The 144,179-nt window shown below is 39.3% G+C and overlaps 3 protein-coding genes across 5 annotated transcripts; 1 reads left to right on the forward strand and 2 right to left on the reverse strand.

Moving 5' to 3' along the window:
- Window positions 1–8,785: 8,785 nt before the first annotated feature.
- On the reverse strand, window positions 8,786–40,604 carry ERCC8 (ERCC excision repair 8, CSA ubiquitin ligase complex subunit). Of its 2 annotated transcripts, XM_059833858.1 has the most exons (12): window positions 40,528–40,604; window positions 38,208–38,303; window positions 37,957–38,058; window positions 33,306–33,429; window positions 31,683–31,764; window positions 30,988–31,056; window positions 28,761–28,827; window positions 26,244–26,347; window positions 22,700–22,824; window positions 17,646–17,843; window positions 10,877–10,963; window positions 8,786–9,116 (listed from the first exon to the last, which is right to left on the reverse strand). In XM_059833858.1, the coding sequence occupies exons 1-12, from the start codon at window positions 40,602–40,604 to the stop codon at window positions 9,048–9,050; spliced, it is 1,200 nt and encodes a 399-aa protein (XP_059689841.1). In that variant the 3' UTR covers window positions 8,786–9,047. The 2 variants fall into 2 exon arrangements, with proteins under 2 accessions (XP_059689841.1, XP_059689842.1); XM_059833859.1 differs by lacking the exons at window positions 31,683–31,764; window positions 37,957–38,058; window positions 38,208–38,303; window positions 40,528–40,604 and having other exon boundaries at window positions 33,306–33,371.
- A 253-nt stretch (window positions 40,605–40,857) lies between these two features.
- On the forward strand, window positions 40,858–118,182 carry NDUFAF2 (NADH:ubiquinone oxidoreductase complex assembly factor 2). Its single transcript, XM_059833599.1, has 4 exons — window positions 40,858–40,986; window positions 85,322–85,411; window positions 101,969–102,009; window positions 116,854–118,182. Exons 1-4 carry the CDS (start codon window positions 40,860–40,862, stop codon window positions 117,109–117,111), a joined length of 516 nt encoding a protein of 171 aa, XP_059689582.1. The 5' UTR covers window positions 40,858–40,859; the 3' UTR covers window positions 117,112–118,182.
- A 54-nt stretch (window positions 118,183–118,236) lies between these two features.
- Window positions 118,237–120,551, reverse strand: SMIM15 (small integral membrane protein 15). Of its 2 annotated transcripts, none has more exons than XM_059833600.1 (2): window positions 120,499–120,551; window positions 118,237–119,783 (listed from the first exon to the last, which is right to left on the reverse strand). In XM_059833600.1, the coding sequence occupies exon 2, from the start codon at window positions 119,754–119,756 to the stop codon at window positions 119,532–119,534; it is 225 nt and encodes a 74-aa protein (XP_059689583.1). In that variant the 5' UTR covers window positions 119,757–119,783; window positions 120,499–120,551; the 3' UTR covers window positions 118,237–119,531. The 2 variants fall into 2 exon arrangements, with proteins under 2 accessions (XP_059689583.1, XP_059689584.1); XM_059833601.1 differs by lacking the exon at window positions 120,499–120,551 and adding an exon at window positions 119,967–120,160.
- Between the last annotated feature and the right edge of the window lie 23,628 nt (window positions 120,552–144,179).

A 144,179-nucleotide genomic window follows, 5' to 3' on the forward strand; every position in this document is an offset into this window, starting at 1 on the left:
GACCTTATAGGGCACACAGAGCAAGCCTCCTGAAGTACTGAGACCTATAATCCAACACGGGGGAATTCTGCTAGGCAGCGATATAATTCTTATACCCCAGAGTTCCGCATGTCTCGCAGGTATCTACGTTTAATGTAGTGGCCCATCACTGAGTGTTATTTAAATTACTTTGATATACTTCATTAGTCAACCTAAACTTCAATAGCTATCCACAGTGGCGGAACAGGATAAAGCAGCTGTTCCAAACATTCATTTAGGCCCTCAGGTATATTAGCTGTCTGCAAAACAATTAAATGTTCTGGAAACTTTCTTTATAAACAATGATGAATAGAATTCAGATGGCAAAGTTCCACGCAACTCTAGAGATGCATTTTTTTTCCTTGGGAAACAATTTATGCACTACCCTGAGAACATGCAATACACTCCAAGTAAGTGCCGAATGTGACCATTTCCCACACAAGATGCGCAGAACAACTGCTCAGTATAAGGCTCCTGTTGCACTAGTGGCAGCGCAAAACCACAGAACAGCATCAGACTGTTTGGATACTTAAGATGCTTAGCTTCAACTCACATAGGCCATAATGCATGATTCAGCTACAAAAATATATTCTCTGGGCCATACAATCCACCTGGAAGAACTAGTGATGGGCAAAAGAAAGGAGCTGCATTCAAATCTGCTGTTTTATAAAGTCCCAAAACATTTTTTACATGTTTGCTAGCATGAGAATCATAATCAGCTGCTTTCCTGAGGTGTTACAGAACAGTGTAGGAGGTGATAGCAACAGTAATTAAGTGTTGAGCAACACGAGACACTCCCTACTGACTACCGCAAAACATGAGAACTTTATATTCTTACCATACACCTACTGTTTGGTATATCTTTTATCACAGCAAACATGGGCTCCCCAAACTGCTGCATTCAATGTGTGCAGTTGACACAGCACATCTACAGAAAATAGGAAAGACGCTTACTAACACAGTAACAAAGTAGTCTAGCTGCGGCAGTATCAAGCTCCGTGTAGGTGAACTGATGCAGCATCCCAGCAAGGTACGTTAGCCTGTGGTGGGCTTGCTCACGTAAACTGGGGTTAGCATCTCTCTATTATGCTGCTGCCTGCAGAACATCCTTGAAAATCAAACAGCTCTCTCGGACTCTCCTTCTCATCAGGGCCCTATCCCATGGAATTCTTCCAGACAGAACCCTGAATAGGGATCTGTCTGGAAATGTGGAAACTTTCCTCTGTACTTTCATGGAGCTCATTTGCGTACTGTTGCTGAATAACTTTTTGCATATTGGTTTTGCATAAGTTGCACCATGAATGCAAAGTGGGATTCAGCTCAAGAAGAGGTGGCCTGGGGATTATTTGCCCAAGTATCTATCCACATGAGCACCTGTAGGTTTAGTGTCTGAAGCTGTCCCAAACAGCTGAGAATAGAAATTAGTTCCTTTGGGGACTTACTGCTGCTAACAGCTAATATCTTCTACACAGCAATCTTTCCAAATTCTTTTCTGGTATCAGTTGATGACATCATTCTCCCCCTTGACTGTTGTCCTCTGCTGGAAGGAGAGGCATTTTTGCTGAGGGAAATTAAAAACATCTGTGTCTCAGCTGTGGAAGAATCCAGGCACATTCTATAATCCAGCACCTACAAACCTTCTGTATAATGGCAGTAGCTGATAGGTGATGTTTAGTTTGTGAGGTTTGAAACCTCTTGGTACTAGCCAGCATCTCAAACACCAATTTCTGTGAAAATTCTACTTTGAGTAGTGGCATATATGTTCTCATTTCCTTCAGTACTTCTAGTTTTCTGTAAATGTGGTAAATTTGTTATTTAAGTTTTTCTAGGAAAAAAGATTATTTTTTTTTATTTTATTTCTGGTGCATTCTTATGGTGGCTGTACTTAATTAAAAGTAAAGGGTTGGTATCTTCAAAATTAAAAATTTTAAAGGACAGTGAAGGTATGCTGTGTATTTTTCACTGGAAAGAACCAAGTACTAAGCCAATGGTGTCAGTTGCATGTGTGTAAGTTAAATGTGATAATTAAATCTGAGTCTTCACCTTCATTTATGGCTATTTTGCTTCTATGGTATAGTATGTATTTTTATAGTATCAGAGCTCTTTCAGAACCTGAAATGCAGCAAGTGGGGTAGTATAGAATTAATTGCACTTCCCATCCTTATGTCAGTCAGAAGAAAACTACATTTGACAATCCAGTGAGGTGTCAAAAGGGGTGCTATATTCATGTTGAAATAAAGTTACTCACTTAAGAGGCAACTAGCTTGTAGCTGCATTCTAGGTTCCTGTTATAAACAGTAAGAAAGTTGAGAGTTTAAAGAGAGAGCTTAAGCTGGAATGTACTGTACTGTTATTGCAGTAGTGGTACTGGGATTTAGTAGCCATACTCTGTATCAGAATACGCAGAGAAGTGCTTTCTTCTTTTTAGGCTGTTCTGGGAATTGACTATTGCTTACAAGACTTGCTTTGCTTGCCAAGGCAGAGATTTTTATTTGAGCTTGAAACAGCAGGTACCAAAAGAGGGAAAAGATTTTATTTGTTCTTGCAAGAGATCAAAGAATTTCCTTTCCCTTCTAGCCTTAGGCAACAATGGAGGTGGGAGTCAGTCTAAGCCAGCCCAGCTGAATAAATCCAGAGAGCCAAAGACAAGCCTCCTTCAGCTTCAGTGAAAGTTGAGTTCTGTAGAGACAGTAAGATAGGACTCTGATTATTTATGTCTACGTTATGATGCTCAGAAAGAATCTGGTATTGAGACATCCGAGCAAAAACCTGGTGGGTTTTTTTTTTTCCTCCTGTACACAGACCTGGAAGAAAGCATTAGCACATGAGAATTTAAACATGGTTAACTCCGAAGTATTGGGAGTAACAAGTTAACCCCATGTGCTTACCTCCCTTTGCCCTTTTCTCTATCCCCAGTATACTCACTCTTACACACAGGCCAACAAGACTAAAAATGTAGGGATTTGTTTGCCACCTTTTTTTGCATTGTTTGGATTTGTAGTCAGGCCAAACTTCTCACTGCAGAAGACATCTGTTTTTTTTTAATCAAGAATGAGTTCCTCATATGCTCAGTTAGCTTAAGGCCCAGAATTTAAGACTTCTGTCATTGTAAAGCTGAAAAATTCTTAGATTTGGGAACATCAATAGAATTGACTGTTACCTTTTTTTCTCTTATGTTCACCCTTGTGTTATACTCCTTATCCTACCTTGAATGGAAATACAGAGAGATATATGTATACACACACACACATATATATATGCGCACACAAGATATAAATATATTTAAAATACCACTGCTTTGGCACCGTTGGAGGATAGTTCTCGGTTTTCTTCCTACCTAGTTTTTAATGCAGGTAAAGGTCTAGTGCATACAGTTGAGACTTGTAAGCTCCTCAGGCCTGGGATCTGCCACAATGAATGGTTAAGCCTACTCTTAGCTTAGTACAAGTAAAGCTTGAGATACATAGTCAAGTTATGGGCATATCAGTTAAACCATGGGAATTGCTCAGATACATATTTTTGGCATGTAAAACATAGGAACTAACATGGTTAAAGTAGTTCATAAAAAAGAGAGCTTGAGTACTGGCCACAGGCTTAGCCACTAAGACGTGTGCTGAGGTTTTGATACCTGAGAGATGTTCTTGAAGGCAGTATCTTCATTTCAGTGGACAGCAGTTAATGCTGATAATACCTAACTAAACAAAAGTACGTAAAACATATCAATAAAGTCCTTTTGTGTGGTTAAAGCTGAGTTATAAAATGGACATGCCTTCTTCCATCCTCCCCTTGTTTTTGTTTTCTGTCAATTTAATAAAACAGTGGGAATGGAGGTTAAAAAGGGATGACTGAGTGGCCAAGAATTCAGGCAGGTGCATAACTACTCCCCACAGCTTCATCCCTTCTAATCATATCTCTGTGCTGTGCAGTCAGTCTTACCCACCAGCCCACACGTTCTGCCCAGATGACAGCTAACCAATGCAATCCACCATGCTGGCAATGCTTAACCACCCCCAGTCCTACCAAATTCCACCAAGCCCAAGAGACTGCAAAAAACTATTTAGGATTATTAATGCATTTAAATATGAAATAATTTTGTAATTGCATAAGCATACAGCTTTGTTCTTAATTTTAATTTTATCACCATTTGCTTTCAAGTTGAGGCAGAAAGAAATGAGGATATTTTTCGTTATGCAGTTTAGCTTTGTGCTAAGAAGGAGTCTTTCAGCCATTCACTGAGGTCTCTACGCTTGGAAGATTACAAATCCCCCCTTTTCTTGCAGCTGAGGGACAGAGATGCATCTGTGATCCTAAATGGGTTTTATAGTAAACTTCCTCTTGCCAAATCGGAGATTAAAATCAGTAGTTTAAATCAGTCCAACCAGTTATTTTTACAGCCGTATGTTTGTAATCTACAGTAACATGTTTAAGCAAGAATGGGGTAATTTATTCAGCAACAAAAATAATATGCATTTGTTTAATACAAAATAGATTAATGTGGGGGGCAGAGAAAAGGGGGGTTATTAAAACCTTTTTTCTTTTTTTTGCTGTTTTCAGGAGCCACATTTGAAAGATACTGAGCATTTTCCTTTTTTATTAACTGCAAAGCATTTCTTTAACAGGATACTTGCTTTATATTAGTTACAGGTCTTAGCCTCCAACAGAATTACTAAAACAGTCTAAGAAACTTTGGAATCATATTTTCAGAAAAGTTAGCTCAAAAAACATGTTCATAATAAATGAAGAAATATATTACACTCTTGCTGGAGATCATTGGCAAAAAATAAGCTTACATTTGGTAGCCAGCCAATTCAATTTGTATTTAGAATTGGAAGTTGACTATTAATCCTCTCAGTTAGTAGTTCAGGATGGTCTCTGAAGGAATTGCAGCTATTAATGCCTGTCTGCAGGCACATCCACACAAATATATCTTGGTCTGTATGGTGGATCTTTAATCTGTCAGTGCCATTTTAAGAAAGGGGGGCAGCCTGGGAGAAAGAAAGAGAAAAAAGAGCATCCTTTCCTCTAACTTAGGGTACGTCTGTTCTGCAGGCAGCAGCGTAATAGAGAGATGCTAACCCCAGTTTACGTGAGCAAGCCCACCACAGGCTAACGTACCTTGCTGGGATGCTGCATCAGTTCACCTACACGGAGCTTGATACTGCCGCAGCTAGACTACTTTGTTACTGTGTTAGTAAGCGTCTTTCCTATTTTCTGTAGATGTGCTGTGTCAACTGCACACATTGAATGCAGCAGTTTGGGGAGCCCATGTTTGCTGTGATAAAAGATATACCAAACAGTAGGTGTATGGTAAGAATATAAAGTTCTCATGTTTTGCGGTAGTCAGTAGGGAGTGTCTCGTGTTGCTCAACACTTAATTACTGTTGCTATCACCTCCTACACTGTTCTGTAACACCTCAGGAAAGCAGCTGATTATGATTCTCATGCTAGCAAACATGTAAAAAATGTTTTGGGACTTTATAAAACAGCAGATTTGAATGCAGCTCCTTTCTTTTGCCCATCACTAGTTCTTCCAGGTGGATTGTATGGCCCAGAGAATATATTTTTGTAGCTGAATCATGCATTATGGCCTATGTGAGTTGAAGCTAAGCATCTTAAGTATCCAAACAGTCTGATGCTGTTCTGTGGTTTTGCGCTGCCACTAGTGCAACAGGAGCCTTATACTGAGCAGTTGTTCTGCGCATCTTGTGTGGGAAATGGTCACATTCGGCACTTACTTGGAGTGTATTGCATGTTCTCAGGGTAGTGCATAAATTGTTTCCCAAGGAAAAAAAATGCATCTCTAGAGTTGCGTGGAACTTTGCCATCTGAATTCTATTCATCATTGTTTATAAAGAAAGTTTCCAGAACATTTAATTGTTTTGCAGACAGCTAATATACCTGAGGGCCTAAATGAATGTTTGGAACAGCTGCTTTATCCTGTTCCGCCACTGTGGATAGCTATTGAAGTTTAGGTTGACTAATGAAGTATATCAAAGTAATTTAAATAACACTCAGTGATGGGCCACTACATTAAACGTAGATACCTGCGAGACATGCGGAACTCTGGGGTATAAGAATTATATCGCTGCCTAGCAGAATTCCCCCGTGTTGGATTATAGGTCTCAGTACTTCAGGAGGCTTGCTCTGTGTGCCCTATAAGGTCTCACAGGTACATCTTGTATCAGTAGGAAGGCGTATTATATATTCCAGGGGCCTTGAAAACTGTGCCAGCAAAGGTTTTCTTTTCCTGCTAGAGAGAAGAAAAACGTTGCAAGTCAAAGGGTGGAAAGTGGTCACGAGACTGCTCAAGCATTAAGCTTGACAGGCAGAAGAAAAATGAAGATAGAGAAAGGGAACAAAGGAGCCATTCTAGTTTACAGAAGGGAAGGTAGAGCCCTGCTTGTGCCCCAAGAGGCACAAGTAGTGCCCTGCTTGTCCTCCCTCCTCTCTCTTTCTCCCCAGCAGGCTGTTCGTAATCACTGCTGTTAATTTGCATCTCCTTTCTCTGCTGCACACACCCATGCCCACACAGCTCTCCAAGCCAGGAGTTAATCCTGGCCTGTCTCTACACTGAGCTCCTCAGCCTTTCACTCATTCAGTGTTATTCATCAAGCTCTTCTGCTTAAAAGGGGTAGTTGTGTTTGCTTTTGAAATATCACCCAACCTCTCTGGGCAGTCTTTTGGCCTGTCCTCCCCTTTCTTCTCCATTTCCATTTGGCTGGCATGGCTGCTTGTTAACTCTCTTAGACCCAGGGCAATATTTTTCTATGAAGAAGCAGCTCATTAGTTCCCACACTTGCAGCGTTTGTTTGTTGAAGTCGGTAGAAGAGAGTTGTCTTGAAAACCCAGCATTTAAATATTAATTTCATTTTATAACTGACCTATGTTCATCATTATTTTTCCCAGTCACCTGCAGCTTCTTAAAATCTTACAGTCGTTAACAGGAGTCATCACATAAATGACCAAGGTCTGGTTTATCTAGAAAGAGGCTTAGTTAAACAAAAGCATAGCTGAAGTATTGCAGAAATCTTTGAAAATCAGCAGCACTAACTGCCATATTAAAGTATTTCTCCGTTTTATAACTTTGTGCAATATAAAACAGCTGCCAGCTTTGTTGTTTAGCCTCATTTGTAGATTCTCCTTCTCCATGATCTTTCTTTACCCAAATTCACATTTCTGCCTTTCTCCCCATCATTTCTTAAATGCCATTTCACTAGTCCAAACTGAATTACTTAGTTTCCCTTAAAATGTTCTCACTGCCTTGTCTCCTGTCACCATATCTAAGACCAGCAGCCTCCATGATACAGAGCTGCAAGCTCTGCTCCATCCAGCGTTGAGATTTTACCACTTCTTCCTGTATAACTTTTCATAAAATCTGGCCTAACCTTTTTTTTGTGCCCAGAGTCCACTAACTTTCATTCCCTCACCTCCCATCTTGATGGCTTCCTCTTCACCTGCTCTCACATTTCCAATCTGCCACCTACTTAACGGAAGCTGCCACAGATTTTAAGATAGCTCCTGTGCTAAGATCTAGCTATTTTCTTTTTACACATAAAAATGAGTAATCTTTCTTCAAATTTGTTCTCCAGTTTTTCCAATTTTAGAGGGAACAGCCACCACTGGTAGTGAAAACTATCATTTGAAGAAATAGAAAATTCTCTTCTCTATTCCTGTGAAGTGACAGTGTCAGGCTGATCCTTAACTTCACCTGAAACTTCTGGAAGTCTTCCACCCTGCAGCTATCCACTTAATAGTGCAACTTAAATTTTGTGTCTCTCCCAGCAAATATGCAGTACATATGAAGACTGTTTAATTACAACATCCCCTTGATATGCCCAGTCCTCACTTGCTATCATTTTACAATGCTAGACTCCAGATTGATACAGGAACTGACAGCCTATATCTTGTGTAGGTATTAAAATAAAATGCATACCAATCATAGCAATAATACACACTATACAAAGATTGAATTATCTTTAATTTATTTGTACAGTATTTTTTCCTTTTGTCTGAATTTGTAGTCCTAGTATCTGCTCTGTTCCAGAGGGAAATTTTTCCAGAAGGAAATTTTTCTTTGTAGACTGCATCTACATCTGATGGGAAGCTCTAACTCAGCTCTCAGACTGGTGAGTACCAAGTGAGTGATTGAGATGAGACAATAACCCCACAAAGTTCCTCCCTTTCCAAAACAGAGCAGGCATTAGGACCACAAATTCAGATGAAAGCTTGAAATGTGATTCAGTCTCTGCCTTGCACTATACCTCAAGTTTGTTTCAGTCCAGGAATTCTTCATGCTGGCTAGGGAAGTATGAGACATTCACACATAGAAGACAGATCTTAAAAACCAGCTAACAGGAACAACAAAAACTCTAATTAAAGTAGTTTCTATTCTTAACTTTCTGGGACAGATTCAGATACTAGTTGATTGGGTCACCATATAAATACTTGAATAGATGATCCCAGCTATACCTCTTTGTGAAATGAGTATTGCATTTATGGAGAAACTTACACAAAACTGAAAATGCAAAAGACCGGGCACAAAATCCTGTTGGCTCCCACAGCATGTCATCACTTGAAAATGGATGCAGTATGGTCCCTCTAGACATTGATAAAAATAAGCTGGAAGTATGCCTGAAGGAGGACTAGCTCAGGGAAATCCTCTGTATCATGTCTCTTGGAAACATAGGGATTATCTCCTTATGTATTAGTGTTACCAGAAATAATGCAATATTAACTGGTCCCAAGGGCTTTTATTTTTTCTTTGTCAGCTCTTCAACACTGAATAAAATATACCAATGCGTAAGGGTAAGTATAAAAGTCAGGAAGTATGAAAAAGTAAACCTTTAGATTTAACTGTAACAGTGAAGAAAGAACAGAGAGAAGAGTGGAAACTTATTTCTGAAAGACATTGCTCTAACATAACTGCACCAAAAATCCAGTTGTAATAATCTGATAAAATCCAATTCTGTAGATAAAGTCCGTGAACACAGTGCCTGAATGTCAATTTTATATCAGCACGTAATTGAAATTCAGCCTTCTTCACCACTGCTGCTCCATGCGTCTTCATATGCTGGATTTAAATGCTGTTGAGGCAGACGCTAAAGAAAATAGAAATTCTCTCAGTGGTTTGCTTAATTAAAAATGCTAAAATCAAATAAGGGCAATGCTAAAGGCATTTCTTAAATTACTATATGTAGGCAAACTATTGTGTCTCTCATGGATACTAGGTTTTTTTTTTTTAACCACTTCTTTGGCTATTCTGCTGATTAGAAACAGGATAAATTACGAAAAGAAAGAGTACTCTATTTAATTCCAATTTCAACAACAAAAAAACGCCACCTGGAGCACTGACTGGAAGTTTTACAAGTGTCTGGTATAAAATATAACAGATATTACTGTGTTTGTTTTGAGTCACCGGTTTTAAGTCATAATTTCCCTGGCCCAGCTTAACTGAGCACTACTGTCTCAAGAAGTAGTCCTGGCCTCTATCCACATCCAACAACTATTTCTCACCTTAGCCCACCTAGGGTCAAGCTAAAGGGTTTGTCCAGCTATGCAGTGCACTGAATCACAGTTTTGACTCACGGTAAATTTTTTTTTTGTTGTTACTTCTGTCTTGGCTTCAGATTCTGGTCATACAGGCACTCAAACGGCTGTTCTAGCACATAAGAGGGAGCAGGAACTAGTGGCCTCTGGACAGCAGAACTGCTTCTTTCAGAGGCAGTGCTCATCTACAACATTTGCCAACAGCAGCTGCAGCTTAACAGATTTCAAAACAATGGCACATATTACATGCCTCCACCATGTCAAATTTAAAGGGGCAGTTCTAATCAGAGCTGGGTAAATAATCTTATTGCTATGGGTTTGTTTTTGTTTTTCAGACTAAGAAAAAACAAATCACACACATCAAAATTCTCAGTTAAAGCAAAAATGTTCATTTCAGGTCACTGAACACATTTTGGGTTTAGGAGGATATCCAACCTTTGAAACTACTTTTTTCTTTTTCGCTTAAGTGTAGGATAGTTTTGAAATAAGTTGACCTACAAAGCAAAGCAAATGTTACAAAAATTTTATGCTTCTTATAATTTTCCCCATCCAAAATGGATCATTTCACAAATTTTTAGAAGTGGAATTTTTGTATGCTATGAGCCAAAACATTAATATATCCTGATTTTTTAACATTAGTACAGTTTGCCAAACTCTGATTCTGTGAATAGTTTCAGTTCCTTAAAAATCTAGACTTTTTCCCCCTCAAACTGTTCACTGCTATTTTTATTGCCCAGCTCTAATACTAAGAAAGAGAAAGTACTCTCTTGGCAAAGTGTTACATATGATCTTCCCTATAACAGCCTGAACGTCTTGCCTCAGACACTAAAGCAGCTTGTTTAGAATCTTCTTTATTCTATTTCAGCATCAAAAATACTTGGGTATGAAGTGTGGCATCCCTAATCTTACTGTTTAATACACAGTATACTCTTAAACAATTTAAAATAGAATCGTTGGCACCTTTCCAATTCCAAAATAGCATAAAACATAGAAAACAGTACAGAAATTAAGGAAGCTAAAGTAGAGGTTGAAAGACTGATAGCCAAATGACAAGTACTACATTTAATTAAGTGAGAAGCTAGAAGTCTGCAGAAGATTTTACTAAACTATGAAAGAAAATGTCCTCTCGAAACCCCGCAACAATCACAAGATTGCACAGAAACAACAGGTGATTCTCCTCTTAACTAGGAATTGGTACAAATTTTGATGGTGAAACACATACTTCATATTTAATTTCCACCCCCCCCACCCCCCACCCCCCCCCAAATATAACAGCCATAAAAAGTATAGTTCAAACTCAGAAATTCATTACCTGTTCAGAAATGTCATCAGGAACTGGCTCTCGAAGAGCTGGTATCCATGCAAGGATATTGCAGTCTTTGCTACCACTATAAAGTTCCTTTAAGAAAGCAAGCAAAAATTACTTTCACACAAATTTACTGAACAGTGACATAGATAGACTGTTGGGAAAAAGTGTATGAAATACTTATTTAAAAATAAAGACAAATATGCAACTTCTAATTTGTACTATAATCTTGATAAACAGTATTTTAAATGATAAGCCAAACCAAAATGATTAAGTTTTATTTTTCCCAGATTGCTCATCAAAACAGCACTACCCACATTTAAATGAACTTTATTGCTTAAATTAACTTTTCTTCTTCCCTCTCTCTTGTTTACTGAAAATACACCTATTTTAACAGTTAGGAAGCTTTAGAGGTGATTTATGTTCAACGGAGAAGTAAGGAAGAAAAAAAAAAGGAAAAGATTTTTTATTATAATTAAAAAATACAAATCAACTCCAAAGCATCTAGTAATGCGTGTTAGAAGAGTGCATAAGTATGGAACAAAGAAGTATTAAGTAAACGTAGTTTCAGTGTACCTAGGGAAGGAAAAGAACAAATAAAGAACAATTTGAAGCCTGTATCCTATTGGGAAGGCTGAGATCGGAAAGAACAATTATTATTTTTAGTATAAATAACTCTATTTATTATGGTAATGGCTAAGGATTGAAATCCCATTGTGCAAGGCACCCTGCAAACACATGGAAGCAAACAGTCTCTACACCAAACAGCTAACAGTCAAATACAGCTTAGTTTTCTTAGTTCTTTATTAAAGGCAATACAGACTTCTCTGTCATTTTAAACTGAGGAAATTTTGCTAATAAGAAATACCGCACCATCTTTGCTGTAAATTTTGCACTAATAATGCTTTATTTTCCAAAGCACTACTTAAATGAACACACATGAAAATACTCTCATATGCTTTCAATCTTGAATCATACTCTTGAGTATTATATGCGATGTCTAACACTTGAGTATTGCCATGCGTTTAAACTGCCTGAGTGAAACATATGAAGTATTTTTTCTGTATTCAGGCCGACAGTATGAAAGCCTTGCCTTTCATGTTGGCTTTTACACTTAAACTAGCAACTCTGTGCATACTTGCACATTATTAATACATTGATTCAACATAAGTTCAACAAATTATTACAGTTCTGTCTTGCAGAAAGTGTCCTATATGATTTATACTTAATACTAGAACTGCATGAATTACATTGACAGTTGGTGCAGGATCTTTGTGCCTAATTCCTATAAATACCCATTTACGTGGCTAATCTTATTCAAGAGAGCTGACATATTCACTTTTGTAAAACTGGTCCCATGCATGAAGTTATTAATGCATAAAACACATACAAAATTAGAGCTTGTAATTGTAGGAGAGAGAAACATCCTACTATCTTGCTTAAAAGATGACAGATCAAAGTTACACCAAGGTATAGGTCAAATCCCACTTTACCCTGTCAGCAGTGCTCTACTCAGGCCTCCTGTCTTTGACATGATATGGAATATCACTAGAGCTTTAAAACCTCTTCCCATGCCAAAATCTCTCCTTGTGAGCAATGTCATAGTGATATCAGCATAGATCCATTTAATCTTTATTACCACTTGTTTTACTTTCTGATCCTAGCATTGCAAGATCTTCAGTTAATATCCACTGCATTAAGTAACACTTAAAATGAATTATTGCAATCTGAAATGGTGACTCATACCTTAAGTCAGTCAAAAGAAGAACCAGTGAGCTCCATGCATGTTTATGATACAGTATAGGACACAGATATATAGTGTACTACAAACATGCTCCATGCATGTTTATGGTACAATATATATGGAAATATTATGCTTTAAGAGTCTGAGGAGAGATTTCAAACAAAACCTAATTTAACTTTCAGTTATCTTTATTTATTAGCCTACCACTGGATTTGTCAAATACCTTTGCAGATATCACTGGCATTTCTTGAACGATAGAAGTAGCTACAATTTAAAGCAAAATTGTTTCCTGATGCATATCTAATATTTTACGACATGCTATTTGTGCATGGTGCTTTACTCCATTTCTTTTTATGAAAGGGAAACATAGGTCTTGTTTGTTTACTTAAATTATTTTAAGCGGCTAATATGGCACAATGTTATCTAGCATATTAGATCTAACAGTAAACATGATCTAAAAGATTGCACAATGAAGATTTCGTCTTCCACACCATCCTTGAAATTACCAACCTCCTATTAAATTATTGGGTCTTACTAAAGGGCCAAATTCTGCAGTTGTTATTACTCAAGCAGACTAACATATTATTAACTTTCAGAGATATTTACGTAAGAACAATTTAGGCCAACAATAATATAGTAGATTTTATGGCTCTATTCCCAGGATCTCAAAAGGCATATATACACACATTAACTAAATCACACCACTCTGTGGAGACAGCTCCACAAAATATCTCAAACACAAAAGGTATTCCACACAAACCTGCTAATTAATTTGGACCTCATAAGAACAGATAAAGACCAATATCACTGGATTGCAAATAGCTAGTTGCTTGGGTATCAGTGATCATCTTTGATTATATGGTTCTGAGCAAACACCTCAAATACATAATTGGTGCAAAGTTAAAGTTCCTTTTAGAGCCTATTCCAGTTATGAGGTGAAACAAAGATAGTGATTAAAATACAGTTAATGAACAGAAAGAATGTGAGGGACTGGCAGCAACCAACATCAATCAGAAGTTTTGAACATAGAAAAAAAATGGTAAGAAAATGTAAGGACCAGATTTGGGGTGGGTAGGACAAAAATCACTCAGCAGGGTTAAAGACAGCAGAAAAAATTTAGAAGACTATTAATACAAAGAAAACTCTTAACAATGACAGAGACTCACTACTAGATGGAAATGGTAGAAACTATGCAGAAAAGATGTAGACCTTGCTCCCTATGAAGATAGGAACTCATTTGAAATGTGCTAGTGAGTAAGAAAAATGTTAGAAAGCCATCTGCTACACATTTCACCAGTAGATGCATAACTTATATCAGAGAGACCTAGAAGAGTTGTCTAAGAAAACTTCTGGCTTGCTTAAGTTAATTATGATTTAATACATATTGAAATACTACAAAGCTGAAGGTGTGCTAATAATGCCATTCAGAAAAAAAAAAAAAGAAAAAAGTGGAATGATACAGTTACAAATGAACTGACATTTCTTTAATCCTAAACAAGACAATGGAAAAGGTGATTAAATGATTCAGTTGCTGTAGAGTTAATACACAGGAATATAAACAACATCAGTCAACATGGTTTGCAGCAAAGCGGGCTTTGTCAAGCAAAACTGATTTTATTTACAACTAGTAGCTGAAAATAGAAATGGATACCGGTGAATAACTTTGTAACATATTAACATTGCTTGCAAGAGTAAAATAGAAGAGGTAACTATAAGTTTTACAAACGACTGCATTCTCAGAAAGTAAGTTTTAACTGTAAAATCATAATTTCTATTGGAACTATATGAACACTGATGAACGTACTTAATCGTCTCAAGACAGAATGAGCTATTTGGAAATATATGTGTGAATACAACTAGTCAAAATAACACTACCACTACCTTTGGTGTTGACACACTGACTATAGTAATGTTACTCCATCAGTAACAATTTAATACAACTAAAAGCAGAGCATTTAAAGAAAAAGAAAAACCAGTCACACTTCTAGAATATAGAACTGTACTCTGGAAAAGGGTGATTCTGAAAGAGAATCAGGAATCACAACAAACAAATGAAGCTGTTGCCAACATAAACCTATAGCTATAGTGACTGATGCAGATCTTGTGTGCATGCTCACACACAAGTGATCCTTTTCTAAGGATCTTAAAAGCCAAGACAGAGACACTATAAAGAGATATGCATTTCCAGGGCTGGAAAACATGATTTACAGTGACATTTGAGTGCAAAATAAACTCCCCATGATCCAGGAGGAAGCAGTTAACAACCTGCTATGCCACCTGGACACTCACAAGTTATGGGGCCTGATGGCATCCACCCAAGGGTGCTGAGGGAGCTGTCAGAGGAGCTTGCCAAGCCACTCTCCATCATTTATCAACAGTCCTGGTTAATGGGGGAGGTCCCAGGTGACTGGAGGCTTGCCAATGTGACACCCGTTTACAAGAAGGGCCGGAAAGAGGATCTGGAGAACTAGAGGCCTATCAGCCTGAACTCGGTGCCGGGGAAGATTATGGAGAGGTTCATCTTGAGGGCGCTCACAGGGCACGTGCAGGACAACCAAGGGATCAGGCCCAGCCAGCACGGGTTCATGAAGGGCAGGTCCTGCTTGACCAACCTAGTCTCCTTCCATGACCAGGTGACCCGCCAGGTGGATGAGGGAAAGGCTGTGGATGTTGTCTGTCTGGACTTTAGTAAAGCCTTTGACACTGTTCCCCACAGTATTCTCCTGGAGAAGCTGGTGGCTCATGGCTTAGACAGGTGCACTTTTAGCTGGGTAAAAGACTGGCTGGATGGCCGAGCCCAGAGAGTTGTGGTGAATGGAGTCAAATGCAGGTGGTGTCTGGTCACAAGCGGAGTCCCCCAGGGCTCAGTTTTGGGGCCGGTCTTGTTTAATGTATTTATTGACGATCTGGATGAAGGGATTGAGTGCTCCCTCAGCAAGTTTGCAGATGACACCAAGTTGGGAGGGAGTGTTGATCTGCTCGAGGGTGGGAAGGCTCTGCAGAGGGATCTGGACAGGCTGGATGGATGGGCCGAGACCAGTTGTATGCGGTTCAACAAGGCCAAGTGCCGGGTCCTGCAACAACCCCATGCAATGCTACAGGCTTGGGGAAGAGTGGCTGGAAAGCTGCGCTGCAGAAAAGGACCTGGGGGTGTTGATTGACAGCCGACTGAATATGAGCCAGCAGTGTGCCCAGGTGGCTGAGAAGGCCAATGGCATCCTGGCCTGTATCAGAAATAGTGTGGCCAGCACGAGTAGGGAGGTGATCATGCCCCTGTACTCGGCGCTGGTGAGGCCGTACCTCGAACCTTGTGTTCAGTTTTGGGCCCCTCACTACAAGAAGGACATTGAGGTGCTGGAGCGTGTCCAGAGAAGGGCGACGAAGCTGGTGAGGGGTCTGGAGCACAAGTCTTATGAGGAGCAGCTGAGAGACCTGGGGTTGTTCAGTCTGCAGAAGAGGAGGCTGAGGGGAGACCTTGTCGTTCTCTACCATTACCTGAAAGGGGGTTGCAGAGAGGTGGGTGTTGGTCTCTTCTCCCAAGTGACTAGTGACAGGACAAGAGGAAATGGCCTCAAGTTGCACCAGGGGAGGTTCAGGCTGGATATTAGGAAAAATTTCTTTACTGAGAGAGTGGCGAAGCATTGGAACAGGCTGCCCAGGGAGGTAGTGGAGTCACCATCCCTGGAGGTGTTCAAGAAACGTGTGGACGTGGTTTAGTGGGCATGGTGGTGTTGGTTGATGGTCGGACTTGATGATCTTACAGGTCTTTTCCAACCTTAGTGATTCTGTGATTTAATGAGCCTTACCTCTTCAGCTTATCAAAAACCATACTAAAGACGACTTAAAAACACACTAGCACTTTTGTTGGGAAACTATTCTTAAAAACACAAACAGCTTTTTAAGCCAGTCAAGAACTGTCCAGAAAAGATGTGTCTTAGCTATAACGTGAATATTCCACCTTTCAGTGGATCTAGCATCTCACTGCCTATTCACGCCGGAACTGCTTTCCAGGTCTAGCAAGGCTCTATTGTCTCATCTGTAATGTGTCCAGAATTTTCAGTGAAGTCCATCTCAGTGATAGGGAAACACTTTTTCAGTCAAAGTTACTGGACTCAAAGCAACAGCTACCAGATTAACTTCTATAATGTATTGTATGAGAGGTCATGAAAAGGTATCCATGTGCCCTTTCTGCCTCAAATATTTCTGCTTGATATTTCAGAAACAAAAGATGAGAAAGGAGGAGCTGAAAGATGAAGTACAATCCTCAACAACTGAGGGCAACTATGTAACAACCTTAAAACCTATACTAACATCCACTCTGCTCTTGCTACAGCACAGGCCATAAGCACAATCTGTTGTAAAGTATCTCATAAAAAAATTAAGGTTTGTTATCCTTAAGTCTTTTATTACAAGAGAAAAATAGACCATAGGGGGAAAGGAAAAGAAAAAAAGGCTGTCAGCACCTTGAGTCCCTGTAATGCTATGGTATTTCTTAGGTGAAATGTTCTCAGATTCATTTAAGAAGCTCATAATGTTCTCAACGCTTCATCCAAACTGTTCATAGATCCAGTGATTGATAGAACTACAGACATTTGAGCAAGATCACCTCAGTAAAGTACTCGAGAGGCTTCTCCGTAATGATAGCAATACCTCACCTAAATGCACTTCACATTCTTTTTTACTGTGATTAGTCTTAGGTATCTCGGAGAAAGAAAAATGCCTCCTGTTTAGTCTTACAGAAAACAGGCAAAAGCCTTAATGCATACGGTTTATTAATAACAACATAAGCCAAAAAATTACTACAGGTATATTGACAAGTTACGTATGTGAGAGAAAATGAATACAGGAACACAATATAGAAAGAACTTGACCAAACTTTCCTTGCTTGACACATAAGCCACAGAACTCCCTCTTATGTCAAGATCTTTGATTAAAGCACATCCCTGAAAAGTTAACTCTTTTTGTGCAAATAGTCTGGCAATCCGCATAAATATTCCAGGTTGTCTGGAATATTGTTTGTACTTTACTTACCTGAAAATTAGGTTGAAATACACAGCAGTCGACAGTATTATAATGCCCTCTAAGCATATTTATCAGTTCTCCTGTGAATATTGTATAAACAGCAATGGTACTACCATAGGGTACAAAGGCAAACTCTGGATTACAGCCACAAGAGATGGTGAATTTGAGTCCTTTTCTACTTTCGTTACAGACTTTCCCATAATTCACCTGTAAAATGAAGGATCATGTAGTTAGCTATTAACTAAAACTACAGGCAAAAACTTTACATTAAAAGGTCAATTTAATTTCTTCTTTAATACCCAGTAAAATTAATTAAGCTTTACAATGTTAATACAACTCTTGAGATTTCCCATTACAAATGTCTATCAAGTGATTAATTTTTCTGTTCATTAAAATTCACTCTCCTTAATATCAACTTTAAGAAAGGGAAAGAACGATATGCCTAAAAATCAGCAGTTCCACAGTTAAGAATTTGCACAGGCTGTTGCATGCCAGATCTACACCAAGCACCTGAACTATCACTGAAATTAGAACTGGTTCAGAAATTACCACCTTAAACATCTTCCTAGATGATCCAACATAATAATTTTCTCTCAGATATTAGAAGAACTCCTTATGCACAACAGAATACAGTTATAAATCATAAAATCATAGCATAGTTTGGGTTGGAAGGGACCTTTAAAGGTCATCTAGTCCAACCCCCCTGCAATAAGCAGGCACATCTTCAACCAGATCAGGTTGCTCAGAGCCCCATCCAACATGACCTTGCATATTTCCAGGGATGGGGCATCTACCACCTCTCTGGGCAACCTATTCCAGTGTTTCACCATGCTCATCGTAAAAAATTTCCTCCTTATATCTAGTCTAAATCTATCCCTGTTTAGTTTAAAACCATTGCCCCTCGTCCTGTTGCTACAGGCCCCGGTAAAAAGTCTCTGTCTGTCTTTCTTATAAGCCCCGTTTAAGCATGGAAAGACTGCAACAAGGTCCGCCCAGAGCCTTCTCTTCTCTGGGCTGAACAACCCCAACTCCTCCTTTCCATTCCCTTGATCATTTTTGTGGCCTCCTCTGGACCCACTCCAACAGGTCAATGTCTTCCCTGTGCTGAGGACTCCAGAGCTGGATGCAGTACTGCAGTTGGGGTTTCACCAGAGCAGAGCAGAGGGGCAGAATCACCTCTCTCAGCCTGCTGGCCATGTTTCTTTTGAGGCAGCCCAGGATACAGTTGGCTTTCTGGGCTGTGAGTGCACACTGCTGGCTCATGTCCAGCTTTTCATCCACCAGTACCCACCATTTCCAGTACCTTTTCATCCATTTCATGCCTCAGCTTGTATTGATACTGGGGGTTGCCCCGACTCAGGCGCAGGACCCTGCACTTGGCCTTGTTGAACCTCCTGAGGTTCACACAGGCCCACTTCTCGAGCTTGTTCAGGTCCCTCTGAATGGCATCCCTCCCCTCAGGTGTGTCAACCACACCACCCAGCTTGGTGTCATCTGCAAACTTGTTGAGGGTGCTCTTGATCCCACTACGTCATTGATGATATCAAACAGTACTGGTCCCAATACTGCAAGACTTCAGTCCACAGACTGAAGAAAAATTGATGTACACTACCTTCTACCTTGTAAGTGCCCTTTGTTTATCAGCGTTGACTGATGTTGCAGAAAACTATGTTTCTGAAGCGTATATGCCAGTAGGATGGCAAAGAATAGAAGAATCAAGGTTCAAGGAACATGTGGACAAGGCATTATGGGACATGGTTTAATGGGCATGGTGGTGTTAGCTGATGGTTGGACTTGGGTCTTACAGGTCTTTTCCAATCTTAGTGATTCTGTGAATCAACCTAGACAATGCAAGAACTAGCCCACAGGTGTTCTCAGCAAGTCATCCCTTGCTTGGGGAAGAAGGAACAGAGGAAAAACATCTGCAATGTAGGGAAAGATTCTGGATTCTGCATCTCTCCCTCCTGACTTACCAAGGAACAGTAGGAGATGAACAGGCTGCATGAAAATAACTAAAGGGCAAGCAGAGGATGGCATAAGTAAAGGGTGAAGTAAAGGGATTAGAAGAAAGACTCATGAAGGAGAAGCAAATAAAGAATAACTTGCGAAATTATTTTGGACTAGTTAAGAGTGATAAAAAAGCCTATCTTCTAACAAAAGCTAAAATCACCACTGAGAAATTCTATACTGTTCCCTATAAAGGCAGCTGGGATAGGAGCAAATGCTACATTTTTAAGACCTGGCTTGTGAGGTGTGTAGGAAGTCTTGCAAATAAAAGTAGTATAAGAACTATAGCTTATTAGTGTCTGTACATTTCAAGCTCTTGAAAAGTCCTATACAGATAAAAATCTCACCAAAGTTGAAAGTGGAAAGTTTCCAAATATGCTAGGAAATATTCCAGTTGGCTGTATTAGTCTAATTAGGTCCTATCAGACATCAAAAGTGTATTCATGAGAAAATACAGAAATAAATTAAAGAGAACAGTATAGCTTACCTCTAAACAAACTTAATTAAAACAAAGCATTAGAATTTTGACAAATAAAACATACTTTTTTTTCATGAAGAGGGAGAAGTTCACTACGAACACCTGAAATTCACACATTATTTTATGACTTAAAAGAAACATTTGTTATAATAAAAACAACAGTATTTTACATTTAAATTCATTAATACTACATAGCATTATATATAGAATATTTTGTTTTCCAAGAGTATTGTCCTACAACCTATACTTTTAATTTCTGCTGAAAAACAGATTCACTTATACGTACAATGTTAGCAAAGCTCCCTGGGCTAATTTTAAAGCTCCCTACCTAAACCTTATGGCCTATAGTTAAAAAAAAAAAAAAACCTAAGTGTAAAATCTTTTGGCTATAAGCTAACAGATTTTTAAAGTTTAGCAGGTAAATATTTTAACACAAGTGACTTGCTTTGCCAGGTTCTTGATCCATACTACATCAATTGCCTGAGTCAAAAGTTTGAAGCAAATATAAGCATCCATTAGCATCAGCCAGGCAAGAAAGAAGACTACTTGCTGCTCTAAAGTATGCTATTTCATAGCACAGAGCACTTAGGTAAGAAAAATATAATAAAAAAGTCCTGAGAAAATCTCTCTCAATCATCATAAAAATGTATACAAAGAGCATTTGATTAGCATACAAGTAGATTGATATTTTTTCATATTGAGAGGATATTTTCATGAGATATGGAGCTTATGTCATGTCCTTTGTGGATAATACTGCTCATTTAGTAAAGACAGTGTTTGTAAATATTGACTGTGTTAAGTATTGTTAATGCTTGTCGTTTTAAGAGGCATACTACTCTGCTAATAAAAGAGCAATTTAACTCCTTTACACAGCATGTGAGCTGTAACAGCAATTCCCAAGCCACAACACTGCTCATAACAAAGGCATGTACAATGAGAAGGAGGAGTAGAGGCTGGGAAAAGTAAATTATATGGATATTCTCAGTGTAAATGTTCCTGCTTGATAGAGGAGCAACAGAAAGGAAAGGATGCTGCCAAAACAAGAACTGAAGAAAGATCTTAAAAACTGGCTTTGTCCTTTGAGCACACAGACAAACAGAAAACCTGCTTCCTTCTGTTTGGGTCTTCTTATACTCAGTGAATCAGGACTTTCTATTTCTTGTCGTGATAAAGAATGTAGGCAAGATGTGTATGACTCCAATGTTAATTTCTCTTACTAACTGAAACAATCCACTAGGCCCCCAATTTGGCTCATTGTTCAAAAAAAAAATCATACGTGTGGCTTAATTTCTACACGTTTTGAAAGTTATAGAAAAAAATTATGGAGATCAAAAGGACTGGCTAGTAGGGGAAATAAAGGGACTATGGTGTGAACTTGTATTACTTGTACATGCATTTATTTGTCTCCTGGTGCCTTGAAATTATTTTAAGCACTGCGTCTGGGCAGTGTGCCAAAATACAGTACTCTGGACAATATAATTCTGGACTTGAAAAAACAAGGCACGATCAAGCTATTCCACACCAAATAAGAAAATTGCAAAATAGCCTATGAAACAAGTCAATGAACTAACAGGCACAGAAAAACAAAAAATAGTGATCCAGCTGGTGATAGGAGAGTGAACAAACTGTATTATCTACTTTGGTGATGATGATTCGAAGACAGAAAGACATCTGTATATGAAGTGCTGAGAACAAGCTGGCAAATATGGGGAGTTTGGAGATAGAAGAGTCCCTTCATTTCAATGTCTGTAAGGAATTCTTCTTGCTGTGTTCTACAACTAAGCAGCAGAAGTAAAAGATTTCTAAGGTAGAGTGAAATTTCTTGCTTTCCTGATAGCAATGACAGACCATAATCATTATTGGCTAAAATCCCATGGAAACTGAATTATCTAGTATGTCCTTCTTTCAAAATAAACATAAATAATTTTCTTTACCAAACGGAAAATTAAAACAGCAACCTTTGGCAAAAAACAAGCCATAGAAAGGACAGGAGCAGCAGTAGAGATTTAATCCCACCCCCCTGAAACTGGTTTGGTTGCAATGCAAATGTAGAGTGAGAGTTATTTCTAACACTGCTATACAACTCCACAAGAGAGATTTCATAAAAACACAAAGAAAGTTGCAAGAAAGCCAGGCAGTCAATCAGTGAAACTCTCAGGTATGGACAACTGCCCTGTGGATGGTATGCTAACATCTAATAGCTTAAAAAAAAAAAAAAAAAATAAAAAAAAAAATGTCTACCAAGTGTCACGGAATATTAAGGTTTTCATTACCGCTTGAAAAGTTTTCAGCTATGCTCACAAAGTAATGAACTTAAAGTTACCATATTCAATCTTTAAGTAGATCCAGGCTTCTTCATACTCTGTTTTTTTTGGTTTTATTTTTTGATAATAAGTAGAAATAAGAAAAGAAATCGGGAAAAAAATGCTCATAAAATCTTCTAATGATTCAATTAAGCAGCTATATCCTTTACAAAAATGAATACATATCCAAAGTTGTAATGACAGTTGCACAAATTATAAATCTTTTTAAAATTAAGCGCAAGTAAAAACATAACGGAAGATCCTTGAAAACTTACTAACGTGTTTTCTCCAGTGGAGCTGTTCCAGAGTCGCATCCGATCATCTGTACCAATGGACAACAGATGAAGCCCGTCATTTGTGTAGCATAATCCATTCACTCTCCCATTGTGAGCAGTGTTTGCTGTCAGGAAAAAGAGCTGGTTCAGATTTATACAGAAGAATTACTATTTTGTATACACATTTTTATTTCAATGTATAGTACTGAAAGCACTGTTTAAATGGTAACATATCAGTAAATAAATACTTTAACTCTTGGTTTATAAAAGTGTCTGGCTGGTGACTGGTCACCATCAGCACTTCTCAGGGTTCAATTCTAGGGCCAGTTCTGTTCAATATATTTATCAATGATTTGGATGCAGGAGTTGAACCAGCTGTTAGCAAGTTTACTGGTGATACCAAACTGCGAGGTGCTGTTGACTCTCTGAAGGACAAGATGCCTTGCAGAGGGATTTAGATAGATTGGATCATTGGGCAGTGATCAATGGGATGAAATTTAACAAGCCAAAATGCTGGATGCTGCACCTGGGACAGAGTAATGCTGGGCACAAGTATGAACTGGGAGAGGAGTGGCTGGAGAGCAGCCCTGCAGAAAGGGATCTGGGGGTGCTGGTCGACAGCAGGCTCCATATGCGTCAGCAGCGTGCCCTGGCAGCCAAGAGGGCAAACACATACCAGGACGCATCAAACACAGCATAACCAGCCGGTGAAAAGAGGTGATCATCCCGCTGCATTCAGAATTGGTGCAGCCTCAACTTGAGTATTCTGTGCAGTTCTGGGCCCCACAATTTCAGAAGGATGTGAAGGTCCTAGAATGCATCCAGAGGAGGGCAACAAAGCTGGTGAAGGGGCTGGAAGGCATGTCCTGTGAGGAGCGGCTGAGGACTTTGGGCTTGTCTAGTTTGGAGAGGAGGAGGCTGAGGGGCGACCTCATTGCTCTCTGCAGCTTCCTGAGGAGGGGAAGTGAAGACGGAGGTGCTGAGCTCTTCTCCCTGGTGCCCAGTGACAGGATGCATAGGAATGTTTCAAAGCTGCACCAGGGGAGGTTTAGACTGGACAAGAGGAAGCATTTCTTTACCAAGAGGGTGGTCAAACCCTGGAACAGGCTTCCTAGAGAGGTGGTCGATGCCCCAAGCCTGTCGGTGTGTAAGAGGCATTTGGACAATGCTGCCCTTAATAACATGCTTTGACTTTTGGTCAGCCCTGACCTGGTCAGGCAGTTGGACTAGATGACCATTGTAAGGTCGCTTCCAACTGAATATTCCATTCTATATTGTTTATAGAGTACTATAAATGAATTCCATTAAGTTCACCCTGCAATACTGTATGTTCTTAAGTATGATAAAGTAGCTAAAATCCAACTCAGTGCTACCACAGCAAACCTAATTATGGTGCCCATAAATTAACTCAGTGATAAATGGATAAGGTATCTCTGCATTATGCTGCAGCACACAATTTAGACATGCCTCTTAGGTAAAAAGTGTTACCTGTTTTTCAAATACTTTATAAAAAAATTGTTAACTGCATTTGGTTTAGGTTCAGCTATATTTCAATGTATTTAATATCCTAGTCTATCTGATTGCTATTAGATTATCAAAAAATCATCTTGAACCTGTCAGACAGAGAAACAAAGTTGAAAAGAAAATTGTTGTGCTTGAATAAGACAACACGCCATTCAAAGGAATGTATAAAATGGCACTGATTATCTTGGGAGTTACACAGAATTTCATTTTTCATAAAAGAAAATATTTGTCCAGACTTTTCTTTTTTGTAAGTCTTAGATTTCTTTAGAGCATTTTTATCCCAGTAATTTCTTGAATTTCAATGAAATTTAAAATTGTCAAAACCAAACATGTATATTAGCACACCACAACTTACATAGCAGAGAGCATGGTTATTAAAACAGATACTTACTGCAACTACATATCCTCTAACTGTATATTTTGGAAAATTAGTTTGACTTTACAAAGATTTACATGCATTTTTCTATATGCAATTTAAGTTGCACATAACAAGTCAGACTGACTTGTATCTTTCATCACTATCACAGAATCACAGAATCACTACGGTTGGAAAAGACCTGTAAGATCATCAAGTCCAACCTGGGGAAAAAAAAAAACCAAACCAAAACAAAAAAAAAACAAACCACCAACCACCACACAACAACAACAAGCCACAACACACCAAAAACCAACCCACCCAACACCACACAGCACCATGTCCATCAAGCTACATCCCACAATGCCACATCCACACGCTCCTTGAATACCTCCAGGGAGGGTGACTCTACCACCTCCCTGGGCAGCCTATTCCAATGTTTCACTACTCTCTCAGTAAAGAACTTTTTCCTAATATCTAGCCTGAACCTCCCCTGGCGCAACTTGAGGCCATTTCCTCTAGTCCTGTCACTAGTCACTTGGGAGAAGAGACCAGCACCCACCTCTCTGCAACCCCCTTTCAGGTAGTTGTAGAGAGTGATAAGGTCTCCCCTCAGCCTCCTCTTCTCCAGACTGAACAACCCCAGTTCCCTCAGCCGCTCCTCATAAGACTTGTGTTCCAGACCCCTCACCAGCTTCGTCGCCCTTCTCTGGACACGCTCCAGCACCTCAATGTCTTTCTTGTAGTGAGGGGCCCAAAACTGAACACAGTATTCGAGGAATTTATGCTACATAAATCCCTTTGTTCAGACCCATGATACACAGTTTCTACTTTGTGATTCAATTCCAAATACCATGTATTTCTACCTCAGAGCAGCAACTATTCAAGTACTTTTTTAGCCTGCCAAAATTAAATATCTTTTGTCCAGAATTGACCAAAATTTGTGAGCTACAATTTAAAGTTCAGAAGCCTCCCTTTAATTTAGATTTTTCGGGTTGTTTTAAGGTATGGAAATGTGATCTGAAGATACATAAAAATGTTAATGTCATAGCTAATAACAACCGACACAAAGCACCATTAATGCATTTGACTGTACTGAAATTACTGTAATTTAGCTTCCTGTAAAATTAAATATAATAATAAATTTATACTCTGTTGTACACTTTATGCAGTATGAAAGGAATAGAAATGTTTTTATGGCACCACATATCAGAAAATATTCTAGAGGCTTGCATTGGAAGCAAGACTAATTTCAACAGGAAAAGGAATATGCTTTTGTGGGGTTTTTTTGTGTTGTCTTTGTTTTTAAAGGAGGGTAATTAACTACTGGAACAGCTTATCAAGTATGAAGTGATATGAAACCTAATCTACAGCAGGAATTCTTCCACCCAAAAATGGATGGCAAAATTTCCCATTTTAGGGGGAAAAACATTTCGAACAGACACAATACTGTTGCCAAGAAGACCTCTCTAAACCAGATCCTCAACCACATAGTCTGTCTCCATAACAGAAATAACTGAATAAAATCCACTGGCCTGTGTTACGCTGTAGGTAACAACTGGATTATCACCACTCTCCTTGCTGATCTTAGTATTCAACACATTTATGAAATATAAGAATGCTTCTAGCTATATATGGATTACCACCAGTTATATTCTGTATTACCTGCCTCAGAAGATGCTTTGGACTTTTCTCCGTTGTGTTGATCAAGCGTAGTCAGACATCCAGATGCTCTCCTCACATCCCATAATTTTACTCTACTGTCAGCACTAAAATCAGATTTGCATACATTAGGGAAATTGTGTGCACCATGGTTTGATAACTGTCTTTAGCCAACCCACTTGGCACTCCCCCGGTCCAGCAACTATTCTGAACTACTCATCATGCAGTCACATTCAAGCCCATAGAATTTAATGAGAAGATTTTTAACAGACTTCAGACATTCATTTACATGAATTAATAAATACAGTTAGTACACTACAGGCACCTGAGTTAAGAGTGAATTTTTGTCAATCCAATACACCTGCCTCTGTCTACAACATAACACCCTTACATACACACAGGCTAGGAATAAACCTGCTAATTCTTCTGTTGATTAAACTATAGCTACAGACTCCAGCATTGTCTGTAATGGTTGTATGGGAACTTAGGCTCTTGCTATCACATATCTACAGTATAACTGGTACACAAGTTGGCTACATACATGTAGGTCGGAGAGATCTATATGCTCTATTGTCATACAGTGCTATGGCAGAGAAACACTGAGACCTTGCTTCCGTATGAACTCTTCACTCCAGATAAACAAAAACAACTGCATCTCTTTGATCTACATCTGGAAAATATATCCAATCAAACTGCTTCTTAGATAAGCAGTCTAACTGAAGTACTACATGCTTTTTCCTCTGTGTTCTCAAGTTAGATCAGTGCATTAATATTGGGAATGTACACAGTACACATACACCAACTAACTGAAGCAAAACCAATGGTTATTCCTTAGCTTTGTCAGATGCAGATAATGACTAAATTGTTCTTTTGTGCTCCCCTCCACTACAGATTGATTCTGTTAACTTTCAACTGGTATTCCAACTGAATATGCTGACAACACATTACTTTGCTGCAAAATTCTAAGACCATGACTAGAGATATTCCTGAGGTCTGAGCTGACTGTAAAGTGAGCAACAAACTGCAGCTACTTCACTGAAATATTCTTAAACAAAGGCATAGAAAGAGCATCCTTATTGCAAAAGTCTACAGTTGTCCATTTCTGATGGTGCAGTTTCTATTGGCTAATTTTTTCTAGCCAGTTCTAATGAGCAAGAAAGAGCTTATAATCTTCTCTAGTGCCTGAAACTGAAGTGTGTGAAAGACACCCAGAAAACATGGCTCTTCTCTGATTGTTCCAATCTCCTGCCAAAACTATGGAAGAGCTAAGCATCATATAAAGAAATTTGAAATAATGTTTCACATGCAAGCCACAAAAAACCCAAAAATATATTTTCCCTCCCCTGAAGTGATCACAAGCAAACATACAACTGTCTTGGAAAACAGTCACATCTCCTGATATGCAAGATTAGTCCAGATTCTCTTTTTAGCAGTATCAGTCAGTTTCTCCTCATTACCTCTTCACTATCCCAGCGTTGCCAGTTCTTGCCCATGTTTGTCTTAGCACATGGCAAAACTGAGTTATGCTATTAGGAACTAGTAGTTAGTAGTCCAACTATAGCTCTGAATTAAGTAATGGAGCCATAAGAAAAGTGTTTAACATGCAATTATCATAAGGCAATATGACAACTTAGATAGATGCAGTTTAAAGTTATATGACTTTGAAGCAAAATGTTTCAGGAGACGTCAATAAGTCAGTATTTAATAAACAAAATTTGCTACTATTCCTGTGATGGAAAAGCAAGGAAACAATTTTTCATTTGCTAAAATAAACAAACAAATCACACTGCTAGATTTCCCAACCATGTTGAGCCTTTCAGAAGTTTAGCATCAGAAGCCAAGGGTATGCAATTCTGGTATCAACTTATTCAAATTTCACTCTCAGCTTATAAAACAGACATTCCTCTCTGCAATTCAAAAGAAAAAACATGCCAACCATGAAACTCAGAAGAGAAATGTCACATTATGATCAAAAGTGAACATATGCAAAAGTTATAGGAAAGCCAAGAGGATCTTTTAGACTGAAAATGGCTGAAAAAAACAAAAAAAAGGCCCAGGAATATCAACATACAATCCATACTCACTGAATTACTGCAGCTTGGAAAGTTATTACCTGTCAGCTAAGCTACCTGCATCACGCTCTTTGACATAATTGAGCATGATTAACCAGGATGGTACTTTAAGCTAAACATGGTTTACTTTGTTATAAAATAGATTAGCAATGCACACACTAACAAACAGCAAGAAGTAAGTATCTCTATAATGCTCTGTCATTTTCTTATACCTTTAAATGCAATTACTGTTTCAAAATTCTGTACAGCCTTCCTATAAAACAAGCACTACTTGGATAGCTTTTCAGGCTTAGTTTTTCTAGGCAAGATCTATAAAGCTGTGAAGAGGTTAAACTAAATGATGAAGATTAACTTCAAAAGTACATTTGAATTATAAAAAACATGCGTAATGTACATACTAAATTTTACCATCAGACATTTTTAGTGCATGTAACAGTCCAGTCTCTACCTTGCTGTTGCCAAAACATATTCATGACGTGGGGACCAAGCCACTGCCAGAACTTCTTGCCTGTGACCTAAAAATTAGATGACAAAGCTTGTATGATTTTCTAGGAATGCTGTTACACAGCATTTTATGTAAATAACTAGAAGTAAAGGCAGATACTTAGTTCTACTTAGTTCTATAGGATCCATCAATCCAGAACAATAATCTAAATTGTAATATGAATTTTGTGAAAATATATTATTTTCAGCTAGAGGTTATTTTTCTTTCTTCTTGCTCAAGTGGGATTGCAGTGAGCTGAAAGTGATACATGGTGTATTATATGTGTATAATTTTTGATAACAAACATGGTTTTATCTATGCAAAACACATTGTAGCACAGTCACAGCTACTGAGTTTACTTTAAGTACTGTTACTGAATTTTGTATTAGCACTTGTGTTCTCACACACAAAAGGAACCTTCCATTTGTTTTTCTTCAAATCCCTTCAAAATATTTAATAAAAAGTATATTTACCTTAGGTACTTAAGATTAAAACTTTATTCAGCTAATACTCAAATACTCTTGTCCTGAATTTGGGATATTTTTTCCCCTAATTAGATCCAAGATATTAAGATAAATGTCTTCTTAGCAATGTCATACCCAGTGCAGCTTAGTGGCAAGTAATACACATATACATACATGCACACACACTTCAAAACTTCGAAAGTTTTAAAAATGTTAGACAAATACAGACAATAGGAAGTGTAACGTGTCCTAAATGGAAAGATTGCAATCACGCTTCGTGTAATAATAGTTTATTTTTCAGCAATGTGTTTCTATGTTATACAAATACATTTTTTGCTAATGCAGTTTAGAGCTGTGTGAATCACCTTGTTTCCGGTACATCTTCCACTGGCTGGTTTTCCATTACCTGAAGTAATCAAAGGGCTGTGATGCCCAGGATAATGGAAAAAAATCTCCATAATACAGGTATTACAGGATACACTTGGAAGGCTCAGGGCAGACACATTTATTTGGATCCATTAAGTAAACTCCAGCCAAGTATTTAGCTCCATTTCAGCTGCTAGAGTAAGACTATGTGAAAAATACTCATACCTATTTTCAAGACACTATCGAGTGCTTCAAGTTCTGTAAAGAATGGTTAGATTATGTTTAGTGGAGAACATAATCTGCTTCCACTTGTTCCTGATACTGCACTTGAGTTAACTGTACCAGGCTGTGTACAAAGACACAATCAGCTTGTGCCTGGAAAGCACTAACTCTCGTGTCAAAATTAAGAAGCCCTGTTGAAACCACACTGATTCTCTAAAGAATTATTTTTGTGTCTGCACTTTCTGGTGCTCTCAGTTCTAGAAACAGAACATTGTGGCTGATTCAGTTCAGAAGGACTTACTGGCTTAAGCTCTGCATCACATGAAAGCACCTAGGCTGCTTTTTTTAGGCCAGTGAAGAAATAGAGCTGCATTTTCACATTGCTGTGTCTGAGCTACAGAAAATTCTCTACAGTTTCCAGATCAGATCTGGCTCTTGCCCTGCTGGTTTGAAGCATGAAGATTTACCTTGTAACTGCCTTCACTTGAGCATGTGTATATATACTCATACTTCAAAAAGTAAACATTAGAAAGGAGACATTAGGGCAAATTCTCATTAAGTGCAAGTAGTAATGGATTATGAAACAATAAACCCCTACGTTTACTGATTTAGGTAACTGCAAAGGATTAGATACCACCCTTCTATAACAAGTAGTATCTTACCTGTTAAACAGAAACTTCTAAACAAACCCATGCGAGCACCTCCCCAGGATATTTTGCTAAAAACAGTGAAGATTTTTTTGTTTTGGTGTTGTTTTCTTTTTTTGGTTTGGGGTTGGTCTTTGGTTTTGGGGGGTTTTGTTTTGTTCTTCAAAAAAAGCAGCACCCCATATTGAATTTCCATGAACACAAAACCAATGCCTACATATAACCATGTAATAAATAGTAATCACTACTGATTAGATCATCAGAATGCCCAAATATCTGTAATAATTGTTCATTAATTAATATTTGTATTCTCCAATTCATTAGCACTAGACTGATACCCAGAAGAACCTTTTGCCACTGTGTAACTTTCACAACTGGAAATAAATTAGTCACATTACTTACAAAGAATACATTGTATACAGTGTTTCTTTACAGGACTTGTTTTAGTCAAAGTAGTATTGTTTAACATTTATGTTTCAGACTAAAAAGTACCCTGCAGAATGTGAGAACAGGATCCAGACTTCAAGTCACAGAGCTGTACTTTGGGGCTTTTGGTACCAACTGTAAGAAGAGAAACAAAAACAGCTAAAAAACCACCCAGCATTTCAGAGAACAATGACAAAAAATCTTAGCAATGACAAAGAAATAGAAGAAAAAGGTTAGCTGCATAACAGTTCATTTAGTCAGAGCAATGCATTCTACCAACAGATTTATATTTTTAGTTGAAGTAAATTTACCATATAACAAATAAAATTTAGAAAATGTCAGTAAACAGGACAGTACTTATGAAACTTGAAAATATCTCCTCTTTAAATACTTTTTTTGCTAAACATAGTTAAATTGTGTACATGTAACAATACACGCACACCCCTATTTACACAGTTTACTATGTTTGGATCTAATAACCCTCAAATGCTAACTTAAGTAATGAAAGGTAACCTAATTATGGCTAGGAATTTTTATCTAGAAGGAGAATTGATTGATGCATTATTTCAGAAGAACAAATGTGATATTCTCCTCAACATGACTAACCTATAATATTTTATTTTACCAATGACCTTACGTCTTATGAAGACTCAAATTATGTAAAAATAAGGCGGGGAGAGGAAAAAAATGTTACTGAATATTACTTGCTTTTTACTATAATCCCAAAATACATGGGGCATTTCTTAAAAACACATGCATACCTGCTATTAAACAATGCTTTGTAGCAACTGGAGACATGTGATGGCTATAGACTGTTCCCTCAAAGCGAAATACATCTGCAGGCTGATTTTAAATAAAAACATTAAATTAATCGCAGAGCCAGGTATGTTATCAGAATGTAAATCCTCATTATTAAGCATTTTTCAAGTAACAGCTACAAATAAGACTAATACAAATACTATTTACATACTAACAATAACTTTCCTGGTTAGAAACCAGATCATGCGAACATCGCAAAGTCAGTCTGTTTCCAACACTAGAACAACTATGCCAGAGCTCCAAGATACCCAAAAGAAAGACCAAGAAAACTGGCTAATTAGGAGCATGAATGGAAATTATCTAAAAATTATAAAAAATTTAAAAAGCTAGCAAGAAAAAACAGCAAACAAGAAGGTTATAATATGGAGATAGTAGTTAACAGAAAAGAGGCACTTAGACTAAATTTAGAAGCCCCTTGTCATTCACAAACATCACATACTATCTTCAATTCCTGAAAAAAACCAAAAACCAGCATACAAAATTATTAGCTCCCTTGTGAGTGTTAAAAATTAATGAAATATGATATTGGCTTTAATAATCAGTAAAATTACTTTCAGGTACAATTCCTTTTGTTGTGCCATTCTAAAATATTTTATATTAAAAAAAACCCCTTAAAACTAAGTTGTCTGTGTTTTCATATAGAACATTTGGTGGCAGAACAGGTCAATCATTAACCTTCACATGAACACTGTGTCTTTTAAGTGATGGTCACAGAACTACCTGGAAAGTGACTTGAACTTTGCTTTTACGAGAAGGTTTAGTAACTGCAAATACAGCTTCAAGTCTCACAAAAAAAAAAAAAAAGAGGTCAAAATTAATTCTCTGTTGTGTCCCTAGGATGACAGACCTATTTTTTTTTTAAATTATTTCACTATGCATGAAACAACATTCAAACAGCATCAGTGTAAATCCATTAATACAGTTCATACTGGAAACAGGATAAACTGCAGTCCAGAACTCATAGTTCAACAATTAGATGCGAGGATTAGTGAGTCAAAGCAACCTAATATTCTACAGAATCTGTTTACTTTAATAAAGCCAGTTACATTGGTTAATGGTTTCTCCACCAATTTTCAGAAATGGTGTCTATAGTGCTTACAACAGCAGAATTTTGGACCTAATGACCCTGAATACCAAGACCACCAGTCCTTCAAAAGCAGTATTTAGGCCTTGGTTACTGAAAGTAATTAGCCCTGCTCTACACTACCATTACACTCAACAATATCCAAGAATGAACTGCAGACCAGTCCTTGGTGGAAAAGTTTACGTAGCATAAATTTAACCAGCCGTATTCTTGTTTACAGCAAAAGCAAAAAAGAATTGTCCCAAGGGTTCCAGGCTCTTGTTCAGTTTAGACACTCAGGTCTTCAGAAACAGACAGGAACACACCAACGTATGTGTGAATGCCAGAACCACGCCACCCTCTGCTGCACCCACAGTTCTAACAATCGGCTGGTTTTCATCCTTCTGGATGCTTGGTCCTGATGAGCTCTCGGTAAACTGCAGATGCAGAGTGAATAACATGTATACGAAGAAACCTGCAAGCTGTAGAAATTCTCTCTTACTTGTAAAGTATTTGTATCCCATATTTTCAAGGTTTTATCAAATGAACTGGATGTAAACATGCCAGTGTCATGAGGATACCACTGGACTGTCTCCACACTGAATCTATGTACATCAGGATGGCTCCTAAAATCATGAAAAATATTCCAGTTGGTTAGAGTCTTGACAACAGTCTTATAATTGTCTTGATATTCAATGACAAGTTGAAAACATAGTTTAAACTTTTTTTTTAATTTGTACTGAATTTTTCAAGAACAACTAGTTGTTTTGGTGCCTCAATTTTCAATCAACCAATGTTAATGACTTTGAAAAGCCCTCACTTCAAGAAACTACAGACCATTTACCTTTTCAAAATACAGTATCTGAAGTTAAGACACTCAATCTGAGGCATAAAAGGCACTAATGTCTTTTGAAATTTTTAAATTCTAATGTTTAAAGATCTAATGTTTAAAGTGAGGTCCTAACACTACAAACCATTTATACTTGTGGAATCCCACTGTCTTATAAATGATCCACTGAAAAACACAATCACATACACAGTTCAAAAAAATTCACAATTATTAACTAATAATTATAGCTACACAGTTATTGAATATTCATGTATACTGAAGTCACCAGATAGCAGTGGATTGAGTTACTGAGTGTTAATTATTTTTGCATTCAGAAATGAAAGAGGAAGAACAATATGAAACTTTCAACTCAACTACGCATAGTAACAGAATATAATATAATTAATAATACATTTATAGTGGTGGGAAGAAGGGACACCAGAGCCAATCTTGACAGCTCCAGGATATGATTCAACCAACCAGGCTCTGAACAACACAGGTTGTTTCACATAACTTCTAGGCCACTCATAGCCGAGCTGGATCCACGTGGATCCAGCTTCAAGGCCCCAAACCATGCTCCCAGACTCAGAAGTACCATGCTGTTGGTGGGTTAAACCTAGGCAGCTAAGCACCACCACAGCTACTCGGTCACTTCCCCCACTGCAGTGGGATGGGGGAGAGAATCCAAGTGGCAAAGGTGAGAAAACTTGTGGGTTGAGATTAGAGACATTTTAATAAGTAAAAGGAAACAAAACAAAACAACCCACAAAAACAAACAAACAAAAAAAGAAAAACAAGTAATGCAAAAGCAATCCCCCACCACAGGCTGACTGATGCCTAGCCAGACCCTGAGCAACTGCAGCCCCTGGAAAACTCCCCCCAGTTTTATTGCTGCACATGACATTGTATGGTACGGAATATCAACATCCCTTTGGTCAATTTGGGTCAGGTGCCCCAGGTGTGTTCTCTCCCAGCCTCTTGTCCACCCCCAGGCTACTTGCTGAGAGGGCAGAGTGAGGAACGGTGAATGCCTTGACACTATGCAAGCACAGTTCACCAATAGCTAAAACATCAGTGTGTTACCAAGACCGGTCACAAATCCAAAACATAGCACCATACAAGCTACTATAAAAAAATTAACTCCATCCCAGCCAGATGCAGTACACATGCAAAAATAGCCCAACGGGCTCTATCTGCAGCTAGTGAAGGGCTCAGAAGATTTCTTCACTTCAGCTCTTATCTTTGCATTGTCCTCTCAAGTGTTCTGGCCTCCAAAGCAGTAACTATTGCAGGGGTATCATTGTGTAAACACAGATGCAGATCTTCTGTATAGATCTGGCACTACACCTAAGCTAATAAACCTTCCTGCTTACTTGTGTTGCTAGAAAGCACAGAAGCCAGCCCTGACAATACTAAGCAAGAACTATTGAGCAGCTGTTCAGCTTAGTTTAGTAACTCTGGCATTGCTTATCTCTGAGGCATACCCTAGAAAGGCCTGTGACTTTACCATGGTGCTAAAAATCAACAGTTTGTGCACTTACTCTACAGGGGGTCAAGCTAAAAATCTTCAGTACCTGCAGTGCCAGGAAATTAAGCCTGACTCGGCATGAACTTACTCCTGCAGAGGCATTTGTACACATTGTGCAGAAAAATCAAAACTCATGGAACTAATTATCCTGGCATAATAAACAGAAATGCACAACACTGGACTGTGTTCAGCACTGCACCAGAGCAATCAATTCTCCCATTATCCAGAGGGATGAGGAATGAACTAAAAAACTCCTGAGTAGCTCTGCAGTAATCACCTTTGATCTGGCTAGGCTTAGTAGTGGCCACGTGCCATTCAGCCTGGCTTCATGTCTCCGGGCTGTATGTCACTCCCAGTTCATTCTATAAGCAGTATTTTCCCCCATTACTCAGAATATCCCAACCTTTTCTACGAAAGAAAAATACAGAATTAATTCTATGGACAGTAAGGTCACTGCCATTCATTCTTCCTAGACAGGTTTTGAGCAGAGGAGACTACCTTGCACGCAAGCATCAGCTATATATTATCTAGAAGCTGTTACTGTTCGGTTACTCTCAATTGGCAGTTTTTGCCACAGGACTGCGTGGATCATATGAAACCATGTAAAGCATTGTGTGCTGACTCCTAGCGGAACAAGGAAAGTTCTTGGTTTTTGCAATAGCGGCCCTACATTCTAGATGGGAAATACTGGGTAAATCACAGCCTACCAGGAGGAATTATATCCTCTGATATTCCAAACTACTGGACCCTCAGCAGGCCCAGTTCAGAATCTATTCAGAAATAGCTTCAAAGGGCCTCTACCAAGAACTTATTCTTTAAGCAGCTTCAAGACCAGAGCTGCCCTGTGAACTCAGAACACAGGCAAACTTTTGCAACACATCATTATCATATGTTTCAAAGATAGGAGCCAGATAGTCATACAGGAAGTGTTTTTTACTGGTAATTATAAATTCATTTGTGATGTCAGGAACTCTGCATGAATAATATTCCAATATCTGAAGATGTATTTGTAGCTAATTAGCTACAAGAAGTATTTAAAACATACTAGGAATCTACATGAATACTGGGAATAATTGAGGCAAACCCCCTACTGTTATTATTGGTTACTTTAACTAATAAATAATAGTAATAATAAGCCTATCATTTAGAACATTGTGTCACAAAAAATCAGATTCCACTAGTACAATTTACGCCTCTACTCAAGTGATAAGAAATAAAAGATGCATCCACACAAATTAACCCCTACTCAAGAAAGAAACTACCAACTAACTATGCTTATAAACAGAATTTTCAAGTATGGAATATTTCTACTGACCTAAGTGAAGTTAACGATGGCATAATTTCAGCACAGATTTGCCAGTTTTTATGCTGTGTCTTCTCAGCATGTATTTCTTCAGTTTGCTGTATCTGTTTCAGAATTCATTTTGGTTTTGAGATTTGGGGATGTCTAGTCATTACTTGCTCTTAATTACAATTTTAATTAATTTTGTTCAAGAAGTCCCAGCCATCAACACCTACCAAATGCAGCTTACTTGCAGTAGATTCTGTTCCTACCAATTTGTTTTGATGCATGTTCTATTACTCTTTTCCTTTCTTATGGTCCAAGATACCATTTAGGCCTTCTATTGTTACAAATCTGTTCTGGTTTTGTTGATCTTACTCATGAAGCTCTTAGACCTGAAATAATCTGAAGACTGAGGAAACAATAAGGGGAAAATGTAGCTACTAACCTTTTACACAGTAGGATATATCTTATTACGAGCCTCAGATAAAGTCCTAGCCTACTCGACAACCTTACTATGTAAACACAAGGGACAAAACACCTTTTGCTAGAAGACTTAATGCCCATAATGGACAAATTTATACTGCCTGCAGGGAAAGCCTGACGAATCAATAAAGGCTTTGAGTCTTTACATAGGTTACACACAGTATGGTAGCACCCTGTTCTTCAGAAAAATATGTCCCATTTTTGTCAGTAACACATCCGTCTTCATTCAAACATGTTCTTAAGAAGTTCTGTATTAGTTAATTCTGTACCTGGTGAACACCTGCTGAATTTAAAATAGCTATTAGCAAAGCTGGGAGCAGGGAGAGGTAAAATAAAACCAACAACTGCAAATCTGTATTAGATTTTTTTTTCCAATCAGATGAACAGGGTTATGCAAAGATTATTCTCCTTTTGCTTAAACATATAATTATTCAAAGAGACATATATTACATGTGTTTGGGGGATACAAGGAATATTTCTACAACAGTTCCAAAATTACTTTCTCATAGTTACTGGCATAGAGTCAGCAAATTTCAACATGAAACAATAAGAAAACTCACAGGTGAGGAACTGTGACCTGGAAGAAAGTTGGGGTTTTTTGTCTTTTTTCTAGTCTTAGAACACAACATTGGAGTACTAATTCTGACTTTTTTGTGGGGTCTACAGCAACACAAGCCTCTCTAGTTTCTGTAAGCACAATTAACACCCTTCATTTTAACTTTCGAACTGCCAAAGATCTACTCAAACAGTATTGGAGAGTCATTGTTTGTAACTGTTAGAGTAGACAAATCAAGAAAAACCATTTAGCTCCTGCTACTCAGTAAGTCACATAAATCCTCACAAAGTTTCTTGCCTTCTTTTTGCATGCAAAAAACCGTAATACATCATGCTAGCCTTCAAAGATTTCTGGCACTATTTTCTATAGTCTTTTTATCCTAGAAATAAGAACACATATTAATTTGTGAGTTTAACACTAGTCACACAAGAAATATCAATATGAACTTCTAATAGAATTTTTGAGTACCTACCTTCCCACAGAACAAAGTGCTTTACATGTGTAACTTGGTTTTCTGCTCAAGTTTTCAAGGTCATAAAGTACAATAACACCATCTGACCCACCGGATAACATGCTGAAAGTGTTAATAAAGCACACAAGTTACAACACTCATGATCTCAATATGCTCAATATAATTGAGAGTTCAGCAAGAAAATAAATCCATAGTACCAAAACGCAGTGAAGTTCTCATATAGGTTTTTACCAATTTAAGTATATACTTACTATCTTCCCTCAACAGGCTCAATATCAAGGGTGTTGATACCACTCCCATGTATTCTTTCCACATCTCTATCTTTATTTAATTCCAAACTTAGAACCCTTAAAACAACAACAAAAGAAAAAAAGAGATATGAACAACAAGAACAACAGAATCGTCAAATGTTATTAAGTAGCTCTGAACAGCTCAAACTGTAATTTTGTGCTTCCTCAATGCATTTAACCCATTCCCCGTTATTTTTTGCAAAACTAGACTTGCAGACATGATACAGGGCTGGAAAGAAGTCCCGTGAAGTTGGCAGAAAAAATATTTTATTCTTTATGTTGTTTGGAAGGTAAGAAGGAAATATGCATGTAAAATTGGCTCAAAGAAATAGCAAAACTGCATTTGGGGTCAACATATGAAACAAAAATGGAATGTAATTTGACAACACTGAGCAAAAGACACATTAAGAAGCAATTGTAGTCACAACAAATATTAGTTACTTTGAAGCTTCATCATATACCATCCTTCCAACCTTCATCCTACTTGGAACTACGGACACCTAGTGGACAGATTCACTTAGTTTAACAAATTACAGTATTTCCTTTGTGTTATGTTTTCTGTAACATTAAGTAAAAACTATGCTATCCACATGATGAAGCTTCCAAGACAAACTTTTCTGAGCTGCAATTAGTATCTTGTACTACTTAGTAGTAGCCTGTATCTTTAAATATGCTAATATTACATAGTCGAAAAAAAAAAAGAGACAGATTCTGCTTCCTTAAACCATATTACCTGATACAAAATTAGCCTTATAAGATGACAGGCACTTCCTACAGCACTGTTTTGTAAACACTACTATCAACAAAAATGTAACTAAGTAGATAACTGAAAAACTGTAAGGCAGAGTGCCCCTACTCAGCTTCAGCTTGAGTGGCAAAAACCTTGAGGTGAGAAGCTTAAGATGTTACAGGCAGACCCTCAACAGCATGTCTATAGGCACGCTTCAAAAGCAGCAAGTCGTTTAAGCCCTTTTAAAAGATGTGAAATATAATGACGCAAGAATTCCCCTAGAATAAGTATTTTGACATATACAAGATACCTAGTTCAAAACTTTGCGCTCAAGATTTAATTTTAGTGAAGCAATAAATTCCCCTAAGTAAATGTTTCAAAACATATGACTTTACAGTGTAGTTATAAATACAACCTACTGGAGACTACAGATTATTTATTTTTAAAGTCAAAATTAAAATGTTTAGGAAGGGAAATGTTAGGTAGACAGTTGTCCAAGTAACATAAATTCTGTGTACTGTGCTTCCATTCTTAACACTGAATGCTACACAAGTGCTGAGGGCATAGAAAGGACATAATTGTGTTATCAAAATGCACACAGAAAGGAATTAATTTCAGTTTTAAAAACACTCTTTTTACAATGATACAGCCACAAAAGCTGCATCATTGTATGGGTAAATCACCAACACAAATCCTTCCTGCTCATGGAGTTGTGTGCGTGACCCAGCTGAGGTTGGCTTTATTGGATTTATCTTGGAATACAGCTGCAAAACAGATTCTCTGATAATGAACAAATATTATCACATTATAGCCTTTAGCAGGAATATCAATAAGCCTCTCTAAACAGTCGTCACCTTCCACAAAAGCTGTTAGGAACCTAATAAACGCCCTGCATCTGATTCTTTTGGAACCTGCCAACAGGCCAATTTTTGGCAAGGGGGAAGACGAACTGATGGGAGCACACAAGCATCACATAAATCTTGTTTCTTCACAAAGCAGAGCATAGCCGCATGCAAATTGAAACATCTGGTGATACCGTTAAGACAGCAAGGGCAGTAATACTGAGGCACATTTTATTGCCCTGTGCCTACTCAGCCTACCCCAGGGTTGCTAATCCACACACAAACAGAAAAAAACACACGGGGAACTCCGAGACGAGGCACGGCAGAAATGCGAGGGGCCCTGCCGGGGAGCCCAGGCCTCCCCCGGGGGGCTCCTAGCTCCTCCGCTCCGGCTCCCCGCGCCCAGAGCACACAGGGGAGAAGCAGAAGTACGGTAGAGCTCGGCTCTCTCGGCCGCAGCAGCAGCGAGGGCGGCCCCCGGCCCCACCTCAGGCCGGCCCAGCTTGGGCCGGGCGAAGGCTCCCCAGTAGGGCGGAGCCAGGGGCTGCCGCTACCTCCTCGCGGGCCTGAGGCGGCCGCTCCGTGGCCCCCCCGCGCAGCGGAGCGCAGCACAGCACAGCGCAGCGCAGCCCCGCCCCGCCCCGGTCCGGTCCGGTCCGGTCCCAGCTCCGCCCCGGTGCGGTCCCAGCTCCCCACCGGTCCCCGCTACCTCCGGGTGGACTCGGCCCGGCGCAGCCGCAGTGGATCATCGAGCCCGGCCTGACGAGCCGAAATGAACCCCAACATGGCGAAACCACGAAGCCACTCGGCACCACTCCGCCATCTTGAGCCAGGGGTGGCCGGGATTGGCTCGGAGCAGGCCAGGCTGTACCCAATGGAGAGCGGCGTTGCTGGCATGCCCGCCACCGATGGGCGGGCAGCTCAAGGCGCGGGACGGCGCGCGCGCACGTGACGCGCCCCGCCGGGGGCGGGGCTAGAGGCGCCGTGGCCGTGTCTGTTGGCGGCGGCGACCTTGGCGGGGCCCGGCGCGCGCCCGTCAGCATGAGCCGGCCCTGGCAGGCGCTGCGCGCGCTGCGTCTGCGGCTCTTCGGGCCCGCCAAGGAGCTGGTGGGCACCGACCAGTTCGGCAACAAGTACTACCGGGTGCCCAAGCACGAGACCCGCGCAGGTAAGCACGGGCTCTGCTGCGTCGCCCCGGTGGGGCGAAGGGCTGCCTGCCGGCGGGGGCCGCGGGCCCCGGGGGGGCCTCTGCTTGGCGGCCCGGGGGGGCGGCTGCTGCTGGGGGCTGAAGCCAGACGTGCTTAGGGAGCCGTGCGCCAGCGGGCGCCCAGGCGCGCTGCCTCTGGCCGCCGCCCGGCAGCCCCGGGCGCTGCGCGGAGAGCCCCGAAGCCGCCGGCGGAGAGCGCCGAGCCCCAGCGGAGCGCGGTCCTGCCGGGTCCGTGACCGTGTTGCCGCTGTCTGCAGTCAGCGGGGCGGTTCGGCTGCTGCCGCCGCTGCTCGGTTACAAAGAAGAGCGACTGGTAAGCGAAGGAGAAGGGTGCAGCTGCTGAGGGGGCCGAGGGCGGAACCGATCTGTGCGGCTCGCTTCCAAAACCGCGTTCAGTTTCTCATAGGCTGATGCTCTAGTGCAGGAGAAATCCTGAAGCCAGCCATCAAGAGACTGTAGAGTGTAGGCATCACCCTGTAGTAAGCAGGTAAGCAGCAATAAACAAATTGGCTCTTCTTGATAATTCAGAGCACTTCTGCATATGTTTTTAAATGAGTATCTGTATGGATGCTTGCTGCGCTCCTGAGGAAAAACAGTTTTCTAAGTTTCTGCCTGTGTTCCAAGAGCCTGGGTGCTCTTACAGCATGTCCTCCTCTCATTGTCTCCAGATGCGATACTTGTGCTGCACAGCTACGTATAATTTATTGAAGGCAGCTTCCCTGAAGGTGTCTAAGTGCACATGCTATAATATTTTACAGTACTGTTTCCTCTCCCTCCACAGGCTTGTTTGTCTGCTTGCTCTACTCCATATGTTTCGTAGGACCGCATCAACTAGAGCACCCACAGGCTGTGGAGACTTTCTGCATTATATTCTTCAGAGTATAAGGAGAAGCAGAAATTTTGAGGCTGTGCAATCACTTAAGTCAGTACGCTTCTGAAAAGGCAGGGAGGGAAGGGGGGCACACCTTCCCTTCAGAAACATCTAATGTCTTCTGCAGTTATTTTGCCTTCAGAGCCGTTCCCTTGACCTGTTTTGCTGTGCAACTTCATGAACAACTGTCAGTGACTTAAAGCAGGTCTGCTCAAACAACTGTTTGGGAAGGTGATGTGCGTACCCTTTCATCAGCAGTGTGTTTTTCCACTGGGTTAATACGACAGTGTAACACCTCCAGGGTTTCTGCATCTTGCTTTCAGCTTTTGGTCTTTTCACTGTTGGGGTTCGTGGTGACTTTGAGGGGTGTACAAAAGGCTGTGTCTTCTAGCATACAGGAAGCAGTAAAAACTACAGTCAAATTTCTTGTGCGTGATTATTGCAGTGTCAGTCCTTTTTTACCAGTAAAAATGGCTTGGTTTATCAGAAATACTTGCAGTCTTTTTCTCAATATTTGAATTTATGCTGGCATGCCTTTCACAGTGAAAACCCTCTGCTGAAACTTTAAAACTGATCTCTGAATGTAGAACTTAATTATATGGTAGTTGTAGTGCTGGTAGGAGGGCAGGGGGGGTCGGACATAGCTATTGAACTCAGCAGGAGCACAGTATAAGAGGCTTTTAAAGTTAGTAATTAATTGCAATAGTTGTATCTAAGAACAGATTGTGGTAGCTGTTATGTTTCCCAGTTTTTCTTCAGATGAACTGTAGGAATACTGAGCATAAAACTTCAGAAGTGAAGTCGCGCTGATTTTGCTTTGAGCAGGGAGGGCTAGCTCTTAAATGCTCTGCAGTTGCAACTCTGGCTGATGTGAGTGAGAACAGCACTTCTATAAATCTTACGGCTCTTGTACATTACGCGTATTTTAGTGATGCAGATGACGCAATGCAGGTCTATGGAATTATCAGTACTCCTGTTACTAGATTTCCCTCTCTCATTCTTCCACTTGTCTTAATTTTCTTTGTCTTGATCTGTTGAAAATTCTGCACCAGCAGCTTGCACTGATGCAATGTTTTACTGCCACCAAAAGGGAGAGATCTCTTCCCCTTACTTTCTTTCTTACTGCTGTTAACTTTTCATTGTTATTTATTTGACATTCCTACAGAAAAAAATTAATAGATAAATGGACTAAAATCACTTGATGAAGAATAAATTGTAAGCTAGAACTGGCACAGAAGTGGGAATAAAGAGGATGAGCTGTTAGATAGCATAAGCTTATACAAGATGTCTTGAAACAAAATCAAGATCTGACCCAGTCAAATGCATATTATCTGGGAAAAGTAATGTATTTTGACAAATATTAAAAGACAGAATAAGAAAAAAATATCTGGCAAAGGGATAATGTTTTATTCACTCTCCCCATGCTTCTCTTCTGTCTTTGGAATGAAAGTAAGGGAAGGGTTATTACAATTTTGCTTTACAAACTGAAATTTGAGATACTCAAAAGTAATACCGCATCTTTCATAAATGTGTTCATTCACAGTCAGTTAATTCTCCCTTACTGTCCTTTTTTACGTAACTAGAGAAGAGGAGAGTGCATATGAAAAAATACTACTACTAGAATTCTGTGTGAAAATACTCCTTTTGAAAATTCTGTTGTCTGTTTAACTTACTGACATATGTTTGACACTGTGCACTAGCTGTTGCTTTAGGTGATGTAAAAAACCCTAACTTCTCAGCATCAGCAGAACGAAAGAACTCTGAATGAAGTAAGAAGACTTCCTCCCAGGAGGAAGAAATTGATGGTAAACTTTTTCATGAAAGTGTTCAAACTTTGCTTTTTATTCTGTTGATTTGTTTATGTTACATTAATTGATAGAACTCACTGTTATAATCGGACACACTGGACCATGAGGTGTGGGATGTAATAATCATTAAGGAGGGAGGGAAGTAGGTAGAATGAAAACAGCTTCCTTCAGGAAAATGGGCTTCAATAAATTCAGAAAATGGATAGGAAAGAGCTTGTGAATGTCTAAACAAAGTTAAGTGAAAAGGTGTGTAGGACAATTCATGCCTGTACCTCCTCCAACTGTTAAGCACAAGTACAAATTACCCTAATGTAAGGCTAAGGCTAAGAAGTATAGCAGTAAATTAACCTGGCTAAATCATGAGTTTTTAGTGACCTCAAAAGAAAAAACCCTTCATGAATCGGGTTAACTGAAAAATAGAGGAACAAGTGATAACTCATAAATACATTCACAAGACAGTGGTTGAAAACCAATGTGCAATTGTTGGTTTGACAAGATAGGTTTGTATCAAAATTGTTTTCTCGGTGGACAGTACTTCAATGTTTTTTAGACCTTTTTGTGTGCAAAATTTAACACTGTGGAGTATGAATTTGCTATGTGGGTGCATAGCAGGTTGGAAACTGTTCTTGGAATAGTCAGAAATGTTAGCTGTCGGCTGGAGGGGAGTATCCAGAGGGATCCACCAGCTGTCTGCTGAAGTCCAGAACTACTCAAAGTTTTTATAAGTGATTTGGATGAAGAACAAGAAAGTATTCCTATTAAATTCGCAGGTCAAACTGTGCAGGAGGAAACTGGGAGTAGCTGTGAGCATCTTACAGCAGGTCAACTGTCATATGATTCAGCTGGGGGTGAGACCAAGCCTTGGTTATTTCTAAACAAAGAGCATACAATTTAGTGGTGAAAGGGTTCTGAGGACATGGATCTACACAACTGATACATTTTCTGTAGTACAGCATGTTTCACATTCATATTTCATTTCTGTGTTCTCTTAATTTGGATACCCATTTTCTCTCTCCAATGCTGCCTTACAGACCTTTATCTACTTTCCTTGCAAAACAGACTTCCTCATGAGTGTTTGTTATCATTATTTTAAGAGATAGTCTTCCTTGAACCTAGCCAGCCTCTTGTGGCAATCCCTTGTGACTTTGGTTTACTTGGATGTAGGAGATTCTCTATGTGTTCAATTTCCCCACCCACTGGTGACTCATTTCCACTGTAATTTGTGCTTTTACTTCTGTGGATGGCGATCCTTGTGGTGTCAGCAGAGCTGAGATACTACGTTTGGTCTACTCCAGAGCAGGAAAGCGTGCCAGTCCTCCCTTAGGTTTGTATTAACCTTGTGGCTTTGGATAAGTCAGTTCATTCTATCACTACCAAGCCACTCGCTCGGGAAGTGATCACAGGTGGGTACACCCACTGCCTTGCGTAGTAGTAACTAACTTGTTCTCACCTTATAATGCTTTTGAAGAGCATCCTGTGCTGGTGTGTACAACAGGGTCACACCAGGACTTGAGGGCTTTTAAAACTTGTGAAGACGTTTAAAGATATGGGATGGGGAAGGAAATTTATTTTAGTCTGTGGAAAATGAAATGTCCACATGCAGATTTCTGAAGATGTTTTTAAAGAAGTTAGGAATTTAAAAGTGTGGAGGATAACCCTATCGAAGCAGTGCTCTCTTTTGAAGTATTGGAGAGCATTATTTGTTGTACATTAGGAAAATCTGCAGCATATATAGTTCATATCTTACCTTGTGTCCTAGCGATATAGAGATCAGTGCAGGATGGGAACGGCACTGGAAAGAAAATGAATTGTAGAGGAGACATTGTAGAGACACGCAGCTGTTGTGTACAGGTTCCACTGCACAGTCACTGCAGCGTGTCTGCACCATGCTTTGCTGTCCTCTGGAGGACTGATTAGCTTTAGCACAGTGCTGGGCCTAATGTGCTTTATCGCTTTGTACTGTACTTGAACAAATAAGGTCTTGCAGAAAGAGAGCGCACAACAGACAGGCGCTGATTTCTCTTTCGTGTCCTACACATGGTAGGTCTGTCAGGACCCAGTCCTGGAGCTGGGCTTTGTTTCAGACCAGCAAGGAGATCCCACCTTCAGCTAGAGGTGAGAATAGATGGTGTAGGTACTATCTACGCCTTCTTGTGCTTCAAGCAAAAGGCTGGTTGACAGTTTTCTTTTGGCCTGCCCTGCCTGGTCCTTGACAAGGGTGTAGAACAGAAGTACATGGAGCCTGTGATGCAAAGAATTCATGTTTGTTTCTTTCAGTTGTGAATTGCTCTCCTACACTCAGTCCAGAGTCCAGGATGCTCTTGGACCCTGGGTCCTTGTCTGCATGAGTAAGAAGTGGTAGCAGCAGATCAGTGGATCTGGGTGGTTGATGTTGAGTTTCCTCACACCTCCATCACATGTAATTCAGAGAGTTTATTTCAGATTAAATTTAGTCTGTTTCCCAGGACTGAATGTCTACAATACATGTAGTTTAAAGTTCTCAAAAAGGTAAAAAAGTGTTAGGTAAATGCTGCAGGTTTGGCCTTCACATTGCCTTGACACCTAATATCCTGTTAATTTTTGGAATGTTTTATAAGTGAGGATTTCTTATTAAAAAAAAAAAGCAAGTTGTGCACACAGAAACTACTCTGAGATCCAAATCAACACGTAGAGGCAGCACAGGATTCACTGCAAAACCACACTTGCTTTGAATCATATCACTACTGTAGACATAGTGTCACAAATATCCTAAAATCTGGGATGTCCAGGTTAAACTCAAGATGTAGCAACTGTACCCTGAGACCACCATTACCTGTTTGTAGTCATGGCAAAGTTGTCTTCCGTTCCTGATTTTGACTGTCTCTGGATAATTAGGTTGTTAGAAGAAGAGCTAGCAACTTGAATGTATTTCACTGTGGTATAGGGAATCATTGCAGAGATTAAACAGCGGTATCAGCTGTCAGTGACGTGCAAAGGTGCTGATTTTAACAGGTGTTTTGCCTTTTTTAGAAAAGGTCTAATGAGTAATGGCAAAAAGACACAAGATTGCATGGGTATTGTAGTTCTGCTGGGTGAATATAGAAAAGATTGGCAGTTTGGAGAGGAAGGGAAGGAAAATGTAAAATTGAGCTGTTTGAGTCTGGTTGCATTAGTTCTCTTCAAAGAGAGAAAGTGAGCTTACACTCCCTAGACTGTAAAAATAAGAAGTCAGTAGATTCAATAAAGAAAGTAATCGCTAGAAATAGAAAAGGAGTTAGGAAGAATTTAAGTGTCAAGGGAAAGACCCTGAAAAAGGAACAGTTCTGCCCACAGGAATACAAAAGAATTCAGAATTAGTTACTTTTCTGAAAACACGGACCTTCAGACACAGTAGGACTGAAGGTACATTGTGTAATGTTTATTAGGGACTTTTATTTTCAAGTGGGAAGAAACTATCATCTCCAAAGTCAAGTCACACCTTCAACACTATGGTGAAGTAGGCTCATTTGGAAGAAAAGATGACTTTGTATTTAATGACATTCTGCAAGTGGTATTTTTTACAAGATTACCTTAAAGTGATGACAGTGATTAAATGATACAACTGCACCCTGCTTGTCATGAGAGGTTGTGCTGGTTTTAGCTGGGATAGAGTTAATTTTCTTCATAGTAGCTAGTATATGGCTGTGTTTTGGGTTTGTACTAAAAACAGTATTGATACACAGGTATTTTTTAGTTACTGCTGAGCAGTGCTTACACACAGTCAAGGCCTTTTCTGCTTCTCACACTGCCCCACCAGCGAGTAGGCTGGGGGTGCACAAGGAGTTGGGAGGGGACACAGCCGGGACAGCTGACCCCAACTGACCAAAGGGATATTCCATACCATATGATGTCATGCTCAGTATATAAACTAGGGGGAAAGCTGGCTGGGGGACCGCTGCTTGGGCTGGGCATGGGTCGGAGGGTGATGAGCAATTGTTTTCATTTGCATCACTTGCCTTTCTTGTTTGTTGTTGTTTTCATTACAATTTTTATTATCATTATGATTTTATTTCATTTCACTTATTAAACTGTTCTTATCTCAACCCACAAGCTTTCTCGCTTTTACTTTTCCTATTCTCTCCCCCATCCCACTGGGGCAGGGGGGGAGTGAGCGAGCGGCTGTGTGGTGCTTAGTTGCCAGCTGGGCTTAAACCACCGCAGAGGTCCAGCATAACTCATTAACTCTGAGATGACTCTTCAGTTGCCAGTCCTGGAACTGGATGTGAAAGAAGATGGGAATAGACAGTTGGGTAGTGGTGACTGATGACTCGTTTCAGTAACTCAGACAAGTATTTCACTAAACAGACTAGATTTATAAATGTGATGCATTTATTTTTCTTACTGTATAACATGCTGTCAGGACATTGCCATAGCTTTGCTACATGACGAATTGTTCTTGCTGCAGAACATGGAGTGATACTTAAAATGTTCATAATTTTTTAATTACAAAACCAATTCCTCATACAGTCTATGCATTTATTACAACAAAACATATCTTACAGGAAATAGCTGATTCCATTTTCCATTGAAAATGATTTATAAAGACTCTTAATAACCAATATATTAAAAAAATGCAGGAAAATAAGAGGCACTAGATATTTAAGGTCTGATATATATTTTTCATCTTTTCTAAAGACTGATTAACGGGCAGCTTATGTTTAAACTTTTTCAATATCTTCATCTGTACTGTCATCTATTGTAATGATTAAGAGTTAAAATGAGCGCTCTGTGAAATACCAGCATATGCAAGCTTTTACAAGAACAGTAGATCAACAAGAGGGTGGTTTCTTTAAAAGATTATGGATCAGTGCTAAAACCATGGCACAAGTTTCCCGTTGGGGAAATGGCAGACTCAGGTTTGACTTGGTTTGGAGCTGCAGCCTACCAGGAGTAGTTGGAAAAAGCCCGAAGTATTTTGTATCCAGAGGTTCTTATATGTTGCATAAACTCAGTGTTAGGGGGTCTATGTGGCCTGAGTCTGTGATCATATGAGCTTTAGGAAGGAAACTGGCAAGCTAACTGTGTTTCTCAGTGTTCTTGTAAATACCATCAGAAACAAAATGGCATTACCATGTTTCAGTTGTAGATTTTGTTGCTAATAATTGATTGTAAGTACTGACTTCTCTGTGAAACCTTTTGTTCATGTGACATGCCTACTCAGGTTCACATAAAAGCCGAACCTTTCATGTATCTTGTGAACTCTTTTTCTCCGCAAACCAGAAATGTGCAAATAAGAAAGAAACTGTGTAAGAAAAATATACTAATTGCTCAGCTGTGTGAAACATGTAGGATGTCCTAAATCTTACTGAATCCAGTCTTTAATAGAAATAGATACATCTTGTATGAAACTTAGAAAAATTTACAATTCTGTGAGATAAAGGAATCCTCTGTGATTGTTTTTGTAGCTGCTAGTTGTCTATTTTAGATAGTGGCATGTTGCCTTCTTGTGCATCAGGAGTGTGGAGTAGAATTTATGGGTTTTTTTCAAAATTTGCTATAAAATAAAATTTTATATTGAAGACTAGACTGAAACATTCCTGTAATGCTTTACAGTGAATAGGATAGAGTGGAAGAAACAACATCTTCTCTCCAAAGCATATCTTCTGAGGTTAGAGCTATGGTTTTCTTTTGACTCTGAATGTTACCTTTCTCACAAACAGGAATGAAGTCTGAGGAAGAGGCAGAAACTGATTCTGATTGTATGAAGCAGTCGTAAACTGATTATCAAACATTGCAGATAATTCTACAGAATATTGGTGAACATAAAGAAAAGCTTTGCAAGCTAGTTTTTCAAGTGTTGGTGGAAAGCTAATAAACTCATTTTAGTTTTACATGTCTGATTTTAAGATACTAAGGAAACACAGAATTTGATTTTTGATTAATGGATATCAAGAGAAATTTTAAAAGACTTAATTATTTCAGATATGGAAATAAGTGTATTGAGAAACTGTTTTTTTCACATAGGGGGTTTTTATCCAGATACATACTCTCAGCTCCAGTAATAGCTGGCAATTAGAGGTTTGTCCAGGTGGTGGCAACGTTGTTCCAGAAGCAGTGCATGCGGACAGCTCCCGGAATGTTTCTTTCGGGTGAGACTACATAACAGAGAAACCTAGCTCTAAAATAATTGTGTGTACGTGTGTTTGTACAGAAATAAAACTTGCATTGCAGGCTGCCAGCTTCTAGGACAGCAATTCTGGAATGACAAAATTGCTTTTCAGTCTGGGTGATACATTATGCAGCAAAGCAATTACACTGTGAAGAGCTCACTTCAGATTATAAAAGCATTAATATTTGAAAAACAGTGTTTGGGTGCAGTGATATGTTTTTCCTTCAGCTGCCAGAAGTGAATTGACAACAGGCATGGTATGTTAATCTTGCTGACTTGAAAACCAGGAATAGCAATAAGTAGTCATATGGACAGGCAGAAACTTGCATGTTATCTGTTGCTATGGCCATGTTTGGTCTTCAGTGTGTATATTGTTATTAAACTGAGATGCTGATCTTGTTGAATTTTGCCTGCTGATGTTCAGTTTTATATGGTGTATATTTGTTACTTTTAATTACTGGGGTTTTGGTTTGAGAACCTGTTTTGATTCTTTCAGTAGAGGGGGGTGTGTGTGTGATGATTTTGGGGTTTTTTGAGGTCTGTTTGGTCACCAAAAATCATATAGTAAGAAATAGATATTTTTAATTTCCTGTGTTAATAGCTTTCTTTTTACTGTGTATAGAGAAAGAAACAGTAAAATGCTGGAAAGATACTTGTTTTTAATAGCTGGAAAAATCTTACTTGATCTCGTTAATCCTGCTGACTTTAACATCTGCCACCTGCAGGGTTCGGAATAGCAGCCCTTCTGGTACTTCTTACAAACATATTTCATTAGGCATGTCTTTTCTAAGACTTAAAATAACTATAGGGTACCTGTGCTGTCTTGATGAAGTTGCTTGTGCTTTGTTTTCCTACCTGTATATTAAAAAGTGGTGTGAGTCACCACTACGTCATTCCATTGTAAGTTAGCACAGGTGAGCCTCTTGTGGGTTCATGGCAGCAGGAAAAGGACAGCTGTCCCAGAAATAGAGCTTATGAAACTGTCAGCAGTCTTGCCCATATTTCCTCATTGGAACATGATCACTAGAGCTAGGAGTGTTGCAAACATGATCATTATATCAGTCAGGATTGTCAGTGTATCGTCATACCTGCTTTATGGCTAAATTCTATTGCTTTTAGTTTCATTATCCTGAAATACAAGGAGAATTCAACTTATTTTTCTAGTTCAAAAGGAGGGGGGAAAAAATCATTAATACATATAAGAACAAATCACCTACTCCATATAATGCTTTAGGGTTTGAAATTGTACTGGCAAATTAAAGAACAGATTTAATATCTAGAAGAGACTTGAAGTGTGTCTGTAGCTGGTACAGGAAACATTTTCTAATATGTCTGTATAATTAATTTCAGCTCATTATTTATATGAATTTGGATTAACAAGGTTATAAATACTGTCCAAATGCTTTTTTAATTGTGATTGTCATATGCAAATTTTTGATGTTCACTTTTACTGGTACCTTATTTGGTCTATCTTTTTAGAAATGGTTTATTACTGTAAAGTAAGACTAGAAAGAAAATGAAACATTTAAGTAAAGGTGGAGGGGCTACATTATTTTTTTTATAAAATAAGATAGCATAGAAGGCTAAAAAGCTGAACAAAAGAGTGCAGCTGAGAAAGCGTGGTAAAAGAGAGGTTAAATAAAAGGAGCTGAGGAAGGTTTTCATGCTACCCTGTGGGCCACAGTAACCTTTTCAGTTTCTCCTGAAGAACAGAAGAGGTGGTAAGGAATCAGGTTTGACTTCCTCTTTGTACAGTAGGTTTTTTTGTGTTCTTTATAGATCTTTAAAATACCAAATAAAGTTTCTGTCATAAGAGGCTTGATAGTTTTAAGGTCAGATTTACAGAGATAAGAAGTGCTTTGCTTTGAGAAGAGGGAAGAATCGGTTTCATGCTCTGCCTCTGGGAACTTGCAGAGTTGCACAGAAAGGAGGAACACTTAAAAATGAGCGTGACACGTTGAGGAAAAGGAAATGATGAAATAGGGAGGCAAGATCTTAGTTTCTAGGTATCCATTATTTATGGCCATGTGCATATGAAACTCAAGGTATTATCATTTCATCCTTCGTGAAGTGAAGGACTAATACGACTAGTCTCCTAGGGGAGTTGCAGTCAATTTGAAATTTGCTTCTGATCAGGAGACACCAAAGAAAGGATGCATTCTGGCAGACTTCTGCAGGCAGTAGTCAGTGCTGTAGGAATTGAAAATGTCACAAGCTTTGGAACTGATGAAGCATGTGGACTGACTGATGTTCTGTACCTGTAAGAGGGATATTGAACTCGGGGATAAGGAAAAGTTGGTCCACAGAACTACAACCAGTAAGGCAGAATGGAAAGATATATAGCACTATGCAGCAGTATGACGACTGCAATGCCTGAGGAGCACCCTGAAGATACTAGCCACAGCAGACTTTAATGTAGCAGAACTAATGTCCTTGAAAGGATGTCATACCCAGTCACTGATATCCAGTAAGAAAGTGAAAATAGATGTTGGTGAGAGTGGCATCACCTCAGCCAAAAAATGTTATTGATTGTTACAGTTAATAGAGAGAATGGGGGAGCACAATTATATAAGGGTCCATTTCTTGCATGCTATCAGTATGTGTACAGGGCTATTGTTTGAAAGCATATTGAAAGAAAATGTTTGGCAAATAGTTGTTTCTGCATCTAGTAAGCTGTCTACATTGGCTTGAGTTTTATTTCAGTCTTGCAGCAGAACTTCCTATAATGCAGCATTTCCAAACACCATAGTTTTCTAAGCAACCTAGACTTCCTACACCCTCAGTAGTAGCTATATAGTCCCGTCATTCACTTATTTGCTTCTCTGTAAGAAGGCAAAAAGATCCAGGACATAAATTGAGGCTTTTCTTCCAGTGCTATGGAGAAGAGTGGCTGGAAAGCTGCCTGGTGGAAAAGGACCTAGGGTTGTTGATCGACAGCTGTCTTAATATGAGCCAGCAGTGTGCCCAGGTGGCCAAGAAGGCCAACACCATCCTGGCCTGTATCAGAAATAGTGTGGCCAGCAGGAGCAGGGAGGTGATCGTGCCCCTGTACTCGGCACTGGTGAGGCCGCACCTCGAATCCTGTGTTCAGTTTTGGGCCCCTCACTACAAGAAAGACATTGAGGTGCTGGAGCGTGTCCAGAGAAGGGCAACGGAGCTGGTGAGGGGTCTGGAGCACAAGTCTGATGAGTCATTGAGGGAACTGGGATTGTTCAGCCTGGAGAAGAGGAGGCTGAGGGGAAACCTTATAGCTCTCTACAACTGCCTGAAAGGAGGTTGTGACAAGTGACAGAACAAGAGGAAATGGCCTCAATTTGTGCCAGGGGAGGTTTAGGCTGGATATTAGGAAAAATTTCTTCACTGAGAGAGTGGTGAAGCACTGGAACAGGCTGCCCAGGGAGGTGGTGGAGTCACCATCACTGGAGGAGTTCAAGGAGCGTGTGAACATGGCATTGCGGGACATGGTTTAGTGGGCATGGTGGTGTTGGGTTGATGGTTGGACTTGATGATCTTACAGGTCTTTTCCAACCTTAGTGATTCTGTGGTTCTGTGTATTGTTTCTTTCCTACTGAGGAATCTTAAATTAAGATGATCTGACGAGGCAGCTTAGAATAGCAGAACACTACCAGTGTTTCCCAGCCTCAGTCCTGCCCACTCCTTCTTCAGCCTTATCCATAAACAGTATTCATTTTTTTTTCCTCCTTTTTGCTTAGTGTATAGCAGTGACTCATTAGTATGATGAAGAATGCTCCACTTTAACAGTTGTAACAGGAAGATACTATGTAGTGAAGAAATTAAGATAAATTAATTGACCTCAGTTGCCCTTTCATATTTTGTTGTGTAGAAAATTAAATGTATCTCCCCCCAATCTTTATTTGGTCAGAAATAAATAAGTAGCATCTTTTGCTGTCCTAGATGAGGATGCACCACCCCAAAGGCTGATAGCAGCCAAGGTGAGGTTCCATCTGAAGCAGGAGAGGAATTAATTCAGGAGCATAGTTCATATTTGATTAGTATAAAGGTTAATCCCATTGGTTGATAATGGAATTTACTACTGGACTGTTAAACTTAAGTGAGCTGAATTGTTCCTATTGTTCCTCTGAATGTATGGAGCATAAGGGAGAAACTGAACATCTTTTTAATTCAGCATCATCAGTACAATAAATCGGTGTTCAGAGAAGACTTCCTTTTGTAGCCTGCTGGCTGCTTCTGCAGACTGGGTGATTAGGAATTGAGCAGGGGGAAAATAAAGCTCCCATTTGTGCAGAGTGTCAAAAACTGTGGCTTCCAGTAGGATTGCAGGCAGTTGTCTCAAGCAGATGCATTCAGCAACAGGGTATTAAAGGAACACTTGTTTGGCTCCTGTGACCACACTGATCACAAAAGATTTTTTTTTTTCTTTATTTAAAGAAATGGCAAGAAATTCAGAAGGCACAGCTTACAGTAGCAGTGTGTGTGGAAAAAACATGGGCCATTTAAAAAGACCTTGCAATTTAAAAGAACTTCACGGATAGTTGTTTAAGATAAGCCACAGTTTTGGTAGTTCTTGTGAGGATGTTATGCCATGGTTCTGTTTGCTCGGTCCCTGGATCACTGCTTCACTTTAGATTGTCTTGCATCAGGTATTGTCTCGGTGGTGGTCCTGCGCCCTTTGCTCAACGTGGTCCTTGATACTACTTTTTCAGGCCAGAACGGGGCCAGGGCACAGTGAGTTCCACGTTAGCTTAATTTGTTTGTATTTAGCAGCTTTTCTTGTTTCCCTCTCAACAAGCATTCATTCTACATTGAAAGAAATGAAAAAATAAAGGTAAGTTTAGTGACGAAGAGCTTCGTGCTATACAAGAGCTATGAAAGGTTCAGGTCAAGCAGGAGAGTAGCCTCAGAGATGGTTATTATCAGGACACTCTATGAAGACTGTTTCAAAATTATGGCTGAAAGAAGTGTTACAGTTGTCTGTTTAGCCATCAGATCTTGCCTACTTGTACTGGAGAAGCGGTGACTTTTTCTAATATACTAGCTAGAAATTGAAATACTGAATGCTGGTTGGTATAGTCATCACAATATTGAAACAACTAAATATTATTTTGAACTTCAGATGAACCAATCTTCTAGAAGCTTTAAAAAAGTGTGTCCTGATGTTTACATCAACCTCTAATTGTGGGACTATGAATGTTTCAGTTAGTGATATGACTTTCATAAGCGGATACAATGTATCTTCCATTTTTAGTCAGTCAGGAAGTGTTAGTTAATAAATGATGACTTGATTATGACCAGACCCATCTGTTACGCTTCCTCTTTTACTACATCAAGTTTTTAAAAAACAGACTTTCAATGTTTTTCCTTAAGAAATGAGAAGAAACCGATTCTGTTGAAGTCAATGACAGGACATCTGTTGTCTTCCAGAATTTCACCTCCTTTTTTGCCATTCTTGCAAAATACCTACTGAGAGTAAATGTCTATTTAATTCAATGTATGTGGTATGTGTTGGTGTTTAAACTGATTTAAAAACACAAACTGTAAATAATATCTAAGCAATATGCTAGAAACACTGGCCAAAAAATAAACTGTTCATGGTTCCATTTTGTGCGAAACTACTTGGCTATAGCTATTAACATCCAGGTTTATTTCCATGATAAAGTAAGTATCTCATCTGAGAGTTTGTAGAAGCTACTATTTCTGTCAAAAAAAGGCAAAGCAGTCCATTTCCTTCGTCTGGCTGCTCATGCCTACCTTCTAACGTTGGCCTCTCCTTCTGTCTCATTACAAGTGTTTGTGCAGCCTTGTGCTAGGTCTGTCATCTCTGTAATCTAGTGCACTTCCTTTTTTCAGCAAGAGTAGTTACCTGGTCTGGTTCATGGCACAAGCTGTGCAAGTGCAACAGTATGAGGGAGCAAAAAACACCCAGGGATGAGAAAAAAGCAGGTCTGCTACTTTCGGTGGCTTTTCTAACTTGAAATGCTAGTTGAACTGCTAATCCAGGTTCACTGTGGAGTAATTCTAAAGAATCCAGGGCTGCACTGTTCATTTTAACCTATCTATAAATAACCAGTGGAGATTTGCAAAGTACTGGTATTGTTTTTCTTAGCTCATATTTGTAATACCGTGGAGAACTTTGCCACTGTTGTCATACAGAGCAAAATTCTGAATTAAACCTAGTATAATGATATTAAGATAATCAAAAGAGTAGTTTTAGAAATAAGTTGTGGTGGTTGTCTTATCTAGTTAGGAAATTATTTTTTTACTCTGTATAGTAGTTTTGTATCTTTGTAAGAATTTCTTAAGATGAAATAGAGACATTTGTCCATGCTACTAAAACATACTTGATATTGGTATATGGATATTTCCTCATTTAAAAAAAAAAAAAAGTTTGCTTAGTCCATTCCTAATTTGAGAACCCAGAATACAGTAGCCATGAGGCATTGCTTCAGTGTGATGCACCAAAATTTCCTAGGTTGTTCTTGAAACAATTAAGTGAGAAAATGACAAGTAATTTATGAAATCATCTGGTTTTGTTGAAATTTCTGTCATCTCGGATCAAAAAGGCATGTCGTGTAAGCAGTTTCTGAGCCAGAGCTGGAAAACAGACAGCTCCTAGATTTGGGTCTGACCCAGATATGTAATAGTATGGGATAAAGTCTGGGAAACTGGAGCCAGGATCTCTTGTGAACCTGAAGTGACGTTGACTCAGTTGATTCACGGAAGTTTGCTGTTGCTGAAAGGGACAGATCTTGTTCTTTCTTTACCTTCTCTCCCTCAAGCTGGCAGTGACACTCATGAGACCTTTTGCTGCTCCAGTTTAACTCAACACAGTGGAAAACGGTGAGCAAGTGGTCCCATGAGCTATGAAGCTGGGACAAAGGAGGAAGGTGGAACCTTTGAGCTAAAAGTGGTGTGGGAGGTTGGTGACTCTGGGCGGGGGAATCCAAGAGACTTGCCAGGGGAACACATCCCACCTTGTGTAGCTTAATCTTCAGTGGTTTTATAGGATTACCTATGAGATTCTGATTTTTTGTTCTGTGTTAGAACAAAACGTGGATCTTTTATATGAGAAAGATGAAATGTGAAGTTTAGTGTGCTTTGTTGTTATGATCACAGGTTTTTAGCAGGTGTATGAAACACGTTTTCAGTCCCGGAGGGAGCCATTTAACTCTGGCATCAGAAGAGAAGATTGCCAAATTGAGGATTTTAACAGACTTTATAGAAAATTTCTGTCAGTGGAATCTCTACTAGTATTTGACTTATGTTCAGCTGGAAAAAAGGTGTGTATGGTCTGCACAGATCCTGTACAATAGTAAGGTAACGTTTCTGAGGAGCTCCTTGTCAGTGCAAGGCCAGGGCTTTCCTCTAAAAGGGGGAAGGAAGTACCAAGGCCCAGTATCTTTGGAGGTCATATTAAATCTTAGACTTTTACAGCAGCCACAGTATTCCCAAGTGTGATTAACTCTGTTACTCTGTCTTCTGAAACAGGACTATAGGCAGACTTTCAAAAGGGAATAATTGATTGTCTGGTTTCTGCTGTTCCAATGTGTAACAAGGCAGTGCAGTACAGACCATAGCTCTGACCTAGTCTCTTCTGTGTCCTTTTGGGGTTTACATCTTCACATCAGTAAAAGGAAGGTGGCTTTTCCAAATCAGAGTTAGAGGTGTTGGATGCCTAACCATGACAGCCTACCAAAATAGCCTCCATGTACCAGAAAACCAGCAAGAAATGTGCTAGTTGCATAAGCCATATAGTTGCATGGCCAGTTGTATATTTGGTATTCTGCTTTAATAACATTGAGGCAACTGCTGAGCAGACAGTTCAAATAAGGAACAAACATGGGTCACCGAAGCACCTTGGAGCCAGTTGCAGTCATGCCTACGAAAGAAAGAGAGCGTCACCCAGTAACACATCCTGACCTCCCTCCTGAGTGACAGCTGTGCACTAGCTGGCTATCTGGTTTTTACAAATTGTTACTCTGTTGTGTAGTAAGCTTATGTGTAGTAACCTTTTGTATGAAGAATAGTCGTTGAAGTATCTTGTAGTCATGCATTTGTAAATTATTAAAGTACATAAGAAATCAGGACTTGTAATACTTTTAATATGAATTACTATCTCATGACCCAAAAAAGACTCTTCATTGAGTTTTATGACATGGCCACATAGCTATAAATATTGTTAGTTTACCATGGGAGTCACCTTATTACAACCAGTGTAATTCTGGGGGAGGTATGGAGAAGGGGCAAACACCCCTGTTGTATTACCCACGGGAAGATGGAGATGTCTAAGACACTGTTGTGTTGGACGTCCACATCTAAAGAATGGTCTAAGTTTTGACCCTGGAGGCCTGCTGCTATGAAAATCTTGCTGCAATGGATTGTGGGCTTTACCGTGAAGAACAGTAGGAAGACACAGCTGCAGTGACCTGAATTTCCCACCTTGCCTCCCTCTGAGATAAGGAGAAGAATGATTCAGATGGTGGGTGAAGATGGAAGCTGATCATCAAGAATTTGTGTTAGTTATTCCTTGCTAGAATTTATGAATCTGCTCTGATGGAAAAACTGTTATGTTGAATTTTTTGGGGGGCTCAAAACGTTTCTAAAATCTTCTGCAGCTTGAAAAGGTTGATTTGAATTCTCCTTACTTAAAAGTAACTGCTTACCAACATCCACGTACTTCTACTTACCATGCAAGTTGCATAGATGCTGTCATTTGGTTTGGGGCAGATTTTTACAGCTTGGTTGCTACTCTTTAAAAGGGGATGCAATAGAAATGCTGGTACAATCAAGACAAGCTTCTTTGTCTTGATTACCAGAGGTGGTGATTAAGATAAAACAACTTGCAGACTCTGGCCTCTTTTGAGCTCTTCCTCAAGTGTTCTTGGATCCCTGTAGATGTATTACCCTGGCTGTAGAGTTCACGAAGGAAGTCTTTCTGTAGTAGGTAGGTATGGCATAATGTGAAGTAGGAGTACAACTAACTAAATGTAAATGGAGAATTAGGTGGAACTAAATCGTGTGAGCTGGAGGATAAGAAACTGATAATCTGTGATAGTTGCGCAGTGGAAGCCAAAGGCAAATTTGATGTGATGTTTTGTTCTGTTCAGATGTGTAAAGTGCAAATGCAGGCCCTCTTTACAGATGCATGAGGGAAGGAAATAAATTTTGGCTAATTTTCTTTAAAAGTGGTTTTGTTTGTTTTTCTTCTGTTGGCAGGCATGTCCTGAGACTAGGTATGGCTTCAGTGGCTGACTTCCTGGCTGGCTAGGCAAAATAGATGTATTAAACAGTTTAGACAAAATATTGTTAGCCATTACTTAATGCTAAAATTACAGCTACGATATTGTATGTTCTGCATATTGATCAGGTGTGGATTTATATAGGCTGCTAAGTGGATTATAGGCATCTTTACTCTTACATTGACATTGCTCAATATAATGCAATAGGAGTGATGATTCCTGGTCATTGTTTCTGGCAGCCCCCTTTACTGTATCTTTCTCCCATCAAATGTTTTGAAAAAAGGTGAGGAAATCTCCAGTATTTAATTTCCTCCTTACTGCAGTTTCATTATCTGCAGAGACCTGTTTTCTTTCTCCCATATTCTATCAAGCAAATCTTAAAATGAAGCACCTCTTTCTGAAACTGGAATAATACAAAAGAATTACATTAGGAGAAAATGAAGTTCAGTTGCTCTGTGGTGAAATGTGTTTGTTTATTATTGACCTTACAGGAGGAAAACACCCTGCTGTAAAACTACTTCAAATTGTGCTGTAGTTATGGCCAAAGAGCAAGAGCCATCTCTGTAGTTTTATTTTATCTTCCTGGCTATTGCAGCACTATTTCTCCCATCCATGTAGTTTAAATTTATTTTCACATATTGCTCTTTTTATTTTTGAGTGTATTATGCTTATGAGTCACAAATCATAGTCTTGCATCTCTGAGTACCTGCTTGGTCATCTAGACAGAAGGATAGTCTTTATCCAAAGTTTTTAAAGTTGATGCATAATAGAAGGTACTCTAGATAAATATGGATAGTAATGGTCATCCTCATTAGCAAAAATGTAACCCACCTGCAACCTGACTAACTGAAGTTTTTGTTTTATACTTCATGGCAAAATAGAAGGTAAAATAAAATTTTGAAATTAGTTTGTGGGTATTCTGGGAGATCTCCTGTCTAGCCAAGGAAGCAGAAAATAAATTTAAGGTGATTGATACAGACCGGTACGTGATAGGAGTCCATCTGTCTCAGGCTATAGAAAGACAGAGGAGAAGGGGACAGTTTGCAGAGGAGTTTGAAAACAAAGTAGCTTGTAGCCAAAGTGAAAAACAGAGGTGCTGTGGAGGGTCTAAAAACAGAATTGAAGTGCTCACAGTTTCTGACTAGAAAAGCAATCTTTGCAGCAGTATTATAAATTCATGAGTAGGGTAGGATGCGTATGCCAAGTCAAGAGGAAATGATGGCGTAGTAGTTGAGCCTGGATGACAGACATAGCAGTGTGGAAAATCGGGAAAGTTTTATTGAAAAAGTCTTATGCAGAAAAAACCTATATGTTTGAGAGAGATCCTGAGTATAGCGACAAGAGAACTCCAATTCTAAAACAATACCAGAAAGAGAGGAGAAGAGCAATGGCATTCTTCATTGTGATTGTGGGGAAAGGAAGGAAAATAAGATCTGGTTTAGACATGCTGATTTTAATATAAGGATCAGGCATCTATTTGAAGGCGTGAGAGAAAAAGAGATCTCAAGGCAGAAGGAGGCAAGCCTTGAAATTCTTAGAAGAGTTTGTGTATGAGATGGGTGAACCCTGACAGTAAACTCAAAACAACTATGGAGGGTGCTTAGCAGTAATTTGTATCAGAAACAAGCAGTGAAACGTTGGCATTATGCTATGGCATTCTGTACTACAAAATATTTGTCTGAAGGGTATTTGTGTTGCAAAGATTGTAGTGTCTTCAGAGATGAAATACAGAAACAGAAGAGGGGATCAAGGACAACCAGTGCCATGAGGCAGTAGCCTTGTAAGTATTGCAAGGTAATTATTAGTTACATATTTCTGAGAGCAGCTGTTAGAACAATTGCTGCAAATTCCTGTAGTGCACTGGAGCTTTCTGGCTCATCTTGCTGTTCAAAATGCTGACACACCAAAAAAAGCTGAAAGCCAATGAGGTAGAAAATGTAACTATAGCAAGAAAGATTATGGTGGGGCTTTTTTGAAAGCAGTATTGTTGACAGACTATCTAGAGGAAGTATCATGATAGACCAAAGAAGTATACATTGGAGATAAGGTGAGAGAGGGCAATGACTTGGATCAAGTCAGAGATTTTCCTTTGTAATGAATATAGTTAGAAAGAAATGGATTTAGAGAGAATGAAAAGGTAAAAAAAGCACTTTTCTGTGGGAGGTTAGATTTTGGATGGAGATTGGTATTAGTGTTTAGTCCATTTCTAACTGCTGTTTGAAGTAATAAATTCAGAGGAGCGGAAGAGAACAGAAATGTATATGCGTTTGAGATTTAGGAGAGTCTTACCTGGCAAAGTTTTTTATTTTTTTCTCTGCCAAATATGGTACATGTATTTTTTTCTCACATTAATGCACTGTGCATTAATGCCTATTGTTTCTTCAACATTTAGTTTGGAGTATTGCATAATTGTATAATGTGATATAATAATGTCAGTTTAATCTCGGCACCATTCAATTCATTGTTTTTGGGATGGTGCACCTGCTTCTGAGAAGGGAGTAGCTTTCAGCTTAATTTGATTTAAGTATTGGTCCAGTTAACAAAAAATGAGAAATTCCATCTGTTCAGTTGTCATGTAGAAGAATGTTTTCTCTCTGAAGCACATTATCGTATCTAAAATTGACAGCATAATATGTTGATTTTTTTTAAATATTGTTCCACTTCCGCAGGTGTCTCTTGGTACAGTTTTGATTAAAAAGAAGTAATTCTGTACTTAAAACCAACCTGTCTCAAATAATGAGATTTTTTTTCTGTCATTTCCGTGGTGCTGCAGTGGCCAGGCAAGTTATGGTATGTGCGCAGTATTCACTAGATTTTCCTCTTACTTCCCGCTCACAGCCTCAAGCTGTGAAGAGTGTAGCAACCACTGTGCTTAATTTTAGTAACAATTCACAAGTAGCAATAACATTTTACCTCTTTGCGAATAACCTGCTCATCTGTAGCTGGCGTACCACTGAATTAGCTGCATGCGCTCCTTTTTCTCAGGGTAGCTTCCCAAGGCATGTTGCGTGGCTTGCCTTCTGTCGTGCTGAAGGAGCTCACAGATGATGAAGCCAGTATTTCTGTGAATTTAGAAAATTTTGCATTCTGTGATCAAAATTTGTAATTTACTGAATATTGCTTTATTGTGAGCTTTTTCAAAAGATGTTCAAATTTATTTCTGAAGAGTCATTGGCTGGAACTTTTACCTTACGTTACTGTGGTTAAAGCTCACACAGTAGCTGAAATCGTAATATCACTATTTAATATTTTTAAAGGTTAGCACTTTAAAATTATGATGTTACCTTGAAATCTTATGTAATATAAGACCTCATAACCACTAGGTGAAATTGAAACTGTTTGTAGGAGGTAATTTCCAGGCAAGAGTTGATACTCTGCATGGATAAGATGGCAAGCACTTGGCCTGACAGTGGCATTATGGGGTTCTGATGCATTTTGTGAGTGAGGGAGTAGGGATACAGAGCTTCTGAATTGTTCCTGTAATGTATTGAGCCATTTCAGCTGTTTTCTCTGAAATTCTTTGAGATGAGGTTCAAGAACGCATTGACTGTTTTTGAGCCTTTGACAAGATAGGTAGCTGTAGTCCAACTAGATGAACTAAACTGGAGGGGAAAGAGGGTCCTAAGATGAAGAATGAGCTGAGTAAAAAATGGTGACATTGCTGATTAGGAAAAGATACAGCATAAGAAAGTTAGCCAAAATATAATGAGGAACCTGGAGTTGGCTCAAAAGTAAAGATGCTATTAGGTACATCTGAAGATTGGGGTAAGTGTGAATGAGTACTAAATTGCTGAAGATGAATGATAACTAAAGCACAGTAATTCTCTGTAGAGAAAAAGAACCTGCAGCTAGTTATAAAATGGGGGACACAATGCAAAATACATTTTAAAATACACAATAGAAACTGCAGATTAGAATATTGGAATTAGTTTTCCTTAAGTATGAGAAACATTGAAGACCTAACAAATAGTATGTCTGCACCTGACAAGCAACAAAATAATGGACTAAAAGGAAAGTAATCCGTAGTTTCGTCTGTATCAATATTGGTAAGTATTTAGATAGTGTACCTAAAAGATGTTTAATAGGTGCTAAAGAAAACAGAATGGACAAAAAAAATATTAGAAGGTACTTTGTCCAATGGATGTATGGGTTACGATGTTGAATTAGTCTGACATTTCAGTTATGACTGTATCATACATGGGACATCCTGATGTGAAATGTTTGTATAACTACCCTTTCCATGCCCAGCTTCCAAAAAAGAAGGGGGATCTCCCATCCTTCTCTCTTTTGGTATTCCCAATGTGTGGAAAGCCTTGGATGGAAGAATCCGTACAAGAAAGTCCCACATTGCTGTTTCTCTTTTCAGTGCCCTCCTTTCTATACTTTTTCCTCGGGGCAGTACTCTGAGCCTGCTATTTGTATTGCAGATTACAAGAGCAATTCAATTTAGAGAGCCTTTAACATCTCTGTGAGCATTGTTGACTGCCAAATTCTATGAGACTCATGCACTCCAGGGAGGGAAGTTTGTGTAGAGGAGATGTGCTCTCATTTGAAGAAACTATGAAATAGTTTTCTGTTGGTGATGGTTTGTCGGGTTTTTTTTCTCCATTAAGAGAAAATACGAGAATAAGAGAAAGGTGTTTGGGCTAATCTTTGAAGTGGCAAGTGAAAGAAAGACAGGTTTATGAAACAACCATTGAAACTTGTGCTACTTTTAGGAGGGACTAGGAATGCAGTTGTAAATATTAATGAGCACAGAAGGCTAGGATTTGATGGCAGATACCTAAAAATTAGGTTTAGTGCTTGCCTTCTTCCTGTTACATCAAAGCTGCGCAGAACTCTCATGTTGTGCACACTGCTTATTTAGGATTTTTTTTTTATGATTGTAAATGTTATTGTTGATCATCTCTTTGATGGAAAATATTTGAAAATGAGATTTAATGTGTAGTATCACACAAAAAGGATAATATGTGCCTGATTATGCATTAACTAGCATGGGCTCACTCCAGATGAGGCTTTCAAGGCCATGGTAAATAATGGCAGTGGATATCACTGAGCAACGTATTTATTACTTATACTGTTTTGCGAAGGCTGCAACAGTTCTGGAATGCAAGCTTTTCCAGAAACATGCACACCATTTAATATTATACTGAGAACTATTTTTGAGAGACTGGAGATTGACCATGTTTTCTTTTAAAAGATAAACCTTGAGTATATTGGGGTGATGCAATGTTCTTGTAGATGACATTATCCAAGAAATGCTTATATAATTCTAGAAATGTTTCACTCTTTTCCTGAGCGATAAAATAAGCATTTTCATTCACTTTTTAATTTCAGTAGGGCTTTATTTGGTTAATATGACAATTTTTCGCTGTGGATCCAGCAGCTGATGGAAGCACTCTGATTCTGTTTCCTCCTCCCCCATGGGCAACAGAAAAGGAGAGGCCGTTGAAGGAAATAAAAGCAGAAGGAAGATGAAAAGGCAAGCACGTAAGAACCAAGCTGTCTCCAAAAGGATAGATAGCGTTCAAGTTGTAATGTTGTTTCTTTTCTCCGTTCTTGCTAGTGTCCAAGTGCTTTTCCACAAGCACTTCCTGAGAGCATTCAAGTACAAGGATATCCCACTGGACAACTTGCTGCCATTGCAGTGTTAAGCTGTTCTCTGCATGTCACTCCCGTGTTTCTTTGTTAACATGCCATAAATGATGGAAACCATGTAGAAAGTTTGGAAGTTAATGTTCCCAGAGAGGGGGCATGTCTTTTATGCCATATGGTGAATTAACTGACAGTCCTGCAAATAATGTAGTTTTAACCGCTGTATATTTTCTGTTTTGAAAACTATTTATTATTTGCATTACCAGGCTTGATTAAACTTCATGTCAATTTTTAATAAGACATTTTTAGAGTTTTATAAGTGGAACAATTACCTTAGTTAGAGATTGTCATGTTACAAAATACCTTTGATGAGAAAGTAATTGACAGTTACAAAAACAAAGAATGAAATCAAGCCCTTTTGTTTATTTTTATTATTCACTTCACTTTTGGCTTTGCCCGCTTCTAATACTGTCAATGATTATGCTGTATTTTAAAACAAAAATCAGCTTCACAAGGTGGTAGTGCTACCAACCTTTCTAAGCAAAACCTTGTTAGATGTCTTGCCATTTACAAACTTTTCCAGTTGCCTTAGAAATAAGGTGAGAAAAAGGAAATCTTCATGAACTTCTGCGCATGTGTGTGCAGGAGGTGTTACTACATTAAAAGCAAACCTAAATCAACTGTTTAATATTATTGCCTATTGAGTAGAAAAGCCAAGGAAAATATTGTGATGATTTAGCCATAATTGTTAAAAAGAGATGAGCAAGGCAAGGTTTGTAGGTAGAAGGCAATATTTTTATTGAAACAACAAAGTATATTTTCAGAAAAAATAAAAAATACTTTAGAGCCTGGATACATATCTTCCATTCTGAGTCAGAAGTCAAGTATTTCAGTCACAAGTGTGTGAGTTTGGGGGCATCTGCAAGGAGGCCAATACAATCTGCAGGTGGTGTACATTAATGCCATAAAATTTACAATTTTTGTTTATTTGTAATATTTGTGACACCTTGCCAAAATGTAAGTTTAGTGTCGTCCCAGGCTTATCTGACTTGTGACGTTACTGCTTGATGCATTTTTTTTTTTATATCCACAGATGACTGAAATCCTCTACTAATAGAACTTTTTACGTAACATAAAATTCTAAAACTGTTTCGCTCGAGATTAGGGCTCTTTTCAAGTGCGTAAGTTTACTGTTCTTGTTTAACATACATACGTAATTGATATGCTGACGACTTTCAAGGTTATATTGGAAGGAAAAAAGAAATCACACTTGTTCAGTAGCTGTAACTATGGTGCCAGAAGATGGCACTGAAGAAATATGTAGCACATCTTAGATTTTGTGGCATCGCATTTGTTGGATTTGTACTACAGTGAGTTTTCCTTTGTGCAGCTCTGTGTTGCTTATTAACAGTTGTTTTCAATTTTCATTTTCTTGCCTAAGTTTTAAAGTACTTTGGTGTTTCCAGTTTTGGTAGGAATCCTGGAAGTTGGCATGTTGGAGTCCACACAGAGATCGGAAAATTCTGCACTTTCATGTGTTAGTTGGAAGTTTAATCAGCTCCCTTCAGAAGTGCTTCAACACTCTGTGCTTTAATTAAGCATCATGACCTGGAACTTGAAAGATAGGGATAAAATGGAAGTAATTGTTTTTAAGAAATAGAGGTGAGGTTTTGAAATAATGTGAGACAATAGTAAACCCTAAAACTGAACAGGAACAAGTACCCAATGATGGTGGATTAATATGGTTAGGATGGATTCTTGGTGCCTGTCCTTCACATATATTACAGTGAGCTCTACCAGTAGTACTCTGGGTATTTTGAGAAATAGAACCAGATTTTCTTGTTATGCCTCCCTTCCTTTCTGGCAGGCTTTGCAGATAAATGTAACCAAATAATCCAGTATTCGAGAAGCTGTTATAATGAAAGTTATTATAATACATTCAGTAATTACCATTCTTGCCACCTACCCTAGCAGAATCTGTAGCTATACTCAGGTGCTAAAACTTGTGACTGGAAACTGTGTGTGTTACAGAACATCTGCTTTACTATATAAAAATACTGGCATTAGAAGAGGTTGGTATGTGCTTTTGTTCTGCTGTTAAAGCTAATAAACATATGACCGTGTGAAACTGAAATAAAGTCCTGGCATTATTTGATCTGGGATGTTGTGACTCAATGAAGCAAAACCAGAGATCTGTTGAAATAGTATTTTGAGCAAAGTTGGGGGTGTGTTTGTCATGCTAAGCAGGGAACTTGCATTCTAATAATAGCAAGTTTATATGGGTCAGTTTAATAAGCATGGTTTAAAAGAGAGCCCAGTAGTTTTCTCTGAATGACTTGTCCCTCTGACCTGCTTATTTGCTGGAGCATAAGATTTCACCTAACTATTTTAAGTCCCCACCGCAGCTGCATGCCAGCATTCTTTCCTTGGGCCGTTTTTGAGACAAACCTGATTTTTGATGTAGACTAGTTCTCTTGCATGTTTGGGGTTTTTTTAATAAGTCAGTCATACTTAAGGTTAAGAAACCAGTCAGAGAAATTGTATAGATCAGTTAGTTTTGAGAGTTCAGCCATACGACCGAAGAAATGCTATAGTGACATATTAAGAGGGATACAACCCCAGTACCTTGGAAGTCTTCTGCAAGGGAATTATTCTGTAGCTGCTCATTTTTAGGTTTCCTTCCTCATTCTGAGAATTAAGTGAAGGTTTGATGTATAAAAAAGGAAGATGTCCCATTGCATTCTTCTGTAAACTGAAGTGCAGTCTTGTGTTTTGGAATATGGTATTTGTACTGAAACATCCAAACCAGAATAATTCTTTTCAGTCTTAGTAAAGTGCATTCAGTAAGCCCCTCACCCACCCCACCACACATATTTGTCCCTGGAATGGAGAAAACAAATAGAAAGACAGCCAGTACTTAACTACATGAATAGATAAATTGTCTTTATCGGTGAGTGGTATTTTTAGATATGGGAGGGACATGAGAAGAATATGTAATAAACAGACTATTTAGTTTACTTGCAAATTGGAAAAATAGTATTGTTTTACATATTTCATGTTAGTGTCTACAAAAGAGAGAAACAAATATTCTTCTAAAGCAAAATACTTGAGTTGCTATAATATACCTGATAGGTCGCATGTGCTTTCTAAGCTACACTAAGAAACAGTAATTGAATCAGAAATTGTGTTTTGCTTTCCTGTATTCAGAGAACAACAAACTGTTCAAAATTGTACTAAGTTGCAATTTTGGTCATTTATCTATATATTTTCTTTTTCCTGTCAACATTTAATGTAAGTCAAGATTTGGAAGAAACAAACTGTCTGTGAACTAACTTGCTGTCCTTGAATATGACACCATTTTGACACTATAGGAAATGCTTTAAGTTTTCTTGCAGCTAATTTCTGGGTTTTTGTCATTGCAGAATACTGTAAAATGAATAGCGGATTCAAATAACTGATTTGAGAGCATTTGGGATATATTGAAGGCCTTTCTGTTCTATTCTACACCTAAATAGAGAATGTAATTTAACTTTTTATATTACCAGGTCATTTTTCATGGGTTATTATTTAACCCTTTCAATGGTAGAGAGAGATAATGAGGGGGAAAATGACTTGTCTCAAAGCTGGTAGGCGCTATATCTGGCCTAGCTCTGTTTTAGTGCATCTCAAATTCTAACATGAGAAAATTGCAGAAATTTACAATTCAAAGTGTGTTTCATCAGGGAGAAATCCACAGATTGTTTTGACAGTCAGTTAGAAATTCAGCATGAAGATGGACGTCTCATGAAATTCACAGCTGCTGATTGAATTTATATTTCCATAAAGGCCATCAACAGTAGCAGCCTGCAGGGGAAGTGGTGGAAAAATGACAAAAATTGTGAGGCTAGCATTTTTTCCTCAGCCTTATAGTAGCAAATTACTTGTAATAAGGTCCTACACTGGCCAGGATTAAAGAAAAATATAGGCAGCCAGAAGGGAATGATTTCTCAGTTTAATTGATTTGAACTAAAAATGTCTGAATTTGATGTTTAAATATACGTTTAGTCATCTGTATGGTATGTAAAACCCAACTGCAAATCAAAAGTGTCCTTAAACTGAAAAATAAGACTCTTACTGGTAATTACAGAAGGTTTATCATACAGGTAATTTGATTTTATAATAAACTCCCAGGACAGAAAATGAATGATACCGAAATGTGCAAAAGTAGGTCGTCTTTATTAGGGGTGAAAATCTCGTCTTACCTCTGGCGTGCTCCCTCTCATTCATTCACACACACAGATAGGGGAGGACATGTAAGATCTGAATTGATTTTTCTGAGTTACAACTCTTATTGCGTCGATAATTTAAAAAGCAAACATGCGTTCACAAAAACAAGTCCATGTTGTCAAAACAATTAGTAAGAAATGCCATTGAGGCAAATGGTATAATAAAATTGAACAGATTTATCTTTTGTTTAGATGGTTTTGTATATTACCGTCTATTTATGTTTTCATGGAAGGAACAGGGCAGGGTACGGTTAAATGTTTTTAAAGTATCTTCTTTTTTGGTAGAAGCAGAATCATTATTACCATCCTTGAGAGATTCTAACTCCCTTAACACCTTTGTTTCAAAATACCTGTGCATCTTAAGACTATGGGAAGGTTTAATGTGTAGGTGTTTTCTTTCATCTTGGTGTTAGAGATTTATGCATGCAACTCGAGATGCATAGCAAGGCAGCTATACCCACCGAGTTGTATTCAGAAGCCTTTTTCTCATAGTTAGTAGTCTGCATCTGTGCCATCCTATGCTGCAGTTACATCATATCTTGCAAGCTAAGGAAGGTCAAAAAAATTTTTTTTGAGGTCAGTAGATACCTAAATGTTCCAGAAGCTGTTAAGGGAGTTCTCTGTAGCTGGACATTGCAGAGTTGTGCTTTAGTATGGTGAGACACAAGTCATGTCTAGTCCTGATATCAGTAAAGTTTCTTAGTATATGGAGACATTTAAGAATGAAAGAGCTTGTGTGACATCTTAGTATAAAACCACGGGGATCACATATCTTAACTGCTCAAACCAGAAAGAAATGAGTTAGAATTCTAATGAGATTAATTGAATAACTTTGCAATAATGAGAATCTCTGTGACTGTCATTATTTCTAGGAGTTTACATTTTAGAGATTAAACTGGTAAAGTGTAATAAAGTAACTGTCTTTAACTTTACTTCTAAAAATTAAAATACGGTTTAGGAACCTACAAGTCTCTGACATACCTGGAAATGAAACTATTTGATTGTAAAGTTTGTAAGTATCACAGCTTGTTCTTTCAGTGGTCGTAAATTCTGTGTATCAGACACTTGTATTATGGTTATTAGAAGCTATGCAAGTCTAAAGATTGCAGTCCAAAGGCAGTCTTTCTTCTTTTCTTTCACTGGTGTCAGCATAAATGCTTTCACTTAGAAACTTTTACATGTACTTACTAGCTACAACAGTTGCCCTTGGTCCTTTAGCTTCTAGTAACAGCAAAATACTCTAAAATCAATGGGCATACAATTGAATATTTAAATACTTGATGGTTAGTTACATACTGTGAAAGCACATAGACCTCAGTATTTGCTGTTCAGTCTAAAATTTGAGTAGTTAAGCTGGAACTGTGGAAGTAGGAAGCAGGAAAAACTGTTAAGTGGGGACTGCATGTTGCTTTTTGCATGTGCATTTGTTTTTCTAATTTGCAAAGTGACCACAGAAGCTCTTGAGATTTGAGTGGAAAAATAAATACATGGGTTGACTCAGGTCTAAAAAGCTCTGACTTTCAGGTAGTCCTTGGTCCCCTTTCAGGTAGTCCTTGGTCGGGGCTGTTCCAATTTATCCTTTTCCTGCTCAAAGTAGCTTTGAAAGCAGATCAGACATCGCTGCAGTACCTTGGCTATGTGAAGTTTTTTTCTTCTTCACCACCTACACCACTCTGAGCTCAAAAAACCCAGCTAAAATGTAGGGGTTTTTGCCCAGAATCAGTGTTGTGGAAAAATACCTTAACCAACGGGTGCGTACTGGTTATCTTAAAGAAACAAACTTTTGAAGCAGAGGTTTAAAAGTACCCTAACAATGTAAAGTAAGAGTTAAATCAGGCAAAAATTTTCAGCTGTTGAAAGAGAAATTATTCCATGTTACTAATTTTAATCCACTAAATTGTTGTACTTTCTGGTAAATATTGTTTAATTTAGTTTAAAAACATACCAGCTACCTTTGAAATACTTTTTTTTCTTAGAACTCTAAGTAAATATTTTTTTATTTCTATATATAATGAAAGATGACATTTGGCAAACTTAAAGTATTAAAAGCTACAGAAGTACATACTAACCTGAACAATTACAATAATTAAGCTCCTATAAGCATCAGGATAGCATTCTTTTGGAAAGTATCTTGCTAATTATGCTTGCAATCTATTTCCTTTTTTTACTTCAACATATTTTTAATAAATATTGAGTAATATATGTAACACATATATATAATAAAGATATGTGAAAAAGCATACCGGAAATTTATTGTAAATATAAGCAAATTTAAAGTAAATCAAAACACAACAACTGATGAACGTAAATCTTATTGCGCGCACAGGAAAGCTGCCCTGCAGAAAAGGACCTGGGGGTGTTGGTCGACAGCTGGCTGAAGATGAGCCAGCAGTGTGCCCAGGTGGCCAAGAAGGCCAACGGCATCCTGGCCTGTATCAGAAATGGTGTGGCCAGCAGGAGTAGGGAGGTGATCGTGCCTCTGTACTCGGCGCTGGTGAGGCCGCACCTCGAATCCTGTGTTGAGTTTTGGGCCCCTCACTACCAGAAGGACATTGAGGTGCTGGAGCGTGTCCAGAGAAGGGCGATGAAGCTGGTGAGGGGTCTGGAACACAAGTCTGATGAGGAGCAGCTGAGGGAGCTGGGGTTGTTCAGTCTGGAGAAGAGGAGGCTGAGGGGAGACCTCATCGCTCTCTACAACTACCTGAAAGGGGGTTGCAGAGAGGTGGGTGTTGGTCTCTTCTCCCAAGTGACTAGTGACAGGACAAGAGGAAATGGCCTCAAGTTGTGCCAGGGGAGGTTCAGACTGGATATTAGGAAAAATTTCTTTACTGAGAGAGCAGTGAAGCATTGGATCAGGCTGCCCAGGGAAGTGGTGGAGTCTCCATCACTGGAGGTGTTCAAGGAACGTGTGGACGAGGCATTGTGAGACATGGTTTAGTGTGCATGGTGGTGTTGGGTTGATGGTCTTTTCCAACCTTAATGATTCTGTGATTCTGTAATTTGTATGTCAAACATCAAACTAGTGAGCCAGAAATATGTTTAGGAAGTTGTTTCTACAAGAGTGTACACCCTTTTTTAGATACCTCATTTTAAGCATCCCCCTTTTAGCCCTCATACATTTTAAACAAATTAGGATACAAGAGTAAAATTGTGAGGAGTTTTTTAGCCTTTTAACTGTCTACCCAGCTGCTTCTTAAGGATCCTGAGGGTCAAATGCTGTTTTAATTATTAATATAAATCACAAAGGATTTTTTAGAACAGAGATGACAGTTTTGAATTCAAGATGTGTACTGCTGTCATATTATTGATACGGAGTTGTCTTTAAGCACTTTGCAGTAATATTTTTTTCTGTCCTATAATGAAAGTAAGACATGATTTGCTTATGGGGTAAGCTATTCAAGTTCAGTTAGAATATCTGAGGAAAAAATTAAACTTTCAAGTTGGAAATAAGTGATGATAACAAATTTTTGTGATAGCATTTTGAGCGATCAGTTCAATGTACATGCTCCTTTCCCAGGTCAGGCAATGTTCATGTTCTTTGTTCTGTTCCAATACCAATTTTTGTTTAATCTCAAATGTGATTCTTCAGAATTGTTGAAAGCTCAATCCAAGTGAGAGGTCTGCGTTTTCAAACAGAAACTTCAGTATTGTTTTATGTAAAACATGAATAAAATACCTGGATGCAAAAGACAGTTGCAAGATCCTGCTCTTCAGCCCTTTCAGGCCCTGGTTGTGTTCTCAGCTAGGCAGCAGTACCCCTGTGTGCACGCTCGGACACTGTGGAATAACATCATTTGTCATGTCGGTATCTGTGCCTTCACAGCCCTTCAGGTTGCTTCATCTGAGAGCTGAGGGAAAGGAGTCCCTGTTGCCACTTCACCTGGTTGTGTTGATCCCAACTGCCTCATCTGACAAGACATATCTTTGCCATGTGGTTATTTGTAAAAGTATAAAACTTCCTGTTAGACCCAGCAGCGTGATGAAATGGAAAAGGTTTTCTCTTTCGGCAACCCTGGCAGACTCTACCGTTTTCTACATTTATTTCAGTCTTTGTTAGGTATTTTATTTCCTTGAAGCTGTGCAGTGTTTCTCTTGACTCTAGTAGGCTACATTTAGCGGACATCCCTGCAAACCATTTGCATGTTCAGGGTTGTGCTGAGGGATTGATAAGAGGGACTTCAAGGAGACATCTTGTTACAAGGAGGATAACAAGGCTAGAAGAATGCCGCTGGCACGAAGTCAGCAAAATCCACAGTAACTGGGGTAAAGGTAAAGGCAAAGGCGGCAGGGGGAGATCACAACCAGCGACTCAATTGAGGGTCTGTGCAAATTGACCCCCACACACTTGTCAAGAGCAAGCCTGGTGATTTACATGGCAAGCGAAGCTAATTTAAACGTAACAAACCATAGCAAGCAATATGGCAATCACTAACCAATCAATGTAAATTTGGGCAGGTTTTCCATTGTTTTTGCTAATCGTGTTAACAGGATAAATACATTGTAATTCCTTCGTGTGCTGTGCTAGGTTTGTGGAATTACCCCCAGCACCCATCTTTGCGCAAACATGAAATAAATAAATATCTCGTCTCTGTGTGTAAGAGTGGCCTGTTGCATACCAGGTACTGGACCCTGCTTGTGGGACGACAAAAGGACTCTGTGGGGTGTATCGATATACACATTATGTTCTTAAAGTGCTCGGTCTTAGAGTGTACAAATACTGCAAGTGCAGCTTCATAGGCTAATTTTGTAATTTATATGATAAAATGAGTAGCATATAAATTGTAGGATAAAGAACAATTTTTAATGCTGTTTAAAAGAAACGTCTGTGGGGTATGCATATATGTGAAATGCATAATATATCTCAAAGGACAAGTTACTTTAGCTAACCTTCCTTTTCTTCAGAAGTTGCTTTCTGATGTTGACTGTGGCTGAAATAAATGGGTGTTTTCCCCTATACTCTGCAATGAAAAGCAAACACAATAAAATAGCAGTACTAGTATTCTTTAATCCTTCAAGTGCTATGCACAGTATTAGCTCTAATTGTGTTCAGACCTTGTGTAAGACTGAATTTTCTTTGCAAATCTCAAACCCATAATCCTTTTGTAAAATTTATTAAAACTTACTAAAAAACAAAAATAGCATCAGCTCCTTGAGAGTGTATGGGCAGCTAGCTGTAATAATTCCGTTTATTCTGAAAAAAATGGAGATGGTAAATGAGTGTTTGCAAATGATTTATAATTGAAATGTAATTAATCATCCAAACCAGACTGTAATGCTGCTGTGTGGGGTCGTATTGCTTAATTGATGTTCTCCACAGCTGTAACTTTCTTTTCATTTACAATTCATACCTTTGCTGTCATTTGCCCATTCCTCTTCCCTGCATGACTGCCTTTTTGTTTATCTTTCTGCGTTATGTTTTTATTTATAGAGTACAAGTTATTGTACACTTACTTTCTGCTTGCTAAATTCCCTTTAAACATGCTAAATCCTCATTTTAAGCCATTTTTCATACATCTACAGAAAATATGCAGTACTTCATTCCTGGATTTAGTCACATTTTGACAGTAATTGGTAGAAAACTGTTTCTTGAATTTGATAGACCAAAACAAACTAAAAGAACAGTTGGGAGAAAGCTTCTGCATGCCAGAGCATGCATCAGCTCTCCAAGGTATCATTTACACTTTTGTTGCAAAAAGGTTGTAATGTTGCATATTGTAGTAAGCTTATTGCAGATTCATTTACGAAACAGTGTTTCTTTGTAAAGATGTGGTATCTTTTGGTCTTTGTACTGCTTTGATGAGGTAGAAGGCACAAGGCTTTCCAGTGAGCAAGGAATGAGAACTGGTGTTGGTGCATCCTGCTGCAGGATGAAGAGAACTTGGGGACTAGAATGACAGCGGGCATTTAGCAGAGGGTTTTTAAATACCTTCCACTGAAGGAACTTGCTGCTTGGACAAACTGCAATAAAAGGTGTTTTTACTTGAGTTAACCGCCACAGTCTCAGATACAGCCGGCTTTCAAAACATAAGGTTTATGTGAACATAAATAAAAGCCATGGGCTCTGACTCCTCAGGAAGTTACAGATTCAGCACTTTCAGATTATTAAATTTGTCGCTCCTAAAAAGAAAATACAGAACACAGAATGCCTTTTTTCATCTATTTATGATACAGATGTAGGTGAATACACATTGACTGTTGCACAGCTCATAATTGTTCATAGCATTCTGATTTCATTAGAATAAACTATTTAGTGTTAGAGAAACACAGTTATAGTATCCCTTCTGACTAGCTTGAATGTCCTACACTGGCAAAAGATAAAAAAAAGAAAAAGCAAAATGGCAAATTGCATACAGAGAAGAGTGAGAAGTTGGCCCTCAGAAGTGAGAATGAGTATGTTTAAAATCATTTTGGCCTTACAGAAAACGTGAATCTGTGCGGTTCAAGTAGAGGACCATTTTCACATATTTATCGTATAATGGATAAGATCTGAAATGAGTGTCAAAGCAGACTTCTCACCTAGAGGCCTTTCAGGCTGAACTCGCAACAGTGCTTTCAGTAAGTTCAATATTACTTCCCATTGCTTTTACGGTAAATAATACTGCTAAAAAGATAATGTGTGTTTGTTAGAGGAGTATGCAGAATAAAATCTTAATAAGGTACAGTTATGCACTGTAATCACCTAAACTAAGGATTTGCAATTGAAGCCTCTGCCATTTATCTTGCTCTGCCTGCACATTAGTTTATCAGATTGCAAGTTATGAAGTGACCATTTCTCGCTGAGAATAGAGCCAAATTTTTCAGGAAATGCATAATGCATTATGTCATATGAGTATTTTGATACTTTACAAAAGATCAGATAAAATACTAGTTCATTGTTAAAATACAAAAAAAAAAAAGACCTAATCTATCACTGATTAATGGTTCTGTCTTTTTTTTCCTCTCTTTCCCTTCTCTTTGGCCTCATCAACAGAAGTGTTGCATGTATTAGTTTTTTGAGACTGGTTAATAGCTTTTCAACATTAGAGTCAGAGTTCCAGTATAACAACTACCAGTTTGTCAGAGAGCATTTGCATGTATAGAAACTCTGAAACCATCCTCTCAATCATTAGCTGTTTGATAATCAGGTGTGAATAAAAACAACTTTGAGATATTTCTGGACAAGTTGTACTTGACCAGAGACTTTTACTAGGACAGATATTGGTACTATGTGTAACTCTTGATCATTTCTTTAAGAATGGCATACTCAAAATAGAATAATTGTAATAATCACTTTTTTGGTCTTTGTGACCGTCAAATATTTCTCAATATATGTGAGTCGTAGTGAATCAGTCTATACACGCTGATTGCTAATCTGCCTGTGAAATAATGTGGAATAGCTGTACCAAGTATTTAATACAGTTATTCAGACTTCAGGTTCTGCCTTCCTGTTCTATTCCTGCTGGGTTTAAAATACATATTTTTAATTTTTGCACAGGGTTGGCTTCCTGCTCCCAGTGTGGTATGGAGTGTTGCGTTCTGTTTGCATATTGTAGATATACTTAAGTTTGTATGCCTTTGTCTGCTTACCCAATTACAACATTTACAATGCAGTGAATTTGGGCCTTATTTTACTCGCAGTCTTTGGCTAGAGCTAAGGGTTTGGGGATTTTTATGGGGAGTGGTGAGGGGGATTTATTATTTGTTCATTTATTTGGCTGTAGAGAAGATACTGTAGAACATTTGAATCCAGAGAACTCGGTGGTTTCCTTGTCTTCTATTGTATTTGTGGCTAGATTTAATCTTGCTGCTTGGAAGGAATCTGACATGTCTCAGAACGAATATCCTCATTTGTTTTGTAATCCCTTTAGCCCTAAACTCTCTGACAAAATACTTTGTTTATCAGAGGAAAAGGTTGTATCTTTCTTACTGCTAATTAACTACCCTTCTTTGAGAATAGTGTGATGATTTTTTTTTTTTAATTTTTTTTTTTCCCTTCAGCAGCACAGGCTATCAGAGACAACAAACAGTATGTTTTGATCCTTGTCCATGACTTAAGATTTCTAAGGTATTGGCATAGTATCTGTCATGGTACGCATATCCTCAGGGACAGTGATGGCATCCACATCCTCAAGAACAATGACAGAAGAGATTATTTCTAAAATAGAAGTGTTTATCAGAATTCTGACAAATAGACATGGACCATGTAAACAATGAACAAACTCAACCCAGCAGTCAATGTCATCAGTAGCAGTACTTTGATGAAATGATTCCTGCCACACCACAGCCAGGGAACTAACACGTCAGATGTTAGTTTAGATGCATCTATAGGAACTGCTGCTGCATCTTTGGACTGGCATGTAGATGTTAACCCAGACGCCACAAGATGGCTTTTATAGATTTATACTGAAAAAACATCTTCTGGCCTACTAATAACATAGAGCCCTCTTAGCCCAAAGACTGTATTTCGGGGCCATCTTGGGTCGGGTTCACAATTGCCATGCAGAAGGATTTCAAAGCAATATCAATGGACAGAGTATATCAGAATTGCTCTGTGAAATCTAACATGGAGTGAGACTGCCACACTGGTGGTAAGCAAAGCTTTTCTCCTTCCACATGCAAATGTTTTAATGAAATATTTTACTAAGCTTGTCTTCACATCTGGCTGTATACCAAAAACGTTATTTTCTACTAGCGTCTAAATGGTTGTGTTACATTCCTGATGCATTTATATGATATGCGTGCATGTATATGTATTTTTAAACTTTTCGTCTCTGACGTGATTTCTTTCAGAGATGGGTAAAGTGGTGCTGGCACACACAGTGCATGGTTTGCACTGAATATTTTGCAAGCTTGCAAATGTTTCTCTCTGAGTGATCTGAACAGTGACTTTTTTTTGTACAAATATTTTATACTTTGTATTTCACAGAATCACAGAATGACTAAGGTTGAAAAAGACCTGTAAGATCATCAAGTCCAACCATCAACCAACAAACACCACCATGCCCACTAAACCATGTCCCACAGTGCCACGTCCACACGTTCCTTGAACACCTCCAGTGATGGTGACTCCACCACCTCCCTGGGCAGTCTGTTCCAATGCTTTGCCACTCTCTCAGTAAAGAAATTTTTCCTAATATCCAGCCTAAACCTCCCCTGGCGCAACTTGAGGCTATTTCCTCTTGTTCTGTCACTTGTCACTTGGCAGAAGAGACCAACACCCACCTCTCTGCAAACCTCCTTTCAGGTAATTGTAGAGAGCGATAAGGTCTCCCCTCAGCCTCCTCTTCTCCAGACTGAACAACCCCAGCTCCCTCAGCCGCTCCTCATAAGACTTGTGTTCCAGATCCCTCACCAGCTTCGTCGCCCTTCTCTGGACACGCTCCAGCACCTCAATGTCCTTCTTGTAGTGAGGGGCCCAAAACTGAACACAGGATTCGAGGTGCGGCCTCACCAGCACCGAGTACAGGGGCACGATCACCTCCCTGCTCCTGCTGGCCACACCATTTCTGATACAGGCCAGGATGCCGTTGGCCTTCTTGGCCACCTGGGCACACTGCTGGCTCATCTTCAGCCGGCTGTCAGCCAACACCCCAGGTCCTTTTCTGTGGGGCAGCTTTCCAGCCGCTCTTCCCCAGGCCTGTAGCGTTGCATGGGGTTGTTGTGACCCAAGTGTAGGACCCGGCACTTGGCCTTGTTGAACCTCATACAATTGGCCTCGGCCCATCGATCCAGCCTGTCCCGATTTCTGGCTGTGGCTTGATACCATTAAACTCAATAGAAAACTCATTGACTTCTCTGCGTGTGTTTTGGCTTTATTTATCATAAAAGTATCAGATTATTCTTTGCAGATTCCCCCTTGCCAAGAACAAAGTAAAAAGTGGCATCTTCCATTAATGATTTGCTAGAATATTCTCTAGACTTTTTGATGTTTGTAAAACAGAAGTGTATTATTTAAAACATTTATTTTAAAGTTTTCTGAAAACTTGAGCTTTCCATAGCAAAAGTTGTTTTAATTTAGAAAAAAATACTTGTTTATACTTAAGCAATCAGGTAAGAGACATTTAAATACAGTTAGCCATAATCCAGATAGAAATTGTTAAACTTTTGGCAGTTGGAACAATCTGACAGAAATATGGTTTGTGATTTAAAGAGACCAGTTTGAAAGAGAAAGTGGGACACCTGTATGTTAGTGTTTTGAATTTCTTGATTTGAATTAATGATTAAATCATTAATTTAAAATAACTTCTGGGAGACTATTCCTGCTAACGTTTGCTTAAAGTTTGAATTGAGAAACATTCTGAAGATCACCTTTAAAGGACTTGGTTCTAAAATGTACTAAGCTTTTTCTGTAAAAGTAACCCTACTGACAATGATATGGTACTGTATGGTTGGTCTTAGTAAACTGAATGGAGGGAACAGTGTATTGAGAAAACACCTCCTTTTGATTTCAGTGAGGTCTACTGTTGTAGATCACCTTAAGAAAATGGATAATGAAATAGCTACTGGCATTGCACACTGTATAATTGGTTTACTTCTCCTGGTGTTTTCTGCTGCTACTGGTTGCATCGTTATTAGAATATTTGTTCTGTTGCCAGTTCCAGAAATTACAGCTTGGTGTATCAATAAGCCTTACAACCCAGTTATGCATGTATTTTTTTCTTTTCAAAGAGACAGCTTCCAGACAAATTTTCATATTAATTTTTTGTCATCCTTGACAGACATGTGCAGGGCAGGGTACTAGACTAGGGAGGTAGCAGTCTTCGAAAAATGGCATAGATGTACAACTGGGAGAGAGGAGGGATATGCGAACATTTAAAAACCGGTAAAACCCAATGACTGTGTTGTTTTCTTTTTTATCTTGTTATTCACATTTTAACTATAGTAAATGCATTTTTAAACTCAGTGTTCTTTTTTTGTTGTTGTTCTTTTTTTTTTCTTCTTTATTTTTTTCCCCCTTCCCTACTCCCATCCCACACCTGTCCTTCCTGGCTGATTGTGTAGGTATTTTTCCAAAGTCTCATTGGTCTAAGCCATGTCTTTACTATCAGCACTTTGGCTAAGTAACTTTCATTTGAACATTGCTGTTATCTACATTACACATTATGTTACTGTAATTTTTTTTTTCTTCTGAAATCATAATTAGGCAATGGGCCATAGAACATATGTATGTGTATATATGTACGTATATACATTCAGTGTATCAGTGACTGGACACATGCGATGGAGTGGTTAAGCAAAAATGTGATTAGTGTGGACTAATGACCCACACAAGCATAGGCCTTTTGATTTAAAAGGGGAAAAAAATTTTGCCATTTCTGTCAAACTGGAAAATTTTAGTATGCATAACTGATTTTAACTGCAAAACAGAATCAAGTTGCAACCTGTACATTCTAGATGTCTGATAGCTGTTGTAAAAGGAATTGTCTTTTCAGAGGGCTGAGGGATAAGCTTGTTCTGTATTAAGCAAAATACAGACTTTATCCGTCCAAAGAAACAATGAAGCAAACAGTGTCAAAACTATTCTGGTTAGCAGGCAAAAGATAAACATTGATGCATGAAATCAGAATGAATCCCTGCAATATTACTTGGGTTGGGTTGGGTTAAATAGGGCAGTATTGAGTTGTTGCCTGTTTGGAAGGCGCTGTTCTAAGTCTTTCTTGTTTACTTTATGGAAAATAGGCAAAATTTCTTGATCTAACAGGATAAGGTGTTTAATTTCCTTACAGTCATACATGACTACAGCAACAACGATATTGAGCAGTTTTTCCTGTTACGTATGCATGTAAATAACTTTCCTGCACTAAGGAGATAAAAATTTTCTCAGAAATAAAGATTGAGGCTCTTGTTTCAAGGAATAATGTATGGTCTTCCTTCTGGACATGGGTTTATTTGGCTTTTGTTTGCTTGACAAGTATGTATACGTTGTGATAAATCAGTTGCTAGTTAGTAAATAGTTGGATAGTAAGCCTTGTTTGCAAAAACTTCATTGTTTAGCATATGCTTATAAGAAGGGCAGAATCTAGATGGCATCAAGAGTCAGATTTGTTAAGTTGACATCCTGGATTAACACTTGGGACAAAATCAGGCTAACCATACCATAAGCACATGTTGGTCACATTTGCAAGAGTGAGAACTTCTCCAGAGGACCAACAGTCCATCCTAGAGAAGCTTTTGAAGATGATTTGTATACAGATCCCTTTCGCTGGGAAACTGACAGTGGATCCTATCAAGATGGGAAAAGTCCCTGTCCATGGAAATTTCAGAGGAGAAGCAAAGTCTTTTGGGACAGCATCACATGTGCTGCTATTATGATAATACACATTTCTGACAAAAGTTATGATGTCGGGACATGTCTCTGGCAAAGCTAAAACTCCTCGTCTAAATTCCACATTAAAATCTGACATCTTCTCTGGTGACTTCATGACCATGATGCTTACTCTCCTGCAACCGACCCAGACCGATAAGTCTGATCTTATCTGTGTTTAAACTACTTAGACTATAGGGTTTTTTTTTTAAGGTACATTGACTAGAGGTTGCAGTAAATGTAGACATGATTTGGGCTAGTGTTAGTTGCCAGGGCTGAAGTCTGGAAGACTGTCAATCTCAGAGATAAGGTGGAAGAAATTTGCTGTGACTAGACTTTCAGAGATGTAAGTAAACTTGATCAAAACTTTCTTGGCTATCTTCAGCTTCTGTTGCAACATGAGCCTACCCTTTTTGTACTATGCCAAATCCATTGTTAGCAGGTTACAAATAATATTTAATGAATGGTATTGACAAAATCTGGTAACCTAGTGAATTAAACACGGCAAACTGTTTCCACCTTACTGGACACTAGTAGTAAATGCTGTAGAAAATCAGAGCAAAGTGGGAACAATTGTTTTGGTACACAGTGTGTGATAGTAGGTACAGCAATTAATACATAATAACAAATAATACTAAGATGTTATGGCTATGACTCTGGCATTGTCAAAGCATGATTTTTGACCCTGAGCGCCCGGTACTTTCAGGGTCAAGCTTTTTCACACTTACTTTTTCAGCACTTACCAGGTTTAGTATTATTTGATCCTGCCTCACTGTGAAACTGGAAATCACTGATCCTGGTTCTTTTGACATTAATGGAAATCAGAACCATAGAACAAAGCAGCCTATGGCCTCGTTGCTCTTAAAAGTTGGAATGAGTTTCTAGTATGATTTTATGAAGCATAAAGAGTTTTGGATGACTTCAAGTGTATGAATTGTTGGAGAAAATATAACTATGTGCATAAGTGGTATATGTTAGGTGCAAATGTTAAACTTTTATTACAGAGTATTGTATTGATTTATTGTATGAAATACAATGAACTACTGAAAGTTATTGTCATTTAGCATAAATTAATTAACTTCATAGAAATATAAATTTTGAAAAAAAAAATCAGAAATCTTTGGGAGGAAAGTATTCTTTTAAAATGCTGATGACTTCTCTAAGGTGAATTTTATTATTGCAGAAATACTGAAATTCTGACCACAGGGTAACATGGAATAGTCACCAATGAACAGTGTCCCTCAGCTAAAAATCTATGCAAAGGAGGGATCTGGGCTTGCACAAATTATTGTTCACCTTTTAAAGGTTTGTTTTGCCCTTTCTTCACAACAAACTTTTTTTCCTTCTCCTCCAGTAAAGATGAGAACTTCGTATCTTGCTCTGAATATGATGGGCCACTGCTGCAGCCTATAGAGAAATAATCTTTTTCTTGCCTCTAGAGAAGTAGTTCTTTCTCTGCTTTGTGTGAAGAACTGATGATAGTTCAGTTGCTTTGCTAACTTAACTACTGCTTCATATTCAGCAAAAACTGCAGTTTGTTGAGGTGTTACCAAACAAGAGGAAAGAAATGGGGGAACCACTCTGTTGAGCTTTGTAAGACAGTGCTGAAAAAAATTTTAGAAACCTTTGTTTCCAGCAGGTAAAGTTTATGTTGTGTTACTGATGATGAAATAATGTTTTGTGTAAATGATGTTATATCTGAGTATTCTGTGTGAGTATTCTGTGCATCTGTTAAATTCTTTCTGAAGTAATCTGCTTTTTGTTTGATGAGTTATTGGCTGTTAATCTTTAGATATGTTGTGTTTTATATAATCACAACTTGAAGTGTTAGTGGTTCTTCCATGTTTCTAAGATCTAGTGGTCACATGAAAATGAGGTTAATTTAAAGTTAAAACTGTAAATAGTGGTTCTTATATTGCTGTTTGTAATTGCTTCACTTATAAGTGAAGTTTCTTGAGTTGTAGTAGCAAAGAACACAGTATCTATTTGAAAAAGTAGGAATGTATTAATAGAAAGCAGAATAGTTAATATCTTCAATATGAAAAAACACTTTGCTAAACTGTAAAGGGTTTTAATTACATCTAGAGAGGCCTCAGTGTGATCTTCAATAGAAAAGTCTGTGTAAATTATTTCTCAGTGGTGGTCTGCCAAAAGAAACCTAGGGGACAACGCAAATCAGGCAGTTGAAGTTAATTAGTGTCGTGCGTGCATCAAAAATGCAGAGGCGCTTAAAAGCCACCAGCACTACAGTGTGATGATTCTTCAAAATAATGTCTTTGGGAAATAATTTTCTGAGTTTGGCTCTACAATGTGATTTGACTGTGGGATCTGGAGAATGAATTTTTTACACACGTTTTATGAAAGCTTGCAGCAGACTATAAACTGGTGTATTTTGTTAAAAGTAGATTAGTTAAAAACGTTTTATTTGGGAATGCAGGAAGATACAACATCAATCAGAAGTCGTGGTAGCACGTAGAAAAATACACTTCTTCGTTACTTTTGCTTATGTCAGTTTACTCAGACTGTTCTACCTGTGTAGGACTCAAATTATGGACAGGTTTTTAAAGGGTGCTGTGCTAACAGTAAAATCTAGTGACTTTCCAACGATGAAGGAAAGTGTTAATTCTGAGACTTATATAGGACCAGACCTAATTAGATAGGTGTTCAGCTTTTCTAGCAATCTTCTGATGGGAAGAAAGTAATTCTGTATTTTTGTTTTGCTTCGTAGATAAAGAGTTTTAGAAATGGAATTATCCATGGTATTGTTGAAAGGAAATTATTTTAAAGCAAGTGTATGAAGTATAATATCTTCCACATGTAGGAATTGTGTATTTCTAAAACAAATAAGTATAAGTCATATCTCTTTCAACACTGATTAAAAATATCTAATCTTAGAGATGAAGGTATGCTACGCTATTTTCTTTGCCTGGTGGCATATCTGAAACAGTACAAATGTTGCATTGCTTAAAAATAAAAAGAAATATTGTAAAGCTAAAGAAGGTACTTAGAAAAGGAACTGCAGTTTCAACAGAAGTTCTTATTTTACTGTATTAAATATTTAATAACGAACAATAGTATGCAGTTTAGCTATTAACCAGAGATGGGCGAATTGTAACTTCTGACTGCTATCAGTTTTAAAGTAACATCATGTGCAATACTTGTTGAAAGTATACAGAAGGAATCAACTGCATTAATCACATCATTATGAAAGAAAATATTTTATGCAGATATTTCTTTCCGTTTCCTCAAAATGTCAAATTTCTCCCTATCAGCCTTCCAGGAAGGGAAAAAGCTGGGAGAAAAAGCTTGGCAAGTGTTGCTACATTTTTTCCCTGTGAGGGATGGGGAACTTGGACATCATTCCACTATCTGCTAGCTTAAAAAGCAAACTAAAATACTCTTTCTCTGTACAGTAGCATGATATCTGACAGTCATTGTCCTGTGTGCTACATCACTGGTTAACTTTGGCAGGAGTAGAGTCTGTGGGTGGGATGTAGATCCAGATTCTCCACACTGGCTCCCCTTTCAATATACTGAATGTTCCGTATCAGAGAGCTACCTGATGGTTTTTCGTTTTTAACATAGAAAAGATTTAGTTTGCAAGCATATGTGAAAAGGCTCACATGCACAGAGCAATTGCCAGTGACTGGAGATGATGTGCCCTGATTGATTTGCAAAGCTAACCAGTGGACTTTCAGTGCTGGTTTTTGACTTGAGAACAGCATCAAGTTTCTGATCCCTCATCAGCAATCGTGTGGAAGATATCCAGGTGAGGGAAAAAACAGTTGACAGAAAACTGATCAACAGTTCTTCAGAGAAGCGTTCTCAAAGGGAGGGATCACTAAGGTGGATAACTTGCATTGAAATATACTTGTCCTTAATAATCCAAGTCAACTGTAGAACATACAAGCTTCTGTTAAAGTTACTGAAACACATAGCATTTCAAATTGACATCTGGATGGTAATCATTTTCTCAGTACTTTAATCCTTCGTTTTTATCCTGTAGACATCATTGCACTTGTGTGAATAGGTACAGTTCTTTCAAAACAATAACATAATCAGCAATTTAAATATTATGTATTTAACTGCCTTTTTTTCTTTTTTCCTTTTTTTTTTTTTTTCCCTACAGGGCAGATTATACCAGAAAGAAGATTTGTAGAAGCAGTAAATCGTCAAGCATATCAGTATGAAATGGGTGACTTTCCAACAGAATGGGAAGGTAAATCCTAATTTTTTTTTTTTTTATTTTAAGATAATTTTGCCATTGAATGTAGATTCAATATTTTTAATGGAAAACCTGACTATGTGAATAGGTTGTCTGTGTTATATTTCATTTTGAGTAACAGAGACTTTTGTTTAACTGCATAGTTATTATGAATTCTTAAAATAACTGCTTTATAAATAAGATAAATTATGTTTAGGAAATCAGTACTTAATAAAGGTGTAAATAAAGCCTGTATGATCATGACTTGCTCTTTTTAAATGTGAACATATTTGTGCCTGAGAACGATATGGTAGAATAACCAGAACTAAATGTGTTAAACTTCCTGATTATGTCTTCACTGCAGTATTAATTTGTAGGTCAGTTGAATTATTGGTGGCAGAGTGATGGGGCTTTTTTTTTTTTTTTTTATGGTGGTATTTAGTTTCCTATAGTCTTTTTTGCACAATCTTGTAGGGAGGTGGAGAACCTGTTAATAATCGTAGAATCATTTAGTTTGGAAAAGACCTTTAAGATCATCAAGTCCAACTGTAAACCTAACACTGCTAAGTCAACCACTAAACCATGTCCCTAAACACCTCATCCACACATCTTTTAAAAACCTCCAGGGATGGTGACTCAACCACCTCCCTGGGCAGCCTGTTCCAGTGTCTGACAACCCTTTCAATGAAGAAATTTTTCCTAATATCCAGTCTGAACTTCCTCCGGAGCAACTTGAGGCCATTTCCTTTTGTCCTATCACTAGTCACCTGGGAGAAGAGACCAACACCCACCTCTCTGCAACCCCCTTTCAGGTAATTGTAGAGAGCGATGAGGTCTCCCCTCAGCCTCCTCTTCTCCAGGCTGAACAACCCCAGTTCCCTCAGCCGCTCCTCATAAGACTTGTGCTCCAGACCCCTCACCAGCTTCGTCGCCCTTCTCTGGACACGCTCCAGCACCTCAATGTCCTTCTTGTAGTGAGGGGCCCAATACTGAACACAGTATTTGAGGTGCGGCCTCACCAGCGCCGAGTACAGGGGCACCATCACCTCCCTACTCCTGCTGGCCACACTATTTCTGATACAGGCCAGGATGCTGTTGGCCGCCTTGGCCACCTGGGCACACTGCTGGCTCATATTCAGCCGGCTGTCAGCCAGCATGCCCAGGTCCTTTTCTGCAGGGCAGCTTTCCAGCCACTCGTCCCCAAGCCTGTAGCGTTGCCCTTGGAGAAAGAGACAAAGCAGAGACGGAGTGTATGTTGGTCCTTGAGGCTATAGGAGCTCGAGCCAAGTGTGGGGTTAAATGGGGCTTAAAATCCAGGACTCTATAGCATAAGCAATTAACCCCTGAAATAGTAGATAGAGTCTACCCATCATTCAGCATGCTTTTTGGGAAGAATAATATCTAGGCATCTCCCAGAAGTTGATAGGTCTAAAGCAAACAAACTTAAATTTTAAGCAGTATGTAGTTGAACTGTGGAATTCCTTGTCATTGAATGTTCTGCTTGCTAGGAGTTTGCAAGAGTTCAAAAGGTGATTAAAAGAATTCATGGAAGAAAAATCCTTCACATACACAGATATTACTGTGGTTTAATTTGTCAGTGAGCTGCAAAGTAATGGAGGCTATGGTGAGTTTTGAGGAAATTCCACAATATACTACTTTATCTCATTCTCTTTCCTTTGCGCTCAATGTTGGTGATAGTGAGATAATACTGAGCTAAGCGTAGACTTTGGTCCCATTATATCCCTTCATGGACTCAGTAGAGAAATGTCAAATGTTCCCATCTTGCATTTTATCATTGTCATTACACTGATTCCTATGGGGTATTGTGTGATCAACTAACACACTAGTATTAACAGTTAAAAGCTTCTCAAAGGTGTTTCAACCCTATTAGCAGTGTTTGCCAACTGTGGCAAAACCACAGTATCAACAGCTTCTGTTTTGTACTGCCACAGTACCCACAGTTGGCTGGCAAGTCTTAATCTAGTTGCTCCTGGTTCTTTGTCAGTTCGAGATAGCCGTCTTCTGAAGGAAAGCAGCAGCCTGCTAGTCTTGTCCTTACTAAATCATAGAATCATAGAATGGTTTGGGTTGGAAAGGACCTTAAAGATCATCTAGTTACAACCCCCCTGCCATGGGCAGGGACACCTTCCACTAGACCAAGTTGCTCAAAGCCACATCCAACCTGGTCTTGAATAATCCAAGGGATGGGGCTTCCACAGCTTCTCTGAGCAACCTGTTCCAGTGCCTCACCATCCTCATGGTGAAGAATTTCTTCCTTATATCTAATCTAAATCTACCCTCTTTCAGTTTAAAGCCATTACCCCTTGTCGTATCACTACATGCCCTTTTAAAAAGTCCCTCTCCAGCTTTCTTGTAGGCCCCCTTCAGGTACTGGAAGGCTGCTATGAGGTCTCCCTGGAGCCTTCTCTTCTCCACACTGAACAACCCCAACTTTCTCGGCCTGTCTTCATAGGAGAGGTGCTCCTTCCCTCTGGTCATCTTCGTGGGCTTCCTCTGGACTCACTCCAACAGGTCCATGTCCTTCTTATGTTGGGGCCCCCAGAGCTGAACGCAGTGCTCCAGACGGGGTTTCAGGAGAGAGGAGTAGAGGGGGAGAACCACCTCCCTTGACCTGCTGGTCATGCTTCTTTTGATCATCTGGTGCTTGAATGGGTATCTACCTAATTCAACTTTCTGCAGGTCTACTTCCTCATCCAAAAGTTCTCCAGCCACTGCTGGTCATCTTAGGTCTGTGTGGCTGTCATGCAGTCACTCTGCACCACAAACATTGAGAAGCATATATAAAGCCTCAGGTGACTCTGCTCTGCTGTGAATGAATTCTCATCTAAAACCTGCTGCTGCCTTTTAAGAGTCAAAAACTGCAATCCAGTATCCTCTACCTGCACTTGGCTGGAGTTAACAGGAAACAACATGGACAGTCAGACTGTCTCAGATGGGTGTGGACTAATCACCCTTTTACAAAGGGTCTTAGACTGGTTCAGCCAACTTGCTATATGAACATATTCCTTAGGGTTGCTGGAATCAGTGTAGCGCTAATAAGCCTGCACTGTGTCTCTCCTCAGAAACCTTAGGACAAATCCATGGGACTTTGGACAGTGTGGTGCATGGGAGGGTACAGCTGTTTGAAAGGATGCTTTTGGCAAGCACCAGTATAGGGACCTTGGAGTCAAGGGTCAGGTACCCTGCAGTGTAGACTTGCCTAAAATTATGCAGCTGCCAGACCTCAGATGCACTTTTGCAAGTCAAGGCATCTAACTCAGGTTTGTTTTAAAGAAGAAAAGACAATTGACCAGTCCCATCTTTATGAGCTGCATTTACACTCTTGATGCTTAACTTCCTCATCTTTGTAACTGCATTTTTTTTCTTTGTGATTTTGTCAGCACCAAATAGAAAGAATTCAGAGACAAAAGGAAAATTGACAGTATGCAGACAGGTAACACTCTTTTCCTCTGAAGTACTGCATTCCTTAAACAGAATGGGTGTATAGTGCATATTTCTGACAGATAAAGTATGGGAACTCCACAAAAAAGGTTAACCTGTATTTTTTTGTCTAATGCCAATTTAAACATTACAAACAGTTTTGTGGGAGCATAACATGATTTTAAAAAGCCAAAACTGATACTTCCACTGTGGGTATAGAGGCTGTTCAGAAAACTATTGTGCCTTTGCTATGTATTGGGGTGTGTATTAGGGATGTGGGATGCTCTGAAGTTCAGTTCATCACTACTTCTTTTCTGCCTCCTGTAAAATGAAAAATTCTCAATGAGTGAGAAATGGGAAAGAATGGAGAGAGTAGAGTTCAAATAACACTATAGAAGCCAGTTAACTGAGTGGGAACAGTTTAATACAAGGTTTCTAGACACAATTTGCTGAAAGGCTCATTGCTATTCTTTCCCTATTTTTCCTCTTTAAGTTTGGTCTAGAAGTTTATCAGGCCCACCAGACCTGTGCTGAACTTTCACTCTGTATGTTCTGTCCAGACTCGTGAAAATTTCCCAATGCATTCTTTCTGTGGGTGTTCACTTCATAATTTGTGCTGTTGTGGATGCTGATCATGCCAGCAAATAGTCTGAGACTTTGCAGAAGGATTTCTAAAATATTTGCTGTTTTTGCAGAACAGTAAAAGATGAATATAAGGTTAAAAGGCTGTATAATATTTCTTACTTCTGTTTTCTCTTGGAAATGTTTTGGATTTCTGTTGCTCTAAATCCTCTCTGCTGGGCACATGCTTACATCTCCAGGGGCCTTCTATCCAAATCCTGTGTATGCACTTCGGCATCTGTGGCCTCTCCGCTTCAGTTTTGGTGGGTTCAGAAGAAGCGGTCCCCTTGCCTAGGCTTCTTAGGCTTTACACTTTCAGGACTGTGCTAAAGTTTCTGTTGCCTTATTTCCTCTCCTTTTTCTTGGGATCTGCAGAGAGCTGCTTTCACCTGTGCTGTCTTTGTTCTGCCAGGACTCAGGTTTTTTTCACTTGTGGATAATCCTTAATGGCCACCTGATTTAAAAGCAGTCTTCCCAGCACCCTTTCCCTCTCCTTGTTTCCTACATCACACTGTGTGTGACTAGAAAAGAAACCTCTTGTGACCGAAATGAATGAAAGTACTGTCCCTGGAAATACTTAAGGTCATGAGTTTTCTGAGGATGTTACCGAAAATTGTAACCACGAAAACTCTCCAAACCAAATAATAGTTTAGAAAGCCAACACTGGTTTACTGCAGCGCTGGGCGCATGGGGGATTTTTCCTCCTAGCCTGCACACCCAGTTGGAATCATGACAGGTATTTAAACAGTTAACAAAGTCAGTTATGCCTACTGGTCCCACCACTTAGCTAACTGTTGGTTAGTATCTTTCTTAATTCAGCTGAAAGATCCAGTTCTCTTTTAATTCACTGTGCATGCCCAGAGAGTAGGGGGCTTATTTGGGTGGGGGGCTTTTCTAGCTGGGAGGTGTGGGTTTTAACATTACAATGAGATTGGTCAGCCTTAGGACACCCATTTGGGGCATTTCACTGACTTTGCTGTTTGGTGTGTAAACAATACCAAGTCTCAAGGTTGTATGTGTATCAGTGATTATCAGGAGACCCAGAGGCTCCTCCAAGGTGCTGTATCTCAGTACATTGTTTATCTCAAGGTAAACAACATCAACATAACCCAGTACAGCCAGTGACCACAGCCAGCCCTTTTCCAGGAAAACTAAAGCATATTTCAGTTTATGTGATGCAGTATCTTCTTAACTTATCTGTACAAAGTTTGCACAAAAGGCTCTGTTCTTTGTATGCTAACTAAATTGTTTAAGTCTTGGTATCAATTCCCCCTTTGGAAGTAGTTAGATTTTCTTACTACTTTGCATATATTTTTCTCAGTGCTTCTCTTAGTACAACTTATGCAGATTTGTAAAAGAACTACAATCATGACCACATAAATTATTATCCATGGAGTGAGTCCTTCAAGCTTGACAGCTGGTAGGCGGTGAGTAAAATCTGGAAAGGTGCTTTGCACTTCTCCTTCAACGGTTCATCTGACCACATCCTCAGATACGCTCAGTCTCCAGGTTGATACTGATGCACAGGCATGTCCAGGGATAGCGATGTGCTCACAGTGACGTACCTGTGGAGAGAGGACAGAACCTTTCCTAGAGAGATAAGGTATTCTTTCAGGCAGTGTTTTTCTACTATTTCAGGATTAACCCCTGTTCCTGTCACCTGACAATGTTTACCATATATGATTTCAAAAGGACTAACCTTTTCTTTAGTTCTAGGCTGGATGCATATATGTAGCAAAGCTAAAGGTAAAATATCCAGCCACTTTATCTGAGCCGCTTGGCAAATTTTATGTATTTGTCTTTTTAGGCTTTGATTCATTCTTTCTACTTTCCCCACTTGATTGAGGTCTCCGTGGGGCATGGAGATCCCATTTTACCCCTAATGCTTTAGCTAAACTTTGAACAGCTTCTGCTATGAAGTGTGGACCCCTATCCAAAGATAGTCCTATGGGTACCCCGAATCTCAGTATTATTTCCTTAAATAACATTTTTGCTACTTCTTTTGCCTTGTTGGTGCAACGAGGGAAAGCTTCCGGCCAGCCTGAAAAAGTGTCTATCATTACTAAAAGATACCGGTATCCATTTTGCCACGGTAAGTTGGAGAGGTCTATTTGCCAGTATTCTCCTGGACTGTTTCCTCTCTTAGTTACCGCTGGTAAAGGTCTTTGGGGTAAGTGAGGATTGTTATTCCAGCATAATTCACATTTCTTCACTATGCTTTTTGACTATTCCAGTCATTCGTACACTTAGCACTTGTGTTTTCAATGCTTCCACCATTGTCTCAATTCCCCAGTGAGTTCTTGGTGTTGTCTATTAGCCAATTCACACATAAATTCCTGTGTAACTATTACTTGGTGTGAAGGAGTCACCCACCAGCCCTCATGTTTTTTATTCACCTTCAGTAGATTAGCCAATTGGTTGTCTTTTGGTGCATACTGCAGACTCTTAGGTCCCAACCTCTGGACCTTTTCCAGCAAAACTAACAATATTTGTCCTTCAGCTGCTTCTTTCGCAGCTTTATCTGCCATATGGTTTCCTATATGCACTGGGTTATTTCCAAATTTTTGTGCCTTGCAATGCATAATTGCCACTAATTGGTGTAGATTAATTGCTTGTAATAATTGTTGGATCGTTGGCCCATATTTAACTGGGTATGTTAGGAGTCCCCTTTCTTTCCAAATAACTCCATGAGCATGGACCACTCCAAAGGCAAATTTTTAATTGGTCCGTATATTAACAGTCTTGCCTTTTGAAAGTTCTAATGCTCTTAGCAGGGCTATGAGCTCTGCTTTCTGGGCCAAAGTGTTGGATGGCAGAGCTTTTGCCTCAGTTACTTCCTTAATGGTTACCACTGCGTAACCTGCTTTCTCTGTTCCGTTCCGCATAAAGCTGCTACCATCTACGTACAGGTCCCAGTCCGCATTCTCTGTTGGCACGTCTCTCAAATCTGCTCTGCTGGAATACGTCTGTTCTACTGTTTGCAAACAGTCGTGAGTTAATTCTTCTTCACCAGGATCAATAGTTAGAAAGGTCGCTGGATTCAGGATCATGGTTACTCTCAGCTCCAGATCGTCTCGTTCCAAAAGAACGGCTTGATATTGCAGCATCCAACTTGGTGATAGTGTCCTCCTTTTTGTTCTAGCACTGCTGTCACTGCATGGGGCGCAAATACAGTTAGCTTTTGCCTGAGCGTCAATTTTCGGGCCTCTTGGATCAGTAATACTGTAGCCGCCACTGCTCGGAGGCATGCTGGACATCCTTTGCTAACATTGTCTAATTGTTTTGAAAAATACTCCACCAGCCCCAAAACGTTTAGGAGGTCTATTGTCATTTGTATGGAATCCTCCTTGTTACTTGCTGTTAGCAGTATGTCATCTACGTACTGCAGCAAGGTGATATTTTTATGCATCGTTTGCCAGTCTTCTAATTCTTTGGCTAATTGATTTCCAAAGATTGTAGGGCTATTCTTAAATCCTTGTGGTAATACTGTCCAGCACAACTGAGATTTTCTACCAGTCTTAGGGCTTTCCCATTCGAAAGCAAACAGTTCCTAACTCTCAGCGGCTAGCGGAAGGCAAAAGAACGCATCTTTGAGATCCAGTACAGTAAACCATTTGTTTGTTTCCTTCAGGGTGGTCAAGAGAGTATACAGGTTTGCCACTATCAGGTGGACACCCTGCACAATTTGATTTATAGCCCTTAGGTCCTGAACCAATCTATATTCTTCTGAATGCAGCTTTTTAATTGGCAAGATCAGGGTGTTGTATTCTGGTTGGCATTCTTTTAATAACCCAAAATTTACAAATTGTTCTATTAATGCTTCTAATCCTTTTCTTGCTTCTAATTTAATTGGGTACTGTTTCCATCTTACTGGTCTGGCATCTGGTTTCAACGGAATGATTACCAGTTCTTCTGCTCAAGATCGTCCTGGTGTTCCTGAAGCCCATACAAGAGGTGTTACAGCATTTTCAACTTCTTCTGGTATCTCCTGTAACATTGGCTTCCTTCTGTAACATAAGCACTTGGGCATCCAAAGCTTTATTTTCAGGAATATGGATTTGGGTTTTCGCTTTTTCAAAAGTAATTTGTGTATTCGATTTACTTAGTATATCTTACCCTAATAGCAGCATAGGGCAATCTGGAATATAGAGAAGTGGATGGGTTAACACCCTTTTCCAAATTCCAGACTTCAAAGGCTGGAAAACCGGTGGATTTTCTTTCCACCCTGTGGCACCAATAATTGGCATGCTTTGATTACTCAAATTACCCTTGCATGTATTCAATGCTGAATAAGTAGCCCCCATAGCTACTAAAAATGTTACTTTCTCATTCCCCAACCTTACTATAACCAGGGGTTGTGTTGGGGAGGGTTCCGATTCTTCCCCCGGTCCTCCTCAATCTGAATTTAACGTCATCACGTTAACAGCCTGCCTCAGCATTCCACAAGGTCCTGCCGACTTAACTGTGGACACTCGCCCTTCCAGTGTCCTTTCTGCTTGCAGAAAGCACACTGATCTTTCTCCAAGGGTATTCTGACCCTTTGTGCTCCACCAGGAAACCTTCTCCCTTTTGGGCTCCGACAGCCCTCTCATCTGACCCTCCCAGTTTCCTGGGCTATGGCTGCTGCCAGTATCTTAATATCTTTAAGCTTCTTGTTTCTCTGTTTTTCTTCTTTCCTCGTAAACGATTTAGTGTCTTAAGTTAACTTGCAGATCCTTCCAATCTGGACCCTGGTTTTCAACTATAGTTTCCATAACGTTTGCTACCCGTTCAGGGTCCTCCCGGTATATGCCTGCTATCTCCTTCCAAGCCTTTAAATCTGATACCAAAACCAACACTTTTACCCAAACTGGTCTGTCCGCTCCTACCACTTGCCTGAGAGGAGCTTGTATGTTCTGAGCGTTTCGCCTCCTAGTCCTACCCGCTACTGGACCGAAACCTTCTCCACGTCCACGTCAGAGCTATCCGAATCACTATTCCTTTCTTCCCTTTTCCTTCCGCTCACCCCCCCTTTCAACCTGCGCTGCTATAGCCGTCTCATTTCTCCTTGCTCCATTACCCCTTCTTGGTCCAACCGACATCTCAACGTCCTCCTCTTCTTACCATTTCTCTTTATATTCGTTGCATCACCTGCCGATGCTACACGCTGAACGACAACGCTTAGGCGCTTTCTTATTTTCTGCCTCTGGTACCAATACACCACTTTCGCTTACAATCAAGCCACGCTCCTTACATATATCATAATTATTCCATAATGCAAAGACTAAATTCACATAACAGCATCTCCTCCCATTTTCCTTTGCGTCTACAAAACAGCATTAATTGCAACACAGTATTGTAGTTTATACTTCTGTTCTTAGGCCATTTCTCCCGATCATCGAGAGTATACAAGAGTCACCAATGATTGCAATAGTCTACCAACTTTTTCCGAGTGAGGGGGGTCACCCCCAAACTTGCTCCAATGTTTTAATATACAACCCAAGGGACAGCACTTAAGAATTCCATATTAAGAATATCCCGTTCTGGTATTTAGAATCCACTAAACCACATTTCTTTCTGATTTCCCAGTCATTCCTTGCACGAGAAAAATAAAAACAAATCTACATATGGAATCTCATAATCCCATTTATCAGTTCTTCTACAAAACAACATCAATTGCCGAATAGTATTATAAGTTAAAGATTCATTTTCAGGCCTCTTTTTTTTTTTTTCATCTTCCAGTCGATATTATGGCCACCATTGATTACAATATCTTTTCTTACCCTTAGTCATGGGGATCCCCTCCAAATTTATTTCAATATTTCAGGAGGCATCCTAGATGGGAACAAGTGGGTTTTTCCTGAGAAGCAGTTAAACCTATTTCGGTACTGAAAATCAAACCAGTGTTTCCACACTAATTTTTAATATTGCATATGCTCAATAAAACAGAAACCAGACCAGAGTGTGGAAACACAATTATCCCTAATGCGCTACCCCTTAGTGCCTTATGTAGGGTGAAACGTTCCTTGTTGCACAACTTTCCCAATGCAACCTTACACAAGGTAAATATTTCCCAGGATCATACAAAGTTACCACGTACGTGTACCCACACCAAACCAAAATCTGGACTCCGGGTGTCCCCGTAGTAGCGTACAGATTAGGCAGTAGTGCACTCCCAATACCAATAGCTTAACAACACGTACTTAATTCAAATATGACTTACTTGTAAGCAACCAATACCCATACTTGTAACCAATGTCGTTAATCTCCCAGGTAGCTGTTGCAGAAACTCACCCAACCAGGGAATCAGAGGGCCTCCCTGAAAATACTCCAGTATGTGCTGGAGTCCTCATGATTCCTCTGGTCTGTCAAGATTCCGGACAGCAGGTCCCATCTGGGTCGCCAAATTCTGTTACCAAAAATGGTAACCACGAAAACTCTCCAAACCAAATGATAGTGTAGAAAGCCGACATTGGTTTATTGCAGCGCTGGGTGCATGGGGGATTTTTCCTCCTAGCATGCACACCCAGTTGGAATCATGACAGGTATTTAAACAGTTAACAAAGTCAGTTATGCCTACTGGTCCCACCACTTAGCTAACTGTTGGTTAGTATCTTTCTTAATTCAGCTGAAAGATCCGGTTCTCTTTTAATTCACTGTGCATGCCCAGAGAGTAGGGGGCTTATTTGGGTTGGGGGCTTTTCTAGCTGGGAGGTGTGGGTTTTAACATTACAATGAGATTGGTCAGCCTTTAGGACACCCATTTGGGGCATTTCACTGACTTTGCTGTTTGGTGTGTAAACAATACCAAGTCTCAAGGTTGTATGTGTATCAGTGATTATCAGGAGACCCAGAGGCTCCTCCAAGGTGCTGTATCTCAGTACATTGTTTATCTCAAGGTAAACAACATCAACATAACCCAGTACAGCCAGTGACCACAGCCAGCCCTTTTCCAGGAAAACTAAAGCATATTTCAGTTTATGTGATGCAGTATCTTCTTAACTTATCTGTACAAAGTTTGCACAAAAGGGTCTGTTCTTTGTATGCTAACTAAATTGTTTAAGTCTTTGGTATCAAGGAGAACTTGCACAAAACCAGGGACGAGGGGTAGTTTAGGGAGCGGAAGCAGGCTGTAGTGAAACTTGGAGAAGGTCTGAGTTAAATCTCATTATGTATCTAAGGTATTCAGCCTGGACAGCTGGTAAACTTAGGGGCTGATTTTGGTGCTGTGTTGATTATTGAGTTATGAACATGTAATAAGGTAACCAAGGCCAAGTAGAAAGCTATAAAACAAGTAGATAAGTCAATCATCCAGATTATAGGCTCAATTTGTGCAAGCTGTTTCTCAGACTCCAGAAAGAAGTTTGTATATTAGTCCTGAGGAGGGGAGTTTGTATATTAGTCCTGAGAGTTTACTGAATACAGGGCTGAGGGCTTACTCCTGAAGGGTTTGCCTGGAATTTGTCTCCTGAGGATGTTAGTTTTAAGTGCTCCACAGGATTAAATTTTCTAAGTTCTCAGACCTGTGAATTTTGCAAAAGTTCTGAATGTCCATTAAGGCTTTTGTAAAACTGAAACATGCTCAAAGTTTAAAGAACAGAATCATAATCCCTTGCGCTCTCCTTAATCTTAGTGTTAGCTATTTGTACGCAGAAAATTAAGTCAAATTTGATTTTAAAAATCCAAAAGTGTGTTTCCTTTTGTATCGTAGTTTTGAGTTTAGAATGTAGTTCATACACACAATACAAATATTATCTGGTTTTGTTTAGGTGAAGCCTCTTATATTTTACTACAAAGTGGGAGTGCATACTTTTCTTTTCCCGAGGTAATAGGGATGCACACAACAGATAACCTTTTTGTAATGTCAGTTCTGAATGTTCACCTACTGTAGAATGTGTAATTTACCTCCTCCGGACATGTCAATAGTGCTCCTGAGAGGAGATCAGTAATTTTACATTCCTATAGAGATTCATGAGATTGCATCATGCTTCATGCAGCATTTGATTGCCCATCTACTCCTAGTCGTCTTTTTTTTTTTCTTTTTTTTTTTTTTTCTTTCCTGGTAACATTTACTGATTAATGTGACTCTTAATTTGCATGCTCACTTTTACGTTCATTATACGTTCATTACAGTGGGCTATGTGCCAGTAGGAGTCTTAAAGTTCAATGAAAATCTCATGCATACTAATGAGAATGCAAATGAGTGCTGATGAAAGAAGGCAAGGATCTTAAGGTAGGAAATGTCCAGCTATGTTGCAAAATTCCTCTTAGACAAAAGTAGCATTACAATGAGTACAGAATGCAGGAGGTGCCATCCAGATAAAATTAGAAGCAGCAGCATAATTAGTTTGAAATGAAGGCAATGACTGATTTTGCCAAAGCTTTGGGGGACAGGGAAGCATGTTTTGGTTGTAGTCGGTACATACATGTTACCTTGTCTACTTTACCAGGAAACCAAGAAACATCTTGGCTGACAATGGTGATGGCATTTTGTTAGGGTAGGGAACAGGAGTGTTCATATAGAAATCTTTTCCAGCTATAACTGTCACTGGACACTTTTTAATTAAGTGCATACGTGTGTGCATATGGTGTTCAAATAATACGTAATAAAGCACCTACCTGCCTTGTTTCCATCAACAAATATTTAACTGTGTAATAAATCTGTTCAGTAATTTAAACCTGCATTGACTAAAATGTAATGGAGAGCACAAAGAAAGGTGTGAGAGCTTTTCCATTGCTAAATTGTATACAATGACTATATTTTTCAAAGAGAGTGCAAAATGTCTTAATTTCAAGATATCATTTACTTGGATTTCGTTAGAATTAGTGCTAGCTCAGCAGTAAATCACTGGTTATATTTTTGTATACATTCATCCTTCCTTTAATTGTTACCATGAACTTCTCTTATGATTGAGTTACGAGATGTTGGTGGTTTTTTTGAACCTTGTGTTGGATGCTCAAATACTGTTGATACCTTAGAAAAAATGGAAGGGCTCTTAAAATTTTCTGTCTGAAAGAGAACCACCTGGAAACTGGTAGGGATTAAATATATGAGAGTCCTCCCATTCTTCTCCCCAAAGACTGAGAAGTGGGCAGGTGAATTATTAGAAAAATGTGTTGCTTTTGAAAGACTGATAAAACTATCAGATGCTAAAGTAGAATATGCTAAAATATACTCAATTCAGATGATGTTTTCTTTGCTTTTAATCTTGTAATGTATCTTGAGCTGTGCTTTATGTAGAATATTTCAGAAATGGATTTGCACAGAGGGAATATGATATATTAAAGCTAACTAACTTCATCTTACAACTCTGAAGAGATTTTAGTAAATTTTGGTACTGTATTTCTCCCTCAGCTACATAGCAGTGAAGGAATCTTTCATTAAATAATGATTTTTCTAACGCAGCTCATTAGAGATGTTAAAATGAATTTACCTGTAGTTATTTAGAAAATGGTATACAATCTTTGTGTCAGCAAGTTTTATTTAGGGTTAAACTGAAAAAGATTTGAAGTCCTGACATTTATTAGAAAGAAGGAAGGTTGATAGCTCCTTTAAAACCTTGCATTCAAATGCTTTGTTACAGCTGGAAAGAAAAACAGCACAATGTTATAACTGTGTGCATTATTTGTGTATTTAAATAGATACAGTCTGATAATGGAATGTTTGATATGAGAAATCTTCCTAAATTAAGGATTGTTTTATTGCTTTTGAGTGTTGCTACTAATTGAGATCTATTAATGAACGAAAACGTGTTGCGTAATGCTCCTTGCTTCACAGCTTCTGTTCATGTGACATGTGTCACTGTGTTACCCTTCACTGTTCTGTCTGTGGCTTCTTAAACTGAGGCAGATAATTAAATGATAAAATCTTTTAATAGAAATATCCCATTAATCTGAAAAGTATTAATCGAGTAACTGCCTAAAAGTCCCATCTGCTATTGAAAGAAAATCCATTGCAATGGTTATATTTCAGCAGGAGTTTCTAACTGCAGCTTAATTTTTGGAGGATTTCAAATTTTAAGACTTTTTCTTTAAGAATCACTAATTATAATCAGCTGAAGTTAAAATGCAGCTGGTGTTTTAAGGAAATACTGGCAATTTCAAAAAATGAAGCAATTTTTAGGTGCTGAGAGCTGTGGAATTGAAACCAGTGGTACTGTACTTCCATGTGACAGAAGCAAGGCATGGCAAGGCAGAAGGTGATACTTTGTTCAAAGTAATCCCTTAAATTTTCAAGGTTTAAAACTTAATTTTTTACGAAACACTTTGAACTATTACTTTTCCTTTTTTATCCAGCTGTATTTTTTATTGGTTAGTGTCTAGTATACATACTTCATTATACCTGATACCTCTACCACTTTCCTGCTTTTCCAGATGATGTTGGAACTGTTGCTAAATATGGATAAAGATGACTTCTGTCAGGAGGAAAGGCTTGTGTGCTATGATTTTCTCTAATAGCATCATTGGTCCTTTTACAAACAGTGTCTGCAAGGCTGCCAGCTGAGAACTGCCAGTCTCAGTCATGCTAGTTTAGTCTCTGATCTTGCCAGATTTTGCATTTGGAAATCCTCATAAAATTTAAATGTTTGAAAGTGCTACTCGTACATGCAAAATGTTTTCTAGTTCTATGGATTTAATAGAAAGTAATTTAGTTGTATTTTGGATTATCTTAATGGGCTGTTTTTCTTTCCACTAACATAAAACTTTTGCAGAAGGGGTGATGTTGACTGTTCAGTGCTCAGTCACTTCTCCACAATGGCAAATTTGGGTCTAATCTTTGTTAGTACCAAAAGACCTCTGAGAAGAGCTGGCAGGGACTGCTTTTAAGAAAAGATGTTTGAGAATGGTATTATTTTAAGAACACATCTTAGAAAGTGTCATCTGATAGACAGGAACCAAAAGTAATACCTTGCTTTGTATCATTACAGGTATTTTACCATTGACCTTGAGATAAGGCTGTTCACCTTGCCATCATGGCTAAATTCCAAGCAATGTAATGCCATTTTGCCTCCCGTAATTCCATTCTTATGTTAATTGGAAGCTATTGCTTCTAAAACCAGTTTCATAACGTTGCTGAAGTAGAGTGGTGTTAGTGTTTCACCCTATGTGTAATTGCATTTTCAGTAGTGAGGTAACATGATGACTCTCTGCAGCTTTTAGTGTTTTGGACTTGCTGTCTAACTCATTCCCTAGTTCCCCTCAAAATCCAGCACAGATGGTATTAGAAAATTAAAACTTGGAATAGGTCCTTCTTAAAGCATTTCTGAAACTTTGTAGACAGCTACAGGTCAGACCAGGGATTTGACTGGGTGATAATGAAAATGTAATTTTTGCTACAATTTTCAAGCACAGTAACAAAAGTCTTAATTATCCAAAGAAACATAAAAGAACATTTTGCCATGTCTTGGCACTTGGAACTGGCTTTCCTTATGTTTGTTTGTCCTTCTCTTCGTTACTGGCCACTTGCATTCTGCTACTCGCTCATTTGAAAAATATGAGCAGAAAAGACAAAATATACAACGTATACAACCCTGTTCCTACCAATTGTGTGGACTGAAAAGGCATGAAAAAACCGCTATGATAATGATACTTTTCAAGAGTGATGGATATTGCCTTGTCCACAGTCAGGTCATTTGTTTGTCTAAATAATGCCTGGAATAGTTGGAGCTATCTCTAATAATTCATCGACTGAATGAAGCGAGGCCCAACAGAGTGACGCTTCTCTATTTGCAATGGAGCCCCTTTGGATTGCTGCCTCCAGTCAGTCCCACGCTAACCATCAGTGGTTGCAGTGGGAGTGGGCATAGGTCTACTGATCTTGGTTCATCATGGAAAACCTGAGCCACAGGACAATTGTCATGGCCAGCACTGTTATCCCTCTGCTGTCCTTTCCAGCATGAATTGCCTGAGGTGGAGGGAGCCTCCCCTCGGTGACAGTACCTCCCCCTCGAAGCAGTGGGGAATCCCACACAGCTGTAGGACATGGTTTGTCAGGGCTCTGCAGCCCCTCAGTCAGGTTTGGGGCTGTGTCTTGCATCCCTGTAAAGGAATTCTACCTGGCACTAACATGAACAGGTTTTCCTGTATATGCCTCAGGCATACATAGGAATCCTTTTTCTACAGAGTGGTCTGAGGCTTTTCACACTTTTCAGCAGTCATCTTGTCGTTTTCTCAGGGTGAAGCTGAGCTCTATATAGCAAGCCCAACAACAACAGGCCTGGTCCATGAGCCCTGCTTTTTAAGCCCTGTTTTGGCAGCCAGGGTGGTATGTAAACCGTGCCCAGGCTCTCCTCACAGAGGTGATTTCCCCCCCCCCCCCTTCCTTCTGTGAAGACTGAGAGTATTGACATGGGAAATAACATCTTGGGTCTTTATATTTTGGGAAATGATATGGCTTGCTAAGTTGTCTCAAATTCTATTGTAATTTTTTATATAAACATTTGCTTTCTATTACAAATTCATCATAATTTTGAGTTTTAATACTGTCTGTGATCTTTGAAATAATCCATTCGATTTTTATTTCTTTTGCAGCATGGATAAGGAAAAAAAGAAAGGATCCACCCACCATTGAGGTGAGAGAGATGAAGTGTCTTTAAATTTTCAATTGTTGTAATTAAACTACAGTAATTAATTTATAGTGGACTCATCTTTCCAGTAATTTGTCACTTCTGGGGGAGAATTTAGTATTTTGCTTGCCTTGTTGATGACATTATACACAGACTAGATATCTAACACTTAGGAAAAAGAAAAACAAGTGGAAATACAAACTCCAATGTTGTTTAGTTGTTACTTTTATCTATGTGAATTCTTTAAGATGATCTACATAGATGCTTTAAGATGATCATGGCCATTCAAGAGTTTCTTTAATTAAACAAATTCTGAAATTACTGCTATGAATTTTTAAAGTAGGTCCTCTATATATTAATGCAAGGTTTTTTTCATGGTAGTTGACATTAAAATGCAGGTTTCAAATCCAGTTGCCAGTGGATTCATCAGTACAGGCAAACAAATTGCACTAACGTTTTACAGTGCTAATGAGATGGGGGAGTTGCAGCCATGACTTTTTATGTAAGTGGTTTGTAATGGAATAAAGCAGGGAAATAACCCACAGTCTTTCATGCTGATGAGTTTGTGAAGAGTGGAATGAATTTGACTGTTGATCTGTGTCTACAGACACATGCACATGCACTACTGGCCCTGGATTTGTATTACAAATTGCTAAGCACCAGCTAGGAATAAGTGAGTAGATGAGGCATGGTTTACTACAGAAGATTCAAACTGACACCCACAGGGGCAGATACTTGACTTGCATCAGTAGGAATAACTGTGTCAAATTCAGTGAGGCTATTTTGGGCATGCTCTAGCCAAAGATTTGGTCACTGAGAAATTGTGGAAGATACTGGTCTGTGAAAAGTTGTCCTGCCTGTGTGTTGAGGTGACCTGGGGAAGCTTGTCGGTTGACGTTTACAAGCTGTAACTCACTGAAATGAGCTCCCACACAGCTTACAGCTTTTCAGCTAATTCCCTCTGTCTCTGTTTCACACTTGCCACTGAGGTTGTGGAGATAATAACGGCTGTAATACACCCATGAATGGAAGAAGTTTAAGTGAAATTTATCCTCAGAGCTTTTTAGGACTTAAAGCAAATTAACACACTTTTCTTTGCATTAACATTTGGGGAGGTATTAAGTGTTACTGTTTTAATGGTTTTAATCCTAGTTACTTGTGCAGAAGTGATACTAAAGTTGTTCCATCTAAGCTTGGACTGATCTCCTTTTAAGTAGCTCTGGCTCATACTAACTGTATACCTACAACTTTTATTGTTGAAAATACCACCTCACGTGATACTTGAAAATGGAGGGGTGTTGCATGTCCTCTGTCCTATCATTTCCATAAGCCAGACTGCCATGATAATTGTGCTAAGATAAACCTGCTCCAAAGAACACAGGCAGCCTTGGATTTGGAATTGGTGCAATAAAGCTTCTCCGGCACTGGAGGTGTTGGTTGTTTCCCAACAGGGAGCAAGGAGTCTCCACAGGTAAAAGAACTGCGGATCGATAGTGTTGTAAATATTTTACTGTCCAGAAAAAGTAATTTATGAAAGATTATTGGGAGTAATGGTGCATTCAGAGTTACAGGACTGCTTATACATTCAGTTTCATGAGGTAGTAGATCTGAAAAATAATTTTGCAGCTAGGTACTTTACCTGCAGGGCTCTGCATTGACCTTATCAGAGCAGAAGTGTTATACTAGGAATTTGAAAAGTAGTTTTGTTTTCTTTCAAGTAATATCTAAATTTTTTTTTTCCTGTATAAGAAAAGGTAGTTCCTGTATAAGAAAATACATGTATGTTAAAAATTCTTGCTAGGGTTCTAAAAATAATGCTGCAGTCACATTTTAAATATGTGACAGTGCGGCTTAATTTTTTTTTCTGTATTATTGTAGGCTGACATGTATGATCTACTTTTCTCCTGGTTTGAAACTGTTATACCACAAACCCTCTACCACAATATCACTATAAATATAATTATACTGGTCGAGTACATATAGAATACTTTTGGTCCCTATTTGTAGGACTGATTTGCTTTAGTGTTTTACCCACATAAACTTTACTGGCTGACATACTGTATTATAATCCCTTTCTGACAGTAACGCTGCTGTGGTAAACTGCTGTTTGACAGCTATGGAATGAGGGAATATTTGTGACCATATTTCATGTTGCAACCCTGTATAACAAATCTCCTTGTTCTTTCATGTATTCCTCAACTATTTCTGAAAAAGGATGCAAAGCCCACAGATTGTGCATTTTTGCTTTAATGACATTTTACTGTCAACGTCATATTCTAACACCACAAAACAGCATTACAGTTCCTAAAGAATAAGTTTCTGGAGCTGTGCCTATGTTCCTAGCTTTGTGATCTGTAATACCACTTTTTTTTTTTTTATGGTTTTCCTTTGTTTCCTGTCCTTTGTCCATCATCTTTTTTTGTTTGTTTTCTAATATCAAATGACATATGTTAAACTTCATTAAAATTTCTGTTCCCCTTCTCTGCTCTGATTGCCTACCACCTCCCTTTAGTATTTTATGTTTGGTTTTTTTATATTTGTCGAAATTGCCTTTTATTCAGCTCTCAGCTATGGACAGGCTGGATCGATGGGCCGAGGCCAATTGTATGAGGTTCAAGAAGGCCAAGTGCCGGGTCCTACACTTGGGTCACAACAACCCCATACAACGCTACATGCTTGGGGATGAGTGGCTGGAAAGCTGCCCCGCAGAAAAGGACCTGGGGGTGTTGATTGACAGCCATCTGAAGATGAGCCAGCAGTGTGCCCAGGTGGCCAAGGCGGCCAACGGCATCCTGGCCTGTATCAGAAATAGTGTGGCCAGCAGGAGCAGGGAGGTGATCGTGCCCCTGTACTCGGTGCTGGTGAGGCCGCACCTCGAATACTGTGTTCAGTTTTGGGCCCCTCACTACAAGAAGGACATTGAGGTGCTGGAGCGTGTCCAGAGAAGGGCGACGAAGCTGGTGAGGGGTCTGGAGCACAAGTCTTATGAGGAGCGGCTGAGGGAACTGGGGTTGTTTGGTGTGGAGAAGAGGAGGCTGAGGGGAGACCTTGTTGCTCTCTACCATTACCTGAAAGGGGGTTGCAGAGAGGTGGGTGTTGGTCTCTTCTCCCAAGTGACTAGTGACGGGACAAGAGGAAATGGCCTCAAGTTGTGCCAGGGGAGGTTCAGGCTGGATATTAGGAAAAATTTCTTTACTGAAAGGGTTGTCAGGCACTGGAACAGGCTGCCCAGGGAGGTGGTTGAGTCACCATCATCGGAGGTTTTTAAGACATGTGGATGAAGCGCTTAGGGACATGGTTTAGTGGTTGACTTAGCAGGGTTAGGTTTACGGTTGGACGTGATGATCTTAAAGGTCTTTTACAGTCTAAATGATTCTATGATTCTATGGTAGAGGTTGCCAAACTTCTCAGGCTATTGGGTATCATGATGAGCTCTCTGATCAAACTTTAATTGAAAATATTGCAGAGATACGGCTTCACAAATCAGCTGGATCTTATTGATCTTACTGATAGCACTCATGACCACATTTTGGGAACCAATGGTTTGGCGAATACTGTAGGCCAACAAAATGTCATTCATAATCATCATGACGTGTCAGTCACTTAAGTGAGAATAAATATGAGTTGTCTTTCCTTACACTGGTCAAGGTAGCTGGTCAAGACCAGCTAAGTCTGTTGATGGTGTTCTTAAGACTTGTTAACATTTTGGGTTCAGGTCATTCTTTCTTTCACAAACGTCTAACTGATCTTTCTTGTTTCCGTTATAAAGCTTTAATTTTATCACAGAAGAAATTGCTTTACATCTCTTTTTCTTTAGATTCTATTTTTTTTAAATGGAAGAATAGTGACTTCACAAGACAACTTGTTCAGTGTTAAATGTTTCACTTACTTAACTGTTTCTTTCCTCCCTATGCCTCCACTGCTTTTTCCCCATTTTTGGAGGAAGTAACTTAGAATTCTGTGTACTGGGCTGCTCATAACCCAAGAATGCTGCTCATCGTCTTGGTTATTTCTAATCTGGCCGGTAACATAAGGCATGTTACTGGTTGGAAGCCTTGGGTTTTAAAAGCCAGCGTCTGGGCTACTGGAAACAGTTGGTTGCCTTTTGATTTTATTACAGCTTGAAATATGCCAAGTCTCATTCTCAACTCAGTTATGATGAGGGTGATAACTTTGCAAATGAATGCAGATCAAGTTGTTTCTTATCTTGTGCTTAAACATACTCTGTTCCTATGGTAATCAGGGAGTCCATCTTGGTAGAGAATTTTGGATCATGTCTGCACCCAGTGTAAGCATGCATGTGTGCATACACATGCACGTACACATGCTACTTTATAACAGGTGAGAACCTGAGCTTGTATATGTATATTTTTGCATTACTATAGCATTATGTCATCTGTCCCTTTATATATATTGTGTATGGTCATATATGGTTGGCTGAGGAAAATTTGTCATTACCTTTATTCCTGTGGAGCTGTAAATTACATTTTAGCCAATTTAGCAAGTGATGAATAATTAAGTAGACTATTACATTTCTTTATTATGTATATAGGAAACTAGATGTATGTAGCATGTTTTTGACCAAATAGGAAACGTGTCCTTGTCTAGAGACCTTACAGTTTTAAATTAATGAAAATGTTTTAAAGGCTACAAATATTAAAATATTTTTAAGCAAATGCTATTTTGTGGAAGCATATTTAATAATTTTTCACTTTACATGCAAATTAGTTTACCTGCTAAGCATTAATGTTGTCAGAATTTATTAACAAAAGTTGTCTTGGGATATAGCAGTTGTTTTATATGAGCGGTGTTCCATCCATGCAAATTATTTCTTTAAGACACTATTCCCTTCCATTCTTCGAGCCATAGTCCACTTTCAGTATGGCTTGTCAAGTAGGTTGTAAAGTAAATGTAAACGTGCTGTCTCACATATACTCCTACCTCCCAGTTTTCCTTCCGGCTACAGATTTCACTCCTGATTTAAAACATGGCACCTTTATATTTTGGATTTTTTCATCTTGGTTGCAAAGGAAATGCTCTTGGGAGGCAGGGGGAAAATACTTCTCTTCAGCACTCCTTTTTTCGGGCTTACATGGCTATTCCATCACCAAAGTGGAACTCCCCAGATTGAACAGTGTAACACCTATAGAACCACTGTGGGTATGTCTCACTCTTTTTATGCACCTTCATGAATTTCAAGCAAAGTTCCGCTGAGAAGAACTCGAGACTTATCACCACTTTGTTGACAGGCACCTTTGCATGGCATTCACAAGCTTTGCTGCATTCTACGTTTCCTGTTTCCATTCTGGGTCACATTCCCTTTACAAAAAAAAGCTTCATTTAAAATTTGAGATAGCATCATGTAAATACATTAAAAATACTAATGAAAGGAATTGTTATTTTCTGTTGGTGCAGCTTCTAATTGAGATAGTGACTGGACGCATAAGATACTTGTAAGCTTTGGTTACGGTGCCTGTTTCAATCGTGTATCTACCTCCCTATCTGTCTCTTACCTTTATACCATCAGTGCATATGTAACACACAGCCAGGTTTTCCCCCACATAGATAGTGGGAGTCATATCAAACTTGGTTTAGGTATCTTATATCTAAGACACATTGAGTCTTCAGCTTCTAAACCTGGCAGGAACTAAGGCGTATTTTTAAGGATGTAGCAAAGCTTAAAAATACCAGGCGCTTAAAAATAGTGAGGTTTTTAAGCCATTCTATGCCTAACTTCTATCTGGTTTCTTTAGTATTTCTGATTTCAGAGGGCATCAGATTTGTAGGGGCTTTGAAAGAATCCTGCTGTCTGTAACACGAGGTACCTGAATGTATTTAGAAATCTAACCCTTATTTTTTACCCATAACAGACCTTGTAGCCATGCACTACTTCTGACAGCGTCCTGAAGTTCAAGAGTATCTGAGTAACTTGGCATTGTTTACAGCCTTGTCCATAGAATGGAGGTAGAAATAATGTTACAGACTATCTTGGGGTGCCAGAAAATGCATGAGGAAAAAAACAGAGAAGGTTCTCATGGCAATGCCTAGAGAAACTAGTATTAAGAGAAATGTGGTTTATCTCTGAACCTGCCAATGCAATATCCTGCAATTGCCAGATGTGTACCTATAGTAATGCTGCTCTGTGAACACAGATCTTTGTACTAGAAGTCACTTCACTGTTAAGCAAGATGCCTCTTCCTCGGTAGAGCAGACAGGGCTGCATAGCTACAAGTATTCTCAGTTTAAATTGAAACCTTACTGTTGCTTTGTATGCATGTGTATGTATGTTAATATTTCATGGGAAGTAAAGTAGAATTGCATGTTCCTTTAATTAGTGTCAAGAGCCTGAAAATAGTTTGAAATGGAAAACACAGTAAATGACTGCTTTTCTCATGCATTATGTAGTTGTTACACAGTAATAAAACTCAGTGGCTTCTGAATTGCACAGTTGGATAGAAGGTGAAATGTTAAAAGAAGAAACTTTTTGTGACAGCTCCTGTCTTCTTTCAAACTATTTCTAGCATTTCCATAATTATCTGTTTTGACAACCTCCTTGTCAAGGGAGGAAAAATGTACTTCAGTGAGTTGTAATAAGCATAAGGTTTCCATGATTGTTTCTCTCTCCTCCCGCCCCCCAAATAATTACATTGAAATTACATTTTGTTTGGTTGCCACAATGCATGCCCACTTTTCCCATTTATTTGATCATAAGTATTATTTATTTGAGAGATGGTATGACCAAAACTAGCTTCAGTCATGGGGATTAATTTACACAGAATTCACGTTCCTTTAACTGGAATGGGATGCAGTGTAGAAAAACTCTTGTTTGACACTGTTGGGATTGCATGGTATAGCGTGCTTCTATCTTCTTTCAGAAGCTTCAGTTGAGAAGTTTTAAAATGAGAACTCTGACATGGAGATTGTACATTCTTGCATAGAGAATAGGGCCTATCAAATGAATATTTTACTCTTGAAGCCACAAAAAGCTGCGGAATATGATTTACAGTTCTGGGCAATGTTATTGAGAAAGGACAGGGATAAACAGCTCTCTGAGCAAAATATTTTCCACTGTTGCTGTCCAGGATCACAACCAGGATTGAAAATTTGTGACATATTCAAATGACTTGACTTGCACTAAATAGCATTTTGCATAGTAAATTGTGGATGATTCCAGAGAGGATTATTACTCAGTGTGAAAGGGCAGTAAAATTTGACTATTATATAAAGACCTGAGCTACAAAGGTCTGAATAGAAAAAAGTGGTCAGAGAGGTCACTCAAAAAGAAAAAAAAAAAAAAAAAAAAATTGAGAGCTTGAAGGAGCCATCATCTTTTAGAGTTTTTTCCTCTCACTCACTTTAACTTTCTCCCCAGGTTTGAAAGATAGGTGCTTGTCAGCCTCCACAGAAGAGTATCGAGGCACCAATTTGTCCCATTACTTGCAGTTTGCCTATGCTGCAGATCCCAAGGCTGTAGGGGAGAGAGCTGCTGCCACTCTGCTTCTCCTCTTTGTGTGGGAGGGAGTGCATGGAGCATTGGCTCTGTCTCCTAATTCACTGTCAGCACAGCTGAACGGGGGTGGAGGGAGAAGTAACGTGTACCAGGAAAAGGGCTGGTACAGATTACATCATATGTAGACTAAGGGGAAAGCAAGGACCAAACTGGGACTGAGTCACAGCTACAGTTCCTTGTTTGCTCTGTGGGCATCAAGGCTATGCATTGCCCTTTATTCAAGGCAGAGTGCAGTGGTGCCAGGCTAGTTTGTGATTTTTGCTGCTTCTACACAGTTTCAGCTGTGATCTTGAATGTATATGTAGTTCTGTACAAAAATCTTTGCAGTATTATAAAAATAATTCAGGCAGAAACCCCTACTGACTCCATGTTGCCAACATGCCCTGAATTCCAGTGTCTGTGCCTTTTCTCTTTCTTTTGCCTTCTTGCCAAATACAGGTGTGCTACACTGTGGTGCCCTAGAGACTATGTCATGAGCTTATGCCGGAGATTCGGTAGCTCAGAGGTAGCAGTAGCTAGAAGTAGCAATATAGTAATTTAGTCATAGTTAGCATTGCATCTCCGTAGGTTTGATTTAAACAAAAATTGCTGAGAGTTACAATTAACATTTAGCTGATTTAGCTTGGTAGTAAACGTGGTATTAGCACTGCATTTGAAACTAAATATTGGGTTGTCATCAAAGCATGTATTTGTACATATATTTGTAATCAATATATTGGGTTTACACTTACACATTAACTGTGGAGTGCTTTAAACCTTAATTGCAGTTTTTGTGCTGTTACTGATTGATTCCAAATAATTAGTGCACCTCTCATTTACAGGATTAGGAACCCAAAATGCACAAACAGCCTTCATCTAGAGTGAACTGTAACAGGTGGTCGTAAGGAGTTACCCTTCCCTTACAACAGAATGGGAGCCAGAGTTTCCCATTTCAAAAACCTCTGGACCATTAGAGGTCTGTTTCTGTATCTGCTTATGTTTAAGGGGTTGTTGCAGGTTGCAAGCAAAAGTAACTGTTCTAAACCAGTAGCTATGTTAGTTTAGTAATTTGTTTGGATAATTTATCTGATTTATGTCCAAAGGTCAAAAAAGCTATTCTACAAAGCCTAGACAATGGGAGATGCCATAAATTGTGATGTATCCAGGAAAGATCATTTAGATCAGTTTACTTTTGAATTATGCATCCTTCTAAAAAATCACAGAGTGCACAGAACACATATTTTAAAATTGCAGCTGATCACAGAGATTTGCTCGAAAACTAAACCTGAATAAAGCAAATCTTACATTGATTTGACTAATGTTGTCGATTAACCAAATATATTTAGCATGTATGTTCTTTACAAAATTAGCAGTCAATTGGCTCAGTGTTTGATTTAAATTAAGTATTTTAGCAAAGCAGGATACACCTTTCTAATTCAAACTGCTCCTCTGTTTTTGCCATGCAGTGACACAGCCCTTCATTTATCACATTATTTCTTATTCCCAGCCTGGCACTGCTGAGCTCATGCTCAGTTGCTGAGTTAGCAAGACCTGCCCTGGATCAGAACATTCAGTGCTCCCCAGTGATGAGGTCCTCTCTCTGCCTCCCACTCTTGAAATATGATGTAATATCCAGTTATTTCATGTTGCCTATTTAACTTGTCGAACTGGAAAATGGAGTTTAGTTAACCAGTTTGGCAATCTTATAAAAAAAAGGTGAATTGGCTTAACTTCCGGCACTTTGCTGGACTTTTAGTTAATTTGTCAGTGAAGAAAAAATTCTGACACGGTAAATTGTCTTACAACGATCAACTTTTTAAATGCTGTTCCAAAACAGATTTTTTTCCTTTCCGTTTGTCTTTTTTTTTTACTTTTGCTAACTTTTATATATGAATTTTTCACAGACAGAGTTCAAAGTTCAAGTTCATTCATTGTTAAACACGAAACATTCAAACTAGACACCAAAATGCAAGTATTTTATGGATATGTAGTGTCTGTACCGTTCAAAGAAAGAACATTAATCTGTCCAGATGTTTCTCAGTTGTGGCATCAGTTAGGTAACCCTATTCAATTCAAGAGAAATCATGAGTATTTCAACCAACATGTGTAATTAAGGTAACTTAGGAAGTTGGAATGGTTTCTAAGACAACATAAAGAACCTATTTATTTTTAATTTAATAAAAATACAAACCCATCTGAAATGAAATGTGACATATTGCTCAAAATTAATAATACATAAACACCTTTTATTTATACGTTTGGGTATAGTGTCTTAGAAAATTATCTGGAAAGAACAAAACCAAAACAAGTACCAGTCTGTTAAAGTAACCTTTAAACAATCTCTCTTGGACATTGTTACATTGGTACTGTATGTCTAGCCATTTACATCCCTAGAGCTACTTGTTCACAAGTTTGGGCTGCCCTTTGCCTTCAGGAAATTGAAAATGCTCCATAAGAGGCAAGTGGTGTTAAAACCGATGGCTGGCTTGAGGACTAAGAGGGAAACAGTAAGGAAGTAAGAGGAGGGGAGGAGTTGTTCCTCAGATTGTGGGGTTCAGGAGGTGCTGCAGGATAGAAAGGGTTAAGTACAGGTATTTGCCTGTGGAGAAGATTGGCAAGAAGTGTTCAGCAAAGGCCAGTCACTACTGAGCAAGACCCCAGCTGAAGGAATAAGCAAGTCTAGAGAAACCTCCTTTATATTTATGACATTTTCCTACCAGGAGGAACTAATTTTATTTATTCTGTAAGGCTGCTAGTTCGTTCAGAAAAGGGAAGGCAGCAACAGTATGAGATCCTTTAAGAGTGAAAGAACGCTCCATTCCAAATCTTCAGCCCACAAAGCAGGTCTTCAAGTACTGCCTGGTAGGCACTGAAAGTCCTTTGACTAGAGATAAACTTGTAGATTTTTGTCCTTCTGTGGAGTAGAAGTGAATACAGTTCCCAAGCAGCAGAGGATGCTTGGTGATACATCTCAGCTGCTTTTGAACAAAAATATAGTTTGCAAGGAAAGTGGAAATTTCATGGCAGTGGCATGAAATACAGCCTGATCCCTTTTGCAGCAATGCGTTTGGAAGGCAGCAACATGTCTTGGGCTGCACTGGCCCCATGAGCAAGTGGTCTTTCACATTCTTTGTTCATGCAGCTGTTACCACTACTAAGATGTCAGAATATGCAGAAATTGTCAGTTTCTGGATGAAAAGCAGCTGCCTCAAACTCCACATAGAGCCACTTTGGTGTTTCCTTAATAATAATGTTAGGTTCTTCAAGAAAACCTTAGAGTTCACTTTCTTAAACCCTGACTTTCTAAGGAGGGAAGGCATGCAGTTCCAATCATTATAAGGATTAAGAACCCCATAGGAGTTGCAATAATCAGCAAAGGTGGACAAGTAGTTACCTGCAGTGAGTAAAATTTCTTTTACATTCCACCTGAAAGTAAACTGTAGAACATGTAGTTGGACCTAGTTCTCGCCACATCGTATGTATCTTGTTCCAAATGCTGGGAGCTGATTCATTTCAACATGAACATCTACATGTAGGGGTTTCAACTGGTAGAAAACATGGCTGGATGTCTTCAGGCATTTTTCATTTTTCAGTTTTGCAGTATATCCAAATCCTTAGAGTTCTCTTTTAATAAAAACAATGAAGGGCATTTCTGATACTCTTTAGATACCATGTGCCTCCTGAGAACTGCATGTTCAAAGGGCTTATATCATTTATTTGTATAAAGAGAGTGTTGGAAGAACAAGCTAACCCTTAGAAAACTTCAGTTACCTGGTAGATACCGTGTTCTCTGTGTTGGATAGAATGATTTTGTATTTCCCCTAAAGGTCAGACCACATTACATATTCATGTTCATATATTTTGGCAGAAAACTTAAATGGTATGTTTTGGGGGCAGTTTATAGTGAAGCTAGCCATTTTATAAAATATTTCCATTCATCTTGGAGGACGAGAGAAGATAAATGTTCTGAACCTGCCAATGGAATTTAAAAAAAGGGAAAAAAAGAAAAGCTCCCAGTCACTGTTTACAGTATATCAAACAGTAAAGGGCTGGGTAGCAATGGAGCCTCAACGTGAAAATGTAGCTCTGTGCAGGTGAGTTGGAAGAGCCTGTGGTGCCATGGAGATTTACAGACTGCTTGTCATGGGTAGAAGAGCCTGTCAGATGTCGGCTTCTCTACTGCTGTTCAGCACGTGATAGGAAGCCCTGTAGAGCCAGGAGGGTGTCTGGGGAGGAACCTTTCTAACACTCACTGTATTTAATTGCAGTGATCCATGCAGATCAGATAAGCCAAATTTGGATGATTAGTTATAAAGAGCCTGCACATTTCTACTGTGTTTTAAGGATAATTCCTTCTATAAATATGCATGCAACAGTTTCATTAAAATTTGCATTTTGAACCAAGTTGATTATCCTATTCAAATTTGGAACTACTTGGATCTTTTATTTAAATGCCTGTAATGGCAGGGAAACTTCAGTCTCATAACTGCTTCAAACTGCAGTGGCTATGGTAATTGAACCAATAGTACTTAGTAATACAATCACAATGTTTAAAAAAAAAAAAAGTGCACGTTCTAGTGAGAATTGAGAATGAAGTATTTGCTGGTGATAATACTAGAAACAGGAAGGACTCGGTGCCTGTGAGAGAATTCCGCGGAACAAACTTCCCAGTATCAAAGGACAAGATGTTTATGCTAAGAAAACTCATCTATTTGACCCTATTTTTCTAACGTGCCAACTGACACAAGATTCCTGATTCACGTTTTCTTTAGTGTGAGCACAGGAACCCTGATTTCAGTGTACATGTTAGTGGCATGAATTTAATGCATAAAATGGATGCATGCAGATACTTTGAACTTGAAAAATTTTTGTCCTGGTGTGGATTGTACAGAAGGTTCTGAACAAGCAGTATTTTTTTTTTCCATGTTTGCTAATGAGGATCATTCCTCATGCTTTCTTCAAGATCAGCATGGTTATTTCACTAGATCACAGCTATACTTTGGCCAGTGAAAGCTAATTAAAAGAGCCTTACTTGAGTCTGAAAAACAGATGATGGTTACACATCAGCATTTAAAATGGACTTGGAGCATTTGGAATTTAGTTACAGCTACTATCACCTTACTAAAATAACTTTGTTAAAGTAATCACTGGAAAGATTTGAAGTTAGTAGGTAGCTGTTCACAGTAAGTGAATTACATTCATATTTTAATAAATCATTTCATGCTGTTTCAGCAGAGACTGTGATGCAGTCTTCAGATATCACAAAGGTATATGATGTTGTTTCTTAGTAGTGGGGTAATACAAGCACCATAGAAGTAATCCCCTTGAAATCAATAAGGTCATGGTAGATTTATACAGGCATGTGGTAAACAAGGACGGAATTGAGAGATGTTATAATGAGGTTTTGCTATAGTGGCTGTTGAAAATTTGACCTTGTTATGCTTGGCAATATTTTTATTTGGATATGGGAGAATTCCCCCAACCCCCACCCCACCCCATTTGCAAATTCGATTATGTCCTGCTTGTGTATTTTTATGCTATGTAGGTGTTTTATGCTATGTGAAGTGTTTTGCCTCTGCTCTGTGCATCTGTGAATTTAATAATAGGGGAAATTAAGGATGCAGAAAAAGGTGTTAGTTTTCATTGTATCTCTAAGATGAGATTTTCTTTAAATACTGCCTTTTTAAATGTTCTTAAATGTTCACATACTTGCTATGTCAACTCTTGGCAATATCACATGTATTTTAATGCCATTCCTAAAATAATGTCGTAGTGTTCTACTCAGAGAGCAGTGCACCGGTCTAGTTTCTCCTTAGCTCTTGCATGTACTTGTAATGCAGAGAAAGCCATTCAGCCTTTTTCCTACTGTATCCCAGTCTAAATGTGGATATTAGCACCTTCTTTGTTACATGGTGTTGATTAAAGTTAAGTTGTATTTGGGTTCAAACTGTTAATTCGTATCATCTTTCTACTTTGGTTTCTAATACTCTTCACTATCTGCCCTAACAAAAGCACAGACAAGTCTTGTTAGCAGAATTTGCAAATCATCCATTTCTGTAGGAAATACATGCTAACAGATGAAAACCAAACTTCAGTATTTTTCAGGGCTTTCTTCTGGTTTACTTTGGGACTTCTTTGTGTTTTCCTCTAACATTATGGCATGGTCTGCTAACAGCTGTTTTTCTATTATACCTGTGGACAAGCCTGTAATTGCACTTGTTTGAACTAACAGCCTCAGCATTTCTCAGTGGAAGCAGCTAAATCCCGGTTCAAGTCTTCTTTATTAGTGAGTTTCCAGCTTTAACCTGTACCCGACCATGTTTCAGCATAGAGCTTCATGAAATGTAATCATCAACTTGCATGAGCCTTCTCTGAACACATGTCCTGGGTGGTTTTTTTGGCCTTGCAGTAGGATCATGCATCAAATAGTTGCTTCAGTTTATCAGGGGTGGAGGTAAACCTCTAAAACTAGATCACTTTTATTTATTTTTTACCTGTGCAGAGGCAGTAGGTATGAGTTTAGACCCTTTATCAATGCAGTACATTTATTTTAGCTAACACATCTCTGATAGATACCTAGGGTTAACATACAGCTCGCCTAAGCAGTGTTGTGCTTAGCATCCTCTTCACCTTTGCTGGCCAGGCAGTCACCAGCTGAGGATGCGTTGGCCTCCCTTGCTTCTGACCATGCTGGTCCTTGGCATTATGGAGCGTCTTCAGAGTCTCTGGGGCATGATTTCCCTCAGTGATTTTCGTGCCCTTTTTTTTCCCCTCAGTGTTTTTTCTACTGAGCTACTAGTACCATCTCAGTAGTTTCAGTTCTGTCCTAGCTCTTTTTTAGTTATTATTTTATTTATTTATTAATCTTGCATGGCTGCGGCTTATGTACCAGCAGAGTCAAGGTTGCACATCTGTTTCTCCCAAAACTGCACCCTGGGGCACGGATACCTGAAGTCATAGGCATAGTGAGTTACAGGAAGAAATGCAAGTGATAAATAGCTATGTAGTAGCAAGCCCTACGCAGAAAACAATGTAAAAGGTAGCCTTATTTTTAATGCATTTTCACATTTGTTGATGACTTATTTATTTTCCTTTTTGATCCAATAGAATAGTGAAACTGGGACACCACAATGCAGTTTTGCCTCAAAAACATGATCAAAACATTAAGAACATTTTAAACTAGGGCTGAAATTGCAGTTGTAGAAAAACAATTAATTTTGCCACATTTTATTTTACCTACATACCTGAAAATTTGGATTATGAAATTAAGAAAAGCAATGACTGCTTAAAATGTTTTATTCCAACACTTTGTATTGCATTTGCTTCCGACTTATCTAATTATCTTTCTACTGTGTTCTTAGGAGATTCTTAAGAATGAGAATTACAGAGAAGAAATGAAACGGAAAATCAAAGATGTATCGGAGAAGGATAAGCTGCTTCAGGCCAAGGAATACAAGGAGGGACTTGTTGCTGAACCAGCTCATACTCATGTTAAAGGCCACGCATCAGCCCCTTACTACGGAAAGAAAGAGCCTTCACAAGATCCAACAAGTGCTGCGAGCACCTTTCAGCCAGGCTCCTGGATGCCACCAGGCAGTGGTAGTAGTCATAATAAATAATTGTAATGTACAGATACTGCTAATGGATAAATATTTTGACAACATAAACAGCTGTTATAGATAAGTCAGTGTGCAATAAAGTAATATTAGAGCAGTTTCATTTATTTTTGCAGAAGTGTTCAATAGGCTTAATCATGACAAGCTACTGTAAAATGTTTGAGTTTAGTGAAAAACAGGATGCGTAACTAGGTAAGTTTGTTTTCGACAGTTGCTGTTCATCAGTTACTCATGAAATCATAGGTAGGCTTTCTAGCTAACGTAATTTTCTTGAATACTAAATTTTTTCCTTGAACACTCAATTTATTTTTAAAATTGGTTTTGATGTGATAAATTTTAGTTCATCAGTACACTCAAATTTTCCTAAACCTAGGCATCAGTTTAACATAGTTCTTCAGAATGCTTGTTAATTCCCTTGGCAGTGCCAGTGTGCTTTCCTCTGGCAAGCAGGTGGAAAAGTTGATTTCACTAACAGGAGTCACTATGACACTACACTGACTATGCACTGTATTTATCTTAGAGACATTCTTGTAATTAAAGCTTAAGAAAACAATCAACATATTTGAATAATGTTTGATTTGCAGCCAACAGTAAGCACAGGATAAAAATACCTGTAACTACTGTAATAGAGGTTAGAAGCACTTGGTAAAGCTGCTGGAAAGTAACCCAGGGTTTGGGACAAGGGACTGTCATTAATATTTAAAAAAAATAATTAGTTTTTATTTCTGGTGCATGTGGGGACTTCCCTAAATGCTTAGATCTATTTGGCCATAGTTCAGATACGTAAAATGTGCACATTATTTGCTTAGACATGACGTTTGAGAACTTCCAAGTCAAAATAAAGACCACACAATTTTTTGAAAAAAGTATCAAATTTATTGATGCAGTGCATCCTTCATAAGTTCTCTTCCATGTGTTTTAAGCTATGTAGGTATCAAAGGTGGAACACATAACATTTGACAACACTTGAGACAAAACAGTGGAGACTTAATCCCATGTATTTATAAAATGCCAAAATGTCATACTCCAATAATGCTTGTTTTGACCAATAAAGTTGAAAAAGGATCAACAATACTTCACATTTACTTGAAGTCATTTCAGTTAGACTCCCCACTTTTAATCTGCCATATGTCAGCCAGCTCTATAGGTCTCCTCATTTGAACAGTGGTATTATGTGTAAGAATAAAACCTTAAAGTAATGAAGGACTAGTTGCTAGAAAGCACAACTCTGTGCTGCTGTTTAGAAATATGCTAAGTCTGAAAACCTAATGACTGCCACAAGGTCTTTAGAACTAGATTAACAAAAATTAGGCTTTGAAAAATTAATCACTTCCATTAGAAAAACATGAATTGGAATTAAGGTTAAATAATTTTGGCATATTTACAACACAAACCCCACTTGGACTTTTTCCAGTATGCATTTTGCAACCTAGAAGGCAGCAGTTTCAAGGGCCACGAGAATGAAGATCTCAAAAATCAGAACAAAGATCAGAAGGTCCTAAATCAAAGGTAGCCAGAAGGTTACCAAGTGGGAAGAACTATTGTCACCAGTGCACGCATCCTCCTCCTGTACTCTCCCACAGGTCACTGGGCCACAGCACACTAGGCCACTGGGCCTTTAGTCTCACCCCATTTATAGCTATTCTTTGAGGCACATAAAGTTTCTGAAAGCAGAAACAAACTACTTACAAGTGGCATATTCAGGTCATCGTTAGGGAAAACCAAACAACATAGTAGTGTATTTTGTAGAACATGCGTGGCTTAAAGCAAATGAAGGTCATAAGAACAAGCAATCAGTTTCCTCCTGTTTTGGGCTGAATTTAAAGACTCTTGATGTCTGGTAGTTCAGGAAATGGGAAAAGTTAGGTTCTTTTTGCAGACAAGCCCCACCATCAAAGACACTACAACAGGGCCTACAGGCACACAGCTGAATGAACCGCAGGGCCGTGTGCAGTGTCCTTAAAGGAAACCTTAAAGGCTGCTACCTAACTCTGAAGCTAGCTTCTCTACAGCTCTGCTGAAGGTATACCAAAATTTGCCTTTCTGTAATCCAGTTTACCATTTACATTTTCCCTATAATCTGACAATTTTAGGACACTTGTTAAGTCATAGCTTAGCTAAGGAGAAAAAAAAAAATCTACCTCCAAAGCCACCCAAGAGATTAATTGTTTTAATTTCACATGCAAATTTAGAAGAGCAACCTGTGCTAGAACAAAAGTAGTAGATTTAATGACTGTAACAAGTGTCACTCAGGCAAACTTTAACATAAATCATCTCAGCAGAAAAAATACACTGAAGCGATTAGATTTCATACTTCAAGAAATAACAGGATCAAGTATCAAAGGACAGTTACAACACAAAATGTACAAGTGTTTCATTTAAAAAGTGGATTCTTTGCACAAGGAAGACCTTTTTTTGCCCATTTAATCCTTCTTTGTTCGTTTGGCTTTTGCAATGTTCTCTTGGCGTTTCTGTTTCTTCTTTTGCTCTCGCTCCCTGGCCTCAATCATTTTTGCAAGCTTCCATGAAAGCGCTGCACTGATTACAAACAATGGTGTAAGGGCCAAGATCACTGTAGTAAGAAAGCCATATGGGTCCTTTGCAGCCCACTCCACGATGTATTCGGCCCAAGCCTTAATATCGAACATTTTTTCTGTTTTTCTACTGAGAAAACCCTATGGAATAATCAAAAAATAATTTGAGTATTCAGAAAAAAAAAGCACACATACACAGCAACTGCCATTTTAATATGAATCATCATCTTTCATAATGAAAGAGCAAGCTCATTTTTGCTAGAAGTTAAAAGTAGTGCATGGTACTTGAAAGTAAGCGTAATACAAACTAAGCGTTGATCCTACCTTGAAGTACAGTGTTTACAAAATAATTAGGCATTTCATCCAACAGAGCTTCAGACACTACCAAGAACAAATTGGTACGTGTTAAAAAAGTGAGGTCTGTGCTTCTTGAGAAGGGAAGGGAAGGGACGGCAGCCCAGCTGGCGTACCTTTCTGTGGGTTTTACTAGGCAGGCGAGGGAGCCCGGGCAGTGCTTTCCAGAGTGAACTAGCGGTAGTCGGCAAGTGAAAAATCGACGTAAAAACGGTGTCGGCAGCGAGGAGGGCGGTCCCGCCCGCGTCAGCCGGCGCAGAGGCGCGCAGGTAGAGGCCACCCGACCGCCGCGGGCCGCTCGGCGGCGAGCGCTCGGGAGGGCCGGAGCCAGGCAGCCGTCCCCCGGACACCTCCCCGGCGACTCCCTCCCGCCCTCCCGCGGGCGCGGCCGTGGCCGTTGCTCTGTGCCCGCCACCCCGCACCCCCCCGTAACGGCCGGCCGCGCGCGCCGCCCCGCCTCCTCCCGACGGCTGAGCGACGGAGGCGGCCGCGCCGCCCTCACCTGCGGCGAGGGGGCCCAGAGCAGCCGCGGGCACCCCCGCGGGCGCCTCGAGCGACGGAAGGGCGGCGCCGAGGTCCCTGCGGATAGAAGACACAGGCCGTGAGGGAAAGGCGCCCGGCGCGGCCCGTCCCCGGCGGCGCTTGCCACCGCCCGGCGCAGGTAGCGCTGCTCGGGGCGGGCGGAGGACGGCGGCGGCGGGAAGGCATCGCCGGGGCTCCGGGCGGGGCGGGGCGGGGGGGGCCGTGCCGTCCCGTCTCCCCTCACCCCCCCTCCCGCCGCCCCCGCCGCTGCCCCACGGTACCGCTGCCCTGGAGGGCGCCGGCCTGCCGAGCGGAAACAGGAAGGAGGCGCCCGCTCCGCCCATGCCGGCCGGGCGCGGAGGAAACAGAGTCCCCCCCGCCGCGGCTGGCTAGAGCGGCCCCGCCGGGCGCCCAGCCCGCCTCCTCCGCCGCCGCCCGCCAGACGTCACTCCGGGGGCGGGGCAGCGCCGCGCACACAGGGGCAGGCGGGGGCGGGGCCCACCCCGGGGGCGTGGCAGGGCGGGGCCGCGCGGGCGGCGCTTGCCCTTGAAATGCGGTGGTGCCGCCCGCGCCCGCCGGTCGTCCTCCGCGCCGCTGCGGCGCTGAGGTTTCTGTTGCTCGTGGAAAAAAGGCTGTAGCTGGGAAAGCGGCGTTTCCCAGGTCCCTGCGTGGATTTTTCGCAGTGTGAAACAGCCCTGTTGAGGCTGGTGGCAGAAAGCAGCCCGCACCCATGCCGTTCCCAGAGGTAAAAGCGCTGTGCAATAGCTGCTTGCTGCTGTCGGAGCTGTGGCTGTTGCACGGCTCCCTGTGGAACTGACCTCAGCAAAAATACTCAGCTGATCTCAGTATAATCTGAGTGACTCTTAAAGCCTTCAATACTCTCATCCTCAAAATTCAGGGTTTGAGGTTTTGCTTTATGTGTGATGCACCAAGCCTTCCCTTCTCACTCTGTACACGTATGTATGCGTGCACACTGATGTGAATAAAAACTTCATTATGCTTCCAAAGAAAGTTAAGCATAGATTAGCTTAGTACGTCAGAAGATCTTGCAATCACTTAAATTGTATTGATGAATTCAGGAGTTCCTTTCTCTGTAGTGACACGCAGAAACAAACTTCATGACTCACACAGAGTTATAAACCAGGCATATTTGTTGCGGCGTCGGGTGCAAGGGGATTTCTCCTCCAAGCTTGCACACCGGGTTAAAATCATGACAGGTATTTAAAACAGTTAACAAAGTTATTTACGCCTACTGGTTCTACCCCTTAATTAACTGTTGCTTAATACTTTTCTTACTTCATCTTAAAGTTATAGTTCTCTTTTAATTCACCACGCATGCTTGGAGATTAGGGGGCTTAATTGGGCTGGGGGCTTTTCTAGCTAGGAGGTGTGTTCCTTAGCATTATAATGAGACTATAATGAGACAAGTTAACTCTAGGGCACTATTTTGGCAGTCCATTCTATTTTTCTAAGATTCGTCCTTGTTTTAATCGTTATTGCTAGTTAGCAGAGAGTTAGTGAAGACAGTCTTTATCCTTAATATGTCTAAGTGCCAGGTGCAGTTGTTATGAAGCATCTTCTTTACATTCTTCTAATTCTTCTTACTTGCTTTTAACACTTGTTTTTCAAGATGTCCTGTAACAGTAGCATAACAGCAAATGCCATAAGGGCATTCTGCTTTCATATGTCTTCTCTTTCTGTGAATATTTATATTACTTAAAGGGCAGCAAACAGGCAAATAAGACATATACTTGGTCAATCAGAAAGAGATCTGACTAATCTAAAATGTCAATCAGACAAGAGCTCTGACTAATCTAAAATGCTTCAGATTGCATATATTGAATGCAATTTTGTGCTATGTGCACATATTTTTATTATTTGTGCATTCTTATTCAAAACTTGTCTGTAGTGTTCAGGCTCTTGTAATGTCTTTTGAAAATAGAATAGAATAAGATAGAATGGCATATTTCAGTTGGAAGCGACCTTACAATGGTCATCTAGTCCAACTGCCTGACCAGGTCAGGGCTGACCAAAAGTCAAAGCATGTTATTAAGGGCAGCATTGTCCAAATGCCTCTTACACACCGACAGGCTTGGGGCATCGACCACCTCTCTAGGAAGTCTGTTCCAGGGTTTGACCACCCTTTCGGTAAAGAAATGCTTCCTCTTGTCCAGTCTAAACCTCCCCTGGTGCAGCTTTGAAACATTCCTATGCATCCTGTCACTGGGCACCAGGGAGAAGAGCTCAGCACCTCCCTCTCCACTTCCCCTCCTCAGGAAGCTGCAGAGAGCAATGAGGTCGCCCCTCAGCCTCCTCCTCTCCAAACTAGACAAACCCAGAGTCCTCAGCCGCTCCTCACAGGACATGCCTTCCAGCCCCTTCACCAGCTTTGTTGCCCTCCTCTGGATGCATTCTAGGACCTTCACATCCTTCTGAAATTGTGGGGCCCAGAACTGCACAGAATACTCAAGTTGAGGCTGCACCAATTCTGAATGCAGCGGGATGATCACCTCTTTTCACCGGCTGGTTATGCTGTGTTTGATGCGTCCCGGTATGTGTTTGCCCTCTTGGCTGCCAGGGCACACTGCTGACTCATATGGAGCCTGCTGTCGACCAGCACTCCCAGATCCCTTTCTGCAGGGCTGCTCTCCAGCCACTCCTCTCCCAGTTCATACTTGTGCCCAGCATTACTCTGTCCCAGGTGCAGCATCCAGCATTTTGGCTTGTTAAATTTCATCCCATTGATCACTGCCCAATGATCCATTCTATCTAGATCCCTCTGCAAGGCATCTTGTCCCTCAAGAGAGTCAACAGCACTTCCCAGGTTGGTATCACCAGCAAACTTGCTAACGGTTCGTTCAACTCCTGCATCCAGATCACTAATAAATATATTGAAAAGGACTGTCCCTAGAGTTGAGCCCTGAGGAGCACCACTGGTGACTGGTTGCCAGCCAGATGTAGCCCCATTCACTACAACTCTTTGAGCTCTGCCATCTAGCCAGTTCTTTGCCCAGCGTGTGGTGAACACACTCATCCCACAGTTGGACAACTTGTCCAGAAGGATACTGTGAGCGACAGTATCAAAAGCCTTACTAAAATCCCAAGAAACTACACCCAGCGCCTTTCCCTTCATCTGCTAGGCGGGTGACCTTATCATAGAAGGATATCAAATTAGTTAAACAGGACTTTCCCTCTGTGAACCCACGTTGACTGTGCCTGATGCTTGCATCATTCTTTAAGTGCCTTTCAATAGTACCCAGTCTGACCTCCCACAATTTTTCCAGGAACTGAGGTTAGACTACCAGGTCTGTAGTTCCCTGGGTCTTCCCTCATGCCCTTCTTGTAAAATGGAGTAACATTGTCTGTCTTCCAGTCAACAGGAACCTCTCCAGACTCCCAAGACCTTTGGAAGATACCTGTACATGTCTCTCTGTACAGGTGTTACTCAGACATTTACATGAGCTTTAAAACTCTTATAGAGGTTATGGGTCCCTGTTTGGTCTGTAATTTGTAAATGTTATCAAAATATAACAACCTAAATTTATTGGAGCTTAGATATTAGTTCCGAGGTGCTGTGTTTATTGGTATCATATAAGATGTTTTTGCATGCTGTGTAGCTGAGTTAAAAGTAGATGGGCTATTACATAAGTATAGCCTATTTCTGGTAAAATTGTGTATCAGGCTAGACAGGACACAGTTATATTTTTGATACTTGGATGTCAAATTCAGGTGCGTATACCAAAATAAGCACTGACTTAGTCAACTGCTATATACATGCTGTTTAATATCACCACCTTTAGACCTGCTGCAAAATTAATTTCCAGTTCCAGTCTTTCCCATAACAGTAATAGTCTCATCTGTTCGTCTTTCTACGTCTCCTCTGCCTTATTGATTTAAAGAGAAAAGTGCCTGATTCATTGCGGCAGGGAAGAAATAGAAAGTAGGGATTTTCAATTCACTTTTCTAAGAAAACAGATCTTATGTAATTACCTTTTCTGATGTCCTCCTCCCCATAATAGCTTCTGAAGTTTTTGGCCAGTTATATTGGCAAATCAGTAGAGGACTTGTACATAACAATTCTGCTCCTTTAAGATTTGTGGAGGTAGGCAGCTAGGTAGAGAAGAGAAGCCCAGGCTACAACCTTGACTGAAAGCTGCAGTGCATCTGTATTAGGAATGAAGACATGTTATGGGATTACTACCTGATGGGAAGGCTTCATTTGGGGCTTGCACTGTACCAAATTCAGAATAATTCAACTACAAGGCCACAGGAGGTCAGGGTACTTGTTTTCCTCTTCTGAGTTATACGATTGTTGTACTTTAAGTAGTCAAAGAGAGAACAGAAATTCTAGAATTCACTACAACTTCACAGCAAAGCAGCACAACCCTTAGCACACCATCAGAATACTTTAAAAGACCACAGACAGCACATGTTTATGTTAACTATAATTTTGGCAGTTAACTGCTACTTTGTAATTCTGCACTTTCTTTTGCATCTCATCTAGAATTCCTTTAAATGACCCTGTCCTGTTATTATAGCTATGTATGTGCCTGTGTATATTTTAAGACAGACACTCTTTAATTTTCTGTCAGTTATAAGCAGATGAGCGAGAGAATTGGAGGGCTTAGGAAGGAGTGGGAAAGGATCCACCAATGACAGATCACATTGTTTAAAGTGTGAAAGTCAGTAAGCATCATACTGGTTTACCTAGATGTCATTCCAGATATCTAGGCTAGGAAGGAACTTAACTTAGCATGGAGTTAAGCTTTTCAGCAACTACATAACCTCAATGGCAGCAGCTACAGAAGTAGCATCAAAATATAATGCAGTATGAATTTACGAACCATCAACTTTGATAAAATTACATCACTAGTTAATTTTTATATATATATCTCTACAAACCTATGTATGAACAGCATTAAAAGTTCAATTTCAACCGAATTTCATGAGAGCATGCTGGAAGGGACAAGCATTACTGTCCATTGTCACGCTTTCAAAGAGGGAGTGTGCAGAGGAGTAGAAATGACACTCCAAAAATCCAACAATAATAAAGTGAGATATAATACAGAGAAATCTGCTGAGACTATAATACGGGCATGGAAAAATGGGAGGGTTACTTGCGTGAAAGCAAATCCTTTCTCATGCCAACAGTGACTGAAGAGTCTATGAGTGTTTGAGTGTCTGTGGGGAACACAAGCTTTGAGTAAATGTATTCATTTCACTCAGATGTGTTGACATGTACCAGTGGTCCAGAATCATTCTGTATAAGGAAGCTGCTAAATATTTAATGCAGTGTAATCTCTAACTACCCTTTTATCATTTGTAAATTCTGAGGATAAACTAGTTCCTTGAAGCTACCTTTTTTCTATGTACGGCATGAATTCTCCAATAATCTTTATGTATATTTATTAATGTCCTGGGCATGTTGTACTCCACCTGCTGAATATCCCTGTTTCTAGAAGAGCTAGGTGGAATTTTGCGCCATTGCACAGTGTTATTTTTTTGAAGAGTTTTGAAAAGTAATTTGACTATTGCTTTTTTCTCCAGCCTGTAAAATCTCTAAGCTCTGAAAGCTTTATTGGCATTTTTTTGGCCATGTATGATATATCCACAGTATGTGCCAGCCAATAAACATTGTAGTTTTTATAGCTTTACTTGAGCCAACAAAACTCCTTTGTACCACCAGGGATCAAGGATTCTTTTTCTGCTACAAATCTTTGTTTAAAAACATCAGTGTTTAAGTGGATCTGCAGTATAACTTTATTCTGTAAATTGAATGAACAACCCCATGTATTTGTAGTTTGGCTACCATTCAACACAGCTAGGACTGAGTATCCAAGACAAAAGTAGTCAAAATCATGAGTAGTAACTGCTGCTCTACTTAATTCACTTCAAACCATCCTTATAAATTGTTCTGCTACCATATACTTTCAAGGGTAGAGCATGTGTTGTGACAGTGCATGACCCATAGGCCAAGTAATGTGCTGCACTTTTGTATCTTAAGAAAGTGATAGAACATAGAAGTATGTCTATCTAATATTCAGTTAAAGAATGATCAAATGCTCCTGTGCTCTAGGTAGACTCATTTATGTAATAGCATTGCTTTTACTACCTTTACAATGAATCATATAATTGAAGAACTGAAGTGTGTCAGGCCTTGCTCCATCCTTCATTTGTTCCTATTTTAGGTCTTTTCACAGTTCAAAAATGGAAAAGAATTATGAAAGATACAAACGGAAGTTATTCAAATAATAGAGATCTTTTCTTTTCCTAGATCATTACTGCATTCTGATATGGTCATGACTGATATGGGTATTAATTGGCTTCTCGATTTTCTTGGGTTATATTAAAGGAAGGAGAGAAAAAATCATCATCAATACAGCTTTATAAATCTTCAGAGCTCTTCCCAGAGCTAGCTTAGTGTAGCGGTTCAGGTGAGAAACTGAGAATCACGGGATTGTATACCACCAGTCACACTAGGCCTGGGCTGATTCTGAAAATTTTAGGTGTCTCTACAGAAGTCTGATCCCCCAGGAACAATGGAGAAAGGCAATGGAGAAAGACTGATGCCTCTGCGCAGTGGTCCAGGACCGCCACCGTGCCAGTCACTCTCTGAAGCTGCCGGTGTCCTCTCACTGACACAGAGGGCACTAAGGGTTGAGAAGAGTGCTCCCAACTGGAACACCTCCATTAAATGCCAACTTGAAGTGCAAGGAACGCAGACCAAACAGCATGTCCTTCGGTGAATCAACTCCATGTGTTTATGTATATGTGGGTGGTAATATTTATCCACCTTCTTAAAATATTTTGAGGTTGTTGAATAAAAGAAGTAGTGCCAGTATGACTATCGGTTTAACTTTTAGGATCCAGTGTTTCCTTGATTTTGTAGAAGCTTGAGTTTAACAAGCAATTTATGTCTATTATAAAGCCACATGCATGTAATGGATCTAAACACAACCTTTTCAAATTCAGGGACTGTGGGTGCAGTTCTAATACTTCTATTTGTGTCTACTTTCTGTTACAAAAGCTTACTAGAAGTTGGTATTTCTAGTTGGTAACTAGACATCCCCAAAACTGTGTACAAGCAGGTTCATTTTGTGGCTTCTTCAGCAGCGAAGCCAAAGTTGAGGAGGCTGATTGACATTTAAGTCTTAAATGATGTTCTTTTTAGAACTTAACTGATGTACACTGTAAGGTAAGAAACTTAGCCTGCTTTGTATGTTCTGAGAACTAGAGAACCAGAACTATACTTCTGTCTATGGGTTTTTTGTTTGTTTTACGGCTGCCATTTTCCATCTGAACATGGCAGTGTCTTTTTTGGCTTATGTGTGTTTAGAAACGCTTTATAAAGTATTGTGACTCTCTGCTGATGAAAAGACACTGTACGAATCTTCAGAAACGATAATGAGTGCCCGTTTCAGTACTAAATTAACTTATGAAAGTAGTATATGTATGAATCACTGAGATCTGAAAGACAGCCAGCATTGCTGGCTGCTTCCTACTTTGTCTTATATGGAAAGAAACTGTTGTCAGTGGAAGTGGGAGTCTATACCTTATTTGATTTCTTAGTCCTATGGAATGGAATGCTACAGCAGTCTGTAGCATTATGTGTACATCCCTCCTGCCTTCTGCCTAGCAGTGAAGTAGCCTTTAGCAAAAAAGAAAATTCTAATATGTTCTTTTGCCTAGTTTTCATGCTAGAGTTAAGACACCTAAAGTTAAAAGCTTTTCAGTTCATTCTTAGCAAAGGAGAATGATCAAACATAAAGGAACATTGCCAAGACTAGAATATCTAAACATCAGTCTGTCTTGACACTGATTTTGTGGTCTGCAACACCTCCGCTTCAGGATCACATGTTTAAATGATACTGCATGTTCAGAAGACAGACAGAAAAGATATGTGATTCACTGCTGTGGAACTTGCATTTATTTCCTTCTTCCTCAAATTATGGGAAATAATGTTCTTAGAAATACCCTCACAACTGTGGTATCTCACTGACATAAATTTACCTTTATCTTAACAGCAGTGGTCAGTTTTGCAAAATGTACAAATGTATGTTCTTGAAATGGAATTGTTAATGACATGCATATCAAGCTGGGTAACTGTCAGCTTGCCTGTCCTTGCCAATGCCAGGTCCACTCCTAAGTTTCAAACATATGGAGTATCTACTTAGAACAGGCATCACTTAGCAAAAACAACCAACTGAAATTGTGTAACTTAGATTGTCACTGAATACAGTAGTATACATCCGATTTGTTTAGAAGCAGCTTGGTATCCTAGCTTGCAAAGCTCAGGTAGGTGAGCTCAGGCAACTGAAAATTGCCGTCAGGATGTTTCATCCCTGCAAGAAAATCAGGTGCTTTTTCCTTAACTGTTTCTCCATTCTGAGGCACGCAACAGCAGTAGATTCGAATGCTCATCTGACTTTCCTTTCTTTCAGTAGCAGAAATCCTTTATAGAAGAGATCAGATTATGTTTTTAAAGGTGGAGATTTTAAAGGTGAAGATATTCCTTCCCATATGCCTGCTTTTTAAGAGCTCTGCCCACAGAATTATCATACGAATTTTTTCTATACCCTCCAAAGGTTCGTGGTCATACTTGGCAGGAAGCAGCAAGGGCAGGCCACTCTGTAAGGGAAGGTGAGCCAGGGGCTAAGGCAGGCAGGACAGTGACCTCACTGGCAAGGGTGCAGTCCCACAATACTGGAGCATGAAGAGCAAAGCAGGCCTGGTGATGGCAGCGAGGTTCAGCCAATAGTTCAGATCACCAGGCAAGCCTGTCGTGATGAGACAGGTCCAAGATCAAGCCAGAAAGTCAAGTAAGCAGGTCAGGATAAGAGTCAAGAGTCAGGAAAGTCGAAGACCAAGCACAGGCATTCCTGCAACAAAATCCAGGCAGAGACTGAGAGCAAGAGCCCAAGCTTAAAAGCAGCTCTGGAGCAAAGGTGGACAGGACCTCACTTCCCACAGCTTTTTCTCACACACTCTTTCTACACAGCCCTCTGACTCAAGGTCACAGACCTGCATGAAACCAGTGCTGAGCTTGAGCCATAAGCAGCTAAATCATAGAGTCATAGGATATCTCAAGTTGGAAGGGACCCATGAGGATCATTGAGTCCAACTCCCTGCTCCTCACAGGACTACCTAAAACTAAACCATACGACCAAGACACTCATCCGGATGTTCCTTGAACTCTGACAGGTTTGGTGCTGTGACCACTTCCCTGGGGAGCGTGTTCCAGCGACTGACCACCTTCTCAGTGAAGAACGTTTTCCTAATGGCCAATCAGAACTTCCCCTGATGCAGCTTCATTCCATCTCCTCGTGTCCTATTGCTGGTCACCAGAGAGAGGAGATCAGCACCTCCCCCTCCGCTACCCACTTTGCGGACGTTGTAAACTACGATGAGGTCACCCCTCAGCTTTCTCTTCTCCAAGCTGAGCAAACCAAGTGACTTCAGCCACCTGTCCTGAGTCTTGCCCTTGAGACCTTTCACCATCTTGATTGCCCTCTCCTGGGCACACTCTAATAGTTTGATGTCCTTCTTATATTGAGGCACCCAAAACTGCACGCAGTACTCAAGATTGGGCCACAGTCCCTGGAGAAGAGGTGGTCTTGGGGCCCTAACAAAGCTTGATATGCCAACTGCATGTTTATTTAGTCTGAGTTGCCTTGCTTTAATGTCTAGAAAAAAAAATTAAGATCCACACCTGTAATTTCGGTCATGGTACGGTGAACTGTTCTGCCTATAGCTGATACAAGTTAAGATGCTGGCCCCCAGTGTTACTTGCCAAAGCTTTTATGTGAGGAGCCACCGTCCAACTGGTCTGTGTTTGTAATTGCTTTCTAACAGTTCTGTCAAAATTATCTTGTTTAAAAACATATACTAAAAACATGTTTAAGATAAACTGTGCTTAAGGTGTGTTTAAGATAAACTGAGTAATTTAACAGAATTGGGTTAGGGAGCCCATTACATATGTGCAATTACATATGCACTGACGCTGGTAGGCCTTTAGGGGAAGCAACATCTTAATTCAAATTGACTGTGGCTAGATCAGGATGTCTAAAATGTCCTTACGTACTTTATGCTCTAAAAACCCTAGTTTTGGAAATTAAGACTCGAAGGTGTCTTCTGAGTGCATTAGTCTTATTATAAGCTATTGTGGGAAATTGTGTCTTCTAATCCCTTTCATAAACTGTTCAAATTCAACCTCTAAACTATTTTTTCCTGTTGGAGGGTTTATGCAGAATTTCTTTCTTCTGAAGGTTTGTAACATTTAAACTTCTGATCTAAGTCTATTTATAGCCAGCTTATAAACATATTTTCTTTTTATGCGAGCATCATCCTCTAGTTTCATAGAACCATGGAATGGTTGAGGTTGGAAGGGACCTCAAGATCATCTGGTTCAACTTGAGCAAGGGTCACCTAAAGCAATATGTTCAAGACCATGTCCAGTAGGGTTTTGAGTATCTCCAAGAGTGGAGACTTCACAACCTCTCTGGGCAACCTGTTCCAGTGTTGGCTACTGTTACGGCAAGGAAGTGTTCTCTTACATTGAAAAAGAATTTCCTGGTTCATGCTCATTGCTTCTGGTCCTTTCTTTGGGCACCAGTGGGAAGAGTCTGGCTTCATCTTCTTTGGGCCCTCTCTCCTCCCCCCCATCAGGCATTTGTACTCTCTGAGCCTTCTCTCCAGCCTAAACAGTCCCGTCTCTTTTACCCTTTCTTCATATGACAGATGCTCCCAGACCTTAATCATCTTCGTTGACATCTGCTGGACTTGCTCTGGTCTCCTTGTCACTCTTGTATAGGGGAGCCTGGAACTCGACACAACACTCCAGATATCCAACTTTGTCATCAACACATCACTTTTTATGCCGGGCTTAATAAAGGATAAACAAAACAGATTCTCAAGATTAATCAATTCTACTAGGAACCTTTTCACTTTATTATTCAACAATAGCTGTTGTAATCTACCCGTTCTTTACCTGCAATAAACCCTATTTTGTAAGCAATTTCTTTTGCTTACAGCATTTCTTTTGTTTTAAAAAAAGTCATTTTTATCAAAAACTGTGTTGGGTAACATGTGCCTTTCCTAAATTTGTGTTTCATGTCTTCCTCTTTCATTAAAAAATGCTGTGAATAATTAAAAGCTAAGTAATTTATTAAAAAGAACAGAAAATGTTTGAATTACTATTGGAAACTTTTAAAGAAGATTTTACTAGATGTCCCAGAATCAAAAAGTAGATGACGCAGTCTAAAAAACCCATTTAGAGAGAAAATGAAAGCAGCTATTTCAGAAATAATAGGTATCAAGAAAGGGAAAACTAAACATTAATTCATATTCTAAAGTAGAAGGTAGGAATTGCAGAAAGGTAGTGAGATAAATAAGTACAGGAGGACGAGCTTATAGCTGGCAGAGTTAAGGATAGCTAAGAGTTTTGATTACATTCTCTTCTAATAAAAGAATTGGTCCAGGAACAGTTGAAATGTTCTGTAAATATTTATGATCTGGAGAAGAGTCTTGTTTATGGCCTAATACGTGTGTGCACTTATAAAAGGGTAGGTCAGGTTTACATATCTCAAAAGGACCCTTTTCCAGGGAAAGAATGATTCTATAAAGAAGCTGGTTCGAAGAAGTCTCATAGCCAGAATCAAACAGGAGGTAGAATAGGTGATCACAGGGCATTTCTTATATATTTAGTGAATATCGAATTGAAACCAGTGCTTCTAGTGTCAATGATGCCAATTGGTGGTGGCACCTGAAGAAAATCTTTGCCTCCTATACTTAGTTTTATTTTCAACTAGAAAATGTAATTTTATCACTATTGCTTTTGAAACAGTGTTAGTTAATAGTATTTTACATTGCATAATGATCCTCAAGTTAAGGGACAGGATGTTTTGCTATTCTGTTTCTTTTTATTTCCCAGCAATACCATCTTTCACCTAACTTGGATGATGAGGTAGGTGTTCATGCTCTCTGTCACATCTCCCCAAGTTGTTTGGTCTGTTATTTTACACACGTTATATAACGTTCACTAGAGAAAGCCAATGGCTTTGGTGTCCTTTTTGAATGGAAGTGTTTCATAATGTGGTTGAAGACTATGATTCAGCTCAACCTTTATATCATGTGGATACTGAATTACCTACTTTCACATTTCAAGACTACTTCAGCCTAATACGGCACAATGTTCTTGATTCTGCGACTTGCCAGTAAACCATGATTAACAAAGAAACACCTGCCTAACTAGGACTATTTCTTCAATTCAACATTTTGCTTCATTTCTCTCCTTGAATATTATGCTTTTTGTTCCAATTTGCTTCTGAAAAGGGAAGCCTTTTCCCCCCTGCTCCCATCAGGCATACATTACAGGAGGCAATGTGTTTTCTCCAAGGAAAGCTTTCACTTCATCACAAATACCAAGGAAGTATTCCAAAAAACAGAGGGCACACTTTTTCCTGCTCTGATTCAAGAACATTTTTCACATTAGTCACAGTCCTTTTCAAGGCAGGGAGAGGCGCGGCCCTTCGCTTTCATTCTTAAAACATTTTGAACGAAACAAGTATGTTTATAGTCAACCCTGAAATTTGACTACTCCGTGGTTGTTGTGTTTTTTTTAATTGCTCAAACGTTTTCACTGGAAATTTTGCTCTCTCCATTTTGGAATGGAGAACAGAAAGACTTGTGAGTTCTGGTGGTTCACACAAACTGCCCCAATAATTGCATTGACCACTCCAGCAGGGGAAAGAACAGCCCACAGACTCCTTTGTTAGGCGAAGGATATTCATGACTCCTGGACCAGTTCTGCTTTGTAGATGTTGGTATTGAATTTCCCATTGACTTGATTGGAAGGAGAATCAAACACAGACATGACAGTGAGAAGCACGATGCAAATTTTATACCCACAAAACCATTGCTTACATAAGTCTAGGAGAGGCAGGTACTGAATTGTTTGGCTTTTTGGAAGCTGCTGCTTGCTTTTACACCACTGGAGTATCTGCAGAAAAAAAGTTGAAGGCAGAGGAGAGCGCTGTTTGAATTGTTCAGAGATGATTGCCTATGCTGAATTTGCACGTTGGGCAAGTGCTTTACATAAATGCCTCTGCCTCAGGGAGCTAATAAATTAAAACAGATACACATAACAAAGACAGGTAAAACAAGTAGGAGAGCTTCTTCCTTGCACGGCAGTTTCCTCAAAAAGCACAGAAGAGTTTTATCCCAATCCCCTGTATCAGGGATTCAAATTAGATCCCTTAATGCTAGCAGTAGCAGAATGGGGAGGAGACATTTTCAGATATTCTTTGGTCTCTTTAACATCCTGGTAGTGCCAGAGAATTATAAAACAGCTTCAGTGTAACTGAGGATTGGGCTGTCACAATGGTAGGTTTGTTGCGTCTTTTATAGGAATTGCCTATATTAATTTACAAACACTCCCATAAATCTCAGTTGGCAAAAGCTGTGTAAGTTAAGTATCTTCACTTTGCTGCCATGTGGTAGAAGTTGGGGGCTTACTGGCTATTTGCCCTTTGGAGAGAAATCAGTAATGTGATGTTTGGATATCTTCCAAGTACAACTTCTGCATTTACATCCTGTATACATCCTCCGTTAGAGGTGCTGATAAGCCACACCCAAACAATTCTGTTTTCTCAGGAATCTTCAGTCCTGATTCCAGTCAGTTCCCCGGAAACAACTTTAAACAGGACTATGACTTTCTACCAATTCTAGGCTGTGCAAAAGTTCTCCACAAAGAATCTGCATTATAAATACACCATATGTGACCCATTGTACTACATTTGTCTCTTATGCTGTCTTTAGCATCTTTCACCCTAAGTTGAGAATGCATTAAAAAATGTATTGAACAGTAAATTCAAATGTAATAATTTCATGAAATGGTGTGAGTTTGATGGTCACTTAAAAATACTTTTTTATTATCTGTCTTTCAGTTCTTTGAAATGTTGACCAGTTCACTAAGGTAGTCAGTAAATATGGAAAAGAACATGAGATTCTGACATTTAGCTTTTGCATTAGAGTGCATCACTTTGTTCACCACCTCTGAAATATTTTCCTGTAGGCAGGTTGCACTTTGATGTTGGTTGCACTTCTCATGTATTTGGTGTTCAATACAGAAACTTCTTTGACTGTAACTTAGCCAGGAGTTCTGCCATGGCCCCACTTCTCTGCTAACTGGAGAGGTCTATAGTGAGAATGCTATATAATGGTGCGTACTGATGTATTGTTAAAGCTCTAATTTTAATAATGCACAAGGTAGGAAATTTCAGACTTGTTTTCAGAGATGTTTCTTCTGTCATTTTTCACCTTTACACCCCGGTAGGGCATTGAATTGAATAATCCCAAAACATCAGATACCAACAAGTAATATGATGCAGTCAAAACTCTTGTCTGTGATGAGCCATGCATATATATAAATATATGCATATAAATATATGTATATGTACATATATAATTGTACACACACATATATATATAAACACACACAGAATAGTGTTCTATTGTACTGTATTTGGGGAAATGTATTGTACAATTGTTCAATATAAAGGAACACTTAACAGTAATGTCTATCTGCTATCTTTAAAGGCACTTGGGATTACGCTGTGTGAACACTGGAGGGATTACATTTAGTGTCTGTGCAGAAAGTGGTAAAATAAGAGGGAACAATTCAATAAATGCAATTCTCAGTTACACAAAAGTTTCTTTAAGATGGGCCTCATCTTATCTACATTTATGCCTGCTTTAATGTCCTTGTATTTTGTCTGAGTGATATAAAGGAGCTATAATGTGGATATGTCTGTCTTTGTAGTTAGTATTATTGCACTTATGTTAAAGGTTTTTATTGTTTTGATATTGGTTTGGAGGGAGATTTGTATATAATTATTTATTACTTGTTTAGTTAACAATTATAGCATAAATACAATGCATTAAATAACCCCACAGGCTTCTGAAACTAGATATAGCTCAGACCACTTCAGTTTTCAGACCACTTCAGTATTATTTTAGCATTATTGTATGAATCTTTCTCAGTTATGATTTGTGGTGTTTAAGAACGTTACCCTTATTGACCAACATTCCTTCAGCCATTGCATTTTACTTTTTCTCATAAAAAAATAAAGGACAACATAGCGGAATGCTTTCTTTTTACAGTCTACATTTCTTTTTATTTATTGATTTGATTTCTGCAGCACCAATTTGATTTCTTAGTGTATAAGGATATGTTAGTGTCTCTTTAAATCACTTGTGAACCTTTTAATAGCACCCTCTGTGTTTATAGCAGCTGCCAGAAACCAGTCAGAGCAGCAGCATGCCCCTAGCTATATCTTGCATGTTTGTGTATTATTTAGTAAGTGTGGTTATTTGGGACTCAATTATACTGCATGGTTTCTTCATGCTGTTTTTGTTGTGGAACAAGCAAAAGACGTGTATAATGACCCACAGCTCTAAGTACCTTTCAGCATTTCGCACGCCGAAAGCCTGCAAGGTTTCAGTACATACTTCAGTTCATCAGAATTTCCAACTGTGAGTGCTCCTATTTACATATTCGCCCTCAAAAAGTAAAGACACTCTAGGGACCAATGTTATGAAACCCCACCTACACTGTTCTTCGTATTTCCAGCTGTTCCATCTCTCAGGCCTCACACTCTTTGAACGCCTGCAAGATAAGGGGGACTTAGTAGCATGCTTGGAATGTTTCTAAATCCAGGAACTAGTAGACCAAAGAGGGAATCAGATTCCAGAGCCTAGGGCCTCGCATGGGGAGCAGTCTGTTATTCCTGAACTCCCAAAGAGTTTGGAAAATGTCAGATTTGGGGTTCTGCTTTTTGGGCCATGGCTATCTAACACATACGTAGTGATAACGTACAAGAAATGTAAAGAAGAAAATAAGGAATATGTAGTTCCTTGGTCTAAGTATTGGTTAGCAGCTGTAATTCTGAAGGCTAGAGGATTTTTCTCTTCAAACATAACTACATCTTCAGAGAGAATGTGTATTTAATATGACAATGTTTTCTGCTTATTAAATAGAGCTAATTAAACTCATTGTTTAGCTATTTAAAGAGGCAAATTCGAAATGAAATAGGAGTCAGTGTAAAAACATGAAGTGTCCATCTCTGGGAGACGGTAGCATTTTCTATTATTTGCCTGATATTTACTCTGTCTGGAACACATAATGCAGTGGTAAGAGCCAGGTGCTTGCCCTGTACTTTGGTCCAATACTACAGATGTGTGCAGAGACTGTGGAAGATACAGCCACATTTCTTACACTTGTTCCCCTGTTCCTAAGAGATGTAGTCAGAACCTAGAATTTCCATTTTTTCATAGAAGTTTTGCAAAACAAGCAATTACATGGGCTCAGGGCAAATACACTTCGCATACAGCAGGAATTGAGAGGAGTATGGTTTGGGACAGTTTTATTTAGGTCAATTTTAAGAAAGTATCCTGAATTTTGTATTTCATCTTTTCATTAGCTGTGTGTTCTTCCATATGAAAGATCATGTGCCACTACTATCAGTGAATCAAAGTATTTTTATTTGTAAAATCCTTAATGGAAGCTAAAAGGCCGCCTTTCCTAGATTAGATTGCCACCAGATTTCTACCAACAAAACACCTGTATACTTGGAACTCATCTGTTTGTCACTGTTAATGTAAAATAAAGTGGGATAAGCATTACAGAATAAGTTCATTTGTGGATACCCATATTGTGTAAACAGGTTTTCCTGTTTACATGATCTACTTCCAAAGCAAATTGAAGGCAACAAAACTCGGTTTTGCCTTGGATGCTAAGAAATTTGGAGCTGCCACGGCTACTCAGTCCTTTGACAAATGGTTGTCAAATGAACTGCTAATTTTTACGCCCGGTTGGCTCTCTAGCCCATTTCACTGCTCTATAGATAAATGCCAGCCCAGGTGAGGGGGCAGGACCTATATGCTAGCATTCCCTCATGCACACACCACTGCTTCTCTTTCCTGGAGTCAGAGAAGTTCCTCCAACACACACCTTTCCATCTGCCAGGGCATGAAGAAAGAGGGATGGGGGGAAAGAATGGCTAGTGTTGGTAGCAGCTGTCTGTTGAATTTGTTTGGCTGTAATGTCAAACTACACCATCAGTAACCCAGCCATGGAATTTGTCTGCCATACAACAGAATCACATCAGATCTTCTGTATACAGGTCCTTCTGGGGATGAGATAGGATATGATTCTTTTAGACAGCAAGAATAATATGTAGCAATTGTACTGTAAAGCAAGATTTTCAAATGGTGGCCCGTGGGCTGTCTCTAGACTTTAGGGCACATCAACAAGATCTGACTCCAACAGTTGCCAATCCTTAGGATAGACCAAGGTTGCAGTGTCACCCACCAAGCTTTTCACGTAACCCAGAGTGAAAAGCTTGTAGAAGCTCCCATTTGAATTGGCTCTGCTAAGCATCACGATATCTACCACCTACATTTTCATCTCTTTCGAGCAAATAAATAGTGCTATCAGCAATATTGCAGAGGTCAGAGAAGTCTGCTCAAGCAGGAGTCCACAATATCTTTTTTTTTTCTGTACGGCATATAGGCTGAGAAAGAATCACTTGCATTTTGGTGCTGTGCCGGGAAACAGCTGTGCCTTGAGAGATCAACCCCATTCACCCATTTACACTGTGCACAGCGTAATGCACAGTCCACTGTGTACGGACTTCTCTCTCAAGCTGCTGGTACTGTGTCCCTCCAGCTAAGGATGGGCCCCCTTCCAGAAACAGGACTGTTCTGTCCCTAATGCTCTTCCATCCTATCCCATCCTATCCCCATCCTGAATCAGATCCCATTCGTGGTTGTTTTTTCACACGCCTCTTCCTCTACTTCATGCACTGGATTTTTTCTTCTCTGCTTCTAATTGAGCTGTGTCTTTAACAAGTATTTGTGGAAGGATTCATCTTACCTGCCTGCTACCACTGAGCCCTAATACCTCATTACAGCTGCTAGAAAGAAGTGCCAATTTAAGGGTGAAATTTATCTGACCCAACTCAGACATACAGTTCGGGACAAGAGGAACTGTAACCCTGGGAATGCCTAGCTGTTTCTGCAGTAATGTTAAAGGGACTTCATATGAGTAGATCATCCATAAACATCTACTTACAGTTGAGTTAATCCCAAATGTATGTGCCACTCCCCTCCTTCTACTTCTCATGCTGTACCATACAGCTCTCCCACCCAGAAATTACATGAGTCCTCCTCAGCACTCCAGAAGCATATGTGGCTGCTTCAGTCACTACTTTTCCAACTGGACACCTTGAAAATCTAGTATAGCAGCCTCACAGCAAAGAGAACGGCATGCAGAAGACATTTTTCCTCTAATATAAAATGAACTTGCACTGTATAGTTTTCATGACTAGGCTAGCCTTGCTTTTCACACTACATAAATGTTTAGTAAAAAAGGTTCTCTCCTTGCCTTCAGAAATAAACACAATTTTATGTTTCAGTATAGATTTTGATATTTTCTTTGCCTGCCACTTTCCAGAATGACACTGTGCTTATTGGATTGTATCATGAACTGCTTGGTATTGCCTAAACAGCTTTGAAAGCAATTTATAAACCAGAAAGTAACATCCAGGAAAGCCTTTATAAATACACAAGAGGATCTTTTCATTACATCTGGAAATTAAAAGTGTTTGTCTTGAGATCATATGGCAGAAACTAGGGAAGCAATTTTTTACATGCATACTTGGTTAACCTGTTTGTCTATAGAAAAAAATACAAATGAGGAAAGAAATATTTATGATATAAAAATAAACATCTTGGTTATCTTCTAATAAAACCAGTTTTATTAATAGCAACATTGTGTGTATAAACGTCTGTATGAATTTGAGTTATTGCACATCACATAAAGGAGAATAATCTGGTCTCTCAAGTCAGTGCTGTCCCACATAACGATGAAATTAGGTAGAGAATGCTGAAGCATCCTCACAACAGAATCTCCTTGGATGAGGAGGTGGGATTTTGTGCTCTCACACGTATCTATGAAGTAAAGCACATGGAAAGACCTTTACTAGCTAAAGGAACATCAGGGTGCCTGTCAAATTGGTTTTCTTATTATTCTTTCTCTAGCAGTACAACTCCTTCCTAGGTCCCACTCCCATTATTCAGGCCTCTCACAGGCCTCCCTGGACAGTGTGGGGTATGTCTGCTGTTGTGACCTACGGCAGAGAATTGTAGAAGTGCTGAATGATCCATAGCTGAAAACTGGCATGGACAGGGCAATCTTCCTTTGGCTTGCTCTCACTCTTCCCATGTTTATTTCACAGAAAGTGTGTGTGCATCATTTGTGAAATTCTTTGTGTTAGCTGTAAGCACTGTAGAAGTCAAAAGACACAAATTAATGGATAAGCTGGCAACACTTTTGAGAATCTCTCTGAGCCTCATATCTTCTACCTTCTCACTCAATCGGTTGTCCAAAACCAAGGAAGCATATAGGTCCAGAGCCTGTGCATAGGAGCAGCTACGCCCCACATGAAGGAAGTATTTCTGTACACGATGCAATGCTTTTTAAGTATTTCTGCAGGTGCTGAAGTCGTCTGCTTTTTGGAAGTCAGCAGCTTGCCTCAGAAAATCCTTGAGGTAGCCCAGGGAGATGTTGCTATAAGTAATTCTTGTTCCTGGTGCATATAATTCTTATACAACGAAATCACACATTTCCTTTAGGTTTTGAAAATAACTGTTTGCATTTTCACTTTGTTTGGTACTTGCATGGATAACAGCCTAAAATGCTGTGGACGACCCCTGGGGATGGATACACTTGGATTGCATGGGATAACTCTCATCTTTGGTAGTAAACCATGACCAATTTTTGTTCTGTTGTGCCATGTATTACCTATTCACAAGAAAAAAAGAAACTGATTTCTTTTCTGTTGTCCTGCACTGGACTAAAATTAGCTCTTTGTTGTATCCATTAAACTTGATTGCAGTCCTCTTACCTAACATGGAATTAAAGAGTTAAGAGGTAAGCATAGGAGAACCAGACAAAACTCTTGTCGTTATTTATGCATGCAAAAACTTTTCTATTTTAGCTATTTTTTGGACATGCAAAATGTTTACTTTAAACAACCTAATCCTTATTTTCTGTTGAGCATGAGCAAAGATTTGTAAAGAGAACTCCACTTCAGTGATTAAAATATGAGCATATGTATTTAGAAGAAACTACCCATCTATATGTAGTTTTAAAATCATGCAATGGTGACTAACCACATGATTCAGTGCACTTAGAAGTCAGTGGAAGGACTTCTATTAATTTTAGTGGGTACTGGATGAATTGGTGCTGTGGACCTCCATTTTGGGACTTGGCCTGTTTAATCTCAGGTATATTAATGGGTATAGATGTCTTCCTGTGTTCACAAGTGTAATACTTCAGCATTTTAAAGAAAATAAAACAATGCAAATGGACATTCTCTCCTGCATTAAATGAAGTTCTGTTAATATTTACTTTGAATGGCTGTTTGCTTAGTGCAGCTAATGTAGAGCATAGTCTACTTTGTCCACAGAATGACATTTCCAAGTGCTTAGTAAATGGCTAAGAAATTATCAAATTAGTTGTTAGAAACTGAGCCAAAGGGATGATGCCAATTTCTACAGAACTGTGTGTATATTCCAGGTATTAAGTAGTTTCTATTTCATTGCTGAAGTGTGACAAACCAGTTGCAAACAGAAGTGCCACAAGATTTTCTTCCCCTATATTTAAGAGAAGTATTGCATTATGCCTTTTTTCTATAGCTTTTTTTAAAAGTCTTATTGAACAGGAAGCACTAAAAAAATACCTCGCTGAGATGGTTTATACTGTTTATACAGTATTTTCCGTACATAAAAATATAATTGTGAATCCAGCAGTGAGCACAAAAAGACAACAACCTGTTAGGGTTTTATTTTCTTTTTTCTCCATGTTTATTTTATAACACACTGGACTTCTATTTATAGGGTAATGTTTCACAGCACAAGCTGCCCTGTTTTTGTGCGGCTTCCTCACCTATAGAAAGCTGTTTTTTCCTGTGCTCTCAGTCCTACTATATTAATTTAATTTCTCAGCTTTCTTTTGGATGAGGAATAGTTCTGGATATGTGTAACTGATGCAGGCCACTTTCAGGTGATGAAGGTCATTCTTACTGAATGCACTGTACTCAGTACATAAATAATTGCTGTGATTTCAGCTAGATGGTCCTAATGATGCCCTAATGTGGTTGCACATCATATTATAAATCTTCAGAATAATATTTAGATATTAGTCTTTAATAATAGCTGTGTATCATCAGTTTTATATATAAAGCATGAATTTGGGGATATTGGTATATGTTTGGGAGTAGGCCCTGTATTTTGTTCATGTGATCAGGTTATAGGAAGATTATGGGATTATAACCAGATATCACTGGCTTTTAATTGTTGGTTGTAGTTTGTGTTTCAGTCAATAAATAGGTTTATAAAATAATTGTTGTATTAAGATGCAAAATTAACATAACTGAATTGGTTATTGCTATTGCTGTTACCACTGAGTTGCATAATCGGACTACCTGCTCATGTGGAAGCTAAAAGCTAAGTTCATGTGGGTTTTTAAAAATTAGTTGCTGACAAATGTAGCCTGGTGCTTCTTGTGCTCTTCGCCAGGCAGTCTTTCAGTCTGAAATGTATGGCAAAAAAAAAATCCACCATACCTTTTGGCACCTGTTAGCTCTAAATATGTTTTCATGTTTAACATTTACCCTCCTTTTCTCACAGCCATGCTGACATATCTATCTCTGTGGGGGCTCTCATGGTGAAATACTGGGTGGTCTATAACTATGACAACTCCTGGGTTAACTCAGGAGCCGGGAATAACCTTTTATGGGCAAGCCTGAAAATCCTGAGCCTCAGTGTGCTGCAACCGCATACAGACAACGGGTGAAATCTTGGCTTCACTACACGCAAGTGGCAAAGATCCCACTGCCTTCTTCAGTATAGCCAGGATTTCACTAATTGAGTATTTGAAGTAGTAATCCCTCTCAGAGGCTGGCTATTGTGGAGTGGCACTGGCAGACCAGTGGCTGTCCTACTGCAAGCCTTTTCCTCCCAGCTGATGAATGGGAAGCAGCACCTCCTGTCAGGCTCTAATAAGAGGCACTGATTGAGGAGTGCTGTTTCAGAGTACAAGAAGCAGCAGCACAGCTGGAGCGAAAATAAAAGTGATAGGCCTGGTTTCAATATACAGGCCCAATTAAAACAACTGTACAGTGGGCGTACTTCAATTAAATTTGAATTGAAACAAATACATGTATTCAACAGCATTAATAAGGAGAGAGGTGAGAATGACAAGAAAGGAATACAGTGGGCAGGGTTGTGGAAGAAACATGAGGATCAGAACTTTTTAGTTAGGATTTTTATTTATATGGAGTTGCTCTTAGTCTTTGTACTTCTTCATTCTTACTTCTGTTAGTGTAGTCTTACAATAACCTGTCCCCATCTCTACTTTACAAACGGTGAGACCGAAACACGTGAATGGTGAGGATAAGACATATGGGTTCAAAATTAGCCTTGAAATGTGGTTGCCTCAGGGGGAATCCCTAATCCTCCTTACTGCCTCCATGCTCCCCTGCACCTTTCTGGTGCTTGTGAGGCCACAGGGGAATATGACTCAAGGAGCTAATCCAGAAGATATGTAAGCCCCCACAAGTGGGTATTTCTGCCAGTTTAGCCCCTGGCTCTGTGAGGTCAGACCTATCCCAAGAAAAGCAAAAGCAGCTCGTGGGAGAATCAGGTGGGAGCAGGGCAGCTCTTTTACCAGCAGTTAGCTGGCCAATCAGTTTTGCCATAACATGAAACCTCACTCATAGTTATTCAGAACTTGGCTTCAGATATTTATGACTTCATCCAGAGAACATCCCATCTGACTGCAAAGAGAGCTGCAGGTGTCCAGCATTTTTGAAAAGACAGACTCAGTGTCTAAGGCAAAGCATCTGGAATAGGAAGCTGCCTTTGAATATTTGAATCTTTGTGATTCACTCAGTTAAGAAACAAGCCAGTGGCACAGTCTGAAATAGATCTGCTGCCTCCTGCCTCTCAGCCACACTCCCTGTGCAGTAATGCTCATGCTAGACCCTGCCATCTCCCACATACTTTGTGACTCATTCTGTCCCTGAAATTATTTGCACCTGGTGTTTTATTAACAGTGCAATGGTTAAAAATATGGCCTTCAGAACAGTTTAATTAAACCACAATAATTTTCTTATCATAAATCCACAAGCTTTTATCCTTTGTAAGTTCCCAAGTACCTGTATTGTCCCATGACATTTTGCCCTTGACTCTGTTCAGCAGCAGTTAGGCTCAGATGCACACATTTGGGGAGGATGTAATGTCTATCTCCCTTACCTCCAGTTCCTACTTGCTATGCCCAGTGTATTCGTCTTTATTGCCATTAAATCCATCTTTAAAATCCCTTCCTTCCATGAAGTTCCCCTCTTGCGCCCCTCAGCAAAGGCAGATTACTGTTTTTTTCATTTCTGTACTGTTCTGTGTTGCTAAGAGCATAGTATCTTTAGAGCTGGCACGTTGTCTGTGTGCTTTACTAGAACAACAAAGGCACCTGCAGCCCTCATTAATATTACTACTGCCATCACTCCCCTGGAATCCTTAAACTCTTATTCCCTTTTACAG

This window comes from Gavia stellata, chromosome Z (genome assembly GCF_030936135.1).
Source record: "Gavia stellata isolate bGavSte3 chromosome Z, bGavSte3.hap2, whole genome shotgun sequence".
Classification (NCBI taxonomy): Eukaryota; Metazoa; Chordata; class Aves; order Gaviiformes; family Gaviidae; genus Gavia; species Gavia stellata.

Coding starts and splice junctions, on each gene's coding strand:
- ERCC8 (XM_059833858.1), bottom strand. CDS start 40,604: ATGTTGGGGTTCATTTCGGCTCGTCAGGCCGGGCTCGATGATCCACTG. Junction 33,430..37,956: donor GCACTTTGTTCTGTGGGAAG/GTAGGTACTCAA, acceptor TCATGATTTTAG/GAGCCATCCTGATGTACATA. Junction 28,828..30,987: donor CTGTTCTCACATTCTGCAGG/GTACTTTTTAGT, acceptor TCTAATTTTTAG/GTCACAGGCAAGAAGTTCTG.
- NDUFAF2 (XM_059833599.1), top strand. CDS start 40,860: ATGAGCCGGCCCTGGCAGGCGCTGCGCGCGCTGCGTCTGCGGCTCTTC. Junction 85,412..101,968: donor CTTTCCAACAGAATGGGAAG/GTAAATCCTAAT, acceptor TTTCTTTTGCAG/CATGGATAAGGAAAAAAAGA. Junction 102,010..116,853: donor AGGATCCACCCACCATTGAG/GTGAGAGAGATG, acceptor CTGTGTTCTTAG/GAGATTCTTAAGAATGAGAA.
- SMIM15 (XM_059833600.1), bottom strand. CDS start 119,756: ATGTTCGATATTAAGGCTTGGGCCGAATACATCGTGGAGTGGGCTGCA.